This window comes from Pleurodeles waltl, chromosome 3_1 (assembly GCF_031143425.1).
Source record: "Pleurodeles waltl isolate 20211129_DDA chromosome 3_1, aPleWal1.hap1.20221129, whole genome shotgun sequence".
NCBI lineage: Eukaryota > Metazoa > Chordata > Amphibia > Caudata > Salamandridae > Pleurodeles > Pleurodeles waltl.
The window spans coordinates 1,480,358,038-1,480,502,216 of record NC_090440.1 but is presented as its reverse complement, the minus strand read 5'-3'; positions in this window follow the sequence as shown (position 1 = coordinate 1,480,502,216).

Sequence of the window (144,179 nt, the reverse complement as noted above, 5' to 3'; positions counted from 1 at the left end):
TTAGAGGCAATGAGTAAAATATTTGTGCAACACTTCATACAGTAAAACAATAACACCACCACACAAAAAGAGCCCCACACCTAGTTAGAACCATAGGGTGAAATTCAATAATAAAACACAACCAAAACCACAAAAATACAATCAGTACAACCAGAGATGTACAATTGTAAAGTGTTTGGTGAAAATAGCACCAAAAAGCACAAAGCACCAAATGTGGATTTCTGGTCATGCCAGGCTGAAACAAAGTCACAAGTTCAGTCTGACTTCGATGGAGTCCGAGACGGCTATAGGGACCCAGTTAGGCCTGCATGAACAAAGTACCTTAAATCACGGTTTGTCGAGTGTTGAGAGGAACTGTTTTGAAGATGCATGGTACAGTGAAAGTGATGCATCAGTTCTGAGATGCCTTGATGTTGTGATGTGAGGACCTGTGTTGTCCCATTATGAAGTCTGGCATCAAGGAAGCAGTGCACAGCCGGGGTGATGCATCGGTTTCCTAGAACTGTGAGGCTGCAATGTCATATCCGGCATCATCATCGAGGTTGGCGTTGACAACTGATGCGAAAGCCTATGTCAAGGTAGGGGTTCCGAAGAGCTGTGATGCGATGTGGGTCTTTGCAATGGGTCCAATCCACGTAGCTGTGGAGATTTGTTGGTTCTGCTTGGGGTTGTGCTGTGCAGCAACACAACCCCAAGCAGTGTTGCTTGGATCCACTGATGCCAGCAACATACATTACACCCACTTCAAAGGGTCCAGGATTGGGGTGGCACCACTTGGCAGTGTGGACTCACAGATGGCCGAGTCCAGGCGCAGATGCAAGGTTATTGGAAGCCTGTTATGTCCGAGAGTTCAGATCAGGAGGTCAGCCAACTAGCCCTTGGAGTCACTCAGGGTTGTGGGTTCAAGCGATGCAGGTCCAATTCTTCTCACTCAGGCAGGAGGTCAGCACAGCAGGACAGCGGTGCCTTCAGAGCAGCACTCCAGCAGAGTGGCAGTCCTTGTAGTAGCACAGCAGTCCTTCATCCTGGTAGTGTCCAAAGGTCTAGAAGTATACAGATGTGGTGTCTGTGTTCCTGTATTTATACACAGTGGTACCTTTGAAGTGGGGAGAAGCATCTAGAGGCTTGCCTTTGAAGTGCACAGGTGCCCTGCCTTCCTCGATCCAGACTAACTACAGTTGTAGAGATAGGACATAGCCTATTCAAGTGTAAGTGGGGATAGGCACAGCTCCTTCCTCCTATCGTACCAGTGATGACCCATCCAGTCACACCTAAGCTCCCCATTTTGTGTGGCTGTCTAAGAGGAATAACCAATGCCCAACTGTCACTTGCACCCAGTCATATGACCCAGAAACAGGCTGCAGGCATCTAATGGCTAAGGTAAGAAAATGAAAACCTTCTAAAATTGGCATTTTGCAGGATTGGAAATTAAAATCCAACTTCACCATAAGTTAGGATTTTAAATTGTGATTCCAGAGACACTAAACATGAAGGCGTCACCAATTCCCATTTGTAAATTGCACTTATAACATGTAATGAGGTAATTCCAAAGTTATTCTATGGGAGAGGTATGCCTTGGAGTAGTAAAACACTAATTAAAGTGTTTTCACTATCAGGACATTTAAAACCTAAAAGTACATGCCCTATTTTTAAATACATTGCACCCTTCCCTTGGGCCATCCAGGGTCTATCATAGGGGTGACTTACATATAATAAAAAGGAAGGTTTTGACCTAGCAAAGGGTTTACTTCACCAGGTCGAAATGGCAATTTGAGACTGCCCACATATGCTCTGTAATGGCAGGCCTTAGACATGTTTAGAGTGCTACTTAAGTGGGTGCACAATTGGTGCTATAGGCTTGCTAGTAGCATTTAATTTACAGGTCTTGGGCATAGGTAACGCCACTTTACTAGGGACTTACGAGTAAATTAAAGATGCCACTTGGGTGTATGTTACCATGTTTTAGGTAAAGAGCACAAGCACTTTAGCCCTGCCAGGTCCAACAATTATCCTTGTATACAAGTATATCTAGGCAGTATTCACACCTCTGGTGTAAAGGTTGATAAGATACCATAGTGGTAATCATGTATGATTCCCCCATCTCGAATGTACCTCAAACATTGGGAAAATAAAGTGCTAGAGTCTGATTTTCTTACTGCCACATTTGCTACAGATTGAGAAATACCTAAATGCAATACAACTAATTTAACAATGATGTAGTACAAAGATTTACTAGGCACTTTGTGTTTTTGGTGCATGCTTGGTCAGCCATGTTGAAGATAGAACTGAAATAATAATTGGTTAGTTCACACGACTTTACTGCAGATATATCCATAAATACATTTTAGAAAAACTGAAAAGCAGAGAGAAAATTCCGGCTATTTCCATCAAGCATTCCTATTGGATCCATCTGCTCTTGTCAAGGGAATGAGGAGTTCTTGTGCTATTTGCTCCTAATGCCTGACCTTGCCCATTCTTGCATCATTCTTCTTGAAGGCAACCACATCCCTGGGTCTTGCTGAAGGCCTGTGGAGGGCTCTTCCTGCCCCCCCACCCTTTTGCCCTGTTATTAGCCAATATTGCCACGGTCCTTTCTAAGACCTGGGGAGGTTTGCCCTTGTTCTCCATTTCTGTTCATATTTCCATTTCCATGCCTTCTCCAACGGTGAGTTTAGTGTGCGATCCTCTGCAGCACCAATATAGAAACCCACGACAGTCTTACCCAAGAGCTGACTTGCTCCTTTCTGTGCTCAAATTGTCCCTTCTCACTTAGCCTCAATTAAATGCTGCAGCCCCCATCAAATTACTATAGTGCAGAATGGCAAACTAGTAAAAAAAATCTTAAGAGTGAGGGTGGGTAGTAAACTCCACTCTGCCAGTGGAGTTCACAGAGTTTTTGCCACTCCATGCTCTGCTTGAAGTGCAGAATTTGGGAAAAACTCCACCACCCGCCGCGCAGCGAAGTTTACTGCCCACCCAGGTTAACAGACGAGTCCCCTTGTGGAATCCTTCCTATATAAGTCTAATTGCAGGTTGCCATTGGCCGTGCCCACTTTAGCTGCTCTCCTCTCTTTGTAATGAGGTGAGTGCAACGCTCCTTCCTTTGATTTATCTCCACTCTACTAACCCCTTTTCGTCATGCGGTGCTGTTGTAACTTGAACAGTAGGCAGATGAAAACAGAGGAGACAAGGGGCAGAGAGAGACAGACGTCGACAACAACCGTCGACGAGCAGAACGGGAGTCTTGGACCTGGCCTCATACGGAAACACCTGAAGCTCATCCACGGTACGGTAAATCACGGTCTAACTAATCTGCCTTGTAGGCAACTTTAATGATTCGTGTTGTGCCTCAACAGAAGCTTGTGAAAGTTATACTACTGACAGCATTCATTTTCACTCGATGTTGCTCTCTCTGTTTGCCTAATAATCAGGTTACACTAATGACGATGGCAAAAAGAATTGGCTTATGTGTGCTTGATTATTCACATTATTTTTATTGCTGGATACCCTGCCTCTTTGCGTGAGCTGACACACGCACTCAACTCTCCTTGCCTGGTAGGGTGAGAGACCCCAGAGGAGGGAAGGATCACATTACCAGACCACATTTTTTAAGTCCCAGCTTTTCCCCTGGACAAAATGCTAGTGTTTCTCAGCTGGCCTTAGGTCTTCTAGTCACTCTGCAAGCCTTCGAGCAAAAGTGTGAACACTAGCAAACACCTGGATACCATGTATCACTGTGCAGCCGTCTGCTCTGCCCCAGAATGCTGGATTTAAGACCCACAGGCCCATATTTATACTTTTTGACGCAAACCAGCACCCGCGCTGGTTTGCGTCAAAAATTCCAACGCACCAGGCGGGCGCCTTATTTATGGATTGACGGTAGCCGGTGCTGCGGGCTGGTTAGAGTAAAAAAAAAATGACTCTAATCGGGCAGCGCAGGTGTAGGGAAGAATGGGGGTTGTGCTTCAAGTCAGTTTAGAGTAAAAAATCATGGCTCTAACCGTACTTGTGCCATTTTTTCACGCACAGCCCCCATTTAAATGACTCCTGTTTTAGGAAAGATAGGAGTCATGCCCCCCCTGCCCAATGGCCATGCCCAGGGAACTTCTGTCCCCTGGGCATGGTCATTGGGCACAGTGGCATGTAGGGGGCCCAAGTTAGGCCCCCCTATGCCACTTAAAAAATAAAAAAAAATTACTCACCTCAACTTACCTGTACTTACCTGGGATGGGTCCCCCCATCCTTGGGTGTCCTCCAGGGGTGGGAAAGGGTGGCAGGGGGGTGTCCCTGAGGGCCGGGTAGGACACTTGTGGGCTGCTTCCATGGTCAGAGACCATGGAAATGAGCCCACAGGTCCCTTAACGCCTGCCCTCACCCAGGCGTTAAAAAACGGCGCACATCAAGCTGTGCGCCATTTTTTAAGGCCCACCCCCTCCTGTGCGTCAAAATGACACAGGAGTATAAATAAGGCGCACAAGCCCTCAAAGTCATTTTTTAGACGGGAACGCTTACCTTGCATGTCATTCATGCAAGGCAGTTTTCTGCATCCAGAAAATGACGCACACTGCTGAATTTTGACGTTCCCGGGGTTGGGCGTCAAATTATAAATATGGTATTAGGTTTGCGCCAAATTTGCGACAACATTTTTGACGCAAATTCAGCACAGACAGAGTATAAATATGCCCCACAGTGTGATCGTAGAACCTTTCGCATACTATGGCCCACATTTATACTTTTTTAGCACCGCATTTGCGTAATTTTTTTGACTCAAAAGCGGCGCAAACTTGCTAAACACAATTGTATTTTCTAAGTTTGTGCCGTTTTGCGTCAAAGAGCGGCGCAAATGCGGCGCTAAAAAAGTATAAATATGGGCCTATGTATCACATATTTTAAATGTGCTTCTTACAAACATGTAAATGTCTATGCACTGCAACCAGGAACACTTTATAACTCCGTGCAGTATATACTCCATTTTTTTTCCCTCAAGTAATATGAGTTTGAACTGAGCCTGGGACACCCTGGAAATGGATCTTCGAACAATCACGGGGGGATGCTGTAAGTTAGGAACATTGCACCCAAGCTGGCTATGGATTTCACCTTTCCTAGGTCGATGTAAGTAATGTTGACTTAGATAAAAGTGTCTTCTGAAACTCCAGCGCTTGGACAGGACAGCAGACGATTAGGCGCTGTATAAACTTGTTGGTCTGTTACACGTGCACCACCGTAGAACAACAGAACAGCTAATATATGCTTGGTTACCTTTGGGCGCGAGTTCTTTTGAAGGCATTTGATCTTCAGTCTCAACATCCTTTGAAGAAGGTCCCTCCCGTGCTCCACCGCTGCCCAAATTCACTGCTTTTATGGCTGGTCACCAGTGTGAGGTGTCCTTTATGGAAAGTGTGCTGACCTGGTCTCCGGTCACTTTCCCTATTCCCTAACTCACTAGTTTATCCTCTCTGTTGGTGAGGGTTCCATCCCTGCGCGTTTCCAAACAAGTACGTTTAGAAAAAATAAGTATACTCCTGGAAAACCGGTGGGCAACAGCGCGATCCTTAAACTCTCACAGCGTCTTTGCACATCTTACCGGCAGGCAAGGCGAAAGAGTGTTTGCTGTGCCTTTATGGCATATGAACAATGACACTTGCTCGCCCAGACTGTCCACTTGCCAGACGTAGTCCTAGAAGTGTGATTCTTGCGCAGCTGGCTCCTCAAGGCCAGGCTCACTCTCCTGTCACATTCACCCCACACAGTCAAAAAAAGCGATGCTCTGGCAGTACAAGCCTCTCATAAATATACTCCTTTGTCCTTTACATCATGTTTTCTGGAATTAAAGTCAGATTTGGGTATTATTGATGCAAAACATCGAGTATATGGGTGTAACAAATTCACATTGTATAGCTTCTCATTCAATATGTAAATAAATGCATACATTATAGATGTAGTCTTACATCAGTAATTCAATGTAAATCACGTAAATATAAAGCACTGCACATGACAAAACTGATGTGGATTCATGAAATCTTCTGATAAGCTTACACAGTGTGACAAGTGGTATGGCAGGCACACATTAATCATGAGGAATTCTTTTGTGTAATTTCAACATAAATCATAGTAGGTTTGCATCATATAGAAGTAGAACCATGCACAACAAGAGCATGGAGGTAATGTACGTTTTTCTAAAAAATATTCCAATTTCATGTGGTATTACAGTTTTTATCTTTTGAGTCTCTGAAACTTAAATTTTCAAAGTCTTTTAAAAGACTATTGATGCAGACACCCAAACAGTGTCAGTATTCGGAAAAATAAGAACTGATATTGTCCTTAAAATCTTTGTTTGCAAAAAGAATAGTTTACTATTTCGGTGATGCACTATACTACAGCATAATGCAGCAAGCATAATTCATGCATCGAACCTTACAGGAATTTGAATGCTCATTTATTAATTGACTAAAATTTATGACTGGAACAAATTGTGAATGGATTTATAATTCAAGGAATATAGGGCCTGAATTAAAGAATAATGGCGATGCAACCAGTGCCACTTTCCTTCTGCCCCATAGCACCCCTCTAACACCCACCATGTGTGCTCTGTATCTAAGATGCTAGTTTGGAGCTTTGCAGGATTAGCGTTAAAAAATGTTGACGCTAATCCTGCAAAGCCCATTGAGGCCCATTGCAAACAATGGTGTGCTTCCTTTTAACGTCTGAGATATGAGCAGGCGTTAAAAGTGACGAAAAATGACGCAAAACATTTTTTTTAAATTTCTTTTTGCCAATTTTTCAGCCCCCCTAATGGGGGAACGCATATTGTAGCACAAAGTGTTCCAAAGTGGCATAATGCATGCCACAGGGATTTTGGCTTCATTGGGCCAAATTAGCGTAAAAGAAAATGAGGCTAATGTGGCACAAGGAGGCCCTAGGGACCCTTAAATCGGCCCCATAGTTTGACTTTTTAATCACACCAGAAAATAATTTAGGGCCCTATTTTAAATGTTGGTGGTAAGCATACAGGATGGAATGTGCTTACCACCAAAATGCTGGTCCACTTTAAAAGTGGGTGGACCATAGTCTGACCACTACTCTGTCTCTGTAGTGGAGAAATATCTCTGACAACCCAACGTATTAAGTGCAGTAGGACAAATGACTATATGGGTGTCCGCCCAATTAGGATGGGTGGATATATAGCTTTTCTTTACTGCCCGTCACTACCAAGCAAAGCCTGGCATTAAGGGGGGTAAAAAAAATCGTCCCCACTTCCCATGGGAAATGACTCCCTTTGCAAGGGAGGTTTGCTTGTATTATTATAATTATATATATATATTAATAATATATCAATATTATTATAATTATAAGCACAAAATCCCCAAAAAAGTAGGAAACTTTGCAGTAGGGCTCTGTCGTGTTTGAAGGAGCTTTAGGACAAAATAACAATTAATTCACAGGAACTGCCTTGACTCCAATGGACTATTTAAAGTTTGGAATCTCTGCCAGGGCAACTGAGTATTTTACTCTATTGCCCTGTTGGAAACCACCAACAATTAAATTTGGGCCTTAAATTGTAATCGAACAATTCATCTGATGTAGCCAAAAAATAATAATATTTCAGGAGTACCGTACTGATCAGTGGAATAGTGAGAAGTAAGATGATGTTCATCTCTAATACACAGTACTTCCACATTCCTGACATTGCTCAGTAGTTTTGAAAACATTTTAAGACTAATACTAAAAACCTGGAAGTCAGATGACAGTTTGAAGCACCCTCTATAAGTATTCCCTTTGCACCTAAAGGGCAAGTTTTTATAGGAACTACTGTTAATAATGTAAACACACAAATGTCAGGTAACCTCCCTTTTGACAGAATAACATTTAACTGATTAACTTGATCAACTTGATCCACCAATCGTTAAAAAACTAGAATTTGGAAACAATGTGCAATTAGAGTCTACAATGAATCAAAAATATATATCCAAACGGGAGAAAAACAATGGAATACTCTGGGTGTCAACCAGATCTTCATCCCCGCCTACATAATTATTTGCCAGGTCCACCAATACATTATCAGTGTCATCCACAGGGTCCTACTGGAACAAAAAATAAGGCTGAGCACCAAAACAAAAGTGCCCCCTATTAGCAAATCAAGTACCTTAAAAAATGTCCTGCACTTGCAAATTGGCACATTTTTTAATTTAAACCAATTTATAACAATACATCAGATTTTTATATAAATTGTAAAACAAAGATTATCAAAATTGGTTAAGTACTTTTGGAGATATGGATTTTTTATATTTAAAGAAAATAGTCTTTTTGGGCATAATTCTGCACCATAGGAATCAATGGAAAGTCCCTTTAAAAATACATATAAAATCACACAGTTGCTTTACCAAGTTCTTCTTTTGCAGGTTGGTCGAGGTCATCAGTGGGCACACTGTGCCAGCTGGAGAAGTTTGGGTGGCTCCTGGTTCCAGCGGGAGCAGCAGGGAAAAGTCTCTGGAGCTGGAGCAGGGCCACTGCGGGGGATCACTTGGAAAAGGTCTGTGTAGGTAAGTTTAGAGGGGGTTCCTTGGGGTCCCCTTGGAGTTCTAAGGTCACAAGGGGTGAGGTACCCTTAGGGTACAGCAGGTTCTTCGTTGCAAGGCACAGGGTGACTAGGTACAGAGTGAACTGATGAGCCAAGAGCTGTGCACAAAGATGCCCTTGGGATCTGGAGGTAAGTCACTTTAAGGGTCTCTTCCAGGACAACGGGGGGACTTTGACAGGAGGTCTGGGGTGTTTCTCAAGTCACTTGACTGGGGCTTCCTCCTGGTCCTTTTTCATTTCTGGGTGGACTGGTTTGCTTGGTGTCTGATGTCAGCTAACCAGTATCCAGGGTATTGGTATGGTTCGACCACTGGAGGGTGCAATACCACCAAACTTAGCACACTTACAGGGTTTGTCCTTGTGGTTGTTGACTTGCCATCAGGCCTGGCTGCAGATTCTGGTTCAGGAGTTAGAAGCTGGTCAGTGAAGTGACTCTCGCTGGGTTGTTGGTTCCTTCTTGGTTGCAGAGTAGTACCTCCACTCTAGAGGGAGTTATTGGGTGATTGGTGAAGCCTTGAGGTCCTCTGGGTTTCTTGAGGTCAGTCCAGTTGTCCAGCAGCTCCTCAGTGGCGACAGTTTTTTGTCCTGGCTGCAGCAGGCAGGGTTTGGCACCTTTTCTTTGTGCAGCAGGTCCACAGTTCTTGTTACTTGGATTTTCTTTGCGCTGGTCTTCTTTGTGTCCTCTGATTTCTTGGTCTAGGGATACCCACTAAATACTGAATTTAGTGGGTGTTTTGGGGGAAACTGGTAGTGTCCAATGTGACACTTACCTTTGGGTGGCTATACTCACTATGGTGACCACTTCCTGTGGGAAGGGTCACTTCCCTAACCTGGATTGGCTAGTTTCCTTCTATCTAAGATGGAGGAAAATGAAATGGTGTGTCCACCTTGCAGACAACACCTTAGGGGTGGTGCATACCAGGTGAGGCCACTCCTCCTAACATTTGTGTGGTTTTCCTCCTTTGTTCCTGCCAAATGTGGGGGTTTGCAAAGCAGCTGACCATCTGCTGCTAGCAGCAGGCCTGGGGGTTGAGTTTTAAAGCCAGTAAGCCCTTTCAAGCTTACCGCCAGGGCAGTGCACATTCCTGAGGGAGGGGGTGTTAGCTTCTCCACCCAGGAAGGTCATTGTTTTATAAACCAGAGAGACAGGGTTCTTCCCCATGGTTTGTAGATTGGCTGTCTGGAGGTGGTAGGTTGGATAGAACCAGTCAGAGACCACGCCAGGGCAGTTACCTTTTGCAGGGGGTACCTCTAAGGTGACCCCTGGGTACATTTAGGGAGAAATCCAATTCTGGTACCAGTTTGGTTTATCATTCTGAGTTGTTTAATACTAAACAACCCAGGGTTCAGAGTGGCCATCATGTAGCTGGGAAACTTGTGTTGACCAGTGTCCCACAGATGTATTACAATGGCTGCTCTGTTCACTCACTATGTCCCTTATTTGACAAGGACACAGTGGTGGCATATTGCTCATGCTGTTATGCTCTCACATATAATATGGTGCACCCTGCCTTCGGGCTGTACGGCCTGGCAGAGGGATGTTGTACTCATAGTGAATGCAGTATATGGTGGACAGTGCACACACATAGTGTGCCATGTTGAATTTGTGTTTTAGGTTTGCACCAGGACACTCAGCCTGCTATGGCATCGCTGAATGCATCTGGATGCATGGCCTTAGAGGGATGCACAATCAGAGCTGCTTCCCTCAGGGGCCCCATGCCCTGGGTACCTATGTACCCTTTTACTAGGGACCGATATTTGTAGTTAAGGGTGTATCCAATTGTGCCAATGCATCAAAACCGTTTTAGGGAAAGAGCTCTGGCCCAGGGAACATGGTTAGCATGGGTCCTGGGCACTACAATTTCTAGGCTACATCAGACATTAGGCATAAAGTATGGGCTAACCATGTAAAAAAAGAGGCCTTTGCTCACAGTGGGCAATGTTTGTGGTAATATCAGGGGAATCAAGAGTAAAAATTGGCCTACTAGACCATCAAAAGGCCCATACATAGTCACAAACCAGGCTCACACATCTACCTCACCTTTCGGGTACTGCCAGATTTCTCTTTAGGCCAGTAAGACATTGTTTAACAATGCTGCCAATGGACCTGCAGGGTACTGGATAGACAAGACTGTAAATGGGCTGGAAGGCAGATAGATTATTGCTGTTATTTATAATTTGACATTGTCTCTTGTGACACGCAGTTAATGTTCACAGCTCGGATAGGAAGTTGGAAGAGACTAATCTAGATTATGAATGTGACAAGACTTGGCATCTCCGAGCGTTAAGTTCGTGTAGGAGGCTGGCTGGTTTGTAGTGGGTACCAAAGGTACATACACCTTATACCAGGTCCAGTTATCTCTTATTAGTGAAATGTGGTCAGTGACAAGAAGCCAGGCTGCCTAGGGGTAGCTGTAGCTGAGCAGCCAAGGCTTATCTAGGAGACATGCAAAGCTCTTGCAATGCCAATGTAGTTCTGTGGGATCCCTATGGGCTGCAGCATTACTTTTGCCACTCATAGGGCGTCCACGCAAAGGCTTCTACAGGATTGCCATTGCAGCCTGTGTGAAATGGTGCATGCACAATTTCACAGCCATTTACACTGCACCAGGTCACTTATAAGTCACCTATATATCAGGCCTTCCAACCCTGAAGGCTGGGTGCAAAGTACCTGTGTGTGAGGGCCACCCCTGCCCTAGCAGAGGTACCCCCATGTCATCCAGGATCATTTTCCGAGACTTCGTGAGTGGGGGGATGGCATTTTACGTGTGCACTGGACATAGGTCAATACCTATGTCCAGCTTCACAATGATAACTCTGAATATGGCCATGTAAGGTGTCTAACATCTGGGCATTGTACCGCAATACTGATTCTAGTACTCGGTTTACAATTCCATTTACTCTGTGGGCTCCACAGTGGATCTCCAATACTGCCATACCATCCATCTGAGGTTTTCCAGGCAGCCCCAGCTGCTGCCACCTCACAGACAGGTTTCTGCCCTCCTGTTGCTTGAGCAGCTCAAGTGCAGGAAGGCAGAACAAAGCATTTCCTTTGGAAAAGGGGTGTTACACCCTCTTCCTTTGGAAACAGGTATTACAGGCATGGGAGGGGTAGCTTCCCGGAGCCTCTGGAAATGCTTTGAAGGGCACAGATGATGCCCTCCTTACATAATCCAGTCTACACCTGTTCAGGGACCCCCCAGTACCTGCTCTGGTGTGAAACTGGACAAAGGAAAGGGGAGTGACCATCCATGCACTATTTCACAGCCAATTTCACTGCACCAGGTAACTTATAAGTCACCTAATTGTCTAACCTTCAGACCCTGAAGTCTTGGTGCATAGTACCTGTGTGTGAGGGCACCCCTACCCTAGCAGAGGTACCCCTCGTGGTCCAGGCCCATTCTCCCGGACTTCGTGAGTGCCAGGATTCCATTATGAGTGTGCACTACATATAGGTCAATACATATATGTAGCTTCACAATGGTAACTCCAAATATGGCCATGGAAGGTGTCTACAACTGGGAATTATACCCCAATACTGATTCTAGTATTGGTCGCACTATTCCATGCACCCTGGGGGCTCCACCCTGGGCCCCGAGTACTGCCATACCATTCTTCTGAGGTTTTCACTGCAGCCCCAGCTGCTGCCACCTCACAGACAGGCTTCTGCAATAAAGCAGCTCAATCCCAGGAAGGCAGAACAATGCATTTCCTTTAGGAGAGGGGTGTTACATCCTCCCCCTTTGGAAATAGGTTTTACAGGCATGGGAGGGGTATCCTCCCAGAGACTCTGGAAATGCTTTGAAGGGCACAGATTGTGCCTTCCTTGCATAAACCAGTCTACACCGGTTCAGGGACCCCCAGTTCCTGCTCTGGCACGAAACTGGACAAAGGTAAGGGGAGTGACCACTCCCCTGTCCATCACCACCCCAGGGGTGGTGCCCAGAGCTCCTCCAGAGTGTCTCTGGGTTTTGCCATCCTGGATTCCAAGGTGGTGGGGCACTCTGGGAGCATCTGAGTGGCCAGTGCCAGCAGGTGCCGTCAGAGCCCTACCCTGATAGGTGCATACCTGGGTAGGTGACCAATCCCCCCCTGAGGGCTATTTAGGGTCTCTCCTCTGGATGTTTCTTCAGATTCTGATTGCGAGACTCCAGCGGGAATCCTCTGAATCCTTTCCTTCATCTTCTACCAACGGATCACTGACTGCTCCAGGAACTCTACAAAACTGCAACAAAGAAGCAAAGATGACTCCTGCAACATTGTATCTTCAGCTTCTGCCAGCAACTGTTTCCAGGTTGTGTATCCTCCGAGGACTGCGTTTCTTCATCCTGCACCAGAAGAACCGAAGGAATCTCCCGTGGAGTGACGGAGTCACTTCCCTGCTTCAGCAGGCACCTCTCTGCAGTGACAACCGATGGCTTGGCCCTCTCTCCAGATGACAGGCATGGATCCAGCAACACGGGTGGTGGACTAAAGTGACTCTGGCAGTCCCATGGTCCAGCTGTCCAACTTTGGTGGAGGAAAGGGTTTGCCTCCCCACACAAGACAGTACCCCCATGCACCGCATGACTTGCAGTTGCTAAGGCTTGAGTGCGACCTTCCAAGAAGTTCTGTGTGCACAGCACAGCTTAGGCCCTCAGCACTCCATCCTGTGACACACAGCTTCGGGAGTGGTTCTCCGGCGGCATGGGAATCCTTTGTGTCAATCTGTGTGGGCCTACACTTGCACCCTCTTTGTCCCTATGCTGTGGGACTCCTGTGTGCGCTGCCTGGTCATCTGAGAGTTCTCTGAGTTGCTGAGAGCCCCCTCTGTCTCCCCCTCCTGGTTAGAGGCCACCAGGTCCATCCTGGTGCCAGGCAGCGCCATTTTACGCTAACCGCGAGCTTTGCGTGTGCCAAGGCTTGTTGGCGGAATCCAGTGATGCAAACCAGACTGCATTAATCCATCCGGCTTGGGACATCTTCTGCACCAACCAGGAACCCTCATCTGTCTTCTTTGGTGCAATACTGACTTTGTCTTCTCACCGGTGGTTCCACTGTTGCACCTTTATCCAGGTTAGCAGCGGCTCCTGTTCTCCCTGGACTCTTCAGTGTTTTTGGACATGGTCCCCTTCTTCCACAAGTCTTCAGGTCCAGGTATCCATTGTTGTTGCCTTGCAATCTCTTCAGGTTCTTGCATTATCTTCTATCATGACTTCTAGTGTGTTTTAGAAACTTGCTTTGTTTTACTCCTGCTTTCATAGGCTCTGGGGTGGGGTACATTACTTACCATTGGTGTTTTCTTATACTCCCAGCGCTCCTCTACACACTACACTTGCCTAGGTGGGAAACCGACTTTCGCATTCCACTATTTTAGTATATGGTTTGTGTTCCCCCTAGGCCGATTGTAACCTATTGTGATTTTCACTATGTGCACTGTTTTCCTACTGTGTACTTACCTGTTTCTGGTTACTAGTGTATATATTATATTATCTATTTACCTCCTAAGGGAGTATAGCCTTTGGCATTGTGTGACTAAAATATAGTACCTTTATTTTTGTAACACTGAGGATTGTCTTTCTTGTGTGTAAGTACTGTGTGACTACTGTGGTATTGCAAGAGCTTTGCATGTCTCCTAGCTCTGCCTTGGTTGCTCTGTCTACAGCTACCTCTAGACAGCCTGGCTTCTAGACACTGACTACATTTCACTAATAAGGCATAACTGGACCTTTGGTACCCACTACAAACCAGGCCAGCCTCGTACAATACATTCTTAGGCATTTTCTTAGAAGTGTGGTCATTTATAGGGGCAGTAATGGAGTCATAATTCTTAAGAAACCTCCTGTAGTACCCCATGAGACCAAGAAGGACTCTGACCTGAATCTGTGTAGTAGGGGGAGACCAGTCTAAAATAGTCTGGCTCTTCTCCTGTAGTGGTTCAATCTGTTCCCCACCAACTAGGTGTCCCAGATAAACCACCTTCCCCTGCCCTATCTGGTACTTTGAAGCCTTGAGAGTGCGTCTTGCCTTTTGCAGGGCCTCCAAAAGTTTCCATAGGTGGACCAGGTGGTCATCCCAGGTAGAGATGAATACAGCAATATCATCTGGATCTGCTGCACTGAAAGCTTCCAGGCCTTAGAGGACTGCATTCACCAGCCTCTGGAAAGTGGCAGGTGCATTCTTCAAACCAAAGGGAATAACTGTGAATTGATAATGCCCTCCAATGGTAGAGAATGACAATTTTGGTTTTGCATCTTCTGATAGATTGATCTGCCAATACCCTGCAGTCAAGTCAAAAGTGCTTAGATACTTGGCAGATGCCAGTGTATGTATCAGCTCATCTGCCCTGGGTATAGGGTGAGCATCAGTCTTTGTGACTGTATTGAGCCTTCTATAATCTACACAAAACCTCATCTCACTTTTACCATTCTGAGAATGAGGTTTGGGTACTAGCACCACTGGACTGGCCCAGGGAGTATCTGAGTGCTCAACCACTCCTAAGTCCAGCAGTTTCTGAACTTCTGATTTAATACAGTCCCTGACATGGTCAGGCTGTCTATAAATCTTACTTTTGACAGGTAAACTGTTGCCAGTATCTATGGTGTGTTCACATCAAGTGGTCTGACCACGTGCCAGAGAGAACAGCTCAGGAAACTGGCATAGGAGGTTCCTGCAATCCCCCTTTTACTCTTCTGAAAGGTAGTCTGCAAGAACCACTCCTTCCACTGAGCCATCACCTGCAGCATTGGAGAAGAGATCAGGGGGAGGGTCACTCTCTTCTTCGTGTTCCTCATCAGTGGCCATGAGTAGGGTAAAGTCTGCCCTATCAAAGTAGGTATTGGAACTGGCCCTTGTGGCTGGTTCATCCCTTGACTTTTTGCCTCATTCCTCCTATTTTTTCTGACCTGACGCTGTTGGCTCTAGGACTCTGAGCACTTTATCACTGCTGTTCAGTGCTAAAGTGCAGGTGCTCTCCCATCTAAAGTTGGTATGATTGGCTTATACTTAATTGCCATATTTAATTTACCTATAAGTCCCTGGTACAGTGGTATCGCTATACCCAGGGCCTATAAATTGAATGCTACTAGTGGGCCTACAGCGCTGCTTGCGCCACCCTCTGAAGTAGGCTTTCAAACCTGTCTCAGGCCTGCTAGCGCAAGTCCTGTGTGCGCAGTTTTCTGCCACAGGGACCTGGCATCTAAATTCACTTGCCTAGCGGACCTGGCATCTAAATTCACTTGCCTAGCCCCGAACTCCCCTTTTACTACATGTAAGTCACCCCTAAGGTAGGCCCTAACTAGCCCTATGGGCAGGGTGCTATGTATGTAGGAGGCAGGACACATGCCAGGTTGTGTGGCCTATCCTGGTAGTGACAAACAGCCTAAGTTGGTGTCTCACTGCTGTGAGTGCTGACTTCTCATAGGATTGCATTAGAAATGCCCTGCTGTATATGTAGATTTAAGAGAGGTAGCGTAGGCATGATTGGTATGGTTGTAATGATGGTAATAAATGCTGCATACTGGTGTAGGTGTGTTACTATTACAGAAAAGCCACTTCTAGAAAGTGAGCATTTCTCTGTGCTTATGACTCTGGTGTTTTACAGCTTGACTCCAATCCACGTCTGGGCAGAGTGACAGTTGGGCTTTGTGCATACTTTTCAGACATCCTGTACACAGGGACGGTGGAAGTGTCACAGAGGTGCATCTGCATACTGAATAGTCTTCCTGGGCTGAGAGAAGGGAGAGGCGGGGTACACCTACATTTGTAAAGGCTGTGCCCTGGCCTTACACAATAGGGTCGTTTACCCCCAAATGATGTGTGGAGCCTGTGCTGGAGGAGAATGAGGGCACTCCCAGAACCAGTTGGAACTGGTTGAAACTTTTTCTCCCCTCCCTTTGTAACACACTATAAAAACTGAGTATAAGTACAGGGGAGTTTTCCCCACAATTTGGAGACACTTTTGAACTTACCTGGAATTGGACACAGACTGGTGGAAGGACTCCTCAGGAACCGCCATGGACTGCTGCTGCTCTGCCTACCTGTGACCTGCTTGGTCACTGTAAGGAACTGCCAATTGCCTGCATCCACCTTGAGCTGCCCTGCTGCTGGGCCTTCCGCCCTGTGCTCCATGGAACTTTGTCCCCCAGGGGCAGAATGCTGTGGCCCCTGACCCCTGCAACTGCCTAGAGCACGAAGAGTGCTTTGTTGCCTGCCTGGAGCACCTAGAAAAGCGATTCACCCTCATCCTGCAGGGCTGTGACAGCACTGTCGCTGCGTTCTCTCTAATGCCTGGAGAGCACTTTTATTTCAATTCAAAAGCACCTGGAGCACTCTTGTTCATAATTTCCCGATTCACCACCTCAACCAGGGCTACTTCTGCTGAGTGCGGGAGGAGTGCTGGCCCTGGGACCCCTGGGGCACCATTCCTTGACAAAAAGGATTGAGCGTGCTCCTATCGTGCCCCTGGGTGAAGCGCGCTCTGCAGAGCGCCCCTGGGACACAGGCAGGCACCTACTCTGGTGCCTTCCCTCGGTGACGGCCGGCGGGCCGCTGCGTGGAGAAAGCAGCCGGGCAGGGGGGAAGGAAGCCTCATTGGAGGCTTCCCCCATACTGCTGGTCTTCCTTCTTGGCCCCAGTGATCGTGGGCCCCAGGAGAGGCCCGACACAGATATTTTGGCGGGCGGGGTGGAAGCCTCATCGGAGACTCCCGCACTGCCAGGCCGCCTACCGTTGTTTTGGGGGCATTGTTGTTGGCCCCCCCTCGTGAGGGCTGGTTGAGGCCCAGGGGGCCCCTAGAGATTGTGGGCCCCAGGAGGGGCCAATTACAAACCAGAGGGAGTGTGTGACACCCCCCTTCTTCCCTAATTGTATTTCTGGACTTTGGACCCCCCTCATGAGGGTCGGTTGAGGCCAGGGGGGCCCAGAGATTACAGGCCCCGGGAGGGGCCCTTCCTAAAATTCAGTGGGGGTGGGTGCCACCCCCCTCAACCCCAGAACTATTGGAATGCCCTGTTTGGCACAGAGGAGCACCAATTTTCATTCTCATGGCACTGGAAGTGCCCCTCTTCATAAACAGTTAAAGGACAATATATATGTCATAAGTTCTTCATAGCGACATTATCGGTTTATATGTTGCCTACCTGTTTTATGATGCATTACATATATTTATGCAAATGTTCCTTTTATGGGCATGACTTGCCAATATGTTTTCCTGACTTGCCATATGTTTTATAATGTTCCTAATATGGGCATTTATGATATTTCTATGACAAGTGCTTTGGTGTAGTAACGTGTGTCCTGACTACTGCTTAAGTTGCAGAATACTAAGTGACATGTGTGTTATATGTGACTACTGCTAGTTCCGCAGAGTAACTAATGTGTAGCATTCTGACAACTGCTAAGGTAGCAGGATATTACTGATATGTGGTGTTTGGTCTAATAATTGTGTTGTGTACAATACAGTATATTTTCATATAACTTGGCATTGTGTTTCCTTTGTGGTGGGATAGTGCCTCATGTGTGTTGTTTGTTTTGTGCAAATGCTTTATACATTGCCTCAGGGATAGGCCTGACTGCTCGTGCCAAGCTACCAAGGGGGTGAGCAGGGGTTATCTTGGATGTGTAACTCCCTTGCCCTGACAAGAGTGAGTGGGTTCTGCCTGGCTTAGGTGCATACTCTAGCCAACCAGAAACCCTGTTTCTAACATTGGTGGCAGCGGTGGGATAGGACTTCCGCTTGCACAATACGATTTTGACTCATTATTTCACTACAAGGATTGCGTTTAGACGGTCACATGTTTTGCTTCTCTTAACTTTCTCTCTTTGGTTATTTTTCCTGTTTTCATTTCTCATGCTTGGATATTTGGATTGTCACACTTGTGTTTATTGAACCATTTCAAAATGGGGCCAACCTTTAATTTAGAGACCTGCCACTTTACATGCAGGAGGCATTAGAGGGGTTCAGTAGAGAGAGAGGGCTGCCAGTGGAATGGGACCTCAGGAGATCTCTGAATTTCTTTGAAAGGTTTGTGACATGTGCCCAAGGGAAGAGTGTGCTTAGGGGGTACCCAAAGGATCCTGAGTGTAGCGAGGGTTCCCAATGGGAGGTATCCCAGACCTCATCCCTAGAGAGCGGTGGAGAGACTGATTAGGAGGATGAGAATGACCAGGCGGGGACGCCAGTTGACAGGAAAGGCCCGAGTGATAGGGAGTCCCTCGCTGGGTCCAGTGTAAGAAGCAGGGCTACCTCTCATTCCTTGACGTCTGATGAGCTTCGAGATAGCGGGGAGAGAGGGACCTGAAGTTGCAGTTAGCACGCCTAGCTGTGAAGGAGAGAAGGGCTGAGGTGGAGAAGGCCTTAGTACAGGAGAGAAAACTTACTAATGGGGTGAAATGTTAGGGATCACAAGGCGCTCAGGATTCAAATAGGCAAAGGATCTCAACAAAGAAGGGGTGCCTACACGAGGGTAATCACCCAACCCTTCAAATGAACCTCAAAACTAATCACAACAATGTGCGGTACCTCTCAAATAATAATAGAATTCAATATTACCACGTACAACTATACAGGAAAATAAATTTTGGTATAGTCCAAACATTTATTGTAGTTCATTAGTGGTAATATAATTTAAACCAATTTTGGTATAATTTCAATTTGTTACATCCAATTCAAGCATTCATTGTAGCCCGTCCAACACATTATAATTTAAGCTTGTAGCCCGTCCATGATATTACAATTCAAGCCGTCCAACATATTATAATTTAAGCTTGTAGCCCGTCCATGATATTACAATTCAAGCCAACACGTGTTTCGTCAAGGGACATTGTTTTCTCACATCCCAAACGACTTCTTCAGGGCTAGAAATTGTAAACAAATTAAATGTAATTGAAAAAAACAAAATGCTCCAACTTGAAAGTTCAAAAGTTTATAAAAGATCTCAGAAATTGTAATATCATGGATGGGCTACAAGCTTAAATTATAATGTGTTGGACGGGCTACAATGAATGCTTGAATTGGATGTAACAAATTGAAATTATACCAAAATTGGTTTAAATTATATTACCACTAATGAACTACAATAAATGTTTGGACTATACCAAAATTGATTTTCCTGTGTAGTTGTACGTGCTAATATTGAATTCTATTATTATTTGAGAGGTACCGCACATTGTTGGGGTACAGGAGAGAATGGTAGAAGCAGAGAGAGACTCGCTGTTGAGCGCAGTCTGAAAATTCTGGGCTCACCAGCGCTGCAGGTGGAGTCCAGTGGTGGCAGCAACGTAGAGTGCTGTAGCAAAGATGTTCCTCACATACACATAGATCTGGTACCTAGGTTCCAAGAGACGGTTGACATACGTCAGTGGTTAAAGGAATATGAGAGGGCTCTGGTAGAGGGCAGGATCCCTGAGAAGGATTGGGGGACTGGCCTAGGGAGCTATATTCCTGAGGATGGGAGGGATGCCCTACTGACTCTAGAAGAGAGTGACAGGGAGGGGTACTCCACTAAGAAGAACACACTGATTGTGAGGTATGATTGATCCCCTGAGGAATACAGAAAGAGGTTCAGGGGCTGTAAGAAACTGTCCCACCAGTCTTGGGAGGAGTTTGTGGAGGATTGCTGCATTGCACTAGATGGATGGGTGAAGTGTAGCACAGTAAACAATTGTGGGCCACTCCATTTGTCCTGCAGTGCTCTGGGTACCACAGGCTCCAGTACCCACATCTTCTGGCCTGGGCTGCACTCAGTCAGAACATCCTTCTGGTCATGCCATTGTTTTTGCAACTTGTGGTTTGCCTGAAGGTGGTGTCCTTTTTCATGTACTCAGCCATTCTAGATCTTAGGCCTAGTACATAATCCACTATAACCTGTTTGGGGGGCTCCAAGGGTTGCTCCCACACCTCCTTCACAAGTCCTAGTGGACCCCCAACATGGTGACCTAAAAGGAGTTCAAATGGGCTGTACCCCACTTCCTTCTGGGGTACCTCCTTGTAGGCAAAAATAAGGCATGGCAATAGGACATCCCATCTCCTTCTGAGCTTTTCAGATAGTCCCATGATCATACCTCTGAGAGTTTTATTAAAGCTTTCAACCAATCCATTTGTCTGAGGATGGTAAGGTGTGGTGAATTTATGAATTACACCACACTCTTTCCACATTGCTTTCAAGTATGCAGAAATCAAGTTACTACCCCTATCTGATACTACCTCTTTAGGGAAGCCCACCCTGGAAAATATTCCCAGGAGGGCCTTTGCCACTGCTGGAACTGTAATGGTCCTTAGATGAATTGCTTCTGGATATCTAGGGGGCACAGTCCACTACTACCAAGATAAACATATTGCCAGAAGCAGTAGGAGAGTCAAGGGGGCCAACTATGTCAACCCCTACCCTTGCAAAGGGTACCCCAACCACAGGTAGTGGGATCAAGGGGGCCTTTGGGGTACCACCAGTCTTAGCACTGGCTTGGCAAGTGACACAAGAGCGACAAAACTCTTTTGTGTCTTCTGACATATGAGGCCAGTGAAAGTGAGGGACCCAGGCCTTACTTTGCCCCAAATATCCAGAAAGGGGAATGTCATGTGCAAGTGGTAGAAGAAATTCCCTATACTGCAAGGAAATGACCAGTCTCCTGGTAGCACCAGGTTTTGGGTCCCTTGCCTCTGTATAAAGGAGATTATTTTCCCAATACACTTTGTGAGAGTCTCTGACATCCCCTGCTTCTTGTTTGACAGCTTGCTGTCTCAAACACTCTAGTGTGGGACAGGTCTGCTGTGCCACACTCAATTCCTCCCTGGCAGGCCCCCCTGCACCCAAAAGCTCAGCTGTTTCAGCTTGGAGCTCCTCTGGTGTAGGTTCAGCACAGGGAGTAGACTCCTCCTCATCAACATGGAATTCTTTAGTGGAGAGAGGGATAGTGGATAAGGGTTTACCCTTTCTATCCCTAGTGTTTGAGAGCACTTGGTCCATTGTTCCAGGATTCAAGTTTCCCTGTCCTCTTTACTTCTTGGCCTGAGAAATTGTGAGAGAAAAGATGTGCCCAGGAATGCCCATCATTGCTGAATGAGCATCCAAATCCACTTCAGCCCAAGCTGAAGTCCCCAAATCATTGCTCAGTTGACATTCTACAGGTAGGTCAGTGGATACCACAACTTGCTCTGGGCCAGTAACCCCCACCCCCCAGTTGAGATTCACAATGGCCATAGAGTGGCTAACAGTGTTATTATGGGTGTCAGTCACTAGGTACTGATGAACAAGTAGGTGTTGCTCAGGGGCTACCAGTTTTTGTTGTTGTTTGTACTCATCCATATTAAGGGGACATGCAACAAGGGTGGCAAGGTCAATGCCACCATCTAAGACTAAAAGAGCGTCAGTGTTTTCCCAAACTAAACCATCCCCCACTACATTACCCAAAGTGAGCCCTGCTACAGCCTTGGACTGGTTATTTGTTGTGTGTTTCCCACCACCACTGCTATTACTAGAGAGACTAGTGGAAGCAGTGGGGGTTGTGGTGGTGGGACTTTGGTGTTTTTCTTGGGACAAGTGGGGTCAAGTGCCCAATGGCCTTTGTTCTTACACATGTAACACCAAGGCTTTTTCTGTTGGTTGCAAGGGGATTTGTGCCCACCCCCAGAGGATGCTTGTGAGCCTGATGAAGACTCTTTCTGTTTATCTTTAACCCCACCTTTGTCATGTGACTTACCAACCTTATTCTTGTCCTTGTCACCCCCTGTATGAGCTTTTCTGCTCACCCTTGTTCTGACCCATTTGTCTGCCTTCTTTCCCAATTCCTGGGAAGAGGTCAGATCTGAGTTTACCAAGTACTGATGCAACAAGTCAGACACACATTTGTTAAGAATATGCTCTCTCAGAATCAGATTTTAAAGACCCTTATAGTCAGACACTTTGCTGCCATTTGACCAACCTTCCAAAGCCTTCACAGAACAGTCCACAAGGTCTCTCCAATCTTGTGAAGACTATTTTCTGGTTTCCCTGAACTTAATTCTATTCTATTCAGTGGTTAAGCCAAATCCATCCAAGTGTGCTGTCTTCAAAACATTGTAATTATCTGAATCTTCCTCCCTGACAGTGAGAGGTTTATCCCTCCCCTTGCCAGAAAAGGACAACCACAGAATGGCAGCCCACTGCATCTGAGAGACCCTCTGTACTTTACAGGACCTCTCAAATGGAGCAAGCCACTTGTAGATGTCATCCCCCTCCTTATAGGGGGGAACAATTCTGTGCAAGTTCCAGGAATCAAAGGTATTCTCCCTAACACCATAATTCCTAAAAAAGCTGCTGCTGCTGCCACCATGAGGAACTAACCTCAACCCCTGCCTTTCTCTCTCCACAGGTAAGGCCTCTCTATCTAGAGCCAGCTGTTGCAGCCTTAGCTTGCCTCCTCCAACCTCAGCTTTCTGATCTCCCTGTCTATGGAGTCATCACCAGGAATGAAAGTGTGGGACCCCTCAGAAACTGAGGTGACATGAGAATCAGCAGAGGTAGATGTTTCCCTAGCTTTGTTCACTGTAGTGACCTGACCTATAGGTGACAATATGGAAGTCCTCATCTTCGACTCCACTCCTTACGCATGGGATGACTCCTGGTGGCCTGCCACTCTCGGAACCGCTCCGACTCCCACCGACCACGCACGCAACCTCAGATTTATCTTGGACCCCTCACTATCCATGACCCAGCAAGTCAATGCCATCTCCTCCTCCTGCTTCAACACCCTCTGCATGCTCCGAAAGATCTACAAATGGATACCCACAGAAACCAGAAGAACAATCACCCAAGCCCTCGTAAGCAGCAAACTGGACTAGGGCAATTCCCTCTATGCAGAAACCACAGCCAAATTCCAGAAACGGCTGCAACGCATCCAGAACGCCTCTGCACGCCTCATCCTGGGGATCCCCCACCACTGCCACATCACAGACCACCTGAAAAACCTGCACTGGCTCCCAGTCAACAAGAGAATTATCTTCAAACTCCTCACCCACGCTCACAAAGCACTGCACAACACCGGACCAGAATACCTTAACAGAAGACTCTCCTTCTACACCCCGACTCGGCATCTCCGCTCTGCCAACCTCGCCCTCGCAACCGTCCCACTTGTCTGCAGAACTATACCCGGCGGTAGATCATTCTCACACCTTGCTTCGAAAACGTGAACACTTCCCACCCACCTGTGCCAGACCAAAGACCTCCTTACCTTCAGGAAACTTCTCAAGACCTGGCTGATCGAGCAGTATCAGCAGCCCCCCCCCCAACTTCTCCCCCTTCCCTCCTCAGCACCTTGAGACCCTCACGGGTGAATAGTGCGCTTTACAAAACCCCTGATTGATTGATTCAATGAAGGGAGTACTACTTGTGTGTGAACCCCTCTCACTGCCAGCTACACTAGTAGGTCTGCTAGGTGGAAGATCTTTGGAAGAGCCTTCCCCCGAATCTACATGATGACTCCCTAACTCTAATGGGTTAGACTCCCCCTCTCTCTCTTCTTCCTGGTTACCAGACTGCTCCTGGTCATCATAAAGAAGGAGACTCAAAAGGAAATTCTTGTTTGGATTCTTCCCTACCTCTAATCTTGTCTCTGAGCAATGCCCTCTTAGTACTTTGAAAGTCATGTTATCATAGGGAGTTACCACGACTCCAGGGGTGGCCTCAGAGGAAGACATAGGCCCTCATTACGACATTAGCGGTAAATCCCACTTACCGCCTTGGTGACAGCCGCCAACATACCATTGCAGTTGCGAATATCCGTTCCCCATATTATGACATACACACCAATCTGACAGAATACAGCCACACACACAAATCTGCCAGCCCAAAGGTCAGTGCTAAAGTGGTGGAACCAACACACATACCATTATGCCCACCACATTATGACCCACGAATCACCACTGCAGACATTCAATGGGGGTAAACCATTGGTGGTACATACCACTGCGCTCAGAATGGACACCCACATACAAAAGAACACTACATTGGCCAATACTAAAAACACACACCGCACACTCATACACACGCCACACCCACCCACCCACCCACAGCACCATAAAACACCCACCCACATTACCCACAACCCTTTACAACCAACAATTACTGCCAGGAGATTGACATGAACAGCACAGAGACAACTAGACACACACCACATACACCCATACATCCCAAATGCACCCCACATCACACACCCCACCACAGTACTCAACACACTCTCATCAACACACACCACACAACACCCATGTCCCCACAAAGGCACCCCCGCTTCTCTGATGAGGAGTTAAGGGTCATGGTGGAGGAAATTGTCAGGTTAGAGCCACAGCTGTTTGGAGCACAGGTACAGCAAATATCCATTGCCAGGAAGATGGAGCTATGGTGGAGAATCGTGGACAGGGTCAACGCCATGGGACAGCACCCAAGAACAAGGGATGATATCAGGAAGAGGTAGAAAGACCTATGGGGAAAGGTACATTCTGTGGCAGCAAGGTACCAGCTCTCCATACAAAGGACTGGCGGTGGACCCCCACTTCCTCCCCCATAGCTCACAGCATGAGAGGAGCAAGTATTTGCATTACTGCATCCTGAGGGACTCGCTGGAGTAGCTGGAGGACTGGAGAATGGTGAGTCAACATTTACTACTTTTCACCCCCCATACCTGCATGCCATCACACCCCCTCACCCTCACTCCCATCACCCCACTCCATCCCACACACTGCACCTACACATATGACTAACCCCAATGCTTAGCCCTGCATTCTCTACAAATGCATGAACAGCCCTCCCAGCCCTGCATGGACACCAATCACTAAAGCATGCACAGCATAGGGAAACTAACAATCCCACAATACATCACCATACACAAACAAAGGTGGCAGGGCAACAGCAACGATAGAGGGGAAACCAGGGATGTACAATCTGTTACAGCCATGAAGCATAATATATCACTTACATCCCCATAGGTGCCCCAGCCAATCCCAGCGGAGAGGAGATGTCGCGACTACAAAGTCCCCCAACAGAAGATGCCCCCAGTGATGACAGTAACTCTGGACTTCAGGATCTGGACCAACAACCTGGCCCATCAGGGACCACTGGACAGTCGGTCACCCAAGACTACTCACAGTCCAGAGCCTCCCCCATTAGTATCCAACACCACAGCATCCACTGAGCGTACCCACACCTCTGTTCCCAGGACACGTCAATCAGCAGTGTGCCCACCTGTACAGGTACCCCAGGCCATACCTCGCCCCTAAGACAATCAGGGACCTGGGGTCAGTGGCAGTGGGCACACCGTTCGGGGAACAGAGGCACAGGCCAACAGGGACACTGGGAGGACCACTGTGCACCAGGGGGAGGATAGGCCCAGGGAACTGACTCTCCAGGAGGCACGCACCGAGATCCTGGGAGCCTACCAACATTCCCAGAACACAATGGGCCAGATCCTTGACAACGTGAAGGAGAACAGGCGGATGCAGGAGGAACAGTATCAGGGGATCACGGAGGACTTGCAAGCCATCAACACCACCTTGATCTCCATAGCAGAGGTGCTGGCAGACATGGCCAACATCATGAGGAATCAACAGTCACCAGTGGGGCTCTACCACTAGCCAGTCCATTGACCAGCCCTCCACTTCTGCTGCAGCTAGTGGACAGGAGGCCCCTCCACAGGACCCACAGGCTAACAGCACCCCTCCCCCTGCAGAAGGTGAACCACCCCACAAACATTCCCTGTGACCCAGACAGAAGCCAGAGACACTTGCCAAGACCATTGCCAGGAAATGAGACTCACCTGATTGGCCCCCTTGTGTCCCACACTGTCACCCTGTCCACTTTGAACTGCCTTTGTTCCCCTTCCTATGGCCCCTTGCACACTGCACCCGTGCTACAAACAGACTGGAACAATACCCTGGAATTTCCTCCATCATCACCCCATTCCATTGCACTTTTCCCTTAATTTCATAGCACTACAATAAATACCCTTGAACACAACTTGACTTCTAGTATTTTATGTGTTGAAACTGAGCATTTTTGGGAACAGTCACATCTAGTGCAAATGATCTGAACACTGTGAGAGCATAGAAAGAATTACCTGTAGCTGTCTGTAGTCATCACATCAGTACACAGTTGTTATCTCACCAACATCTGTAAAATGACAAGCCATAGGTGACAGTAGATTGCGATGAAATGGATGTTAATGCCATCATGCTACAGCCACACAGAAAACATCAATAGCCAGAGGAATGGTCAGTTGCACTGTCTCACCTGAGTGTCATTGGAAGTATTGGCGTTTAACTGATGTTCGGTTGTCCTCATCCTCATCCTCTGACTCCTCACCCTCACTGTCCTCAGGGCCCGCTACTGCCACAGGGACATCTCCAGTCTCCACCTCCTGCAGAAAAGGTACATGCCGTCTGACGGCCAGGTTGTGCAACATGCAGCATGCCACTACTATCTGGTAGACCTTCTCGGATGAGTAGCACAGGGATCCACCTGTCAGATGGAGGCACCTGAACCTGGCCTTCAGGAGCCCGAAGGTCCTCTTGATGATCCTTCTTGTTCGCCCATGTGCCTCATTGTAATGTTCCGATGCCCCTGTCCTGGTATTCATCACAGGGGTCAGCAGCCACAATAGGGTTCGGTAGCCAGAGTCACCAGCAAGTATTGAGGGACAACATTTAGCCTCACACAATGATTGAGGATGACACCTGAAGGCATACACTAACATGCAGTGAGTGGGGACCATGGCTCACCTATTAGCCACACCCTGTGCCTCTGTTGTTGGGCCATCACATTTGGGATGCTGCTATTCCTCAGAACAAAGGCATCATTGTAGGAAAGTACCATCTTCCTTGGCATATTACCCCCATTTTTACATGTATGTCAGTATGTTTTTGCCTGTCTCACTGGGATCCTGCTGGTCAGGACCCCAGTGTTCATAATTTATGGCCCAATGTGTATGCCTGTGTAGTGCCTAACTGTGTCACTGAGGCTCTGCTAACCAGAACCTCAGTGCTTATGCTCTCTCTGCTTTTAAATTTGTCACTGTAGGCCAGTGACTTCATTTGCCAATTTCAATTGGCATACTGGCCCCCATTATAAGTCCCTAGTATATGGAACCTAGGTACTGAGGGCATTGGGGTTCATATGGGCTGCAGTATTTCCTTTGACACCCATAGGGAGCTCAGACAAACCCTTGAACAGGCCTGACATTGCAGCCTGCGTGATATAACACACACGTTATTTCACAGCCATTTTCACTGCACTTAAGTAACTTATAAGTTACCTATATGTCTAACCTTCACTTGCTGAAGGTTAGGTGCAAAGTTACTAGGTGAGGGCACCCTTGCACTAGCGAAGGTGCCCCCACATAGTTCAGGGCCATTTCCCCTGACTTTTTGAGTGTGGGAACACCATTCCACGCGTGCACTAAATACAGGTCAATACCTATATGTAGCTTCACAATGGTAACTTCGAATATGGCCCTGTAACATGTCTAAGATCATGGAATTGTCCCCCCATTCCAAATCTGGTACTGGGGAGCCAATTCCATGCATTCTGGGGGTTCCACCATGGACCCCCAGTACTGGCAAACCAGCTCTCTGAGGCTTGCACTGCAGCTACAGCTGCTGCCACCTTACAGACAGGGTTCTGCCCTCCTGGGATCTGGGCAGCCTAGTCCCAGAAAGGCAGAACAAAGAATTTCCTCTGAGAGCAGGGTGTTACACCCTCTCCCTTTGGAAATAGGTGTTACAGGGTGGGGATGGGTAGCTTCCCCCAGCCTCTGGAAATGCTTTGAAGGGCACAGATGGTGCCCTCCTTGCATAAACCAGTCCATATCGGTTCGGAGACCCCTTCTCCCCTGCTCTGGCGCTAAAATGGACAAAGAAAAGGGGAGTGACCACTCCCCTGTCCATCACCACCCCAGGGGTGGTGCCCAGAGCTCCTCCAGTGTGTCCTAGACTTTAGCCATCTTGCTTTGCAAGTTGTGGGGGCACTCTGGAGGCCTTTGAGTGGCCAGCACCAGCAGGTGAGGTCAGAGACCCCTCCTGATAGGTCCTTAGCTGATAAGGTAGCCAATCCCCCTCTCAGGGCTATTTAGGGACTCTCCTGTGGGTTCTTTTCAGATTCTGCTTGTAAGTTTCCTTCAGGAATCCTCTGCAACAACTTCAGACTCTTCTGACCTCAGATCAACCGCAGCCTGCTCCAAGAAACGTTGTAACTGCAACAAAGTGTCTACAAAAGACACTTTTCTTCAGCAACCTCAGCTCCAAGGCAGCAACTGCAACAGTTTCCACAGTGTGCACACTCTGGGGACTCCCTGTCTTCATCCTGCACCAGAAGGACTGAAGAAATCTCCTATGGAGTGACGGAGTCACTCCCCTGATCCAAGCAGGCACCTTCCTAGACGACGATCTGTACCCTGGGACTCCTCTCACAGCAACAAGCGTGCTCCTAAGGACACAGATGGTGGACATCATGGACATAGACTGTCCTGAGGTCCTGCTAACGCAATTTGGAGGACGTAAGACCTTGCCTTCCCTAAGAGCGATGGTACCCCTGTGTACTGCGTCTTCTTCACCTCCTGAGGCCTCTGTGCACTCTTTGCAAAATTCATTCAGTCACAGCCTGGCCCAGGTCCCCAGCACACCATCCTGTGACGCTCAACTTGCTGGGTTGTTCTCTGGCAGCGTGGGACCTTCCTTTGTTGTGCTGCATCAACTGTGTTTTGAACCTCCTTTGTCCCCAGATCCTGCGACTCCCAGGGGTGCTGTCTGGCATCCTCAGGGCTTCCTAAAGTGCTGAGAGCTCCCTCTTCCTCCTCACACAGAGTTGAGGCCCCAAGGTCCCTCCTGGTTCCAGCCGGTGCCATTTTGACACAAAACAAACTTTTGTCGTAGCCAAGGCTTGTTGGCGACTTCCAACACGAAATCAATTCCTGCAACAATCTTCATGCCGTAGGACATCTTTTGCATCATGGAGCAATCTGGTGGCATCTTCCTAGGGTGCATTTCTGCAGTCTCGACTAACTGTGGACTCTTCTTTTGCACCCTCTTCTGGGTTGGCATGGGCTCCTGTCCTTCCTGGAACTTCTTCCGACTTCTGGACTTGGGCCCCTTCCTTTACAGGTCTTCAGGTCCAGGAATCCAGCAGTTGTTCTTTGAAGACTTGGTTGGCTGCTGCAAAATCCCAATCACAAGGTGTAGTGTGTCCTAAGGAAACTTGCAGTACTTTACTTTTCAGGGCTCTGGGGTGGTGTAATTTACTTACCTTTACTGTATTCTTACTCTCCCAGCGATTCTGCACACACTACACTTGTCTATGGGTGAATTCGTAATTCGCATTCCACTTTCTTTGTATATGATTTGTGCTGCCCCTAGACCTATTTTCTCCCATTGCAATCTATAGCATTTCCTATTGCTTGCATTGTTCTACGACTATTTACTTGTCTAATTTTGGTGTCTAGTTTATATATTGTGTATAATACTTACCTCCAGAAGGAGTAGTGTCTCTAAGATATTTTTGGTACTATGTCACCCAAATAAATAGCTTTATTTTTGGTAACACTGAGTATTGTCTTTACTTGTGTATAAGCACTGTGTAACTATAAGTGGTATTGCAGTAGCTTTGCATGTCTCCTAGTTCAGCCTAAGCTGCTCTGCTATAGCTACCTCTATCAGCCTAAGCTGCTAGAACACTACTACATTTCACTAATAAGGGATAACTGGACCTGGTGTAAGGTGTAAGTACCCAAGGTACCCACTACAAACCAGCCCAGCCTCCAACACCGCTGCAGATAAATAGGAAAAGGAGACATACCCCCGTGTACAGACCCCTTGTGGACTTGGCTGCACTGGAGGACAGGCACATTATACTCACCTATAGAATGGACAGGGCCAAGGGTTCTTCCCAATCCCTAAAGTTCTTTCAATACAGAGACCCCTCAAACTTTTAAAGTTTAGATTCTCATATGTTGTTTTCACAACTCTAGTGTAGAGTCTACAGAAGACATATTGAAAGAGAAAAGTTTAGGACAGTAAGTAAAAAGTTAGTAGAATAACAGCGCTTCACTTTTTAGAGAAAAGAAGAAAACTTTTCAGAACTTGATAAAAACTTTGCAAAGTTTAAAGAACATTTGACAAAGTTAGAAAATTACTTCTAGGTACATAATATGCATGTTCTGAGTATTGGAGCAAGCTTTTCTTGTGAAAAGCACCAGTAACAAAGTGGTAAAGCAATTGTAAGTACTTATACCACCGCTGCACCACCAATGTAGGAGGCTGGCCTAGTTTGTAGTGGGTACCTTGGGTACTTACACCTTATACCAGGTCCAGTTATCCCTTATTAGTGAAATGTAGAAGTGTTCTAGCAGCTTAGGCTGATAGAGGTAGCAATAACAGAGCAGCTTAGGCTGAACTAGGAGACATGCAAAGCTCATGCAATACCACTTATAATTACACAGTACTTATAAAGTCAATACTCAGTGTTACCAAAAATAAAGGTAGTTTATTTGGGCGACACAATACCAAAAATATCTTAGAGACAATACTCTTTCTGGAGGTAAGTATTATACACAATATATACACAAGACACCAATATTAGACAAGAAAATAGTCATAGAACAATGCAAGCAATAGGAAATGCTATAGATTTGCAATGGGAGGTGCAGAGCACATGGCCTGCTTAAGCTCCTCAAAAACGTTCTGACAGCTAGCTGTCCACAATAGCCTTTTAGGCATTTTCTTACTGATGAGGTCATTAAGAGGGGCAACAATGGAGCCTTTTTCAAACCACAGGGCATCACTGTGAATGATAATGCCCTCCTATGGTAGAAAATGCAGTTTTAGGTTTAGCATCCTCTGACAATTTGATCTGCCAATACCCTGCAGTCAAATCAAAGGTGCTTACATACTTGGCAGATGCCAATGTATCTATTAGCTCATCTGCCCTGGGTATAGGGTTAGCATCTGTTTTGGTTACTGTATTCAGACCCCTATAGTCCACATAAAACCACATTTCTCTTTTTCCATCTTTACTATGCGATATGGGGACAAGCACCACTGGGCTGGCCCAGGGGCTTTCAGAAGCCTCAATAACTCCAAGGTCTAACATTTTCTAAGCTTCGGATTTTTTATGCAATCTCTGACATGGTCAGTTTGCCTGTAAATTTTACTTTTGACAGGTAAACTGTCTCCAGTGTCAATTGTATGTTCACACCAAGTAGTTGTACCAGGTGTGAGTGAGAAGAGTTCAGAAAACTGACCAAGGAGATTTTTACAGTCTTCCTTCTGCTCAGCAGTAAGGCAGTCTGCTAGAACCACTCCTTCCACTAAGCCATCAGCTTCAGTGTTGGAGAAGAGATCAGGGAGAGAGTCACTCTCTTCTTCCTGTCCCTCATTTGGAGCCATGAGCAGGGTTAAGTCAGCCCTGTCATAATAAGGCTTTAGGCGGTTGATATGAAGCACCATAAGGGGGTTTCTGGCAGCACCCAGATCCACCAGCTGGATGACCTCACCTTTATTTTCTACAATTAGATGGGGTCCATTCCATTTGTCCTGGAGTGCTTTTGGGGCCACAGGCTCCAATAACCACACCTTCTATCCTGGGTGGTACTCTGTCAGGACAGCCTTTTGTTCAAACCATTGGTTTTTGAGCTCTTGGGTGGCCTGAAGGTTTTTAGTGGCCTTTTTCATGTACTCAGCCATTCTGAATCTTAGGCCAAGCACATAGTCCACAATGTCTTGCTTTGGATCTTTTAAAGGTTGTTCCCAACCTTCCTTAACAACAGCAAGAGGACCCCTAACAGGGTGACCAAATAGGAGTTCAAGGGGGCTGTAGCCCACTCCTTTTTGGGGTACCCCCCTGTAGGCGAAAAGGAGGCATGGCAAGAGGACATCCCATCTCCTTCGGAGTTTTTCAGAGAGTCCAGTGATCATGCCTTTGAGAGTTTAATTAAACCTCTCAACCAGTCCATTAGTTTGTGGATGATAAGGGGTGGTGAACTTGTAGGTAACACCACACTTTTTCCACGTTGCTCTGAGGTATGCAGACATGAAGTTACTACCTCTGTCTGACACCACATCCTTAGGGAAACCCACCCTGGAAAAGATTCCAAGGAGGGTTTGTGCCACAGCAGGTGCTGTAGTGTCCTTAAGGATATAGCTTCTGGGTGCCTTGTGGCATGATCCACCACCACAAGGATGAATCTATTGCCAGAAGCTGTTGGAGGGTCAAGGGGGGCAGCAATATCAACCCCTACCCTTTCAAAGGGCACCCCAACCACTGGCAGTGGGATTAAGGGGGCCTTTGGGGTGCCACCAGTCTTGACCCTGGCTTGGCAGGTGACATAAGAGCGACAAAACTCCTTTGTATCTTCTGACATATGGGGCCAGTGAAAATGTGAAACAAGTCTGTCACATGTTTTACTCTGGCCTAAATGCCCAGCCAGGGAATGTCATGAGCAAGAGTTCGGAGGAATTCCCTGTACTGAAGGGGGATGACCAGTCTCCTGGTGGCACCAGTTTTAGGGTCCCTTGCTTCAGTATAGAGGAGATTATTCTCTCAGTAAACTCTGTGGCTTTCACTGACATCCCCATTCTTCTGATTGACAGCTTTCTGTCTGAGACCTTCCAATGCAGGACAGGTTTGCTGTGCCACAGTCAGCTCTTCCCTGCCAGGCCCCCCTGCACCCAAAATCTCAGCTGTATCAGAATCCAGCTAGAGAGAATTCCTCTTTCTCAAAAGAGGAATCATATGTGGAGGGAGGGATAATTGTCAAGGGTTTGCCCTTCTTACCCCTAGTTTTTGGAAGCACTTGCTTCATTGTTTCAGGATCCAAGCTTCCCTGTCCTCTTTGCTTCTTGGCCTGAACCCTGGTAAGAGCAAAGATATGCCCTGGAATGCCCAGCATTGCTGCATGGGCCTCAAACTCTACTTCAGCCCAAGCTGAAGTCTCCAAATCACTGCCTAGCAGACATTCTACAGGTAAATCAGTGGCTACCACAACTTTCTTTGGACCAGTAACCCCCCCCCCCCAGTTGAGATTCACAACAGCCAATGGGGTGGCTAGCAGTGTTGCTATGGGCGTCTGTCACTTGGTACTGGTGACCAAGTAGGTGCTGCTCAGGGACAACCAGTTTTTCCATCACCATTGTGACACTGGCACCTGTGTCCCTGTAGGCCTCAACCTGAACACCATTAATCAGGGATAGCTGCTTGTACTTATCCATATTAAGAGGACAAACAACTAAAGTGGCTAGGTCAATGCCACCATCAGGGACTAAAACAGCCTCAGTGATCTCCCTAACTAGACCAACCCCAACTACATTACCAATGGTGAGCGCAGCTGCACCTTTTGATTGGCTATTAGTAGTGCTCTTCCCACCACTGCTATTACTAGGGACACTAGTGGTTGCAGTTGGGGTTGTGGTGGTGGGAGGTTTGATGTTTCTATTTGGACAATGATGATCTGTTGCCCAATGGCCTTTGGCTTTACACAAATAACACCAAGGTTTCTTATCTTTGTGAGAAGAGGATTTGGACCCACCACCCCCAGAGGTTTTTTGTGGGCCTGATGAAGACTCTGATGATTTTTTTTCTTTGTCCCCACTTTTGTCATGTGACTTACCATCCTTCTTCTTGCCATCCTTGTCACCCCCTGTATGAGCTTTTCTGTTCACTCTTGTTCTGACCCATTTGTCTGCCTTCTTTCCCAATTCTTGGGGAGAGGTCAGATCTGAGTCTACAAGATATTGATGAAACAAGTCAAACACACAGTTATTCAAGATATGCTCTCTCAGAATCAAGTTATATAGGCTTTCACAGTCTGTCACCTTACTGCCATTTAACCAACCTTCTAAGGCCTTCACACAACAGTCTACAAAGCCTGTCCAGTCCTGTGATGACTCCTTTCTGGTCTCTCTGAATGCAAGTATGTACTCTTCAGTGGTTATGCCCAGACCATCTAAGAGTGCACCTTTAAGAATTTGCTAATTCTCTGCATCATCCTCTCTGACAATAAGAAGTCTGTCTCTCCCCTTGCCAGAGAAGGATAACCAAAGGATAACAGCCCACTGTACATGAGGGACCCTTTGAACTTTACAGGCCCTCTCAAGTGCAGCAAACCACTTATATATGTCATCACCATCCTTGTAAGGAGGGACAACTTTGTGTAGATTTCTAGAATCAAATGAAGGTTCCCTAACATTTGTATTCCTAAAACTGCTGCTGCCACCATGGGGAACTAACCTGAAACCCTACCTCTCTTTCTCCACAGCAAGGGATTCCCTGTCTAAGGCCAACTGTTGCTCCATTAGCCTCAGTCTGGCCTCCACTAACCTCAGCTTTCTGAGTTCCCTATCTAGGGACTGCTCCTCAGGATTAGAATTATGTGAAGCCTCTGAAACAGAGGTAACATGAGAGTGTGCAGAGGGAGGCATATCTCTAACAGGGGCCACTCTAGTGATCTGGCCTCTAGGGGTGAAGGGAGCCCTACTTGTGCGTGAACCCTTCCCACTACCAGTTATACTAGGGGGCTTGTTGACAGATAGGTCTGTGGAAGGACCCTCCCAGGTTTGTCATCTTGCTCCTCAAAGCATTCCTGGTTGGAGTCATCCTCTACCTCTTCCCCTGTCTGATCTGGACCTGTGCTGAGTCCCTGGTCATCTTGGAGGAGAAGATTTAGGAGGAACTCCTTATTGGGGTTCTTACCAATCCCTAAATGTCTTTCAATGCAGAGACCCCACAAACTGTTAAAGTTTAAATTCTCATAGGTAGTCTTGACAACTCTAGGGGTATCTTCTACAGAAGACATATTGAAAGAACAAAAGTTTAGGAAAGTGAGTAAAGAGTTAGTAGAATAAAAGAGATAACTCTTTAGAGAAAAGAAGAAAACTTTGCAGAACTTTGAAAAAACTTTTGGAAAGCTTAAAGAACTTTTTAGAAAGTTACAAAATGTTTTTTTTAGTATATATTATATATGCTCTAAGTATTGGAGCAAGCTTTTGTTGTGAAAAGCACAGGTAACAAAGTGGTAAAGCAATTGCAAGTACTTATCCCACTACTGCATCACCAATGTAGGAAGCTGGCCTGGTTTGTAGTGGGTACCTGGGGTACTTACACCTTTACCAGGTCCAATTATCCCTTATTACTGAAATGTAGTAGTGTTCTAGCAACTTAGGCTGATAGAGGTAGCTATAGCAGAGCAGCTTAGGCTGAACTAGGAGACATGCAAAGCTCCTGCAATACCACTTATAGTTACACAGTACTTATACACAAGTAAAGACAATACTCAGTGTTACCAAAAATAAAGGTATTTATTTGGGTGACACAGTACCAAAAATATCTTAGAGACAATACTCCTCCTGGAGGTAAGTAGTATCCACAATATATACACTAGACACCAAAATTAGACAAGTAGATAGTCATAGAAAATACAAAAATTAGGAAATCCTATAGAATGCAATGGGAGAAAATAGGCATAGGGGCAACACAAACAATATACAAAGAAAGTAGAATGCGAATCACAAATTCCCCCCTAGACAAGTGTAGTGTGTGTAGAATTGCTGGGAGAGTAAGAATACAATAAAGGTCAGTAAATCATCCCACCCCAGAGCCCAGAAAAGTAGGAGTACAGTACTGCAAGTTTCCTTAGGACACACTGCACTTCGTGATTGAGATTATGCAGTAACCAACCAAGTCTGCAAACAACAACTGCTGGATTTCTGGACCTGAAGACCTGCAAAAGAAGGGGACCAAGTCCAGAAGTCAAAAGAAGTTCCAGGAAGGACAGGAGCCCCTGCCAACTCAGAAGAGAGTGCAAAAGAAGCGTCCACTGTTAGTCAAAGACTGCAGAAATGCATCCTAGGAAGATGCCAGTGGGTTCCTGAATGATGCAAAGGATGTCCAATGACGTGAAGATCGTTGCAGACATGATTTCATATTGGAAGTCGATAAAAAGCCTTGGCTACGATAAAAGTGCATTTTGCGTCAAAATGGCGTTGGATGGACCCAGGAGGGACCTGGGGGCCTCAACTCTGTGTGAGGAGGAAGAGAGGGCACTCAGCACTTTAGAGAGCCCACAGGATGGCAACCAGCACCCCCAGCAGTCCCAGGACACAGAGACAAAGGAGGTGCAAAATATGGTTGATGCAGCACAACAAAGGAAGGTCCCACGTCACCGGAGAACAACTCAGTGAGTTGAGCATTGGAGGATGGAGTGCTGGGGAACTGGGTCAGGCTGTGCATTAAGGAATTTTGCAAATAGTGCACAGAGGCCTCAGGAGGTGAAAAAGACGCAGTACACAGGGTACTGTCGCTCTCTGGGAAGGCAAGGTCTTACCTCCTCCAAATTGCATCAGCAGGACCTCAGGACAGTCTATGTTGATGATGTCCACCCTCTGTGTCCTTAGGAGCACGCTCGTCACTGTGAGAGGACTCCAAGGGTACAGTTCGTCGTCTTGGAAGGTGCCTGCTGGAGCAGGGGAGTGACTCCGTCACCCCACAGGAGATTATTTCGGTCCTTCTTGTGCAGGGTGAAGACAGGGAGTCCTCAGAGTGTGCACACAGTGGAAACTGTTGCAGTTGCTGACTTTGGAGCTGAGGTTACTGAAGAAAAGTATCTCTTGTGGATACTTTGTTGCAGTTACAGTGGTTCTTGGATCAGGCTGTGGTTTGTCCGAGGTCAGAGGATGATGAAGTTGTTGCAAAGGATTCCTGAAGGAAACTTGCATGCAGAATCTGAAGAGAACCCACAGGAGAGACCCTAAATAGCTCTAAGAGGGGGATTGGCTACCTTATCAGGTATGGACCTATCAGGAGGGGTCTCTGATGTCACCTGCTTGCAATGGCCACTCAAATGCCTTCAGAGTGCTCCCACACCTTGCAAAGCAAGATGGCTGAAGTTTGGGACACACTGGAAGAGCTCTGGGCAGCACCCCTAGGGCTGTGATGGATGGGGGACTGATCAGTCCCCTTTCCTTTGTCCAGTTTCGCACCGGAGCAGGGGACAAGGGGTCCCTGAACCGATGTAGACTGGCTTATGCAAGGAGGGCACCATCTGTGCCCTTCAAAGCATTTCCAGAGGCTGGGGGAGGCTAACCTTCACCAGCCTGTAACACCTATTTCCAAGGGGAGAGGGTGTAACACCCTGCTCTTAGAGGAAATGCTTTGTTCTGCCTTCCTGGGACTGGGCTGCCCAGACCACAGGAGGGCAGAACCCTGTCTGTGAGGTGGCAGCAGCTGCAGCTGCAGTGCAAGCATCAGAGAGCTGGTTTGGCAGTATTGGGGGTCCATGGTGGAGCCCTCAGGATGCCTGGAATTGGCTCCCCGATACCAGGGACAATTCCATGAACTTAGACATGTTACATTCCCATATTCGGAGTTACCATTGTGAAGCTACATATAGGTATTGACCTCTATGTAGTGCACATGTGTAATGGCGTCCCCACATTCACTAAGTCCGGGGAAATGTCCCTGGACTATGTGGAGGCACCTTTGCTAGTGCAAGGGTGCCCTCACACTTAGTAACTTTGCACCTAACCTTCAGCAAGTGAAGGTTAGACATGTAGGTGACTTATAAGTTACTTAAGTGTAGTAAAAATGGTTGTGAAATAACGCGTGCGTTATTTCACGAAGGCTGCAATGGCAGGCCTGTGCAAGGCTCCTTATGGATGGCTAAAGAAATGCTGCAGCCCATATGGATCTCCTGGAACCCCAATGCCCTGGATACCTAGATACCATATACTGGGGGCTTGTAAGGGGGGTCCAGTGTACCAATTGAAATTGGTAAATGAAGTCACTAGCCTACAGTGACAAATTTTAAAGCAGAGAGAGCATAAGCAATGAGGTGCTGATTAGCAGAGCTTCAGTGACACAGTTAAGCACTACACAGAAACACACATTAGGACATAAACTATGAGCCCCCGGGTCCTGACCAGCAGGATCCCAGTGAGACAGGCAAAAACATACTGACATACAGGTAAAAATGGGGGTAAACATGGCAAGGAAGATGATACTTTCCTACTCTGTGTGCATGGGATAGGGTGGGATTGAGGGGAATGGGATTGGGAAGAGGAAGTTGGAGGCGGGAGGGTGGAAACAGGGACAATGGCTGCAATCAGAGAGGAGGCCAGAGCCTGGATTGATCTCTGTTTTGCCGCCAAGCCAGTGTGAATGCCCTCCAGGAATGCATTTGTTTGTTGCATTTGGGCTGTCAGCCCCTGGATGGCATTCACAATGGTTGACTGCCCTACAGAGATGGATCTCAAGAGGTCATTAGCCTCCTCACTCAGGGCAGCAGGGCTCACTGGGGCAGGACCTGAGGTGCCTGGGGCGAAGGAGTGCCCACCCTCCTAGGCGAGCGGGCACGGGCAACTCGCTGAGGGGCTGTTGGTAGGGCTGTACCGGTATGGGGGCTGGCGGCTGTAGCTGGGGTGGTGGTACAGGGGGTGGCGGCTGTAGCCGGGGTGGTCACAGAAGTGTCCGCCACCACCAGGGAGTTTTCATCGGAGGAGGTATCTGTGTCCGAATTGTCCCCTCCTGTCTCTGCCATGGTGCTCCCCTCTCTCTCTGTCCTACTGGTGCCCTCAGCGTCAGTGGACTCTGCCTCCTGGGTCCTGTTGGATGCAGCTTCCTCTGTCGCCAGTGCCTCTGCTTCTTTGCCAGATGATGCTAATGCACATATAGACAGGGTGACAAAACAAACAAGCTTTTGCAATGCAATGGGTCTCGCGTTTGCTCGAGTTAGAGGTATTAGCATTGAAAATTCCTAAGTGAACTTTTCTTGGCACTTAAAGTGAAAATGAAAAATAACACAGTTGACATAAGCGAGACGATTCAAAGCCTCATGGGTGACAAAAACAGGAGCACGAAGGAGAGACACAAAAGGAAAGCAAAGTTTGCTCACAGTCAAACATATTGGCAAACATGCAATTATCCATGTAACTGGATAGATGGCCAAGAGGGTAACAAAACCGCCCCAAGAAGGGACAAACATAATAAAGCATTTACTAATGATAACAAATTATTTTTGGAAGGCAAGCCCACATATGAGTGATAGTGATGGGCGTGCAGTGGGGGTGGTTAAAAGTCCACAGATAGATTACAACAGGCCAGAGGGCGTGCGCGCTCGACTTCGAAAAGGCTATCTATCTCAAACAATTTCGCTTTTCTGTATGGAGTCCTAAGCTAATCAGAAACCAGGATGGCTCGAAGCCACACTTCAGGAAGTTGAGGGTGTACCTGCAGAACCTTGAGCAAGCCTGGACAGAATCACAAGACAAGATAGAGGGGCTGGTTAATGGAAGGGTTGCTTGATTCTTGGAACACATCTTACTTCGTTTTGAACATTTTAAGGTTCGGTATTCGTTTATTAGATCATGCTATTGACAAGTATGGTTCCATTAAGAGAATTAAACTGATCCTTGCTTTTAACAGTGGAATTATTGTTTTTACAACAGCCTTAATAAGAAGGGTCTAAAGGCTATAATGGGGGCTAGGGACCCGAAAGATTGGTTGAGAACAATTATGTCATTGGAATAAAAAAGAAAACAGCGACAGATTCTTGTAGTGAAGTTCCTTATGCAAGTATGAGAAAAGCAGGAAAAACTAAACTCTTTCCTAACTAAATGGAACATCAACGGAAACAACTGCTGATAACACCTAGTAGTAGCTGTACACAATGTAAACACTTCAGCTTTATAAACCCACAGACCACATACAGTTACGCACACAAAGACACAAGCATCTCCCTCGCCACTTTCGTCTTTCCTGACACACTTCAGATAGGAAAAGAGCAAGCATCGCTCCTACACCCCCTTGCCCTCCAAATACAGGGCAGCAAACTCATCTGCAACACAAGTTTGCATACACAACCAGCGCAGGAAGGAGTGCGAGCATTCCTCAGCTGTGCAGTACACGCTTAACAATGGACTCAGCAGTGCAGGTTTCACACACACACAGAAAAAATTCAACAGTGGTAGCAGAAACACAAATTTTCACGTACCCCTGTTTCTCTCATTCACTCGTAAAATATACACAATAGAAAGTCCTATTAGCTTTGTAAATTTTTAACCTGACTTTTCTTGCCACACAAGCTGAAAATAAAAAGTAAAATAGCTGACATAAGCAAGCTGATTCAAAGTGCCACAGCTGCCATGTGCGCCAAGGAGACACACAAAAGAAACAAGTTACAGCTATTAGCAGTTGTAGACTCCCAATCAGATTTTTCTTGCCATATTGAATGGAAAAAACAGCACGATTGCCCTGCTACAGTTCACTCGTATGGTCCACCACCACAAGGATGAATCTATTGCCAGAAACTGTTGGAGGGTCAAGGGGGCCAACAATATCAACCCTTACCCTTTCAAAGGGCACCCCAATCACTTGCAGTGGAATTAATGGGGCCTTTGGGGTGCCACCAGTCTTGCCATTGGCTTGGCAAGTGACACAGGAGCGACAAAACTCCTTTGTGTCTTCTGACATATGGGGCCAGTGAAAATGTGGAACATGTCTGTATCTGGTTTACTATGGCCTAAATGCCCAGCCAAGGGAATGTCATGAGCAAGAGTTAGGAGGAATTCCCTGTACTGAAGAGGGATGACCAGTCTCCTGGTGGCACCAGGTTTAGGGTCCCTTGCTTCACTATAGAGGACATTATTCTCCCAGTGAACTCTGTGGCTGTCATTGACATTCTCATTCTGCTGTTTGACAGTTCGCTGTCTGGGAGCCTCAAATGTGTGACAGGTTTACTGTGCCACACTCAGCTCTTCCCTGGCAGGCCCCCCTGCACCCAAAAGCTCAGCTGTATCTGTCACAACCTACTCATTGTCTGTGTCTGTGGTCCACTGGAAATGTAGCAAGGTCTTTGTTCTTATAGGTTCTGCCTTGGCCCAAGTAGGGGCGACCCTTTCTGGTAGCCACGGTGCTGCTGACGGAGGGAACTCCAAAGGCAGTCCGTGCCCTCCAGAAGGAGTCTCCGAGGGAAAAAAAAACAAAAAGGGAAAAAACCTCAATAGGAACTCCTCGAACAAAAACAAAAGGTAAAAAATAAATCTAAAAAAAATGCAAAAATGACAAAGAAAAAAGCTGGAACATGCTCAGAAATCATATATCTGACGCAGAAGAAGAGGAGCGAAGATCTCCACCCAAAGGAAGTGTTTCAGCAGGAATCACACACCTTATATACCCAAGGAACAGGAAGTGGGCGGCAGAAAGTAAAAGACACCATATTGGCTTGGGAACATAACATAGAATTCTATAGTAAAGTCACCATGTTAAGTAAGGTTCCAAAGGCATGCAGGGAGAAGGAAGGCATGCTGGGAAAGAGAAAAGAATCATGAACATAAAAGAAAGGCCTAAAGTCAGGAAGAAACGAGGAAGACAGAAAAGAAGAAAGAAAAAGAAGTAGAATGTAAGTAGGGAAAATGGATAGTGGGGAGAGGCAAGAAACTAACGGGGGCACGTCGCGCCATTACTGTAGCGAGGCCCCATGCCCAATTTGGGGCCTTGATAAAAATAATAAATTGCAGGGGTGTGGCGCGTCCTACCGTCACGTCCGTGTCCCGAGCCAAATGTTCGGCTTGCGCTGTGTGCCGCTGCAGGACAGTATCAGCTTTCAGCTCCTCTGGTGTAGGTTCTGCACAGGGAAAGAATTCCTCTTCCCCAAAAGGGGAATCATTTGTGGAGGGAGGGATGCCAAGGGTTTGCCCTTCTTACCCCTAGTTTTTGGGAACACTTGGTCAATTATTCCACAATCCAAGTTTCCCTGTCCTCTTTGCCGCTTGGCCTTAGCCCTGTTAAGAGCAAAGATATGCCCAGGAATGCTCAGCATTGCTGCATGGGCCTGCAACCCCACTTCAGCCCAAGCTGAAGTCTCCAAATTATTGCCTAGCAGACATTCTACAGGTAAATCAGTGGCTACAACAACTTTTTTTAGACCAGTAGCCCCCACCAGATGAGATTCAGAACAGCCTTGGGGTGGCCCACAGTGTTGCTATAAGCATCTGTCACTTGGTACTGGTGACCAAGTAGGTGGTGCTCAGGAGCAATCAGTTTTTCCATCACCATTGTGACACTGGCACCTGTGTCCCTGTAGGCCTCAACCTGAACACCATTAATCAGGTGCAGCTGATTGTTCTTATCCATATTAAGGGGACAAGCAACTAAAGTGGTTCAATGCCACCATCAGAGACTAAAACAGCCTCAATGATCTCCCTAACTGGACCAACCCCAACTACATTACCAATGGTGAGCCCAGCTACACCCTTTGATTGGCTATTAGTAGTGTTCTTCCCACCACCACTGCTATTACTAGGGGCACTAGTGGTTGCCGTTGGGGTTGTGGTGGTGGGAGGTTTGGTGTTTCTTTTCGGACAAGTAGGGTCACTTGCCCAATGGCCTTTGACTTTACACAAATAACACCAAGGTTTCTTATCTTTGTGAGAAGAGGATTTGGACCCACCAGCCCCATAGAATTTTTGTGGGCCTGATGAAGACTCTGATGATTTTTTATCTTTGTCCCAAACCTTGTCATGTGCCTTACCATCCTTCTTCTTGCTGTTCTTGTCACCCACTGTATGAGCTTTTCTGCTCACCCTTGTTCTGACCCATTTGTCTGCCTTCTTTCCCAATTCTAGGGGAGAGGTCAGATCTGAGTCCACAAGATACTGATGCAACAAGTCAGACACACAGTTATTCAAAATATGCTCTCTCAGAATCAAGTTATATGGGCTTTCATAGTCAGTCACCTTACTGCCACTTAACCAACCTTCTAGGGCCTTCACAGAACAGTCTACAAAGTCTGTCCAGTCCTGTCATGACTCCTTTCTGGTCTCTCTGAACTTTAACCTGTATTACTCAGTGGTTAAGCCCAGACCATCTAAGAGTGCACTTTTAAGAATTTGGTAATTATCTGCATCATCCTCTCTGACAATAAGGAGTCTGTCTCTCCCTTTACCAGAGAAGGATAGCCGTAGGATAGCAGCCCACTGTACAGGAGGGACCCTCTTAATGTTACAGGCCCTCTCAAGTGCAGCAAACCACTTATAGATGTCATCACCATCCTTGTAAGGAGGTATAACTTTGTGCAGATTCCTAGAGTCAAATGAAGGTTCCCTAACATTTGAATTTCTGAAACTGCTGCTACCACCATGGGGAACTAACCCCAAACCCTCCCTTTCCCTTTACACAGCCAGGGAGTTCCTGTCTAAGGCCAACTGTTGCTGCATTACCCTCAGTCTGGCCTCCTCTAACCTCAGCTTTCTAAGTTCCCTATCTAGGGACTTGTCCTCAGGGTTAGATGTGTGGTATGCCTCTGAAACAGAGGTAACATTGGAATGGACAGAGGCAGATCTATCTCTAACAGGGGCCACCCTAGTGACCTGGCCTCTAGGGGTGAAGGGAGCCCTACTAGTGTGTGAACCCTTACCACTCCCAGTTGTACTAAGGTGCTTGTGAACAGATACTGTGGAAGCACCATCCCCAGGACTGTCATTTTGCTCCTATGAGCCGTCCTGGTTGGAATCATCCTCTACTTCTTCCCCTGTCTGATCTGGACCAGTGCTGAGTCCCTGGTCATCTTGGAGGAGAAGATTTAAGAGGAACTCCTTATTGGGGTTCTTCCCAATCCCTAAACTTCTTTCAATACAGAGACCCCTCAAACTTTTAAAGTTTTGATTCCCATGTGTTGTTTTCACAACTCTAGGTGTAGGTTCTACAGAAGACATATTGAAAGAGAAAGGTTTAGGACAGTGAGTAAAAAGTTGGTAGAATAACAGAGCTAACTTTTTAGAGAAAAGAAAAAAAAAATCAGAACTTTATAAAAACGTTTGCAAAGTTTAAAGAACTTTTGAGAAAGTTAGAAAATTACTTCTAGGTATATACTATGTATGCTCTAAGTATTGGAGCAAGCTTTTCTTGTGAAAAGCACCAGTAACAAAGTGGTAAAGCAATTGCAAATACTTATCCCACTGCTGCACCGCCAATGTAGGAGGCGGGCCTAGTTTGTAGTGGGTACCTTGCGTACCTACACCTTATACCAGGTCCAGTTATAAACTTATTAGTGAAATGTAGTAGTGTTCTAGCAGCTTAGGCTGCTAGAGGTAGCTATAGCAGAGCATCTTAGACTGAACTAGGAGACATGCGTAGCTCCTGCAATACCACTTATAGTTACACAGTACTTATACACAAGTGAAGACAATACTCAGTGTTACCAAAAATAAATGTAGTTTATTTGGGTGACACAGTACCAAAAATATCTTAGAGGCAATACTTCTTCTGAAGGTAAGTATTATACACAATATATACACTAGACACCAAAATAAGGTTAGTAATTAGACAAAGGATAGTGCAGACAGTAGGAAATGCTATAGAATGGAACGGGAGAAAATAGGTCTAGGGGCAACACAAACTATATACCAAGGAAGTTGAATGAGAATCACAAATTCCCCCCAGACAAGTGTAGTATGTGCAGTATCGCTGGGAGAGTAAGAATACAGGAAAGGTAAGTAAATTACTCCACCCCAGAGCCTAGAAAAGCAGGAGTAAAGTACTGCAAGTTTCCTCAGGACACACTACACCTCGTGATTGGAATTATTGCAAGGACCATCCAAGTCTGCAAACAACAATCAGTGGATTCCTGGACCTGAAGACCTGCAAAAGAAGGAGACCAAGTCCAGTAGATGAAAGAAGTTCCAGGACGGACAGGAGCCCCTACCAACTCAGAAGAGGGTGCAAAAGAAGAGTCCCTGGTTGGACGAAGACTGCAGAAATGCGCCCTAGGAAGATGTTAGCGGGTTCCTGCATGATGCAGAGGTTGTCCCATGTCGTGAAGATGGATGCAGGTGAGTTTTGATGCTGGATTCCTCTAACAAGCCTTGGTTCCGGCAAAGTCGCGTTTTGCATCAACTAGGCGCTATCTGGACGCAGGAGGGGCCTGGGGGCCTCAACTCTGTGTGAGGAGGAAGAGGGGGCTCTCATCAATTCAGAGAGCCCTCAGAGCACCATCTAGCACCCATGGGTGTCCCAGGACATGGGGACAAAGGAGGTGCAAAATGTGGTTGGTGCAGCACTACAAAAGAAGGTCCCACGCCACCAGAGATCAACTCAGTGGGTTGAGCGTCACAGGATAGAGTGCTGGGGACCTGGGCCAGGCTGTGCACGAAGGAATTTTGCAAATAGTGCACAGAGGCCTCAGGTGGTGAAGAAGACGTGGTGCACAGGGGCACTGTCGTTCTGGGGGAAGGCAATGTTTTACCTCCTCCAAATTGCGACAGCAGGACCTCAGGACAGTCTGTATCCATGGGGTCCACCCTCTGTGTTCCGAGGAGCATGCTCGTCGCTGTGAGAGTAGTCCAAGAGAACCGGTCGTCAACTTAGAAGGTGCCTGCGTGAGCAGGGGAGTGGCTCCATCACCCTACGGGAGATTTCTTCGGTCCTTCTGGTGCAGGGTAAAGGCAGGGAGACCTCAGAGCGTGCACACTGTGGAAACTGGTGCAGTTGCTGGCTGAAGTTGCAGAAGAAAAGTATCCCTTGTGGATACTTTGTTGCTGTTACAGCGGTTCCTGGAGCAGGCTGCGGTTGATCCGAGGTCACAGGATGAAGTAGTAGTTGAAAAGGATTCCTGCTGGTAACTTGCAAGTAGAATCGGACGAGAAGTCACAGAAGAAACCCTAAATAGCCCTGAGAGGGGGATTGGCTATCAGGTAAGGGCCGATCAGGAAGGGTCTCTGACGTCACCTGCTGGCACTGGCCACTCAGAGCCCTCCAGTGTGTCCCCACACCTTGCAAAGAAAGATGGTTGAAGTCTGGGACACACTGGAGGAGCTCTGGGCACCAACCTAGGTTGGTGATGGACAGGGGAGTTGTCACTCCCCTTTCCTTTGTCCAGTTTCACGCCAAAGCAGGGGACAAGGGGTCCCTGAACTGGTGTAGGCTGGCTTATGGAAGGTGGGCACCATCTAGGCCCTTCAAAGCATTTTCAGCATTTTCAGAGACTGGGGAAGGCTATCCCTCCCCAGCCTGTAACACCTATTTCCAAAGGGAGAGAATGTAACAACCTGCTCCCAAAGGAAATGCTTTTTTCTGTCTTCCAGGGACTGAGCTGCTCAGACCCCAGGAGGGCAGAACCCTGTCTGTGAGGTGGCAGCAGCTGTAGCTGCAGTGCAAACCTCAGAGAGCTGGTTTGCCAGTACTGGGGGTCCATGGTGGAGCCCCCAGGATGCATGGAATTGGCTCCACAATACCAGATTTGGAATAGGGGAACAATTCCATTATCTTAGACACCTTACATGGCCATATTCGGAGTTACCATTGTGAAGCTACATATAGGTATTGACCTCTATGTAGTGCACGTGTGTAATGGCGTCCCCACATTCACTAAGTCCGGGGAAATGTCCCTGGACTATGTGGAGGCACCTTTGCTAGTGAAGGTTAGACATATAGGTGACTTTATAAGTTACTTTTTTTTTTTTCCTGTATTCGACAACATACTAAATGGTTCAACAAGAGGTGTAGGGAGGCCAAAAATACTTTGGCCATCGCGCTAAAGACCAAAGACAGATCAGGCATCATCACTGCTAGACGTCGTTATGCTTCCACTTGCAACAAAAGTAAATTCGAGTACGAAGAGGGGCTATGGAGCAATTTACTTGAGGCAGCTACCGTCCATGATTCAAAACGGTTCTGGCTCCTAGTTTCCTGTGGTGATCAGAACCGCGCATCTCACCTGGAGTCTTATATTTCTCCTGACATCTGGCTCTCCTACTTTAAGGAATTGTATGGACCATTGTCGGCAAGTCATATTTCTGACATAATTTCGGAGGAGCCAACAACTTTTGACGAGTCTATGGCTTTCTTGCCCCCTTTTACACTGAACGAAACTGTGTCGGCCATTGCAGCCCAGAAAGCAGCAAAAGCCCCTGGGATGGACGGGATCCCCTCTGATATGTTTAAAGTGGACCAGAACACCTGGGGCCCATATATTAACAGACTTTCTAATGCCATCTTGACTAGCAGAATTTATCCTGACTCATGGAAAGAGGCGATTATAGTGCCCATCCATAAGAAAGGAGAGAGGAACAACCCGGGTAATTATAGACCCATCAGCCTCCTCGACAACCTTCAAAAAATTTTCTGTTATCAGTTGTTGAGCAGGCTGAACAAGTGGCTAGTTGAAAATCAAATCTTAAATCATCTACAAGCGGGCTTCAGAGAAAAAACTAGCACATTAGATCAGATATTTCGTTTTACTTCTATTAAATGGAAAGTTGTCGATGTTGACTTAGGCCACCTATATGTAGCATTTGTAGATCTAAAATCGGCCTTTGATCTAGTACCCCGCCACAAACTGTGGGAAGTTCTGTCTAAAATAGGAGTCCCGTGCTCTATTTTAAATATTATCAGGGATCTTTACACTGGCAACTATGGTAGAATTAGATGGGGCCCACAAGGTGAATTAACAGAAAAATTCCTTACTGCCCGAGGTGTAAGACAAGGTTGTGTTCTTGCCCCTACCTTATTCCTTCTCTTCATAAACGCATGCATCCCTTATCTTATGGAGTGCTCTAACGACTCGCCTAAAATAGGAGGGCAGAAGATCCCCTGCCTTCTTTTTGCCGATGACACCCTGCTGGTTTCTCAAACAGCCACAGGCCTTTCAACCCTGCTTTCAAGATTCATTGACTATTGCAATGATTATGGGCTCGAAATCAACCGATTAAAAACCAAGTGCATGGTGTTTGGCGATAGGAAAGGCAGAATGAGACGACCTATCTATTTAGAGGGTGCCGCGCTGGAAAGAGTCAGCGATTTTGATTATTTAGGCCTGAAACTAGAAGACTCGCACAAGTGGCAGCGCCACATCCAGAAGGCAACTTTACGATTGCAACAGCGAGCGAGTGGCATTGCAAGATTTGCAGTTAGATCTCCTAGCTTTGCCATGACGCCCGCAGTAGAAATTTATAAACTACAAGCAAGAGGGGGAGCAATCTATGGAGCTGAACTGTGGGGCCACTGTTGTCTGGATGATTTGATAAAAGTGGAGAACTCTTTCTTAAGGTCATTGCTAAGAGTTCCTTCCAGTACCCCAATGCTCCCAATACGCATGGACCTAAATCTCCCTTCTATCAGCCAGATCGTTGCACTCAAGCCCCTGTTGTACTGGATTCGCCTATGGTCATCAGATTCTCTTGTCCATTATAGATGTGCGCTAGCTAACTTGATGGCCAACAACACTAGCTCCAAAATCAAGTGGTGTGCCTATGTAGAAAGGACCCTCTCGCTTCTTGGTTTGGGGTCCTATTGGAAGGAACCATTATCTATCCCTAAGAACGCAACCCAGACTCTAAAGGATGCTTTCTGGCTCCACGTTCAACTTTCCCAACTGTCCGCTGTCTCGTCATCATCCATGACGGGAAACTTTTTATATTTTAAATGTCATTATGAATTTGCACAATATATGGATATAGTATCTTCCCCGTTTGCTCGTTCATTATACATTAGATTCAGGGTGGGCTCTCTTCCTTTGCGTTCCCTCACTTATAAATGGTCTAATTTTAGTTGTTCTTCTAAGATGTGTCCGATGGGCTGTGCCAGAGAAGAATCAGTAACTCATATTCTCTTCCAATGCCCCGCATACTCCAAACAAAGAGCCCGTTGGATTATTCCTCTGTGCAGAAGTAAGGGTTTTAAAAACTGCTTGCTAACTTTGAGAATTTTTAAATCTGATTCATCGGTTTTAGTGGTTTGTTGTTTGTCAAAATATTTAGACTCAATCTGGCGTATCAGACTGAACACGCTTAAAAAAGCAGAGGGAAATTTAACAATGAATGTGGTAAACAACAATTGATGGATTTATCATTGCATGCACATATCACTTTTATTGGTTCAGATGCATTCCCTACCTGCTGTTTTTATTTTTCTTAGATATTTTTTAAATTGAAATGTCCTTTTTATCTGATATGGTTTGCCAGGCTTGTATCTTATTCTTTTACCTATAATGCGTTTTTACATAACTATAAGGTGCGATTTTCCATGAGGGAACTGCTTATGTGTAAATATTTCTCTTTTCTTTTTTTTTTCTCCTTTTCAATCTTTTATGACTTAAATTGTTTATTATGTAGCTTGCCGTTCCTTTTTTGTGTGATGCGCTTTTATGGTATTTATATTTACCGAAATAAAGCTAATGAATGAATAAGTTACTTAAGTGCAGTGAAAATGGCTGTGAAATAACATGTGCGTTATTTCACACAGGCTGCAGTGGCAGTCCTGTGAAAGGGTTTGACTGAGCTCCTTATTGGTGGCAAAAGAAATGCTGCAGCCCATAATGATCTCCTGGAACCCCAATGCCCTCGGTACCTAGGTACCATATACTAGGGACTTATAAGGGGGGACCAGCAGGATCCCAGTGAGACAGGCAAAAACTTACTGACATACAGGTAAAAATGGGGGTAACATGCCAAGAAAGATGGTACTTTCCCACAGTAGGTATCTAAAGGACACAAGAGTGAGTAGGCTGTCACAGTTTAAACAATGGAACCGCAACATCAGTGTACCTAGTGCATTTATGTGATGGGACAGTGGGAATGGCGAGGTATGTTCTAATCTAGGCTGTGATGCAGTAAAGGTTGATATGTCCGTTGCCTGCCACCATGAAATGGCGACCGCCTGTCCTGTATGTAGGGAAAGGTGGAAGTGAGGTAACTCCGTACCGCTGCAGACATGACCGCCATTTTCTATCTGATTCCTCATTTGTTTCCTGACCTTCAACAGGAGAACACCTACACTGCATGTAGTGCTGCGACCTGTGTCTGGAACCTGCCATGGCCTGTGTGACTGGGGAAAGGGCTCCTGCCTTCGCTTCAGAGGAGTTGGAGCGTTTGGTGGATGGAGTCCTACCCCAGTACAGACTACTGTATGGGCTTCCAGACCAACAGGTGAGTACACCTTGGACACAATGCATGTGGGAAGGATGCATGCATCGTGTCATCAGGGGGATGTCTTTTGGTGGTCTGAAGCACCCACTGTCGGAAACGGTGGGAGGACCTGAGACGCTGGGCACAGAAGACCACGGAGACCAAGCTGGGGATGGCCTCTAAACAAGGAAGGGGTGCCCGTCGGAACCTGAGCCCCCTGATGGCCCGCATACTGGCTGTGGCCTACCCAGAGCTTGATAGGGGCTTGAGGGCATCACAGCAGCCACAAGAGGGTGAGTACAGTGGGCATTACTACAATAATTGGCAGGTGGCATGGGATCCGGGTGGTGGGTGTGAGTAAGTGGGTGTCCCTAATGCCAGGCCAGACATTGCAGCGTGATCCAGCTCAAGGGTAATGGGTGTATGACAAATGCAGGTAACCTAGCTTGTTAGCATTCCATGTCAGTGAGAGCTTTGTGAGTCCCAGGAGGGGTGCAGTTGGCAGTGAGTGGCCCTCATCTTGCTGTGGAATCTAGCCAAATCACTGGCAGTGCAATGCATAGTGCTCAATCCTGATCCCTGTGTGTGACGGTGCTGTGTATGCCAACTGGGGTGTTGCTGCAGTAATTGACCCAATGTTTTCTTTCTCTCTCTCTCCCCTTTTTTCTTCTGTCATCCTGTCCATGTGCGCATTAGAATCATCTGGTGGAGGAACAGAGGCACCGGCGACAGAGGGAGCTGCATCCCACAGGACCCTGGCGGCAGAGTCCACCGGCGCAGAGGTGACCAGTGGGACAGAGGGAGTACCACGGAGGAGACAGTAGGCGACAACACTGATTCAGATACCTCCTCCGATGGAAGCTCCCTGGTGGTAACAGACGCCTCTGTGACCACCCCAGTTGCAGGTACAGCTCCACCCCCGTACCAGCACTCCCTCCAAGTAGCCCCTTAGCGAGTTTCCCAAACCAGCTCATCCCGGAGGGTGGGCATCTCCTTCGCCCCAGGCACCTCAGGCCCTGCCAGAGTCAGCCCTGCTGCCCTGGTTGAGGAGGCTATTGACCTCCTGAGATCCATCTCTATAGGGCAGTCAACCATTGTGAATGCCATCCAGGGGCGGGCATCCCAGATGCAGCAATGCAATGCATTCCTGGAGGGCATCCATGGTGGACTGGCAACCACACAGAGATCAAGTCAGGCTCTGGCCTCCTCTCTGATGGCAGCCATTATCCCTGTTCCTACTATCCCCCCTCCAACTACCACTTCCAAATCCCAGTCTCCTCAACCCCAACCCATCCCATGCCCACATACGGACGAGCATGCACACAAGACAACACACAAGAGTGGCAAGGTCAAACTCAGGCACCACACTTCATCCGACAAGCACTCACGCAAACACCAGACATTTGCAGACACAAGTACATCCACTGCCTTCACTGTCTCCCCCTCCTCCTCCTCTACCTCCCTCACAGTCACGTCCACACTCACACCTGCATGCACTGCATCCACATCCACCACCAGCATCACCACACCAAGCAGCACACACACCTCACTAGCAGACATCTCCACAACATCCATGCACGTGTCCACTGTGTCCTCTCCCACCCTGTCTGTCCCCCTCCTAAAGGACACAAACGCAAGTACTCACACACTCAACAGCCATTCACCTCACATCAGCACACTGCCCATGAACCTGCACCCAAGTCCAACAGACATACACCTCCAACAACCACTCCCTCAACCTCCACTGCCATCCCTCCTCCCTCATCCCGCCCCACTGCCCCTAAGAAGCTTTTCCTTGCCCAACTTGACCTCGTCCCTCTCCATCCCTTCCCCGTCCTGCACGTAAGAGCAGGGTCCCAATGACCCAGCACCTCAGCCAAACAGTCCACACGGACAGGGGTGACATCACCTAGTTGTGGTGGCAAGTCAATGAAGGATCCCACTCCACCAGCCAGGAAGTTTAAGGATCCCACACCTCCTGCCATAAAGGGGAAAGAGCCCACACCTCCTGCCAGGAAGGCTAAGGAGCCCGCACATCGTGCCATAAAGGGGAATAAGCCCTCAACCCCTGCCAGGAAGGGTAAGGATCCAACGCCTCCTGCCATGAAGGGGAAGAAGCCCTCGACTCCAGCTGAGACTGTCAGGGTGACACCACCACCACTAGTGGCCACGGGGCCCTCACTGCCAGCTGAGGAACTGCAGCCCTCACCTCCAGCAGAGGATTCCCTAGAGGTACCTCCACTTGCCAACACAGTGCAGCACTCACCTCAACAGAGGCTGTCAGGGTTACACCACCATCGCCACCACCAGTGGTCACGGGGCCCTCACCGCCAGCTGAGGGAGTACAGCCCTCACCTCCAGCAGAGGCTGCCCTGGAGGAACCTCCACCTGCCAACACGGTGCAGCCCTCACATTCAGCAGAGGCTACCCAGGAGGCACCTTCACCTGCTGACACTGTGCAGCCCTCACCTCCAGATCACACAGTGCAGCCATCACCACCAGCGGAAGCCATGTAAGCCACCCTCCAGGGACTGCTGTACAAAGGGCTCCCTCCAGAAGCAGTGGGCATGTTCCTCACCTGAGAGACTGCGACCTTGCACTCCCCAGCATGGAGCCCCCTCCAGAACCAGTGGGAAAGTCACCCACTCCAGAGACTGTGGGCCTTGTGCTCCCCAGCACAGAAAATGGGCATTGAGCCCCATCTAGAACCAGTGGGAAAGTCACCCATCTGAGAGACTGTGGCCTTGTGCTCCTCAGCACAGAGAAATGGGCATGGAGCCCCCTCCAGAACCAGTGGGAAAGTCACCCACTCCAGAGACTGTGGTCTTGCACTCCCCAACAAAGGAAATGGGCATGGAGCCCCCTGCAGAACCAGTGGGAAAGTCACCCACTCCAGAGACTGTGGCCTTGCACTCCCCAGCAAAGTGAAATGGGCTTGGAGCCCCCTCCAGAACCATTGGGAAGGTCACCCACAACAGAGACTGTGGCCTTGCACTCCCCAGCAAAGAGAAAGGGGCATGGAGCCCCCTCCAGAACCAGTGGGCTTGTTCCCGAATTTGGCTGAGGTGTGCCCCAGCCCCCTAACCCATGAGGTGCCTGCCCACTTGCAAACTGATGTCCCTGCAGAGTTCTATCCGGGTGAAGTCAGGATTCGAGTTGGGCCTTGGACTGTGCCCTGTGGCCATGTCGGCTCTTAGTACTTTGGACTGGGCATTGGCCCTTTGTGTACATTAGTACATATCTGTTTTTCGTACAATTGGTTCATTTGGTAGCTGTTTATATCAATACAATCTCACTACTGCATTCTTGTTGTCATTGCATTATTGTGCTGTGTATTGTGTGCCATTGTTTTTCATCTGCAGCTGGTAGTGCGTATGGTGTGTGTGTCGGATGTGTGTTGTGCATGTGTGTGTCACTCTCGTGTTCCCCTCTCCCTCCCTTGTGTGCTAGGTGGGTGTACTCACCATTGTTATCTTTGTCGGCGTTGGTGTTTCAGGTGGAGCATGACGTAGATGAGCATCGGGAAGACTTGCAGTTCCGGTTCTATGGAGGCGTTGTTCTTCCCTGTGTCTCCGATGGTGAGTCTTTGCTCTTCTGTGATGTGTTTCTGCCAGGATTTTGATGGCGTTGGTACCGCCCCGGAAATCCCGGCGGATTAAAGGGTCAAAATATGGTGGGCGGTACTTTGTCTTCCGCCTGGCTGTTGTTGGCTACCGCCGTGGTCAGTGGTGTTAACGCCCTAGCAGTTAGTGTGGTACATTGGCTGTCTATGGGAGTTTTCTCCGCCATGATCATAATTTGGCGGTAATTACCATCAGCCTGTTGGTGGTATTACCGTCACTTTATCACTCACCACCAGGGTCATAATGGGGCCATAGTGTAGTGTGTTAGAGTAGAGTGAAAGGAAGGAACAATACCTACTCTACCTAACCCCTAATCTTTTAGAAATAAAGTAAAAGACTAGATTCTGTACTATGTACATATTTGTATAGCTCTAGGTATGGAGTACACTATCCTGTGGAAATCACCGGTGTCAGAGTGATAATGCAATTGCCGGTACTTATCCCACCACTGCACCACCAATGTAGGAGGCTGGCCTGCTTTGTAATGGGTACCAAAGGTACTTACACCTTACACCAGGTCCAGTTATCCCTTATTAGTGAAATGTAGTCAGTGTCTAGAAGCCAGGCTGTCTAGGGGTAGCTGTAGCTGAGCAGCCAAGACTTATCTAGGAGACATGCAAAGCTCTTGCAATACCACTGTTGTCACACAGTACTCACACACATGAAAGAAAATACCCAGTGTTACAAAAATAAAGGGACTTTATTTTTAGTAACACAATGCCAAAAATACCTTAGATGCTCCCTCAGGAGGTAACTAATAAACACAGTAAAGCAACAGGAGGGCAGAAGCCTATCAGTGAGGTGGCAGCAGGTGGGGCTGCCTGTAAAACTTCAGAAGACTGGTATGTCATTATTGGGCGTCCACTGTGAAGCCCCATAGTGCATGGAATTGTAAAACCAATACTAGTATCCACACTGGGGTACAATTCCCAGATGTTAGTCACCTTACATAACCATATTCAGAGTAACCATTGTGAAGATGGACATAGGTATTGACCTATGTCCAGTACACGCTTAAAATGACATCCTGAACTCACGAAGTCAGGGAAAATGGTCCTGGATGATGTGGGGGCACTTCTGCTAGGGCAGGGGTGCCCTCAAACACAGGTGCTTTGCACCCAGCCTTCAGGGTTGGAAGGTGTAGGAAAGTACCATCTTGCCTGGCATGTTACCCCCATATTTCACTGTATATATGTTGTTTTAGTGTATGTGTCACTGGGACCCTGCCAGCCAGGGCCCCAGTGCTCATAAGTGTGCCCTGTATGTGTTCCCTGTGTGATGACTAACTGGTTCACGGAGGCTCTGCTAACCAGAACCTCAGTGGTTATGCTCTCTCTGCTTTCCAAATTGTCACTAACAGGCTAGTGACCAATTTCACCAATTCACATTGGCATACTGGGACACCCTTATAATTCCCTAGTATATGGTACTGAGGTACCCAGGGTATTGGGGTTCCAGGAGATCCCTATGGGCTGCAGCATTTCTTTTGCCACCCATAGGGAGATCTGACTATTCTTACACAGGCCTGCCAGTGCAGCCTGAGTGAAATAACATCCACGTTATTTCACAGCCATTTACCACTGCACTTGAGTAACTTATAAGTCACCTATATGTCTAACCTTCACCTGGTGAAGGTTGGGTGCAAAGTTACTTAGTGTGTGGGCACCCTGGAACTAGCCAAGGTGCCCCCACATTGTTCAGGGCAAATTCCACGGACTTTGTGAGTGCGGGGACACCATTTCACGCGTGCACTATACATAGATCACTACCTATGTATAGCGTCACAATGGTAACTCCGAACATGGCCATGTAACATGTCTAAGATCATGGAATTGCCACCCCAATGCCATTCTGGCATTGGGGAGACAATTCCATGATCCCCCGGGTCTCTAGCACAGAACCTGGGTACTGCCAAACTGCCTTTCCGGGGTCTCCACTGAAGCTGCTGCTGCTGCCAACCCCTCAGACAGGTTTCTGCCCTCCTGGGGTCCAGGCAGCCCTGGTCCAAGAAGGCAGAACAAATGATTTCCTCTGAGAGAGGGTGTGACACCCTCTCCCTTTGGAAATAGATGTGATGGCTGGGAAGGAGTAGCCTCCCCCTGCCTCTGGAAATGCTTTGATGGCCACAGATGCGGCCCATCTCTGCATAAGTCAGTCTACACCGGTTTAGGGATCCCCCGACCCTGCTCTAGCGTGAAACTGGACAAAGGAAAGGGGAGTGACCACTCCCCTGACCTGCACCTCCCAGGGGAGGTGCCCAGAGCTCCTCCAGTGTGCCCCAGACCTCTGCCATCTTGGAAACAGAGGTGTTGCTGGCACACTGGACTGCTCTGAGTGGCCAGTGCCATCAGGTGACGTCAGAGACTCCTTCTGATAGGCTCTTACCTTTCTTACTAGCCTATCCTCCTTCCTAGGTAGCCAAACCTCCTTTTCTGGCTATTTAGGGTCTCTGCTTTGGGGAATTCTTCAGATACCAAATGCAAGAGCTCACCAGAGTTCCTCTGCATCTCCCTCTTCACCTTCTGCCAAAGGATCGACCGCTGACTGCTCAGGACGCCTGTAAAACCGCAACAAAGTAGCAAAGACGACTACTGCAACCTTGTATCGCTTCATCCTGACGGCTTTCTCGCCTGTTTCCTGGTGGTGCATGCTCTGGGGTAGCCTGCCTCCTTCTTGCACCAGGAGCTCTGAAGAAATATCCTGTGGGTCGACGGAATCTTCCCCCTGCAACCGCAGGCAACAAAAGACTGCATCACCGGTCCTCTGGGTCCCCTTTTAGCACGACGAGAGTGGTCCCTGGAACTTAGCAACTCTGTCTAAGTGACTCCCACAGTCCAGTGACTCTTCACTCCAAGTTTGGTGGAGGTAAGTCCTTGCATCCCCACGCTAGACTGCATTGCTGGATATCGCGTGATTTGCAGCTGCTCCGGCTCCTGTGCACTCTTCCAGGATTTCCTTCATGCACAGCCAAGCCTGGGTCCCTGACACTCTAACCTGTAGTGCACAACCTTCTGAGTTGTCATCCGGCGTCGTGGGACTCCTTTTTGTGACTTTGCATGGACTCTGGTTCACTCCTCTTCTAAGTGCCTGTTCCGGTACTTCTGTGGGTGCTGCCTGCTTCTGTGAGGGCTCCCTGACTTGCTGGGCACCCGCTCTGTCTCCTCATCCAAGTGGCAACATCCTGGTCCCTTCTGGGCCACAGTAGCATCCAAAAACCCTAACTGCGACCCTTGCAGCTAGCAAGGCTTATTTGTGGTCTTTCTGCTTGGGAACACCTCTGCAAGCTTCTTCACGACGTGGGACATCCATCCTCCAAAGGGGAAGTTCCTAGTCCTCTTCGTTCTTGCAAAACACCAAGCTTCTTCCATCCGGTGGCAGGTCCTTGCACCCTCAGCTGGCATTTCCTGGGCTCCTGCCCACTCTCTACACTGTTGCGACTCTTGGACTTGGTCCCCTTGTCTTACAGGTACTCAAGTCCCGAAATCCACTGTTGTTGAATTGCTGGTGTTGGTTTTCCTTGCAGAATCCCCCTATCACGACTTCTGTGCTCTCTGGGGGTTGTAGGTGCACTTTACACCTACCTTACAGGGTCTTGGGCTGGGCTATTTTTCTAACCCTCACTATTTTCTTACAGTCCCAATGACCCTCTACAAGCTCACATAGGTTTGGGGTCCATTCGTGGTTCTCATTCCACTTTTGGAGTATATGGTTTGTGTTGCCCCTATACCTATGTGCTCCTATTGCAATCTATTGTAACTTTACACTGCTTGCATTACTTTCTTTTGCTATTACTGCATATTTTTGGTATTGTGTACATATATCTTGTGTATATTTGGCATCCTCATACTGAGGGTGCTCACTGAGATACTTTTGGCATATTGTCATAAAAATAAAGTACCTTTATTTTTAGTATATCTGTGTATTGTGTTTTCTTATGATATTGTGCATATGACACCAGTGGTATAGTAGGAGCTTTGCATGTCTCCTAGTTCAGCCTAAGCTGCTCTGCTATAGCTACCTTCTATCAGCCTAAGCTGCTAGAAACACCTCTTCTACACTAATAAGGGATAACTGGACCTGACACAAGGTGTAAGTACCTCTGGTACCCACTACAAGCCACGCCAACCTCCTACATTGGTTGTGCAGCGGTGGGATAAGTACTTGTAACTACTTACCACTTTGTCATATTGTACTTTTCATAAGAGAAAAATATACAAAACAAGTTCAGTGTATGTACACCTTACCAAAAAGTTTTGCTTTTCTTCTCTTACACTTTCTGCTAAGTGCTGAAAAGTACTCCTAAACTTTCCAAAAAGTTTGAAAAAGGTTTTTTTTTCCTGTTCTTTAAAAAGTCCTGAAACATTTTCGCTCTTCTCACTGTCCCTAAACCTTCTTCTATCATGTCTGATGTATAAACTTCTCTTGAAATGGTCAATACAACATATGGCAATCTTAACTTTAAGAGCTTCAGTAGTCTCTGCATTGATAGAGGTGTAGTGGTAGGAAAGAACCCTTCTAGAGAGTTTCTGATTAACATGCTCATTGAGACTGATAAGTCCCTAGCTGGCACTTCAACTGAGAAGTTAGTAGATAGCTCATACTCTGACTCAGGGGAGCCCCTTGAGGGAGGTGTACAGGGTTCTCTTCCAAATCTGCCCCTTAGCAGATCACGTAGCAATGCTGGTATTAATAGCAGCTCCCATCATGGTAGGGATGTTTTTGTTCCTGAAGGCCAGGTTGTTAGAGTCCAAACTGTTAGGGACAGATCTCCGTCTGTTAATTCCAACATATCCTCAGTGTCCAAGCATTCCCAACCCACCCACCCTGAAGACAACATGTTAGAAAGGGAACTCAAAAAGTTGAGAGTGTAAGAGACCAGACTGAAGCTTAAACAGCAACAGCTGGCTCTAGACAGGGAATCCCTAGACCTGGAGAAGGAGAGACAGAGATTGGGGTTTGGACCCCATGGTGGCAGCAGCAGTATTCCTGATAGCAATCCTGTGAGAGAGCATGATTCCAGGAATCTGCACAAGATAGTTCCCCCTTACAAGGAGGGGGATGACATTAACAAGTGGTTTGCTGCACTTGAGAGGGCATGTATGGTACAGGGGGTCCCTCAAAGGCAGTGTGCTGCTATTCTATGGCTATCTTTCGATGGAAAAGGTAGGGACAGGCTCCTTACTGTTAGAAAAAGTGATGCCAATAATTTTGCAGTTTTGAAGGATGCACTCTTGGATGGATTTGGCTTAACCACTGAACAATACAGGAATAAGTTCAGAGACACCAGAAAAGAGTCCTCACAAGACTGGATAGACTTTGTTGACTGTTTAGGGAAGGCCTTGGAGGGGTGGTTACATGGCAGTAAAGTTTCTGACTATGAAAGCCTGGATAATCTTATTCTGAGAGAGCATATTCTGAATAACTGTGTGTCTCACTTGTTACACCAATATCTAGTGGACTCAGATCTGACCTCTCCCCAAGAATTGGTAAAGAAGGCAGACAAATGGGTCAGAACAAGAGTGAACAGAAAAGTTCATACAGGGGGTGACAAGGATGGCAAGAAGAAGGATGGTAAGTCTTCTGACAAGGGTGGGGACAAATCTAAAAATTAGTCTTCATCAGGCCCACAAAAACACTCTGGTGGGGGGGGGGGGGTGGGTCCAAATCCTCTTCAAATCAAGTAAAAAAGCCTTGGTGTTATTTATGTAAAGTAAAAGGCCATTGGACAACTGATGCCAGTTGTCCAAAGAAAAACACCAAACCTCCCACTACCACAACCCCTACTGCAACCTCTAGTGCCCCTAGTAATAGCAGTGGTGGTGGGAGCAAACCTACTAATAGCCAATCCAAGGAAGTAGCTGGGCTCACTTTTGGTAATTTAGTTGGGGTTGGTCTTGTTAGGGAGACCACAGAGGCTGTGCTAGTTTCTGAAGGTGCCATTGATTTGGCCACCTTGGTTGCTTGTCCCCTTAATATGGATAAGTACAAGCAACTTCCCCTAATCAATGGTGTTGAGGTTCTTGCCTACAGGGACATGGGTGCCAGTGTTACCATGGTGATAGAGAAACTGGTACACCCTGAACAACACCTACGTGGTCACCTGTACCAAGTGACAGACGCTCATAACAACACTCTTAGCCACCCCATGGCTGTTGTGAATCTCAACTGGGGGGGGGGGTTACTGGTCCAAAGAAAGTTGTGGTTGCTTCAGATTTACCTGTAGACTGTCTACTAGGAAATGATTTAGAGACATCGGCTTGGGCAGAAGTGGAGTTGGAGGCTCATGCAGCAATGCTGGGCATTCCTGGGCATAATTGTGCTTTAACCAGGGCTCAGGCCAAAAAGCAAAAAGGACAGGGTGACTTGGATCCTGGAACAATGGACCAAGTGCTCCCTAAAGCTAGGGGTAGCAAGGGTAAATCCCTACCCACTATCCCTCCCTCTACAGATGATTCAACTTCTGAGGAAGAAGAATTTCCTCCCTGTGCAGAACCTTCACCAAAGGAGCTGGCAGCAGACACTGCTGAGCTTTTGGGTGGAGGGGGGCCTGCCAGGGAAGAGCTGAGTGTGGCACAGCAAACCTGTCCCAAATTAGAGGGTCTCAGACAGCAAGCTGTCAAACAGCAAAATAGGGATGTCAGTGACTCACATAGAGTTTACTGGGAGGACAACCTCTTGTACACAGAGGCAAGGGACTCAAAACCTGGAGCAGCCAGGAGATTGGTCATTCCCCTGCAGTACAGAGAGTTCCTCCTAACTCTGGCACATGACATTCCTTTGGCTGGACATTTGGGTCAGATTAAAACATGGGAAAGGCTTGTCCCCCTGTTTCACTGGCCTAGGATGTCAGAGGACACAAAAGATTTTTGTAAGTCTTGCGTGACCTGCCAAGCCAGTGGCAAGACTGGTGGAACTCCAAAGGCTCCCCTTATTCCACTGCCTGTGATTGGGGTTCCCTTTGAAAGGGCAGGGGTTGACATAGTTGGCCCCCTTGACCCTCATACTGCTTCAGGCAATAGGTTTATCTTGGTGGTAGTGGACCATGCCACAAGATAACCTGAAGCTATTCCTCTAAGGACCACTATAGCACCTGCAGTGGCAAAAGCCCTCCTGGAAATCTTTTCCAGGGTGGGTTTCCCAAAAGAGGTTGTATCAGACAGGGGTAGCAACTTTATGTCTGCATACTTGAAGGCTATGTGGAAGGAATGTGGTGTAACATACAAATTCACCACACCTTATCATCCACAAACAAATGGACTGGTAGAGAGGTTTAATAAAACTCTCAAAGGAATGATAATGGGACTCCATGAAAAACTCAGGAGGAGATTGGATGTCCTGTTACCTTGCCTCCTTTTTGCTTACAGAGAGGTACCCCAGAAAGGAGTGGGCTTTAGCCCCTTTGAACTCCTATTTGGGCACCCTGTAAGAGGTCCTCTAACACTTGTGAAGGAGGGTTGGGAACAACCTTTAAAAGCTCCTAAGCAAGATATAGTGGACTATGTACTTGGCCTAAGGTCCAGAATGGCGGAGTACATGAAAAAGGCCAGTAAAAACCTTCAGGCCAGCCAAGAGCTCCAAAAGCAATGGCATGACCAGAAGGCTATTCTGATTCAGTACCAACCAGGACAGAAGGTGTGGGTATTGGAGCCTGTGGCCCCAAGAGCACTCCAAGACAAATGGAGTGGACCCCATCTCATTGTTGAAAAGAAGGGCGAGGTCACCTACTTGGTTGACCTAGGCACTGCCAGGAGTCCCCTTAGGGTGATTCATGTCAACCGCCTAAAACCCTACTATGACAGGGCTGATCTCACCCTGCTCATGGCAACAGATGAGGGACAGGAAGAAGAGAGTGACCCTCTCCCTGATCTCTTCTCTTCCACAGAAGAGGATGCTCTAGTGGAAGGTGTAGTTTTGGCAGACTGTCTTACTGCTGAGCAGAAAGACAACTGCATAAATCTCCTAGGTCAGTTTTCTGAACTCTTTTCAACTGTGCCAGGCACCACATCTTGGTGTGAACACACAATTGATACTGGGGACAGCATGCCTGTCAAGAGTAAAATCTATAGGCAGCCTGACCATGTCAGGGACTGCATAAAGCAAGAAGTTCAGAAAATGCTTGACTTAGGAGTGGTTGAACATTCTGAAAGCCCATGGGCCTCTCCTGTGGTGCTTGTACCAAAGCCTCACTCAAAAGATGGAAAAAGGGAGATGAGGTTTTGTGTAGATTACAGAGGTCTCAACTAGGTAACAAAAACTGATGCTCACCCTATACCCAGGGCAGATGAGCTCATAGATACACTGGCATCTGCCAAGTATCTAAGCACCTTTGATTTGACTGCAGGGTATTGGCAGATCAAGTTATCAGAGGATGTGTGAGAAGGTAGCCTCTTTCTAGCCTTGTTACCCCCACTTTTGGCCTGTTTGTGAGTGTATGTCAGGGTGTTTGTCACTGTTTTCACTGTCTCACTGGGATCCTGATAGCCAGGCCTCAGTGCTCATAGTGAAAACACCATGTTTTCAGTATGGTTGTTATGTGTCACTGGGATCCTGCTGGTCAGGACCCCAGTGCTCATAGGTTTGTGGCCTATATGTATGTGTCACTGGGACCCTGTCACACAGGGCCCCAGTGCTCATAGGTGTGCATGTGTATGTTCCCTGTGTGGTGCCTAACTGTCTCACTGAGGCTCTGCTAACCAGAACCTCAGTGGTTATGCTCTCTCATTACTTTTAAATTGTCACTAACAGGCTAGTGACCAATTTTTACCAATTTACATTGGCTTACTGGAACACCCTTATAATTCCCTAGTATATGGTACTGAGGTACCCAGGGTATTGGGGTTCCAGGAGATCCCTATGGGCTGCAGCATTTCTTTTGCCACCCATAGGGAGCTCTGACAATTCTTACACAGGCCTGCCACTGCAGCCTGAGTGAAATAACGTCCACGTTATTTCACAGCCATTTTACACTGCACTTAAGTAACTTATAAGTCACCTATATGTCTAACCTTTACCTGGTAAAGGTTAGGTGCAAAGTTACTTAGTGTGTGGGCACCCTGGCACTAGCCAAGGTGCCCCCACATTGTTCAGAGCCAATTCACTGAACTTTGTGAGTGCGGGGACACCATTACACGCGTGCACTACATATAGGTCACTACCTATATGTAGCTTCACAATGGTAACTCCGAATATGGCCATGTAACATGTCTATGATCATGGAATTGCCCCCTCTATGCCATCCTGGCATAGTTGGCACAATCCCATGATCCCAGTGGTCTGTAGCACAGACCCTGGTACTGCCAAACTGCCCTTCCTGGGGTTTCACTGCAGCTGCTGCTGCTGCCAACCCCTCAGACAGGCAGCTGCCCTCCTGGGGTCCAGCCAGGCCTGGCCCAGGATGGCAGAACAAAGAACTTCCTCTGAGAGAGGGTGTGACACCCTCTCCCTTTGGAAAATGGTGTGAAGGCAGGGGAGGAGTAGCCTCCCCCAGCCTCTGGAAATGCTTTGTTGGGCACAGAGGTGCCCAATTCTGCATAAGCCAGTCTACACCGGTTCAGGGACCCCTTAGCCCCTGCTCTGGCGCGAAACTGGACAAAGGAAAGGGGAGTGACCACTCCCCTGACCTGCACCTCCCCTGGGAGGTGTCCAGAGCTCCTCCAGTGTGCTCCAGACCTCTGCCATCTTGGAAACAGAGGTGCTGCTGGCACACTGGACTGCTCTGAGTGGCCAGTGCCACCAGGTGACGTCAGAGACTCCTTGTGATAGGCTCCTTCAGGTGTTAGTAGCCTTTCCTCTCTCCTAGGTAGCCAAACCCTCTTTTCCGGCTATTTAGGGTCTCTGTCTCTGGGGAAACTTTAGATAACGAATGCATGAGCTCAGCCGAGTTCCTCTGCATCTCCCTCTTCACCTTCTGATAAGGAATCGACCGCTGACCGCGCTGGAAGCCTGCAAACCTGCAACATAGTAGCAAAGACGACTACTGCAACTCTGTAACGCTGATCCTGCCGCCTTCTCGACTGTTTTCCTGCTTGTGCATGCTGTGGGGGTAGTCTGCCTCCTCTCTGCACCAGAAGCTCCGAAGAAATCTCCCGTGGGTCGACGGAATCTTCCCCCTGCAACCGCAGGCACCAAAAAGCTGCATCTCCGGTCCCTTGGGTCTCCTCTCAGCACGACGAGCGAGGTCCCTCGAATCCAGCGACACCGTCCAAGTGACTCCCACAGTCCAGTGACTCTTCAGCCCGAGTTTGGTGGAGGTAAGTCCTTGCCTCACCTCGCTGGGCTGCATTGCTGGGAACCGCGACTTTGCAAGCTACTCCAGCCCCTGTGCACTTCCGGCGGAAATCCTTCGTGCACAGCCAAGCCTGGGTCCACGGCACTCTAACCTGCATTGCACGACTTTCTAAGTTGGTCTCCGGCGACGTGGGACTCCTTTGTGCAACTTCGGCGAGCACCATTTCACGCATCCTCGTAGTGCCTGTTTCTGGCACTTCTCCGGGTGCTACCTGCTTCAGTGAGGGCTCTTTGTCTTGCTCGACGTCCCCTCTCTCTGCAGGTCCAATTTGCGACCTCCTGGTCCCTCCTGGGCCCCAGCAGCGTCCAAAAACGCCAAACGCACGATTTGCGTGTAGCAAGGCTTGTTGGCGTCCATCCGGCGGGAAAACACTTCTGCACGACTCTCCAAGGCGTGGTGGATCCATCCTCCAAAGGGGAAGTCTCTAGCCCTTGTCGTTCCTGCAGTATTCACAGTTCTTCAGCCTAGTAAGAGCTTCTTTGCACCAACCGCTGGCATTTCTTGGGCATCTGCCCATCTCCGAGCTGCTTGTGACTTTTGGACTTGGTCCCCTTGTTCCACAGGTACCCTCAGTCAGGAATCCATCGTTGTTGCATTGCTGATTTGTGTTTTCCTTGCATTTTCCCTCTAACACGACTATTTTGTCCTTAGGGGAACTTTGGTGCACTTTGCACTCACTTTTCAGGGTCTTGGGGAGGGTTATTTTTCTAACTCTCACTATTTTCTGATAGTCCCAGCGACCCTCTACAAGGTCACATAGGTTTGGGGTCCATTCGTGGTTCACATTCCACTTTTGGAGTATATGGTTTGTGTTGCCCCTATCCCTATGTTTCCCCATTGCATCCTATTGTAACTATACATTGTTTGCACTGTTTTCTAAGACTATACTGCATATTTTTGCTATTGTGTATATATATCTTGTGTATATTTCCTATCCTCTCACTGAGGGTACACTCTAAGATACTTTGGCATATTGTCATAAAAATAAAGTACCTTTATTTTTAGTATAACTGTGTATTGTGTTTTCTTATGATATTGTGCATATGACACTAAGTGGTACTGTAGTAGCTTCACACGTCTCCTAGTTCAGCCTGAGCTGCTTTGCTAAGCTACCATTATCTATCAGCCTAAGCTGCTAGACACCCTATACACTAATAAGGGATAACTGGGCCTGGTGCAAGGTGCAAGTACCCCTTGGTACTCACTACAAGCCAGTCCAGCCTCCTACATTGGTTGTGCAGCGGTGGGATAAGTGCTTTGAGACTACTTACCACTCTTGTCATTGTACTTTTCATAAGAGAAAAATATACAAAACAAGGTCAGTGTATATACACATAGCCAAAAAGTTTTGCATTTCCTCTTTTCACTCTTTTCTAAGTGCTGAAAAGTACTTCTAAACTTTCAAAAAGTTCTTAAAAGTTTAAAAAGTTTTTTCTGTCTTTCCAAAAAGTTCTGAAAACTTTTTTCTCTTTGTCTATCACTTTAACTCTCTCTAAAAAATGTCTGGCACAGGCCAAAAAGTTGAACTGTCCAAACTTGCATATGATCACCTTAGCTGGAAAGGAGCAAGGAGTCTCTGCATAGAGAGAGGTTTGAGTGTAGGGAAGAATCCTTCCTTAGAACTGTTAATTAATATGCTTAGAGTACAGGATAAGGCCATAAGTGCCCAATCTGTAGAAAAAGTAGCTAATGGTTCTCAATCTGATCCAGGGACTCCCCCAGGAAAAGGTTCAGGAAAGAAACTTCTCAGCCTGCCCATTACTAGACAGTCTAGCATAGTTGGTACAGAGGTTGAATCACATCATACTGATGATGTGCTCTCACATTATACTGGTAGCCAAGCTGTTAGGGTGCCCTCTGTAAGGGACAGGTCTCCTTCTGTTCATTCCCATCATACCTCTGTATCTAGAAATGTCCCTCCCACCCACCCTGATGACAGATTGTTAGAAAGGGAGCTCAATAGATTGAGAGTGGAACAAACCAGACTGAAGCTCAAGAAGCAACAGCTGGATTTGGATAGACAGTCTTTAGAAATAGAGAGGGAAAGACAGAAGTTGGGTTTAGAAACCCATGGTGGCAGCAGCAGTATTCCCCATAGTCATCCTGCAAAAGAGCATGATTCCAGGAATCTGCACAAGATAGTTCCCCCTTACAAGGAGGGGGATGACATTAACAAGTGGTTTGCTGCACTTGAGAGGGCCTGTGCTGTACAGGATGTCCCTCAAAAGCAGTGGGCTGCTATCCTATGGCTATCATTTACTGGAAAAGGTAGGGATAGGCTCCTTACTGTAAAAGAAAATGATGCTAACAATTTCCAAGTTCTGAAGAATGCACTCCTGGATGGTTATGGCTTAACCACTGAACAGTACAGGATAAAGTTCAGAGAGACCAAAAAGGAGTCTTCACAAGACTGGGTTGATTTCATTGACCATTCAGTGAAGGCCTTGGAGGGGTGGTTACATGGCAGTAAAGTTACTGATTATGAAAGCCTGTATAACACAATCCTGAGAGAGCATATACTTAATAATTGTGTGTCTGATTTGTTGCACCAGTACCTGGTAGACTCTGATCTGACCTCTCCCCAAGAATTGGGAAAGAAGGCAGACAAATGGGTCAGAACAAGGGTGAACAGAAAAGTTCATACAGGGGGTGACAAAGATGGCAATAAGAAGAAAGATGTTGAAAAATCTCAAGATAAGCATGGGGATAAGGGTAAAACCAAAGATCCCACTTCAAATCTTAAACACTCTTCAGAGGGTGGGGATAAAACAAATTCTTCCTCTTCTTCCCAACCTGCACACATTAAAAAGCCTTGGTGCTTTGTGTGTAAAAACAGAGGCCATAGGCCAGGGGATAAGTCCTGTCCAGGTAAACCCCCTGAGCCTACCACCACTAATACATCAAGCTCTAGTGCCCCTAGCAGTAGTGGTACTAGTGGTGGGACTGCTGGCAACAGTCAAGCAAAGGGTGTAGTTGGGTTCACTTATGGGTCCATAGTGGAAACTGATGTAATCAGTCCCAAGACAGTTTCTGTCACACCTAGTGGCATTGGCCTTGCCACACTGGCTGCTTGTCCCCTTACAATGGATAAGTACAGGCAGACAGTTTCAATAAATGGTGTTGAGGCCTTGGCCTACAGGGACACAGGTGCCAGTTTCACTTTGGTGACTGAAAACCTAGTGCCTCCTGAACAACACATCATTGGACAACAGTATAAAATTATTGATGTCCATAACTCCACTAAGTTTCTTCCCTTAGCTATAATTCAGTTTAGTTGGGGTGGAGTTACTGGCCCTAAGCAGGTGGTGGTATCACCTAGCTTACCTGTAGACTGTCTCTTAGGTAATGACCTAGAGGCCTCAGGTTGGGCTGATGTAGAGTTTTATGCCCATGCAGCCATGCTGGGCATCCCTGAGGAATTGTTCCCTCTCATTTCAAGTGAAATGAAAAAGCAAAGGAGAGAAGGCCTGAAAACTCAGGATCCCTCTCCATCAACAGGTAAAAAGGGTATCACAGTATCCCCTAACCACCCTACCATTCAGGATACTATTCCTGTGGTGGGAGAAACCTCTCCTGGGGTGGCACCTGTTCCAAGGGAATCATCAGCTGGCAAAGCTGGACTCCCTGAGGTGGAAGTACCTCTCTGTGGGATAACTAACATTGGTGAGAAAAACAGCACCATTTTAGTTAACATGGACCATCCCTCCAACCCTCCCAGAGAAACTTTAGTGCAGAAACCCTGCACTACCTCACAACACTTAGGACAGCATCCCTGCCCTAGTGTGGAGCTCATAGGACAGCATCCCTGCCCTGCTCCAACTCAAGAGAAACAGCATCCCTGTTCTCTCTTCCAGCCAGATGGACAAAGTTTTTGCCCAGCTATGGCTTTATTGAGACAGCATCCCTGTCTGGCATTTCCATCACTACAAATAGGTTCAGTGGACAATTCCCACTGCTCTAAACTAAAACTTACTGATAGAAACTCTGAAAATACATCTTCACATTGTTGCTTAGCTAAAAAACTTCAAACAGGGTGGTTTACATCCCCACAGGGAAGTAACCATATAGTGGATGATAAAGGGAGTAACCAGTCTATTGCAGAGCTACTCTCTACTTATCACCACTTAGACAATAAAGTCTCAACTGGCCAAGGTTAGCCTTATTGTCCTTCGTTTGGGGGGGGGGTTGTGTGAGAAGGTAGCCTCTTTCTAGCCTTGTTACCCCCACTTTTGGCCTGTTTGTGAGTGTATGTCAGGGTGTTTGTCACTGTTTTCACTGTCTCACTGGGATCCTGATAGCCAGGCCTCAGTGCTCATAGTGAAAACACCATGTTTTCAGTATGGTTGTTATGTGTCACTGGGATCCTGCTGGTCAGGACACCAGTGCTCATAGGTTTGTGGCCTATATGTATGTGTCACTGGGACCCTGTCACACAGGGCCCCAGTGCTCATAGGTGTGCATGTGTATGTTCCCTGTGTGGTGCCTAACTGTCTCACTGAGGCTCTGCTAACCAGAACCTCAGTGGTTATGCTCTCTCATTACTTTTAAATTGTCACTAACAGGCTAGTGACCAATTTTTACCAATTTACATTGGCTTACTGGAACACCCTTATAATTCCCTAGTATATGGTACTGAGGTACCCAGGGTATTGGGGTTCCAGGAGATCCCTATGGGCTGCAGCATTTCTTTTGCCACCCATAGGGAGCTCTGACAATTCTTACACAGGCCTGCCACTGCAGCCTGAGTGAAATAACGTCCACGTTATTTCACAGCCATTTTACACTGCACTTAAGTAACTTATAAGTCACCTATATGTCTAACCTTTACCTGGTAAAGGTTAGGTGCAAAGTTACTTAGTGTGTGGGCACCCTGGCACTAGCCAAGGTGCCCCCACATTGTTCAGAGCCAATTCACTGAACTTTGTGAGTGCGGGGACACCATTACACGCGTGCACTACATATAGGTCACTACCTATATGTAGCTTCACAATGGTAACTCCGAATATGGCCATGTAACATGTCTATGATCATGGAATTGCCCCCTCTATGCCATCCTGGCATAGTTGGCACAATCCCATGATCCCAGTGGTCTGTAGCACAGACCCTGGTACTGCCAAACTGCCCTTCCTGGGGTTTCACTGCAGCTGCTGCTGCTGCCAACCCCTCAGACAGGCAGCTGCCCTCCTGGGGTCCAGCCAGGCCTGGCCCAGGATGGCAGAACAAAGAACTTCCTCTGAGAGAGGGTGTGACACCCTCTCCCTTTGGAAAATGGTGTGAAGGCAGGGGAGGAGTAGCCTCCCCCAGCCTCTGGAAATGCTTTGTTGGGCACAGAGGTGCCCAATTCTGCATAAGCCAGTCTACACCGGTTCAGGGACCCCTTAGCCCCTGCTCTGGCGCGAAACTGGACAAAGGAAAGGGGAGTGACCACTCCCCTGACCTGCACCTCCCCTGGGAGGTGTCCAGAGCTCCTCCAGTGTGCTCCAGACCTCTGCCATCTTGGAAACAGAGGTGCTGCTGGCACACTGGACTGCTCTGAGTGGCCAGTGCCACCAGGTGACGTCAGAGACTCCTTGTGATAGGCTCCTTCAGGTGTTAGTAGCCTTTCCTCTCTCCTAGGTAGCCAAACCCTCTTTTCCGGCTATTTAGGGTCTCTGTCTCTGGGGAAACTTTAGATAACGAATGCATGAGCTCAGCCGAGTTCCTCTGCATCTCCCTCTTCACCTTCTGATAAGGAATCGACCGCTGACCGCGCTGGAAGCCTGCAAACCTGCAACATAGTAGCAAAGACGACTACTGCAACTCTGTAACGCTGATCCTGCCGCCTTCTCGACTGTTTTCCTGCTTGTGCATGCTGTGGGGGTAGTCTGCCTCCTCTCTGCACCAGAAGCTCCGAAGAAATCTCCCGTGGGTCGACGGAATCTTCCCCCTGCAACCGCAGGCACCAAAAAGCTGCATCTCCGGTCCCTTGGGTCTCCTCTCAGCACGACGAGCGAGGTCCCTCGAATCCAGCGACACCGTCCAAGTGACTCCCACAGTCCAGTGACTCTTCAGCCCGAGTTTGGTGGAGGTAAGTCCTTGCCTCACCTCGCTGGGCTGCATTGCTGGGAACCGCGACTTTGCAAGCTACTCCGGCCCCTGTGCACTTCCGGCGGAAATCCTTCGTGCACAGCCAAGCCTGGGTCCACGGCACTCTAACCTGCATTGCACGACTTTCTAAGTTGGTCTCCGGCGACGTGGGACTCCTTTGTGCAACTTCGGCGAGCACCATTTCACGCATCCTCGTAGTGCCTGTTTCTGGCACTTCTCCGGGTGCTACCTGCTTCAGTGAGGGCTCTTTGTCTTGCTCGACGTCCCCTCTCTCTGCAGGTCCAATTTGCGACCTCCTGGTCCCTCCTGGGCCCCAGCAGCGTCCAAAAACGCCAAACGCACGATTTGCGTGTAGCAAGGCTTGTTGGCGTCCATCCGGCGGGAAAACACTTCTGCACGACTCTCCAAGGCGTGGTGGATCCATCCTCCAAAGGGGAAGTCTCTAGCCCTTGTCGTTCCTGCAGTATTCACAGTTCTTCAGCCTAGTAAGAGCTTCTTTGCACCAACCGCTGGCATTTCTTGGGCATCTGCCCATCTCCGAGCTGCTTGTGACTTTTGGACTTGGTCCCCTTGTTCCACAGGTACCCTCAGTCAGGAATCCATCGTTGTTGCATTGCTGATTTGTGTTTTCCTTGCATTTTCCCTCTAACACGACTATTTTGTCCTTAGGGGAACTTTGGTGCACTTTGCACTCACTTTTCAGGGTCTTGGGGAGGGTTATTTTTCTAACTCTCACTATTTTCTGATAGTCCCAGCGACCCTCTACAAGGTCACATAGGTTTGGGGTCCATTCGTGGTTCACATTCCACTTTTGGAGTATATGGTTTGTGTTGCCCCTATCCCTATGTTTCCCCATTGCATCCTATTGTAACTATACATTGTTTGCACTGTTTTCTAAGACTATACTGCATATTTTTGCTATTGTGTATATATATCTTGTGTATATTTCCTATCCTCTCACTGAGGGTACACTCTAAGATACTTTGGCATATTGTCATAAAAATAAAGTACCTTTATTTTTAGTATAACTGTGTATTGTGTTTTCTTATGATATTGTGCATATGACACTAAGTGGTACTGTAGTAGCTTCACACGTCTCCTAGTTCAGCCTGAGCTGCTTTGCTAAGCTACCATTATCTATCAGCCTAAGCTGCTAGACACCCTATACACTAATAAGGGATAACTGGGCCTGGTGCAAGGTGCAAGTACCCCTTGGTACTCACTACAAGCCAGTCCAGCCTCCTACAGGATGCTAAAGCAAAAACTGCATTTTCGACTATTGGAGGGCACTACCAATTCACAGTAATGCCCTTTGGTTTGAAAAATGCACCTGCCACTTTTCAGAGGTTGGTGAATACAGTCCTGCAAGGGTTGGAGGCTTTTAGTGCAGCCTATCTGGACGATATAGCTGTCTTTAGCTCTACCTGGGATGATCACCTGGTCCACCTGTGGAAAGTTTTGGAGGCCCTGCAAAAGGCAGGCCTCACTATCAAGGCTTCAAAGTGACAGATAAGGCAGGGAAAAGTGGTTTATCTGGGACACCTGGTAGGTGGAGAACAGATTGCACCACTTCAGGGGAAAATCCAGACAATCATGGATTGGGTTCCCCCTACAACTCAGACCCAGGTGAGAGCCTTCCTAGGCCTCACTGGGTGTTACAGGAGATTCATTAAAAACTATGGCTCCATTGCAGCCCCACTTAATGATCTCACTAGCAAGAAGATGCCTAAAAAGGTATTGTGGACAGCTAGCTGTCAGAAAGCTTTTGAGGAGCTCAAACAGGACATGTGCACTGCACCTGTCCTAAAAAGCCCATGTTACTCCAAGAAATTAATTGTTCAAACTGATGCATCTGAATTAGGGGTAGGGGCAGTCTTATCACAACTCAATTCTGAGGGCCAGGATCAACCTGTTGCTTTTATCAGCAGGAGGTTGACCCCTAGAGAAAAGAGTTGGTCTGCCATAGAGAGGGAGGCCTTTGCTGTGGTCTGGGCACTGAAGAAGTTGAGGCCATACCTGTTTGGCACTCACTTCATTGTTCAGACAGACCACAAACCTCTACTTTGGCTAAAACAAATGAAAGGTGAAAACCCTAAATTGTTGAGGTGGTCCATATCTCTACAGGGAATGGACTATACAGTGGAACATAGACCTGTGAGTACCCACTCCAATGCAGATGGACTCTCCAGATATTTCCACTTAGACAATGAAGACTCATCAGGTCAAGGCTAGTCTTTTTGTCCTTCGTTTGGGGGGGGGGGGGGTTGTGTAGGAAAGTACCATCTTGCCTGGCATGTTACCCCCATATTTCACTGTATATATGTTGTTTTAGTGTATGTGTCACTGGGACCCTGCCAGCCAGGGCCCCAGTGCTCATACGTGTGCCCAGTATGTGTTCCCTGTGTGATGACTAACTGTCTCACTGGAGCACTGCTAACCAGAACCTCAGTGGTTATGCTCTTTCTGCTTTCCAAATTGTCACTAACAGGCTAGTGACCAATTTCACCAATTCACATTGGCATACTGGGACACCCTTATAATTCCCTAGTATATGGTACTGAGGTACCCAGGGTATTGGGGTTCCAGGAGATCCCTATGGGCTGCAGCATTTCTTTTGCCACCCATAGGGAGATCTGACTATTCTTACACAGGCCTGCCAGTGAGCCTGAGTGAAATAATGTCACCGTTATTTCACAGCCATTTACCACTGCACTTAAGTAACTTATAAGTCACCTATATGTTTGACCTTCACCTGGTGAAGGTTGGGTGCAAAGTTACTTAGTGTGTGGGCACCCTGGCACTAGCCAAGGTGCCCTCACATTGTTCAGGGCAAATTCCCCAGACTTTGTGAGTGCGGGGACACCATTTCACGCGTGCACTATACATAGGTCACTACCTATGTATAGCGTCACAATGGTAACTCCGAATATGGCCATGTAACATGTCTAAGATCATGGAATTGTCACCCAAATGCCATTCTGGTATTGGGGAGAAAATTCCATGATCCCCGGGTCTCTAGCACAGAACCTGGGTACTGCCAAACTGCCTTTCCGGGGTCTCCACTGCAGCTGCTGCTGCTGCCAACCCCTCAGACATGTTTCTGCCCTCCTGGGGTCCAGGCAGCCCTGGCCCAGGAAGGCAGAACAAAGAATTTCCTCTGAGAGAGGGTGTGACACCCTCTCCCTTTGGAAATAGGTGTGATGGCTGGGGAGGAGTAGCCTCCCCCTGCCTCTGGAAATGCTTTGATGGGCACAGATGCTGCCCATCTCTGCATAAGCCAGTCTACACCGGTTTAGGGATCCCCCAGCCCTGCTCTGGCACGAAACTGGACAAAGGAAAGGGGAGTGACCACTCCCCTGACCTGCACCTCCCAGGGGAGGTGCCCAGAGCTCCTCCAGTGTGCCCCAGACCTCTGCTATCTTGGAAACAGAGGTGTTGCTGGCACACTGGACTGCTCTGAGTGGCCAGTCCCATCAGGTGATGTCAGAGACTCCTTCTGATAGGCTCTTACCTTTCTTACTAGCTTATCCTCCTTCCTAGGTAGCCAAACCTCCTTTTCTGGCTATTTAGTGTCTCTGCCTTGAGGAATTCTTCAGATACCGAATGCAAGAGCTCACCAGAGTTCCTCTGCATCTCCCTCTTCACCTTCTGCCAAAGGATCGACCGCTGACTTCTCAGGACGCCTGCAAAACCGCAACAAAGTAGCAAAGACGACTACTGCAACCTTGTATCACTTCATCCTGCTGGCTTTCTCACCTGTTTCCTGGTGGTGCATGCTCTGGGGGTAGCCTGCCTCCTTCTTGCACCAGGTGCTCTGAAAAAATCTCCCGTGGGTTGACAGAATCTTCCTCCTGCAACCGCAGGCAACAAAAGACTGCATCACTGGTCCTCTGGTTCCCCTCTCAGCACGACGAGCCTGGTCCCTGGAACTCAGCAACTCTGTCCAAGTGACTCCCACAGTCCAGTGACTCTTCAGTCCAAGCTTGGTGGAGGTAAGCCCTTGCCTCCCCGCGCTAGACTGCATTGCTGGGTACTGCGTGATTTGCAGCTGCTCTGGCTCCTGTGCACTCTTCCAGGATTTCCTTCATGCACAGCCAAGCCTGTGTCCCTGACACTCTAACCTGCAGTGCACAACCTTCTGAGTTGTCCTCCGGCATTGTGGGACTCCCTTTTGTGACTTCGCGTGGACTCCGGTTCACTCCTCTTCTAAGTGCCTGTTCCGGTACTTCTGCGGGTGCTGCCTGCTTCTGTGAAGGCTCCCTGACTTGCTGGGTGCCCCCTCTGTCTCCTCATCCAAGTTACGACATCCTGGTCCCTCCTGGGCTACAGCAGCATCTAAAAACCCTAACAGCGACCCTTGCAGCTAGCAAGGCTTGTTTGCGGTCTTTCGGCGTGGGAATACCTCTGCAAGCTTCTTCACGACGTGGGACATCCATCCTCCAAAGGGGAAGTTCCTAGTCCTCTTCGTTCTTGCAAAACACCAAGCTTCTTCCATCCGGTGGCAGATGGCAGCTTCCTTGCACCCTCAGCTGGCATTTCTTGGGCTCCTGCCCACTCTCGACACTTTTGCGACTCTTGGACATGGTCCCCTTGTCTTACAGGTACTCAGGTCCGGAAATCCACTGTTGTTGCATTGCTGGTGTTGGTTTTCCATGCAGAATCCCCTTATCACGACTTCTGTGCTCTCTGGTGGTTGTAGGTGCACTTTACACCTACCTTACAGGGTCTTGGGGTGGGCTATTTTTCTAACTGTTTTCTTACAGTCCCAGCGACCCTCTACAAGCTCACATAGGTTTGGGGTCCATTCGTGGTTCTCATTCCACTTTTGGAGTATATGGTTTGTGTTGCCCCTATACCTATGTGCTCCTATTGCAATCTATTGTAACTTTACACTGCTTGCATTACTTCCTTTTGCTATTACTGCATATTTTTGGTATTGTGTACATATATCTTGTGTATATTTGGCATCCTCATACTGAGGGTATTCACTGAGATACTTTTGGTATATTGTCATAAAAATATAGTACCTTTATTTTTAGTATATCTGTGTATTGTGTTTTCTTATGATATTGTGCATATGACTCCAGTGGTATAGTAGGAGCTTTGCATGCCTCCTAGTTCAGCCTAAGCTGCTCTGCTATAGCTACCTTCTATCAGCCTAAGCTGCTAGAAACACCTCTTCTTCACTAATAAGGGATAACTGGACCTGACACAAGGTGTAAGTACCTCTGGCACCCACTACAAGCCAGGCCAACCTCCTACAGAAGGGCTGACATATAAGTGACTTATAAGTGAACTGGTGCAGTGTAAATGGTTGTGAAATGGTGCTTGCACCATTTCACACAGGCTGCAATGGCAGTCCTGTAGAAGCCTTTGCATGGGCTCCCTATGGGTAGCAATAATAATAATGCAGCCCATATGGCTCCCCTGGAACCTCAATGCCCTGGGTACCTAAGTACCAAATATTAGGAACTTATAAGGGGCACCAGTATGCCAATTTGGGATGAAATACTGGGTAACCAGTATGTAGTGACAGATTTGAGAGGAGAGAGAGCATAAGCACTGGGGTCCTGGTTAGCAGGATCCCAGTGACACAGTCAGACACACTGACATCAGTCAGAAATTGGGGGTAACATGCCAAAAAGAGGGTACTTTCCTACCGGTCGTCCCTCCTGTTTGTTGATCTTTTTTAGGAATTTTATACTCCCAGGCATCTACCCCGCGCTTTGCCTCACTACGTAGCACGCATTGTCCAGTACTAAAAGCTATCCAGTAGTTAGTTACTCAGTAGTCAATCACTTGTTTCATGGTGTCTCGAGGCCTCAGGGAATGAAAGGGCTTCCTTCCTGGACACTTACAAGCATGTAATCCATTCATTCCATCATCCTTTGTAGGTCCTTTCCTAGGCCTTAACCCAATCAAAAGATGCAAGCATTATCCCAGTATCACACACGTGGGCCAAGCAGGTAAACCTCTTGAGGGACACTAAGCATTACTCATATCCGTGCCTGACCACACTCCTTAAGCACGTTGGCCCGGAAGAAGAGGTCCGTGGGTGCCAACTAAGCTTTAGGCAAAGGAGTGTTTAAGTCCCATGACTGTAGGCTTAGTCCCATCTAGACTTTCAAAATCCCAACCTGATACTCCTTTTAACCTTCACAGTAACAGGCTCAGTAACACACCTCAATAGGATTCAGTGCGTATTGGAGAACATGCTAGAGGCTTTATGCTGCAGGATAATCCTAATTCAGTAGTCTCTGTGAGCACAGAATCATTGAATGGCCTGTTTCGTCGTCAGCAGCTGAAAATCCCCTGGACGGCACTCCTGCAGCTTCTTTCAGCCTGCCATTGGGCCCCTGTAACTACTGGTAGTCTCCCGGGTAAAAAGAGAATCTCAGGTGCTCAAGGAGAGAAACTCGCAACAGTGTCACTACTCAGAGCCAATGAGCACTGCCCAGTTTCAAGCACGGCCGGCTCTGGGGCCAATCAGCATGTACCTGTCTGCAAGGGAGGGAGCAGGCCAGAAACTGTGAGTGGCCTTGGACGGAGGAGGCGGAGGTGTAATATGTATACTGCCTTGTTTGACAGATAAGTGTCATTTGAAAGGAAGGGTGGGCTCCGTAGAGCAGGGTTTCAAAATTGCACCTGCAAAATATTCATGACATAAAAACACATCTTAAAAAACAAAAACTTTCAGCGGAACATAAATCACTTCATTCATGGCGTCACATCTGTAATGGAGATACCGCTGTAAATAATTAAGTTGACACTGTAGGTATTCTGTCTTAGCAGAGATACCTCGCCCCTCCATTTTCTCTGCGACAGACAGGAGTCCACAAGTTAAAAATACTGAAAATTACTGAGATGGAGTAAGAGGCCGTGGATGCAAAAAATGACAAGGATGAAAACGCCATGATTTCTGTTGGCGAGCATAAAACGCATTCCTCAAGGGGCGGGTCTGCGAAAGAAATATTGAAAACAACATTATTTCAGACATGGAGGAGGCAAAGCAGCATGGTATATCTTTAGAGAGCAATATTTCACGCAGGAGGCGCAGAATGATATGCCATAGGAGGGCACGGAACAGCTTGGTCTTCACTAATCACCAATGATTTATTATCAGACTCTTTGAAATATCCAGATTTCCTATTTCAGTGGGAACATTCATACTCATCCTTTACGGCCATTCCCCCTGCAAAAGACACCTAGATTGAAGATAAAATAAATGAACATAGAGATATTAGTAAATTATCAGTTCGGAGCTCAACGAGTAAAATGCAACAGCCAGCAAAAGGAGAAAGTCCCGTTTGCCACTATTTCTCACTCACACTGAGTGAAATGGTTCATTGGGGTCTCTTTGACCACAACACTAATACCACAAGGTGGCTCACCCTAAGCTCTTTCGACTGTTCTAGTCCTTAAGCGGTTCATTCTAATGAGGGTAATTAGAGTTCTTATTATAGCAGGGGATTGGCACTTTATTTACTGGTGTCTTCTTTAAGTATGTATATATCAACATGTATATATCAACGTGGCACTTTGCGTATAAAGCCAGGTTGTAATATTCATATATGTTCTTTTAGAGTACACTAATAGAACTATCAAGAGAATCAGAGATTATAATGATCGTGCAAGGAATTGGGTTATTTGTTGACATAGATGTGGGTCCTTAACAAGTGATAAGTCTGAAACTCACTCCTTACTGAGAACCAAGTACCCCATTTTACCACTTGACTCTGTTAGGGTACCGAAGGTAATCAGTTGATGGCCTACTCAGGGGAGGTGGGAATGGTTAGCACCTCAGCTTCCCGGGGAGCAACAAACAACACTTCTTACATCATTATCTGGTCACTGCGTTTTGTTATAAAAAAGAAAATGACTTCATTGCACAGGCACTACTAAATTCTACTCATTATTTATAACTATGCAGGGTCAAACCCAGAGAAAAGTTGGCACCCCAGCAAGCCATAGTCATAACTTGCAGTACTCCCATACAAATGCATAGACATAATATTATAGGGTGTAGTTATAAAAAGTCAAGCCTACTGGCTTTGTCAGGGTGTCATCATATTTGCAAAGATAGAAATATAGCATTTAAACTCATTGCTAACTACATTAATAACATCTTCTTAGGTTACCATTTTTCAATGGCATTCTTTAATGTGTATTATGAGTCACTGTAACCATATCTAATAGAGCATTGCAGACATCAATAATGTTTTCATTTTTATTAGGGGTGTGTTAAGCTTACGTAATTTGGAGTAGCGCAATTATATCAATTTAGCACAAATGTACGTGAAATTACACCTAATTAGGCAAAATGCACCTCTCAGTCAAAAAAACAATTACATGAATGGCACCTTTAGGTAAAAATTTATCTTGAAAATGTAATTTCAAGTCCATTTCCAGTCGCTCGTGTTCAAAACACTACTACTCGCTTTCGGATCTATAGTTTTGCATTAAAAAATTTCACAAACTCTATAGGCCTGGACGGAATTGCAATTAGGCTGGAGTAATCAGAGAAATTACATTGATTCTGTGTTAGTGTTTGACACAGAATTAAAGATAAATATTCTATTACTCCTGCACGTGTAACTTGGGGGAAAACAATCCTGCAGGGAGAGAACATTTGTGTTCTGTCGCATTTAGCACTATTTCGTGGTGCAAAAATGCATCCTTGTGACCTTTTTGTAGGCAAAACTGCAGTTTTCACTATGAAAATAGAAGTCAATGATGGGAGAAAGTTGGAGAAAAATTCTATCCCCAGGGCAAATTCAGTGAGCACTAGCAGCTTCTCACACTCACTATTTGAGTTCTGCTGTATTTGGTGCTATCTTTTGTTGCAAGATGCATCCTTGTGTCCATTTGGACATGAGGCAGTTTTGGGCTCAGAAATAATGGTAAACGCAGAATGAGTCTTCTTCTGTAATTCTGCAACATCTTGTGGAATTCTTAGGTAATTTTTACCCGAAATATTTATTGGCCGACCACAATAAAGGAACTGCAGCTCACGTTCAAAACACTGCAGCTCATGTTCAGATATGTAGTTGTGTAATCAAAGTTTACCCTACCTGTCAGCTCGGGTAAAAAAGATACCTGAAATGCTGCTCAAGTTAAAAAATTAACTGAACTGCACATTTCAGGTTAAACTTTTTCCCTGAAAACACCCAATGTCCCGTTATGGCATAATCTCAATAACTTTGTTAAATAAAATTACCAAAATGACACCATTTATGCCAATGTGATTAACACTTCACCCAGGCCTAATTTTTACACTGCTGCAACCTCAACTTAAAGACCCATCAGGTCCCTTCACTCCAGAGCCTCTATGCTAAGCTTCTGAAACACTTGGCAAGGAAACAAACTTCTCCTGGGGGCACGGATGTAACCCCCTGAGAGACTTAGGTCAACATTAGGGAAAAGTGAGGTGTGGTCTCCTTTGGGAGCTGCTCAACTTCTTGCAGCCCTCAGAGCACTCTGCTATGCATTGATCATGCAGCTATCCTTCGTGGGGCACCACATAAGAGGAGTATGCTAATTCGCAGCTCCTCATGGGGGCTAATGCAATGCTGCTTCACCCTCAGGCCTGAATACTAATTTAGCAGCTCCCCAGAAATTCTGGGTACCCCTGCACCCAGAATGCTGTATTTCGAGGAGTTGTGTAGGGAGCCCACTCCTGAGCTGTCCGGCTAGCTTCCCGCTCAGCTGACAACTTCCTGTGATGGCATGGAAGCCGGCATTATCTTTCCTGCCTTACCGACCAAAAGCAGTTTGCTTCAGGGCTGTGTCTCCTCACTCTCCCCTGACATAAGCACAGGGAGTGGGAGGTGGCAAAGTCAGGTGTTAAGAGCACAGTGATTTCATCTTTGTGTCTCTTGTTCCGGGGAGATGGGGTCCCTGGGACAGCTTTTCTTTTGTCAGGCCCGAGAGAATGGGGTCCCCAAGCCTTATAAGATCTCAGGATAGGGGCCTCATACATACATCCTCCCTATGAAAAATTATTTGAAGAAGGTTGCACCAACCCACAGGGGTTAAGCGCTATGCATTCAGTTACCCACCCAGTCCCATTGCAGGATGAGGCTTCTTAACCCATTTCCAACCTCCACCTAGGGTCAATTGTAATGAGGAAGGTATTGCTTCCATGCTGATGGTGAGCTATAGCCACCAGGAGTAGTTTCTATAAACCTCCTGACCTCTAAACTTCACTCTCCAGTGGAGCTTGAATTTTAGGTCTCCATCTGCTGGTTTCCAGCTACTGAACCTTTACTGTGTCTGAGCACTCAGTGTTTGCCTTTGCCCAAGGGCTACTTCAGACGCCACTCCACAGCACCTATCATGTTGTACTACTCAGATCCCATGTCTTTGGTTGTATTGTAGGGCACCTGTATTTCAGCAGTAGAGTCAGTGACCATGCTCCTGATGGGAGTCAAACAGCTGCAGGACCGGTCCAGGGGGACCTTCGGGGTTTATTTATACAAGTTTATTTCTCCATCATCCCTCAGAAGGTTTAAGGGGCCAGCACCACTGGCCCTGGAGAAACACTCCTAGTCCCTGGGTGTCAATTGGAGTTGATGTCCTTTAGTTCACCCTTCCGGTTGCATCACATGGGTCTTCTTGCTGGGAATTCCTTTGCCACCATTGCTCCGAGGTTCAGTGAGTTCTCAAGAGTCTCTCCCTTGTGCAGTGTTTAGTCAGGGTGGATTGGTCTGTGAATTAGACACTGGTGCAAAAACCCAGAATTCCACATATATCATTTCACAATCTGGCACAGCATTCTGGGACATTTAAAGTCAGTGGATTCAAGTGGTCTATAGAAATACTTTTCCTGAGAGTTTGAGCTCTGTCTCCAACTGACACAGCTGCCTGATACCTTCCCACCAAATCCAGAGGTCTGGCCTCCCTTCATTGCTTCTGTAAGCTTTCCTGAGGTCAGGTGGGGTATGAGGAGTTAATTAGCACATGCAAATTCCCTCCCCACCACTTTCCTTAACCAGAATTGGGGGAGACAACAAACTAGAATGTGTTTTTGAATAAGCTAGAGAAATATGACAACTTTCCAAGTGTTATAAGAAGTACTGTTATCATACGAGTTACTGCGCATCATCACTCTGGGCATACTGTGACCTTCAGATTGAGATCTGACGAGTATCTCTAGGACAAAGCATGGCAAACATGTGTGGTGGTCCTAAAAAACAAGTTATGATGCAGTGAGCACACAGACTTTTCAGTAAAGCACTACAGACATGCACGGTCAATGGCCACTTAGAATATAAGGACTACACCAGGTCAGCACCAAACTCTGAAGGGTCCCTTCTGCAGCAGGCTACCTGCCCTCAGATACCATGCTGAGCTAGACATTAGTCTCTCATACTCAGCCCAGACATGAGTACACTTGTCTGTGCTCACATGTTCACACACAAGTAGCCCAGAGTTTCTAATGCAGCTGCACTCAGTAAGACTCACTCAAAGTAAAAGTCTAATATCAAGTATCAGAAAACAAAACATTAAGGCTTGTTTGTATTGGTGGAATACATTTCATATAATCACATTAGTTGTGCTGCTGAGCACCATAAGTATAAATCAAATGTCCAGCTCCCCTTATCGCCCCCTACTAAAATTTTATTACAAATGATGCAACGTACAACATGTACTGCAGTTAGTTGTCAAATCAAAAAGTTCATCCAAGTCTTCTTAAGGTATAGCAGATATATTTTACTTCTTCATTTAATGCAGTTCAGGATGATGAAAGCAGAAACATTACAGAGATGTTGTCTTTTTAGATGACTTTGACCTGATATGATTCAGAACCAGCAAAAACATGTGTAGACAAGATGATATTTGTGTAGATACTCCCAAACATGTAGAAAAGATGATATTTGTATCGATAATCACAGGCTGACACACATTTCATCCCATTCATTGGACTTTTTTTTAAGGTTGATAAAAAGGTAATTGATAACATGAAAAAGAAAATAAATATTTAATGTCAATGTATAAGAAAAATGAATTCAAGTATCCCCTAAGTGGAATGTACCCACCAAGAGGCGTAAGTTAGTAAAAAAAAAAAAATACATCCCAACCCTGACCACCGGTGAAGTACATCTAAAGTGGATCCAAGTACAAAAACAAGACATTTGAATTATCACCACCAAGTGCAGAGCCCAAAATATACAATAATGATACTGAATATGATTTAAGTGTCAACAAGAGAAAAGTTAGTTAGGAGGCATTTTCATGGAAAGTATAAAAACAAAAAAGCCTAGTAGACCTGCTCTCGTAGAATGCCAAGATCAAACTGAATTCCGGACTAATTTTATTTCAAGTATATTTGAGAAATTCATATTCATAATGGCCCAATAGTCAATCCCTTGATCAAAGAGAAACCAAATTTGCTGCAAAGCAACTTAAATAAATCTATTCACTTTATACATAGCTTCAATAAACAAATAATCTAGCCACATTAATGCAACTAATAGTACAACTATTGAATGCACGAACTTTGTTTAAATGTGTTCTCCGACTGTAAATACCCAGCAATGGTAAAGACACACAGTAAGTCCCAAGTATCGTTAAGGATGATGGACTCTGGTGTGAGTCGTGCTAGTCACCCATCCTAGAACCAACACGAAATATAAAAACAAATAAAATGGAAGATATGATCCCTGAATAAATGTCATTACACAATCATTCTACACAAGGGGTTCATCCATAAATTAAAAATCAAAAATGTTACCCATAATTACTTTGGACCATACTACGTCTGAGGAAAAATCTGTTGGTAAGCATCCAAGAAAATATAATTAGTTAAAATATCCTTTAATATATATTATCACAAAAAGGCTATTAAAAAAGTATGCTGTTCAGAGCCAGGAAAATGATATCAAAGACTTCCTGGGACATTTTGGTGAATAAAAAACATAAATCCACAATTCAAGGGGGGTGCAAATTGATTCTCTTTTGCACACCATATAGTTATGATAGCAGTGCAATTTATAAGATCCTGTCTAAACACTGACATATACTATGGACCCTTTCAAGGATGACATGGATAAAGGTTTTCAGGAGATGTTTTTGAGTAAGGGAAAAATGAGACACGCTTCTGATAAAAAAAATAATAAGTCACTAGAGGGCATGAATCAAAAATATATCAGTTTGGAAAAATTGAGATAACAAGAAATATCCCATTGGTGGGAGGCTACTGTGCTCAGAAAATATATAGCAGATTCAAATGTACAATGGGGAGTTAGGGTCTGATTACAACATTGATGAATGGGATACTCTGTCACAACCATGATGGATATCCCACCTACCATTTTAAAAGTTCCATAGGATATGATGGAACTTGTAATATGGTGGACAGGGTTTCAGTCACATTTGTGACGGAGTATCCCATCCGCCAAGGACATAATCAGGCCCTAAGGCTCATCATCTTTCCTTCTTTTGACAACCTTTCACCTAAACATTTGTCAGATTGGGAACAAATTCTATTTGATGCCTCCAAGGGCATGATGTTGATTTTAATAGACCATGCCGAGGACAAACAGATAATCTTTTTAAAAAAATGAAGGTTTGAGAACATGAAATCAAGAAATAATGGCATTGAACCATCCAGAACGTAAAGAACAAAATGGTACAGTACATAAGGAAGTTCTTGATAAACATCAAGTGTACATCAATAATAAGAAACTAACAAAAATACGTAGGGATGATAATGATTTCCTTAATGGGTGTATCTACACCTTCACTGGAAAATATGATGGCATCTCCATCAAAACTAATAACAAGGGTACTGACCACAAGGCTTTAGGGAGTGAATCTGAATTATCCAATACTTGTGGGGAAACTGGGGGTAATGGTTCAATGAGTCCACAACAAGATGAGTCAAGAGGAGGAATAGAACCAAAAGGCATATCAAACGAGGGCCAGAACCAAACCCAGAACGCCTAAGAAAAGTGACCTTTCAGGAAAGGAGTGCAGCTACAAACACTGATTATGATCAAGCTATAACCATTGTGAATTTGTTGGACCATGTGCTTACACAATATGAAATAAATGTATAGAACTGACCTTTAGGTTTCTGTCCATTAAATCATTGTATATGTCACAGATCCATGTAGATCTGTTAGAAATTCATGTGGCAACTGAAATTCTTTTCAGGACAACAAAACTCACAGTCTATCATTGTGACACAAATACCTGTGAGTGAACATACGATTAAAGACACACACAATATTCAGATCATTTTATCTCTCAGTAGCAAGGAGAGTGATCGCATTAATGACCAACAAGTGTTACATGACTTGAATGTAAGACAAGATGTCACCTTAGAAAGTGAATATAAACCAAGGCCTTCATTTATGCCACTACTGCCGGCGGATAATGTGATTGACACATTTGGCTAACTGGAAATTAAAGACTTCAATGAGCTTGAAAAAAGAGGTCCTAAGCCAAATCCATGTATATATCACAACCCATCAGCTAAGGAAAAAGCTGCATTACATGGCCTGGCCTCTGATAAATCCCTATTATGAAGGAAGCCAACAAGTGAGGTAATAATGTGATCATGAAGGCTATTTTGATGACATTAACAGGCAGTCAGATGATATAGTTGCATATGTTAAACTAAAGGGCAAACCTAAGCAGGAGATCACAACATGTCTGAAGAGCTTACTATACAAATGACAAGAATCATGTTTTCTTACAGAGCTATAATGCAGGTAAATTTTTAATCCAAACCCACCAGCATTGTGCATCTATACGCTACCAAAAACTCATGAAAATAAACTGCCTCAAGCTGGAAGACCTATTATATCAGGCATTCAATCACCAACAGAAAAACTGTCTGAATATATAGATAGGTTTTTACAACCATTTGTAAAAAAATCTTTGATCTTCCATCTTTTTTACAAGATATGAAATATGTAATCTATAATCTGGAGGATCTACAACGGCAAGCTGAAATGACATGGGTGACACTGGACCTAGGGCCAGATGTAGGTAGAAAACATTTTGCGAGGTGCAAATTGCGAGTCCCAGCAACTCGCAATTTGCACCTCGCAAAATGTTATGCAGAAAGGTGTCTCAGACACCTTCTGCGAGTCACTATGGGGTCGCAAAGACCCACCTCATTAATATTAATGAGGTGGGTCGCAATTTGCAACCCCATAGCGATTCAGGGCACTCACGGGGATGGTGGCCTTAAAGGAAAACGAGCTGCACTTTGAAAAAAAAAACGAAACCTTTTGTTTCGGTATTTTTCAGGGCAGGTAGTGGTCCATTGGACCACTGCCTGCTCTGAAAAATTATTGGGGACCCCTTCCCGTTTGCGACTGGGTTACCATCCACTTCAAGTGGATGGTAACTGCGAGTCCATTTGCGACCGCATTCGCGGTCGCAAATAGAATTACATCGCATTGCGAGTCGCAAATGGGAAGGGAACACCCCTTCCTATTTGCGAGTCGCAAAAGCTTTCCTACATCTGGCCCCTAATTCTCTTTATATATGCATACTGGAAAATAGGGAACTGGGGGCGATATAGCACTTCCTCTCATGTAGATCAGTGTCTTATACATAACACACTGACATACTAATAGGTATGAAAGAGTTTGTTTCGGACAAAAATGTGTTCATACATGAAGGGCAACGGTTTCGATAGGGTCAGGGTGTAACCATGGGCTCACGCTTTTCTCTCTCGTATATAAATCTCTACATAGATCTGTTCAAACTTAAACACATATGGCAGGATGCTTCCTAACATCTGACAATACATATTTTCTTTTGGGGATGATATATTGAAGACATATTCCTTATCTGGACAGGGTCAGAACCCCCGCTTTTGAAGTTTTGTACATATCTCAAGAACAATTACAATATTCAGATGACATTTGAATTTGACAAACAATCTATTTGTTTCATGGATATCCAAATATACACAAAGTAAGGTAAAAGTCCATACAGAAACTCATTGGAAACCAACATCATGCAATGGGTTGTTACACAGCTCCAGTGCCCATCCTCAGTTGACAGCCTTTGGGGAACTGTCAAGGATTAAAAGAAATTGCACTAAACCTGATTTGTGTGATAAGGAACTGGATAATTTAATGAGTAGGTTCCTACAAAAAAAACAATTCAAAAACTGTCCTGTCAAGAGCCAGAAAAAAGATATCAAATATTAACCAGGACTTTTACTGAAAATTCAACATAAATCCTCAACTCAAAGCAGGTGCACAGTGATTCCGTTTTGCAGACAATCAAGTTGTGACAGCAGTGCAATTTTTAAGATTCCACCTAAACAAATTCAAGATGGAGGATTTCTAAAGGCAGGGGTCACCTCAGCTCAGGACATCTTAGGGGCTGTCCTGACCGATGGGTGACTCCTCCTTGTTTTTCTCATTATCCTCTCCTGCCTTGCTGCCAAAAGTGGGGGGAGTGGCCGGAGGGGCGGGCATCTCCACTAGCTGGGATGACCTGCGGTGCTGTAACAAAAGGCATGAGCCTTTGAAACTCGCTGCCCGGTGTTACAGTTCCTGCAGAGGGAGGTGAGAAGCACCTCAACCCAGTACAGGCTTTGTTACTGGCCACAGAGTGACAAAGGCAATCACCCCATGTGGCCAGAAACTCGTCTGGTTGTGGCAGGCTGGCAGAAACTGGTCAGCCTAGCACTAGGAGTCAGACTGGTATTCAGGGGGCATCTCTAAGATGCCCTCTGGGTGTATTTTACAATAAATTCCACACTGGCATCAGTGTGCATTTATTGTGCTGAGAGGTTTGATACCAAACTTCCCAGATTTCAGTGTAACCATTATGGAACTGTGAAATTCGTGTTTGACAAACTCCCAGACCATATACTCTTTATGGCTACCCTGCACTTACAATGTCTAAGGTTTTGCTTAGACACTGTAGGGGCATTGTGCTCATCACATATGCCCTTACCTGTAGTATAGTGCACCCTGCCTTAGGGCTGTAAGGCCTGCTGGAGGGGTGACTTACCTATGCCACAGGCAGTGTGAGGTGGGCATGGCACTCTGAGGTGTGCCATGTCGACTTAGTCATTTTATCCCCACCAGCACACACAAGCTGTGATACAGTGTGCATGTGCTGAGTGAGGGGTCCCCAGGGTGGCATAAGACATGCTGCAACCCTTAGAGACCTTCCCTGGCAACAGGACCCTTGGTACAAGGGGCACCATTTACAAGGGACTTATCTGTGTGCCTGGGCTGTGCCAATTGTGGGAACAAAGGTACAGTTTAGGGAAAGAACACTGGTGCTGGGGCCTGGTTAGCAGGGTCTCAGCACACTTCCAATCATAACTAGCATCAATAAAAGGCAAAACGTCAGGGGCTAACCATGCCAAGGAAGGCATTTCCTTACAATAGTTTCATAATTCTTTTCTCCACGCATATTGGATTTGATGGTACCAACACATTAGGGGCCTCATTACGAGCCTGGCGGTCACTACACAGCCAGAATTGCAGATGGCGGTTGGGCCTCTGCCAGTGCGGTGGTCCGACCGCCACATTACAACCCTGGAGGACAGGCTACCAAGGAACCACCAGCTCCCCCAGGATCGGAGATTTTAGTAGTCCGGGGTGTCGGCGGTCCTAATCCACCAGGGCAGCGCTGCTTTGTAGACAGTAACATTGAGAGGGTGCTTGTGCAACCTGAGCTCTACAGCATTGCTGCTGGCTCAATTAAGAGCCGGAGACAAAGCTGTAGGGTGTTTCCTGCTAGGCCAGTGGGCGGAAACTCAGGTTTCCTCCCGCTGACCTAGCGGGAAACTCTTAATTGGGCTGGTGGGGAGGTAGCCACTATGCCGGCAACCTCCCAGTTGGAAGTTCGGCGAATGGTGTAAACCGTCCACCGAACTCATAATCAGCCCCTAGGTCTCTATTACATATAGGAGAATTCTGTTCTGGTTGCACACTTTCAAATACTAATATATGTGGGTATAAACTTTAATTGCACTTTATTCCTCTTACATCATTCTAAAACTCCCCTACATTACCTATACTATTTTCAGCAGTAGGACTAGCCCAGTTGTTCATGAAATAAATGGTCTTTTCTTTATTTTTTTTGAACATCATGGATCTTGATTATTTTAAGTGACGTAATGACAGCAGCCTAGTCACGGCTATTATTTTGTAAATTATTAGTATCCTTCTTTGATATTGTTAACCCATGGCTAGCATAGTTTGTGTAAGTAGATTGCTGCAGCCCACATATAGTAAGTAGTACTGTATGGATTGGCGTTTACTTTAACATTACTTGTGCGTGTCTCTGACACTTAAAGTTACATTTAGTATGATCATTTACAGTTTCTGAGCAATGGTTTCCTGAATCTCAGTTGTTTGGAGCCATTAGGATCAAGTGATTCCAGAAGGATATAAAATGTTTGGTCTTGACGCATGTCGTTAGAGATGAAGATTTGTTTTGGACTGCATCCTACCTACCACATTTGTATATTGCCCATTCCTGCTGGGGCTGATATGTTCTGTATCTGACCACTTTATACTTTTTCTAAGACCTTACTACAAGCATTTTTTCAGATTACCATGGCACTTGTTAGATGATGCTATTATAGACATACTTAACTAAAGGATATTTTATATGATTACATTTTTTGGTATATTTTTACCAACAGATTTTTCCTTGGATGTATCATGGTCCAAGGTAATCATGGGTAACATTTTGTTTTGTTTTTTGGGATAAACTCCTTGTGTAGACTGATTGTATATTGACATTCAATTGGGGATAATATCTTCCATTTTATTATATTTTATTTTGCATGTTGGTTCTAGGGCAGGTGACTGGCTCTACTCATGCCATCGTCCGTCATACTTACAGATTCTTGGACTTATCATGTGTCTCTACTATCGCTGCTCATATATGTTCTGGGAACACATTTTAACAAGGTTTGTGCATTCATTTGTTGTACTATTAGGTTGCATTCATGTGGTCAGATTATTTGCTTATAAAGACTATGTATACAATGTTTATATTTATTTAAATTGCTTCGCATTGTATTTGGTTTCTCCTTGGTCTTGGGACTGACTATTGGACCATAATGAACATGAATATCTCCAATACACTTGAAATACAATTAATCTGGAATTCTGTTTGAATTACACAGATCATCTATACAGATCTTGGCATTCTGGGAAAGCATGTCTACGGGGCTTGTTTGGTTTTATATTTTGCACAAAAGATGCCTCCTAACTAATGTTTCACTCATTCCTTTATTACAAATAAATCTTGTTTAGTATCATTATGGTATGTCTTGGACTTTGCACTGGGTGGTGATAATTCAAATGTCTTGTTCTCTTACTTGGATCCCCTTCGGCTGTACTTCACAGGTGGTCAGGGTTAGGATGTATATTTCTTTTTTCCCCTAACTCAGGCCTCTTGGTTGATACTTTCCACCTGGGGGATACTTGAATTGAGTTTTCTTATACATTGGCCTTTAAAATTTATAATCCCTTCTTTTTTTCTTTTTTCATTTTATCATTGACCTTTTAATCAGCCTTGAGAAAGTCCCATGAACTGGGCAACATGTGTCGGCTAAAAGTATCAATACAAATAACATATTTCTACATGGTTGAGAGTATTGATACAACTATCATGTTTCCTACATGTCTTTTTGCTGGTTCTGAATCCTATCAGGTTAAAGACATCTAAAAAGACCACATCTCTGTAAATTTCAACTTTCATTGACCTAATCTGTATTCAATGAAGAAGTAAAATATAACTGATATTTCTTAAGAAGACTTGGATGAACTTTTTTATTTGTCAACCAACTGCAGTAAATGTTGTATGTTGCATTTGTAATACATTTTGAGCAGGAGGTGATTAGTTTAATTAATCGATACTTATGGTGCTCCTCTACACAACTAACTTGACTGACTGATTCTGGGTCGGGTATCTGGCTTACACATACCATGGGAACTGATGTGGTAGTAGCGTTTGAGCACAACTATTCACTGGCACTACTATTACTCTAAAATATGGGGATATGCAACATATATAACCATTGTTGCCTTGCTTTTGAGTTCACATTTTAAATAGGTAGACCTGGGGCCTGAATTAGATCTCAGCAGACGGGTTATGCCATCACAACAGTGAGGGATATCCTATCTGCCAAATCTAAATACCATAGAAAACAATGGCATTTAGATTTCGGCGGATGTGATATCTGTCACTGTTGCAATGGAGTAACCCCTCCACCAAGATCTAAATCAGGCCCTATGACTTTTCCCAGGTAGTGGACTCAGTTAAATGTTTAGTTTTTTGTCCTAAATTGGCAATGTCCCTCAATTGGAGATAGACAGCTTTTGGCTAATCAGGATCACACTAGTCCTGAAGAAGGCATCCCAAATGAAGGCATCCCAAAATTGTTATACTCCAACAATCGAGGTTGAAATGCATTGACATAGACCTGGAGAATACATAAATCAGGACTGAATTGGCTCAGGAGACCTGCAAGGCACTATATTGGACAATTGAGACACATTTAAAAGATCTCCCATTCACTTGCAGAAGGAGTGACATATTATAAGCATGTGGACCCTACGAAAGATGCATCTTTTGGTCCTCTGATAGATTAAAAATCCTACCATAAATATTGAACTTTTAAGGCCAGTACAGAAACAAATGTTTTACTCTAGTACATACATTTATTTTATTTTCCTTTAGCAAAGCATGGTGATGTTGTGTTTTGCTTGTGCATATCTTGTTCACATTTGTTATATTAAATTAGTTATAAAATATAAAAATGTATTTATACTGTTGATACATTTGTTGGCATTGTGGCTTTTTAAATTTTTATACAGAAAAATAGTTAAGAAATTGGTTATTAAATACTGATTAACAGGAGAAAAATGCTTAAATGTAAGCATTTCACATTATGGTGTAATTTATGGCTGATTGTGGCACCCCCTTCTTGTGTTTATTTTCAGCAGGCTACATCAAAGAGGGGGTGTCACTATATATAAATTGGCACATTCATGTTTGCAAGTCTATTGACTTTTCCTAATTTTCCATGTCCTAAATACATATTTTGATGCTATGTTGTGATTACCATAGTCAGTATTGAGGCTCTAAAGACATACCTGCATGTTCTGGAGGAAAACACACACTGTTACATGCTCAGTTAATACTGGGCACTTGCACATAGATGCAAACGACCTTCTCTAACTAAAGCTGCACTGTTTTATTTCAGATGGTGTTTTGAGTCAAAAATTGTCTGTTACTCAAAAAGGAGTTATGGAATAACAATGGGCAAGCAACAGCCAATTGTCCAGGCCCAGCAAGTAGTTTTATAATGCAGTGGAAGGACATATCTCATACAATTAAAAAAACTTGGAAAATAATATCCTACTAAACACAGTAAGCACAAAATTAGGGAGGAATGCTATCAAGTCAACAGCAGGGACCTAAGATAGTTATCGCAGTCCTCCATTCATGAGCAAGATCTGACCCAAGGCTCACTGCAAGTACAGCTTAAACAGATGGAACCTGTACATCTGCAACAGTATCCTAAAGCTGCCTTTAGAAAACCCTAAAAAGAGACAGCAGTCATACACTTTGTTGTGTCATTTCATTTCACATACTTAAATATATATTAGGTGGCGGGGTCTGTTTCAAACACTCAAGCATCCTTGAAACACTCAATTCGCTCTTACAGAGAAAGAAAATATAACTTTAAAACTACAGATTTGGTCAAATTTAGTAAATTAAGTAATAGAACTAGCCAACTATATTTTGGCTTATGATTATGAACATCGTTAGTTATTATTTTTGGTAGATAACCAGATTTTCTTGTGGCTACAAGTTGTATGGATTTTCTCTTTTAGTATGACAATTGTTCTTACTGTACCTTCCCTTTTTTATATTATATTATATTTTCAGTTGTATAGTACATAATCATCCTATGATGATGCTGGAGTGCATGATTTTAAAGGTGCTGTATTGCAGCGTGGTCTGTGTAAGAAGTTTTTTTTGTTTTGTGGTGTTTCTGAGTAAGGAGTATAGTGCTTTTATCTTGTTTTGGGTTTCAGCAAGTAACAATGTGGTGGTGGGAGGGTGAATATGAGATAGAGTGCAATCTTTTCACATTAATTGGCTGGTGAGAATTATTCTGCTATTCTTAGACGACACTGTGACTAGCAACCCATGTTCTGTGCTATATTCAGCAGACAAGAGAAATGGTCTCTGTATCCTCCAGGAGACACAGTGGGACATGTCCAAGGCATTCACAAGTATGGGGTAAAACAATTGATATAAGCTGTTCTGGTAAGGAGACAGTTTACAGTGCTTTAAACTATTAATTTGGGGTGACAAATGGCAGGTGCTTTTCTGCACTGGATGCATGTCCTATCACAGTATCAAAGAAAGTAATTAAGTAATACAAAGTTATTCAGCATTCTGATGAATATCTATAAAACCTAAGCAGCCAATGGCTGTATCACTTTTACAACAAAAACTATCATGCCTAGAGGGGTTGTTTAGCTATACATCACTTGGTAACTACACAATCACATCTAAAACTGTGTGCCAATGGCTGGGTGGAATAGGCAAATTAATAAAAATAAACACTCATTCCTGAATGTTCAACTTTATATCATGTGCAAAACTTGTGTGAACATAATTTATTACTTCTTGTGACTTGCAACGCCACCACTGTCTGTGATTCAGCATAGGTACCCCACTTTGAAAATATCCTCCCTATACCCATTGGTCCTTAGGGCCAGATGTAGCAAACTTTTGCGAGTCGCAAATGGCCCGAATCACTATTTGCGACTCCGCAAAATCAGAAATGGGATGTAAAAATCCCATTTCCGACTCGCAAAAAGCGATGCGAGCCGTTACCGACTCGCAAAATTTGTGACCCCATTTTGCGACCCGCAAATAGGAAGTCGCAATTTGCGAGTCGCAAACCATATGCAATAGCAACTCGCAAATTGCGACTAGTCGCAAAAAGCCCAGTTTGCATGTCCAATTTCCCACTAACTCAGAGCAGGTGGTAACCATTACCAAAGTATAAAAGGAGACCCAGAAGGCATCTGGGTTACTCAAGATGGCGGAGATATACCTGATAGGAGTGAGGAGGAGAGCCCACGCAGCCCAGCAGAGGAGGAGCCACAGACAGGAGAAGATTTACAGAACAAGGCAGACACTCTTCCAGCAAACTGAGGAGGAAATCTATGATAAATACAGACTTAGCAGCGCAGCCATACTAGATTTAATAGATTTACTCAAACCACAGCTAGAACGTCAGACTCTGCGCGGCTGCGCCATCCCTACGCATGTGCAAGTGCTATGCTCACTGCACCTCTTGGCCTCGGGGAGCTATCAGGGGGTCATTGCTGTGGCAGGTGGGGTATCCCAAAGTGCACTATCAAGGTTCCTCATGGCATTCCTAGATGCCTTACTCACACACATGTCCTGATACATATACCTACCCAGGAATGAGGCAGAAATCAACAGCACAAAGTTGGACTTTTACCGGATTGCCAACTTTCCCCATGTCATAGGGTGTGTAGATGGGACACATATATTCAAATATGCCCCCCTGCAAACCTGGAATATCTGTTCCGCAATAGAAAGTGTACCCACTCACCCAATATTCAGGTTGTTTGTGACGCCCATTATGTCATCACTGACATTGTAGCTAAATTTCCAGGCAGTACTCGTGACTCCTACATTTTTAGGCACAGTGGGATACACCAACGCCTGGAACGTGGGGAGTTTGGAGACGGATACCTTCTAGGTAGAGCTGCATACACCTTGTAGACATGCACACAGATCAATGTGCACACCAACCAGGACTTTCTAACAGTGTACTTTTTGTGCCCAACAGGTGACAGTGCATATGCACTACGGCCATGGATACTGACTCCGTACTTAACACCCAGCAATGAATGTGAGAGGCGATACAACAGTGCACATAAGAGGACCAGGAACCTGATTGAAAGAACCTTTGGATTGCTGAAAGCACGGTTCAGATGCCTTCACCGAAGTGGAGGTGCCCTCCAGTATAGCCCCATAACGGCATTCAAAATAGTTGTCGCATGAGCTATCCTGCACAACATTGCCACCCGACGTGGGCTACCTCTCACCCCTGAAGACCCAGATTCTGAGGATGAAGAGCAAGAGCAACCACATCACCATCATGGGGATAGGAGCATCGCAAATCAAGGCAGACTGAGACGGGAACACATTGCAACCCAATACTTTGGAAGGTACGTGCCAACTTCTACCATACTCACCAATTGAACAAACACTCCATTTGTTAAGTGGAACAAAAAAATTATTTAATATGTGCAAAAACCAAACTATATACAATGAAAAACTGTTCAGGGACTTCAAAAAGTCCATCTGGCATGGGACACATTGCCATCATGTGCCCCAACATCAGGGACAGTGGTTAGTTCACAGCCTACGGCGGCCTCTGCCAGCCTGGCTGGTACCAGGCTGCTCAGCAGTGCTCTGCCTCGTACTCCCACTCCGTAGCACCCTGGTGTCACCAGCAGAGACACTGCTGACAGTGGAGCCCTCCTCACTGTCTTGTGGGGTGTCCCCTGTACCCCTGGACACCTGCCGTGCCTCCATGAGGTCTATCGCATGGGTGATCCGGCCCAGGCCCCTTGCCACATCACCCGCAAAGTGGTCCATTTCAACCTGGAGGCCGACTGTTCTCCTTGACAGCCCAGTTGTGTTCACTGCCAGTCTGCAAATAGAGGAGGCCATCCTGTCCAGCCTTTGGAGCAGCTGGCGGTCCCTGCGCCGTGCACCCTCACTCTGCGTAAGCAGTCCAGCCACCAGTTCACGCATTGACAGGGCTAGGTCACCAGTGTTGTTGCCAATTACCTCCAGTTGTGCATGAACCTGCTGCATGCTGTTTGCATGGTTCCTTTCGAAGCACTGCAGAACCCCACTAATCCACCCTAACTGTTGATTCTGCAGGCGCTGACCCCGTAGCAGTTGTGCCTCCGTCGGTGTGGTGGATGGAAGCCCTGACTCTGCCTGCAGCCCTGCTCTCCTCATCCTGCGTCGCCTGCGCAGCGGTGGAGGCCCTGTGATGTGTGATGTGGCACTCCTGGTTGTTGCTGGTGCAGGCTCCGAGACCACTGTTGCAGCGGGTGTCGCCATAGAGGGGATGGTGTTGGTGGTGCAGGTGGGAGTGGTGGCTGCTCCTGTTGTCTCCTCATGGGGCTGGCTGACCATTGGCACCTGGCTGCTGTGGCTGGTGGTGGTGTCTTGTGGGAGACCTGTGGGACATGGGGAAAACACTGTCAGTGTCTACTATCTGTTGCACACTTCCTATTAAACATTTGCCTATTAACTGCCTACTTGACTACATTGCTCATAATGCATCATGCTGGTATATGCTACTCTGAAATGGAGCTATCTTGGTTGTGCATGCCCCTGTGTACATGGTGGGTGGGGGTATGGCATTGATGGGGGTACAGGCATATCACATGGTACTCACCGGTTGATGTTCTGGGCTCAGAGGTGTCCAGTTCTCCAAATCCAGTTACTGACTCCGGCTCCAGGGTCTCCTCCACCCTTTCCTCCAGGGGTGTGGGTGGTTGTATGGAAGATGGTCCCCCTCCTGTGCCTCTCATCTCCCGGAGCCTTTCTGCCACGCTCTCCTTGGTCCGGGAGCGGAGGTCGTACCACCTCTTCTTTAGTTCATCCACACTCCTGTGGCTGACCCCCAGGGAGTTTACCTTCTCCTGAATTTCCTGCCACATTTGTTTTTTGGCAGAGTCTGGCACATTGAGGGCTTCCTTCCCAAAAAGCTCATCATGGTGCTGACAGCACTCCTCTGTGAGCACCTCCAGCTCCTTCTCTGCAAACTTCAGCTTTCTCTTCCTGGGAGTGTCAGCCATGGTTGCTGTTGCTCTGTTAGCTGTGCTGCAGTTAAAAAGGGTGTGGTCCTCCCTCCTCCCAGGTGTATTTGTACACTTCCTGGCTGTGATGTCATCATCATGTGCCAGGAAGTGTTTTCCTGAGTGTTCTGGAGTGGTTTCTGGAGTGTTCTGCAGCACCTGCATTCAATTTTCAGCACAGTCGCAATTTGTGACACCCACTCGCAAATTGCGAGTCCGTTTTTTGCGCGGTCGGAAAAAGCGACCTCGCAAACAGCAGACTCGCTATCTGCGGCGCGACTCCGGGTGCGAGTCGCAATTTGTCCCCGCAAATTATACCTGCATTCCAGTTAGCGATAAGCAAATTGCGAGTCGCACATGCTCGCAAATTGCGAGTCGCTAATTTATTTGTACCTACATCTGGCCCTAAGTAACTATATGCCAATTTCTCTCCTGTCCTACCCAGTTAAAATATTGGAATGTTTTGTCAGCAAAAAACTGTCTCATTAGGTTGAAGACCACATCCTCTTAGCGGAGGAACAGTTTTGTTTTAAATTGAGAAACAGGACTGAATCTGCTTGCTCCTGGTCATGGATGAATTTAGGACATTGGTTGAAATAGGCTAGTCAGGTGTCTTTATGTCATTAGATCTTTCAGCCGCATTTGATATGGTTAACCTCAATACGCTCCTGGGTTAGCTTGCTTTAATTGAGGTATCATATTTAGCTGGATGCGCTCCTATTTGTCGGAATAGGGGCAAGCGGTTGCTCTTCCACCTTACCGCTCTGACATCAAGATTATGAGGCATGGAGTTCCACAAGGATAGGCACTTACCCTGTCTCTTATCAACATATATAGAGGCTGTTAGTTACTTTCATCAAATACGTCCTGTTATTCGACAGTAATCAGCAGACTCCTGTCAATGCTTTTCATATTTGCATGAAGTACATCATCAGCTGGCTAGATATTAACTACCTCAAGTTCAATTGGAACACAACTGAGCTTCTGCACTGCTCAGCCAATAAATTTCCTGTCAAACTTCCGTTGAATATCTGGCCAGGACCAACTGATGAAGAGCTGACACAAACCGATTTGTCCATAACTTGGGGGTAACTTTTGACAACAAGCTGTCCATGGAATGCCATGTGAATAAAGTTGCTGGCACTTGTTTCTCATTACTCCATCGCCGTCGGAAGATCTTTCAGCTACTTCCTTCTACTGCCAACACTTTAATTGTACGCAGTGTTGTGTTATCGTCAGCAGGTTAGATTATTTTAATGTCCTCCTGTTAGGAGAGCCAGAATTCTTACTAAATAGACAACATGGGGCCTGATTCACAAAGGTAAACCTAGACATTTGGTCTAAACTTAGACTAAACGTCTAAGTTTACAACTTTGGGAATTTACTAAAGGCATTTACAAGCAGTATCTTTACATCCACACTCAGGTCGCAATGCACAACAACCAATTTTGTCTGTATTTCTAAATTTTGAAAGACAAGGAAAGGTTGGTGATTTTTGCGTCAGAGTAGCTCAGCTCTGGAATCAGCTACCTGCCTTCCTTAGATCCCTGCCTGATCTTTTGCAATTCGAAAAAGCCTTGAAAACCTGGATCTTACCTAGGTAACCCCTACCTCTGACTTTTTAGCACTTTTTAGCTACAGCGACTTTTCCCTTTTTAGTCCCAGTAGAGGCTCCAGCGCCAGGATACCAGTATGGTGACAGTGCGCTCTATACATACTTCAAATAAACAAATAAATACGTGGCTTTCATAGCACTAATCCAAAGATTGTTTTTGCATGGGTAAATGCATAACTGCAGCATGATATGGAAGACTTTTTAATGATTTGACAGCTGGGAAAAGGTAGTGGGACACAGAGGCTAACTAAGTCAGTCAAGTCAACCTTAGCCTCAATCAAACAGGCTGCAAGAAACAAGTACTCTCTTTTTATCCTTCTTCTACTTTTTGGATTGAATGGCTTGAATAACAGTAATTGGGGGATATCATCACAGCTTAGCTTTTTCTTTGTTTAAAATAATGAAGGACTCACATGTGCTAATCTAGCTTCCCACCACGATCCACAGGTAGCACTTTCATGAGCAGCATTAGAGCAACAGGTCGACTGGCAGGCAGCTGGCACGTGTTTACCTCATGTTTACCTCTTGAGGAATACAGGCAGAGTCAGCACAGTCACACTGTGTGCACTGGCACTCCCCATTATCCAGATGCTAGCAGAGCAACAAAGAGAAGGCAGGCAGAGGTGAATGTCACAAAGAGCACACAGAGATTTAAGTCAAGGGAAGGACTGCCTAAATCCACCACACAGAGCCAAGGATGTATCAAGAGGGCAGCCAATAAATAGGTGTGTGTAGGGGGTAGTAAGCAATGAAAAGAGCTAGGCTGAAGTTTTGTCAGCTGGGGAAAAATATATCTGAAACAGAGGGTGAGGAGAGGTATGATTTGAGGCCTACCAGAGGTGGCAGGAAATTAACAGAAACTAGTAGCCCTGACTATTCAAGAAAAAGAGGAGCAATTAAAGAAACCAAGAGAAGAGATAAATCTTTAAAAGACACATAAGCCCCTGAAAATTCCACTTAACTCCCCTAATGAAGGTGAGTTACAAAGAGAGGCTGGAGAAGTCAGGAAACTAAGTACAAAGGTTATGTTTATGCTCTTATTGACAGCTTTTTTTAAAAATATAGCCACACTTGCGAAACTGGGGACCTGAAACAGATGAACCTAATATGCTAGGGGTAAGAAAGAGTAAGAAAAGCAGTTATGTTTCCCAAGACTAGCCAATAACATAAATGGTCCAGCATGGGGAGATGAAGCACAGAAAATAACTTTATCTGACATATGTATAGGATATAGATTCAAAGTGCTTATAAAGGAGGATCTAGAGATTTGCATCAACAAGTCATCAGATCGAGAAGTTGATAATGAAAAGGAAGATACTGATGAAGAGATGAAATGGAACGATATGAGACCTCTGAAGATGGTATTCAGAAGCTGTTGGTAGATCTGACACCAAGGTTAAGTACAGGTTTACTATATTTGAAACAAATCAGAAGGAAATACATGATCTAACACAATCTAGAAAAAGAAGATAGATAAATTAGCACAACATACACAGGCTTTGGAGACGGGCATACAGGAACTTAACAGCTATTTAGACATTAACAAAGAAGCAATACACAAGCTGAAACACAGAAATAAAAAATTGCAAGGTCATATATGACTACTAAAACATAACATAAGTTGAAACAACATAAAAATGCTGAATATTGGGGAAGGAGCTGAAAGTGGAGATCTAAAACGTTTTGTGGTGGACTTGCCAAAGAAAGCAAAATCTCTGCCTGACACCTCAATTGAACTTATGAAGGAGATTCCAAAAGTAGATGTAGGCCCTTTTGAGACAAATCTTAATTGAAAAAACACAGATGTTACTAGTAATATTTTATCATATGAGGTGAAAGAGCAAATATTAACCACAGCTTCAAAAGCAAAAAAAATACAAGTACAAGAGCACTCTTTTAATATCAAGTCAGAATTGTTGCTCTCTGTGCAAGATGGATGGTGGAAACTAGGGAAATGCATGGAGGAGCTCAAAAAGTGCAGGGTGTAGGTTCAGCTAAACTTTCCTGCAATCCTCAGAGTGATATGAAGCAATACAATGGTTAATTTGAGCAGATCAAGCAGATAAATTCACATGCTTATTAAATGATAAACAGAATGAGATGTAATTGTGGAGTTGAGGTTGAGGAATTAAATAGGCAGCAAGATTATTCCTCATAGAAAACAGGGGAGGCCTTCCTATAGAAGTGAAAATTGGTTGATGTCACTGGGTGAGGAGCACAAGAGCAAAAATTGCAAAAAGGGAGAATGTCTTCATATCACAGGGCACATTACATATATTACGGTGGAAAATAAGGTGAGGCTTGGAGTAACTATAACTGTTAGAAATTAAGGCCTAAATCTATACTCTGTTTGCGCCGGATTTGCGTCATTTATTTTGGCGCAAATTCAGGGCAAACTTAACTCCATATTTATACTTTGGTGCTAGACCCATCTAGCGCCAAAGTTATGGAGTGCGTGCCATTTTTTGTACGTGAAAACCTACCTTGCGCTAATGACATGCAAGGTAGGCATTCCCGTGCAAAAATGACTCTAAGGCATGTGCGCCTTATTTATCCTCTGGCGTCAAAATTACGCACAGGAGGAGTCGGGCCTTAAAACATGGCGCCCAGCCGGATTTGCGCTGTTTTTTAAACGCCTGGGTCAGGGCAGGCGTTAAGGGATCTGTGGGCTCATTTCCATGGTGGGAGACCACGGAATCAGTCCACAGGTGCCCTTCCCTTCACCAAGGGACACCCCCTGCCACCCTCACCCACACCTGGTGGGCACCCATGGATGGGAGGACCCATCCATGGTGAGTGCAGGTAAGTATAAATTTTTTTTTAAGTGGCATACGGGGGCCTAACGTGGGTGCCCCTACATGCCACCGTGCCCAATGGCCATGCCCAGGGGACAGATGTCCCCTGGGCATGGCCATTGGGCAGGAGGGCATGACTCCTGTCTTTGCTAAGACAGGAGTCATTTCCATGGGGGTTGTGCGTCAAAAAATGGCGCTAGTCAGGTTAGAGCCAATATTTTTGACTCTAACCTGACTTGCACCTTTCTTTGGCGCACAACCCCCAGTCTTCCCTTCGCCTCCACTGCCCGGTTACCGTAATTTATTTTGACGCTAACCAGGCCGCAGCGCCGACTAACGTCATTCCATAAATAAGGTGCCCGGCTGGCACGTTGGAATGGCGTTATCCGGCGGTAAACTTTTTGACACAAATCTGCGCTAGCGCTGATTTGAATATAAAATTATAAATATGGACCTAAGTTTCCAGTTGGCATAGGTCGGCACCCTGTCAATAGCTGGAAGCACAATCCTAGTCAGGGTAAGTCATAAACTCATCATACATTAACCTGTGCCCATCCCCTGGTAACTTGACACAAAGTGATCAGGCTTAACTGAAGAGGCAAAGTGTTAAGTATTTGTATAACACTTCAAACAGTAAAAAAGTGAAAACACCACACAAAAAATACCACACCTGGTTAAAAAATAGAACCTAATTTAATGAACAAAACAAGAACAAGTAAAAAAATCGAATAAGTAGAGTAGAGATATGAATGTTTTAAGAGTAAACTTAGTTGTAAGTGCCCAGAAGCATAAAGCACCAACTGGGTCAAATTTGTTGTGCTACACTGGGTCATATCTTGAAAGTTAGGCTGACCCTGATGGATTGTGGGTCAGATACAGGGATTAGCCTCGGCTCAATGATTCAGCACCTTGGTGCGCAGTTGCGTTGAAGTTGAGAGCAAGATGCAAGGAGCAAAGGAGGCGACACACTGACATTGATCCAGCAGATGCAGGTCATGCATCAGCTCCAACTGTGCAAAGTTGGGGATGTTTTGGGAAAGGACATGATGCACTGCACAATCAGCAATGTAGTGTTCCTGATTCTCACAGAAGTTGTGATGTACCAGCATCCACGGAAATGCAGCACCCTTGATTCTCGCAGCTGCAGCGATGCATAAGCGTCGATGGAGAAATGCCAGTTCCGAGCGGCACAAAAACATTGATTCATGGATTTTGGATTGGAGCAGCACTTTCTATGCATTTCCAAGGGCCCAGGACTGAATTGGAACCACTTGGTAGGGCAAGACTCACAGATGGCAAAGTCTAGGTGCAAAAGGTGATGAGTTGGAAGTCTTTTGTGTCTCTGAGGCTTCCGAAGAACAGGAGGCAAGCCAGCAAGCCCTTTGAGTCACAAATTGAGGGTCCAGTCCTTCTCACCCAGGCAAGGAGGGTAGGAGACAGTGGGTCAGCACAGCCAGAAAGCAGTTCTCCCAGAGCAGCAGCCCAGCAGAGTAGCAGGCCTTTTAACAGCACAGCAGTCTTTCTTCCTGGTAGAGTGTACACAGGTCCAGCAGTGTACTGAGTTGGTAGGGTCAGATATCCTGTTATTTTACCCAGTGGAGCCTTTGAAGTGTGGGAGACTTCAAAGAAAGGCTTTGAATTGTGCAAAAGTCTTCCCTTCCTGCCCTGGCTTCTGACTCACTACAGAGGGTTAAGCAGTCCTTTGTGTGGGGTCAGGGCGCACAGCCTATTCAGATGTAAGTGTGAGGCTGTGGCAATTCCTCCCTCCCATCCTGCCCAAGATGGCCCATATGGAAGTTCATGGCCTACCAGTCACACCCAAACTCCCTTTGTGTGTGGCTTTCTAGAGGGAAGGCACAAGTCCAGCTGCCACCCCACTCCAAACCAGATGTGTACAGGGAGTGCAGAATTATTAGGCAAGTTGTATTTTTGAGGATTAATTCTATTATTGAACAACAACCATGTTCTCAATGAACCCAAAAAACTCATTAATATCAAAGCTGAATATTTTTGGAAGTAGTTTTTAGTTTGTTTTTAGTTTTAGCTATGTTAGGGGGATATCTGTGTGTGCAGGTGACTATTACTGTGCATAATTATTAGGCAACTTAACAAAAAACAAATATATACCCATTTCAATTATTTATTATTACCAGTGAAACCAATATAACATCTCAACATTCACAAATATACATTTCTGACATTCAAAAACAAAACAAAAACAAATCAGTGACCAATATAGCCACCTTTCTTTGCAAGGACACTCAAAAGCCTGCCATCCATGGATTCTGTCAGTGTTTTGATCTGTTCACCATCAACATTGCGTGCAGCAGCAACCACAGCCTCCCAGACACTGTTCAGAGAGGTGTACTGTTTTCCCTCCTTGTAAATCTCACATTTGATGATGGACCACAGGTTCTCAATGGGGTTCAGATCAGGTGAACAAGGAGGCCATGTCATTAGATTTCCTTCTTTTATACCCTTTCTTGCCAGCCACGCTGTGGAGTACTTGGACGCGTGTGATGGAGCATTGTCCTGCATGAAAATCATGTTTTTCTTGAAGGATGCAGACTTCTTCCTGTACCACTGCTTGAAGAAGGTGTCTTCCAGGAACTGGCAGTAGGACTGGGAGTTGAGCTTGACTCCATCCTCAACCCGAAAAGGCCCCACAAGCTCATCTTTGATGATACCAGCCCAAACCAGTACTCCACCTCCACCTTGCTGGCGTCTGAGTCGGACTGGAGCTCTCTGCCCTTTACCAATCCAGCCACGGGCCCATCCATCTGGCCCATCAAGACTCACTCTCATTTCATCAGTCCATAAAACCTTAGAAAAATCAGTCTTGAGATATTTCTTGGCCCAGTCTTGACGTTTCAGCTTGTGTGTCTTGTTCAGTGGTGGTCGTCTTTCAGCCTTTCTTACCTTGGCCATGTCTCTGAGTATTGCACACCTTGTGCTTTTGGGCACTCCAGTGATGTTGCAGCTCTGAAATATGGCCAAACTGGTGGCAAGTGGCATCGTGGCAGCTGCACGCTTGACTTTTCTCAGTTCATGGGCAGTTATTTTGCGCCTTGGTTTTTCCACACGCTTCTTGCGACCCTGTTGACTATTTTGAATGAAACGCTTGATTGTTCGATGATCACGCTTCAGAAGCTTTGCAATTTTAAGAGTGCTGCATCCCTCTGCAAGATATCTCACTATTTTTGACTTTTCTGAGCCTGTCAAGTCCTTCTTTTGACCCATTTTGCCAAAGGAAAGGAAGTTGCCTAATAATTATGCACACCTGATATAGGGTGTTGATGTCATTAGACCACACCCCTTCTCATTACAGAGATGCACATCACCTAATATGCTTAATTGGTAGTAGGCTTTCGAGCCTATACAGCTTGGAGTAAGACAACATGCATAAAGAGGATGATGTGGTCAAAATACTCATTTGCCTAATAATTCTGCACTCCCTGTATTAGAGGAAGGCTGCAGACCCACAACTGAAGTGGCATTTTCTAAATTGTAACAATAAATTCTACTTTACCATTGAAGAGGATTTGTCCCTACAATTCCATAGGTACTAAACATGAGAGGTTTACCCCTTCTGTTGGAGGCTGGTTATTAGTAGTGGTAAGTATGCCCCTACCACTAGCAACAATGTCTCAAGACAGTGTTAGTTCCAGTCAAGGTCTCAAAGCCTTAGCCCATGGCTCAACCCCTGGTAGCTGGGCAACGAGCAGGCAGGCTTATCTTAGGAGACAGGTGTGTAAAGAATTTAAATACACCAATACAGTAAATAAGTAAGACACAACACACAATACAAATCCCACACCAATTTATAAAAATAATAAATATTTGTATCTTTAAAATGACACCAAAATGATACAAATCCAATATAGGGAATCATAGTAATGATTTTTTAAGGTTTAAAAAAAAATGTGCTCTCTAATGCTCAGAAATCAATAGCACCAGTCGGGGACATCTGTTCGCGATTGACTGGGACAAAGTCAAAGTTTGAGGCAAACTGTGATGGAGCCCTGCTCGGATATACGAAGCGGGAGGCAATGGTCAAAATTTTACCTTCACACTTAGAAACTTTCCTGGAGCTTTTCTCTCTCAACGTTATGCGGTCCTCCTCAGCAAGCCAATTTCGATGCAACATTGTCGCACTGCTTTTCCGTGAGACCCCGGTTGAATTCTGGAAGTCTGGAGCTCCGGAGCTTTCACCGGAATTAAACTGAAATCCTGGCTGGGTCACGGTTGAAGGTAGTCAGCTTGACTCACAATGGCGAGTCGGTCCACTTATGCAGCTTTTTCCAAAAGTTGTTCCAAACGTCTCCAAACTGCTAGAACTTCTTCATGAAGTTCCTCCTGAGGTTTCAAAGTATCCAAAACACGCATCCAAAGGTTTGAAGCTCCTGGATGGTCCTTGAAAGTTTAGGATAACAATGGACCTGGACAAATCCTTAAAAGTCCACTGGACGCACTCGAGGCTGGGGACTTTTGTGAAAGTTGGTGCAGGCTAGCTCTGTTATCCTGTTGCTTTCAGGGAGTGCACTCCTGAGTCCTTTTTTAAACAAGGCTAAGTCCTGGGCTGTTGTTCCAGTGTGCAACAGGAGCAGAACCGTGTGTAGTCCTCTGTGTTGCAGACCAGGGTTCCAGCAAGGCAGTCCTTCTTCTTGTGATTTCAGGCAGCAGATATGAGTTCCAATGCAGATCAGTCACTTTTATTCGATCATCTTGGGTTACAGTCAGTGAGCTTCCTTATCCAATGAGCTGCTTGGTGCCACCACAAAGCATGACAAGTTCCTTTAAAGTGTGGCATCTCCTTGTCCCATAAAGCACTGCACTTTAACATTCCAAGATGGATGATTTTCCTCCAGAGGAGCAAGACCTAGCTAAACCAACCCACTGGTGTAGCTCATTTCCATTAACTACCCCTCTGGACATCTACAAATTCCTTTCCTAAGTCCAGTGTCTATCTGTGGGGTACGGGATGATGATAGAACAGGCCTGGCTGCATTCCTTCCTTTTGAAGCCTCAGCTTCATTTACCCAGCCGCCCACCCCCGTCCTGGCTTTAGCATCTGTCAACCTCCCCCATCAGATAACCTCTGCTCAGTGAAGGCCACTTATCACCTCTTCAAAGCAGCCTGGCTAATCCACTAAGGAGCCTTGCTAATCACCAATTAGGAGAGACCACTGGCAGGCTGGAATTTGACTTACATAATAGAAAGTCGTATAACGTATTTTCTGTGTTGGTTATGATACATTCAACAATGGCAAATTGCTGGATTTATCATCAACATCCATTTGAGTCCTTTCATGCCATATTTAGCTCCTTCCTAGTACAACTTATGCTTATGAAAAATGCTTCCATTTTAGCCTATTGAGCTAACTTTCTATAATGGGGGAAAATGAAGGGTGCAGTTTTTCCCCTCACCAAGGCATATAAAACATATTTTATAATGTCCCTGCTTATAATTACATGGCACCCCACCCCTGGGGCATCTAGGGGAGACCTTCGGGTGACATATATAAAAATAAGGTTGATTATCACTTTGGAAGTATCTTTAATTCCAAAGTCAAATTTACATACATTTTACTTTTTGAAGTCAGTCTACAAGGTAGGGCTGCCTGTGAAAATAACAGCAGGCATGCAGCAGTGCACACTCCAGTGCAGAAAATCTACTGAGACTCTAAACTTCCTTGCCCTGTTATATACTAGGGAATTATAGGTAGTTTGAATTCCCCTTGACCCATTATCTACTAAGGACCTACATGAGCCTGTCATGCCAATTGTAATTATAACATTTTTATTTTCAGAGCACTGGCCCTGGGCCTGTTTACCAGACCCAAGGGCACAGTCAGAGTCAGTTACCACCAGTATCGGTCAGATCAATGGGGTGAACATGCTAAAGCGTGCCTTTCTCACACTTTCTAATCAGGAATTTGAGCCTATTAAATGTAATAAGGAATCCCTAATGTTATCCTATGTGAGGGGTAGACCTCACAGCAGTGAACAATACATTTGAGAGCTTTTTACTACCAGGGCATGAAAACCTTAAAAGTATTTACCATGCCTTTAAATTTCACAGCACCCTGCCCTTTGGGCTACATAGTGCCTACCTTAGGGGTGACATATATGTAATAAAAATAGAGTTTAATGCTTGGCAAGGGGTTTTAAATGTCAAGTCAACATTGCAGTTTAACACTACTTTCTGGATGCAAAGGTAAGCCTGGGGCAAGTGCTACTTAAGTGGGTGGAGCAAGCAGTGCTGCAGGCCCACTAGTAGCATTTAATGTATAGGCCCTGGGCACATGTAGTGCACTTTACTAGAGGCTTATAACTACATTTAATATACCAATTAAGTGTATGCCAATCCAACAATGTTTTCATTTTTGGGAAAGAGCACATGCATAGTACTGGTTAGCAGTGGTAAAGTGCCTAGAGTTCCAAGGCCAACTAAAAGTAATCAGCAAAAAATGTGAGGCAAGCAGGTAAAAAGCTTGCAGGAAAACCACCCTAAAGCTGTCAGGTCTAACAGTATTCATATTCAAGAATGAGCAGGAAAAATACTTTTACATATTGAAGCCCTTCAGTTCTCACTTGGAAGGTAAACAGCTTAACAGTAAACAAGAAACAGTGAATAATAATATTAGTTAATATTTGATACTACTACTACTACTACTAAGAATAATAATAATAATAAGAAGAAGAATACACATAATTATTTTTGTTAAAACCTGCAGAATAAAGCAGATGATGGATTAAGGAGCAAAAGTGGCTAAGATATAATTATGCAAAAATTGCTGTGGCCGCACAGTCACATAATTCAAATGGCCTTTTCTATGATAAAAGACACAGGTCGGGCAAATGAGATGAGGAGTGTAAATGCCTTCTGTGCGAGGGACCTAATGGTTACGTCCACCGGCACAATGCTCCTGTGCAGAGGACGTAACTATTACGTCCTCGGACATGAGCTCTCGGTAGGCTTCCCTCCCACCCCCGCAAGGCAGGGATGGAAGGGGAAGCCCTTCCCCTTCCATCCCCGACCCTCCCTACCCCCTGTGACGTCTGTTGACGTCAGCGTGCGATTGTGCACTGACCTCATCAGAGGCCACCTCCCCTTCCAGCGCGATTGGAAGAGAAATGCAAAGCATTTCTCTTCCGCTCGTGTGATGGGAGCCTGAGAGGCTTCAAAGGGAAGGAAAGGAATTTCCTTCCCTTTGAAGTCTATTCAGGATCCGGCTTCTGAAATGCCCACTAAAATACCCACTAGACACCAGGGACTTTTTTGTAACTTGGCATAAGGGGAGCGACCCCTTGGGCAAGGGTCGCTCCCCAGGGGGGCCATTTGTTTCAAACCCTTAGGCCTATTGTTATTAGGGTGATCTGCCCCCGGGGAGGCAGAAACCCCTAGACACCAGGGATATATTTTTGTTTATGTTTACTTTTGTTTTTTTATGTATGGGGAGCGACCCCTTAGGCAAGGGTCGCTCCCCTGGGGGGGGCAAATTTGTTTTAGGCCATTTCTGCTTCCCTTGGGGGCAGATCGGCCTATTTATATTAGGCCAATCTGCCCCTGGGGGGCAGAAACCACTTGGGCACCAATGATTGGTGTGTGTGTATGTGTTTGTTTTGTTTGGGGGGGCAGCCCCTTGGATAAAGGCCGCTCCCCATGGGAGCACATTACTGTTGGCCATATCTGCCCCCCATGGGGGCAGATTGGCCTATTTTTGGAAGGCCCATCGGCCCCAATGGGGGGCAGAAAGCCCACCAGAGACCAAGGAAGATTTTTTTTTTCAAAATAAGAGGGTGGGGGTATGCCCACACCCTCACCCCGAATAAATGGGGCCAAAGTTGTTCTGCCACCAGTGAGCGGATGGGGCAATTACCCCTGAGCCACACCCGGGAGGGGGGCAGAAAGTCTACCAGATGCCAGGGAGTTTAAAAAAAAATTGTGGGGTGGTGGCTACCAACCAGTATGGGCCTAGTAATGCCCCCACCCCAACTAAAGGGGGTAACTGTCTTTCAGCTCTCTCCCGCACACTAAAACATCTTATCCCATGGCAAGCAAGAGGAGATTTGATTATTTTTGGTTATGGTTTTACATTTGGGCCATGAGAGCTTGGCTAACTCTCAAAATTATCCCACTTGGAATGGTGAGGGCTGCACTTTTTGGACTTTGGGATGCTGCCATGTAGAAAAAAATACAAGATCGCTGCACATCTGAAAACTAAACATCTGGGTGATTCCAGGGTGGTGTGCTTCACATGCACTCATACAGTTTTCTTACCCACAATGCCCTGCAAACCTCCAACTTTGCTGAAAATCACACACTCTTCCCACATTTGTGTGATGGAACCTTCCGGAATCTGCAGGAATCCACAAGATTCCTGCCACCCAGCATTGTCTCATCTATACCGATAAAACTTCTGCTGCACTTGTCAGCCTAAAAATGTTTTTTTTCAAACTGCCCTTTTGCACCCGCTTTGGTTCCCCCTCAATTTCAACATGTTTTTGGCTCTACCCTGTCACAAGCACATGGCCCACCTGTACAAGTGAGGTATCATTTTTACCAGGAGACTGAGGGGAACGTTGGGTGGTTGGAAATTTGTCCCGGTGCAGTGATCCCACACAGAAATGTGGGAAAAATGTGATTTTTTAGCCAAATTTGAGGTATGCTGTTGATTCTGAAAACATTGGGCGATCCATGCAAGTCACAACTCCCTGGACTCCCTCAGGTGTCTAGTTTTCAGAAATGTCTGGGTATGGTAGGTTTCCCGATATGGCTGCTGAGCCCAGGACCAAAAAGCAGGTGCCCCCCGCAAAAACAGGTAGTTTTTTATTTGATAATTTTGATGTGTCAAGATAGTTTTTTGGGGCATTTCCTTTCGCGGGCAGTAGGCCTATTCACAAACTTAAGGTACCATTTTTATTGGGAGACATGGGGGAACGCTGGGTCGAAGGAAAGTTGTGGCTCCTCTCAGATTCCAGAATTTCTGTCACAGAAATGTGAGGAAAAAGTGTTTTTTTAGCCAAATTTTGAAGTTTGCAAAGGATTCTGGGTAACAGAACCTGGTCAGATCACCACAAGTCACCCCATCTTGTATTCCGCTTGGTGTCTAGTTTTTAAAAATGCACAGGTTTGCTATGTTTCCCTAGGTGCTGAGCGAGCTAGAAACCAAAATCCACAGCTAGACACTTTGCAAAAAACAGCTCTGTTTTCTTTGGGAAAATTTGATGTGTCCTTGTTGTGTTTTGGGGCATTTCCTGTCACGGGCGCTAGGCCTACCCACACAAGTGAGGTACCATTTTTATCGGGAGACTTGGGGGATACGCTGGGTGGAAGGAAATTTGTGGCTCCTCTCAGATTCTGGAACTTTCTGTCACCGAAATTTGAGGAAAAAGGTTTTTTTTTTGCCAAATTGTGAGTTTTGCAAAGGATTCTGGGAACAGAAGCTGGTCATAGCCCACAAGTCACCCTATCTTGGATTCCCCTACGTTTCTAGTTTTAAAAAATGTGCAGGTTTGCTAGGTTTCCCTAGGTGCCGGCTGAGCTAGAGTCCAAAGTTCACAGCTAGGCACGTTGCCAAAAACAGGTCTGTTTTCTTTGGGAAAATGTGATGTGTCCATGTTGTGTTTTGGGACATTTCCTGTCACGGGCGCTAGGCCTACCCACACAAGTGAGGTACCATTTTTATTGGGAGACATGGGGGAACGCTGGGTGGAAAGAAATTTGTGGCTCCTCTCAGATTCCAGAACTTTCTGTCACCGAAATGAGAGGAAAAAGTGTTTTTTTGGGCCAAATTTTGAGGTTTGCCACGGATTCTAGGAAACAGAACCTGGTCAGAGCCCCACAAGTCACCCCATCCTGGATTTCCCTAGGTGCTTTGTTTTAAAAAATGCACAGGTTTGGTAGGTTTCCATCAGTGCTGGCTGAGCTAGAGGCCAAAATCTACAGCTAGGCACTTTACAAAAAACATGCTAGATTTCAATGTAAAAATGTGATGTGTCCATGTTGTGACTCCTGTCGCGAGCATTAGGCCTACCCAAGCAAGTGAGGTACCATTTTTATCGGGAGACTTGGGAAAACACAGAATAGCAAAACAAGGGGCATATTTATACTCCGTTTGCGCCGGAATTGCGTCGTTTTTTTTTACGCAATTCCAACGCAAAACTAACTCCATATTTATACTTTGGCGTTAGACGCGTCTAGCGTCAAAGTCCATGGAGTTTGTGTCATTTTTTAGCGTGGACACCTACTTTGCGTTAATGATATGCAAGGTAGGCGTTCACGTCTAAAAAATTGACTCCGAGGCATGTGCACCGTATTTACACTCCCGGGCAAAATTCACGCCCGGGAGTGGGCGGTCAAAAAAAATGACGTACGGCCGCTTTTGCGCCGTTTTTTAGCACCTGGAAAAGGCAGGCGTTAAGGGACCTGTGGGCTCTGAAGGAGCCCAGAGGTGCCCTCCCATGCCCCCAGGGACACCCCCTGTCACCCTTGCCCACCCCAGGAGGACACCCAAGGCTGGAGGGACCCATCCCAGGGACATTAAGGTAAGTTCAGGTAAGTCATTTTTTTTTTTTTTTTTTTGGCATAGGGGGGCCTGATTTGTGCCCCCCTACATGCCACTATGCCCAATGACCATGCCCAGGGGACAGAAGTCCCCTGGGCATGGCCATTGGGCAAGGGGGCATGACTCCTGTCTTTGCTAAGACAGGAGTCATTTCTATGGGGGTTGGAAGTCGAAAAAAATGGCGCAAATCGGGTTGAGGCGAAAAATTTGCCTCAACCTGACTTGCCCCATTTTTTGACGCCCAAGCCCCATATCCCCCTACGCAGGCGCTGCCTGGTGTACGTCGTTTTTTTTCACGCACACCAGGCTGCGCCGGCGGCTAACATCATTGATTAAATACGGCGCCCGCATGGTGCTTCAGAATGGCGTTAGCCGGCGCTAATTTTTTTGACGCAAAACTGCGTTAGCGCAGTTTTGCGTCAAAAAGTATAAATATGGCCCCAAGTGTTATTGCCCCTTGTCTTTCTCTACATTTGTTCCTTCCAAATGTAAGACAGTGTGTAAAAAAGATGCCTATTTGAGAAATGCCCTGGAATTCACATGCTAGTATGGGCACCCTGGAATTCAAAGATGTGCAAATAACCACTGCTTCTCAACACCTTATCTTGTGCCCATTTTGGAAATACAAAGGTTTTCTTGATACCTATATCTCACTTTTTATATTTCACCAAATTAATTGCGGTATGCCCTGTATACAAAGAAAACCCATTGCAAGGTGCATCTCCTTTATTGGCTCTGGGTACCAAGAGTTCTTGATGAATCTACAAGCCCTATATATCCCTGCAACCACAAGAGTCCAGCAGACGTAAAGGTATATTGCTTTCAAAAATCTGACATCGCAGGAAGAATTTACAGAATAAAATGGGGAGAAAATTGGGCTGTCTTTTACCTCAATTTCAAAATTATTTTATTTCAGCTATTATTTTCTGTAGGAAACACTTGTAGGATCTACACCAATTACCCCATGCTGAATTCAGAATTATGTCTACTTTTCAGAAATGTTTAGCTTTCTGGGATCCAACATTGGTTTCACACCCATTTCTGTCACTAACTGAAAGGAGGCTGAAAGCTCAAAAAATAATAAAAATGGGGTACGTCCCAGTAAAATGCCAAAATTGTGTTGAAAAATTGGGTTTTCTAATTCAAGTCTGCCAGTTCCTGGAAGCTGGGACGATGGTGATTTTAGCACCGCAAACCCTTTGTTGATGCCATTTTCAGGGACAAAGCCACAAGCCTTCTTCTGCAGCCCTTTTTCCCATTTTATTTAAAAAACGAAAATCTTCCTGTATTTTGGCTAATTTCTTGATCTCCTTCGGTGAAACTCACAAAGTCTGAGTACTCCTAGAATCCCTAGGATGTTGGAAAAAAAGGACGCAAATTTGGCATGGGTAGCTTATGTGGAGAAAAAGTTATGAGGGCTTAAGCGCAAACTGCCCCAAATAGCCAAAAAAAGGCTCAGCACAGGAGGGCAAAAGGCCTGGCAGCGAAGGGGTTAAGAAACTTTACATTCTACATCAAAAAGTAGGAGCACTACACCAGGATGGACAAGTTTTGAAGACATCGGAGGAAGGTAAATCAGGCTAACTTACTGAATCACTTTTCTGCACACTTGTTAAATCATTACACTGCCTTGCTAGAATGTACTGTTCCTGAGGAGATAGGTAATCAGAGATGGGGAGCGGTTGGAAAAGTCCTACTTGAGCAGGAAGTAGTATTAGAATTGCAATAACAAACAGATTTCTTCATGAGGAATACAGTATGAGTCTCATACAAGGCATGCCTGAGGAGAAAGATAAGCAGCATCTTATGGTATAGAAACAGTAACGAGAGAAGGGAATTTCTCCATATAGAAAAAAGATGGTGGATACTTACAGAATATTAAAAAGCCAGGGATTGGAAGTAGCAGAGAAGTACACCTTTACAAAAATGCTGCAGGGTCTTCAGAAGAACCCTAAAGTTAACCTGGAAGAAAAAATATATAAGAAGTAAAAGTGCAGTAGAATAGATCCTTTTGAGTATGGTGAGAAGTGTGGGAGGTTTTTTGACTGGAAAATCAAGGCAGACCGAAAAAGGATTATTTAAAAAGAGGTGTGCAACTAAGAATCAGGCCTAGTGTATAACCGAAATATAATAAATAAGATATTTTCCTAAGTTCTATCGAAAACTGTACTCCGAAGATAACAGTCTTGAAGAGTGAGGCTGATTTAAATAAGAAGTTGAAAAAAATGCTTTCTGAAGTTGAAATGGGGCCAAACGTCAATGCCTAACAAAGAGATACAAGACGAGGAAAAAGGGAAAGCAAGTAGGAATTTTAGGAATGATGGAATACTGCGTGACATTTAGACTAATTAGGAAAATCTGCCAGTTTGAACCGGTGGAACTTCAAAAGACAGTATGGCCGTAGTACTAGCTAAATTGGACTATGGCAATGCCTTATATTGAAGCATAAGGAAAAAACTACTCTCAAAGCTAAAAACTACTACAGAATGCAGCTTCCCGGCTACTGAAAAAGATCCCTAAATATCAATCGGTGTAACCGTCTTTTAAAGATTCACACTGGTCACCTGTGGAGAAAATAACTGAATTGAAAGCTCTCTGCATCACTTTGAAAGCCCTACACAGTACAGCTCCCAAATACATCCAGGATAATCTCACCTGGTATGTACCAACTCACAATTAGAGATCTGCAACCTCTAAATGCCTATTGGTTCCAAGTTACAAACAAGCGGCTTGGGGAGGCAGAGGTTTATTTTAAAGACCCTTCTCCCCCTTTGCTGTTGAAAAGTTGTTCCAATATTGTAATATTTAGGAAGTTGTTACAACCTGGGTTTTTAATCAATAACTATATTCTAGACTTTCGGACAGTACCTAAACTCATTTCCTCTTCCTTTGTCCTCTTCCTTTGTCAAAGCGTGTGCCAAGACACCCGTGGGCATTTGTTGCGCTTTATAAATACATGAAATATGAAATATATGAAATATAGGTATACTTAAAACTATTTTCTTTGTTTGTTTATTGGTTTCAGCTACAAGCCATACAATGAATATTAAAAAAGAAGTGTACCTAAAAACGTGGAATAAAATAACAATTACCAGATCTAAAAGGAGGTGAACAATCATAAGAATAAAAATGAGCAACAAGCAGCAGTGCAACTCCGCACAGCTCCCAAAATAATTAACTAATTTGTAGAGGCACACCTCAAAAATACATATAGAGATACAGTACCATCATCTTAGCACTACAGCAGTACATAGAATGCAACTACTGGTGCCGACCACCATTGTGCAAAGAGTGCTTTGGGAAAGGGATACAGGGGGAAAGTGCTTATATACATAACAGCTCTGGCATCTAGTATCCTAATACTGCAGGGCCTCCAAAAACCACTCATAAAAAGGCAATGGTAAGAACTAATTCCAGATTGCACAGACAAAAGATAAGAACTTGTAAAGTTCTAATAATTCAGTCAACACCAGCTTAACTGGTAGTTCTCTCAGTCAAAGCTATCCTGCCCATATATAAGATGCTGCAGAATTATGTGCACAAAGTGTCAGTGCAGCCTCTGCCCAGTTTACCCCACTAGACTTAGAAAAGAGACTGGAGCCACTGTCACTGAAGTGAATCAATTTTCTTTTTCAGATCAGGGTGAAGTGAGCTAAATTATCTATCTCTCTAAGGCTACAGTCACAGTTCTCTCACCCAGCCACTAGCCTATTGTACAGGCTAAGTAGTCAGTTAATGTCAGTGTACCTAGCCTATATTTTGTTTACAAAGAACACTTCAATTCAGGGTATAGCAGGTCCAGGTAATCAAAATTAGGCAATAAGATGCTCCCAATTTGGGTAAAGCTACTCAAATCTAAATTTATGGGAAGAACTACAATGGAGTGAAGCTATTATCCTTGTCACCCTAAATCCAAATCACACACCAATTTTTTGCACCTCATACAGACTCATCTTCTTGCTTAGTTGTGACTACAAAGTTTTTACTAGTATCTTAACATGAAGATTAAGCAAGGTTGCAGATGGTCTGATACACGAGAATTAAAGGGGATTTATACTGAGATTATGGGGGTCATTACAACATTGGAGGGCCTAACCACCGTGCGGCTGCCAATTCGGCCGCACTCCCGCAGTGCCCACTATGACATCCCCGCTGGGCCAGCGGGCGGAAACAGAGTTTTCACCCGCCGGCCCAGCGGGGATGTGGGCCGCAACATGGGAGCCGGCTCCAAATGGAGCCGGCGGTGTTGTGGCCGTGCGACGGGTGCAGTTGCACCCGTTGCGCTTTTCACCGTCTGCAGAGCAGACAGAGAAAAGCCGCATGGGGCCCCCCAGGACCCTGCGACTCCCCGTACCGCCAGGAAAAGGCTGGCGGTAGGGGGACTCGTAATCCCCTGGGCAGCGCTGCTAGCAGCGCTTCCCTGGTGGATTACTACCGCCGGGGCCATTATGGCAGGAAACCGGTGCGATCGTAATGACCAAGGGGGCACTGCCAGCCTGTTGGCGGTGCTTCCGACATTTCAGCCCTGTCGGTCCTGTACCGCCAGGGTTGTAATGACCCCCAAAATCTATGCAAGGTATCACACAGTCTCATAGGAGCTATAGTTCTGGTGGGAGCGCATTAAGAACCATTAGTAATTTCAATACTTCATGCAGCAAGACCATATAGTAGAGTAAAACTGGAACTATTTAATGGTGGTGCTGACTCACTACTGTAAAGGGGAGCAGTTCGTAAAGAGGTGTAGTTAGTATACTGCTCAGCTAGAGCAAGGGTCTTATTTATTGGAAATTTTGCAATGCAAATCCATATAATGATAGGCACTAAATGAGGAAGTCCCCTGTCTCCTCTAATGTTTAACTTGTATATTGAACCACTGGCTGAACAACTCATACAAGAGAATAACACCATACCTTTCACTTGTAATGATATTAAAAAAAGATTGCTTTATGTGGAGATTACCTGAAAAGCCTTCACGATGTATAGAGCAAGGAATGTATGTCGGAACAATGCATGCTGGAACAACGCATGCCTGAACAACGAGGTCGGAACAACAACTGCGTTGTTACCACTAATGCCTTTACCGCAAATGCCTTAACAACGATTTTTCGTTGTAAAGGCACTCCTGGTAAAGGCATTAGTGATAGGCATGCATGGTTCCAGCATGCGTCCCCCCCTGCCCCCCCACCCCACCCCTAAAAATTACCACGACCACCTCCCCTAAAACCACGCCAACCCCCACCCTTGCCGCTAAAACTACCCCAACCCCTACCTCGTCCCTAAAATTACTGCAACCCCCACCCTGCCCCTAAAACCTAAAACCACCTCAACCCCCGCCTCTAAAACAACCCCAACCCCCACCCCATCCCTAAAACCTAAACTACCCCAACCTCCACCCCTAAAACCTAAAGCCACCCCACCCTTAAAACTACCCCGTGCCCCCCACCCCACCACGCCCCTAAAACCTAAACCCGCCCACCCCCCAGCCCTGCCCCTAAAATTACCCGACCCTGAACCCATCCCTAGAACCTAAAACCACCCCAACCCCCACCCCTAAAAACAACCCAATTCCCACCCCATCCCTAAAACTTAAACTACCCCAATCCCCAGCCCTAAAACCTAAAACCACCCCAACACCCTGCCCCTAAAACTTCCCGAGCCCCTCACCCCGCCCCCGCCCCTAAATCTTAAAACCCCCAACCCCCACCCCGCCCATAAAATTACCTGACCCCCCAACCCACCCCTAAAACCTAAAACCACCCCAACCCCCACCCCCAAAATTACGGCAACCCCTCACCCTGCCCCTAAAACCACCCAACCCACACCCCTAAAACCCAAACCACCCCAATCTGCTACCCCACCCCTAAAAACCTAAACCACCCCGACTCCCCACCCCCAAATACTAAAAATACCCAACCCCCTCCCCGCCCCTAAACCTAAACCACCCCGACCCCCACCCCTAAAACTAAAAATACCCCAACCCCCACCCTCGCCCCTAAAACTAAAAATACCCCTCCCCCAAACCTAAACCAACCGACCCCCACCCCTAAAACTAAAAATACCTCGACTGCCCACCCCACCCCTAAAACTAAAAATACCCCTTTCCACCCTCCCCCGCCCCTAATCCTAAACCGCCCTGACGTCCCCTCCCCTAAAACTAAAAATACCTCGACCCCCCCACCCCTGCCCCTAAAACTAAAAATACCCGACCCCCCTTCCCACGCCCCTAACCCGACCCCACTCCCCTAAACCACCCTGACCCCAAAACAAAAAATACTCCAACCCCTCACCCCTGCACCTAAAGCTAAAAATACCCCGACCACCCAGCCCCTAAAACATCCCCACTTACCTGACTGATCGCATCGTCCTCCTCAGCCGACTCCCTTCTTCTGTGCCTTAACCATGCATGTGCGTGGTTCAGCACATGCGTGGTTAAGGCACCAAACAACGAAGTCGTGGTTAACGAAAACGTTGTTCTGCTTTCGCTGTCCACAACTTCGTTGTTACAGAGTCGTGGTTAAAGCCTTTTCCCTAGATCAAGTAATACACGCGTTTGGGCAGTTTGTCAATTATCTGGTGAATAACTATGAGGAGGAAAGAATCAACTGGAATTCCACTTTGAATGGAAAAACACATAGGGTGAATTGAGATATGTGAAACAGGTGATGAATAATATGAGTAAAACACTAACATAAATGTCAATAAAGTCCTGTTGGAATCAGACAAGTTGTTGAAGTGTCAGAATCTCCAGCTAACAGTACTGTATATGGAAAGGGAAATCAGGTTAAAAGATCATTCTTCCCAGGTTTACTTGTTCATTCAATATGATAGCTTTGTGTTTCAATAAGAAATGAACAGCAAAATTAAAAAACATAGGCCCTCTTTATGACTTTAGCGGTCTTTCCTTAAGACTGCGGAAGCTACAGGCGTCAGGAGACTGCCAGTGCTGGCGGTCTTCCGCCTGCCATAATATGGGTATTGCCGGGTTTCCACCACACTGTCAAAGAATTCCCTGTCACTGGCAGCCCTACCGCCATGGTTTTCATGGCAGTGCTACCGCTGCAATAACCATGGCGGTAGGCTGGCTCATTATGCCACCGGTGGTCTTCTGTGGACCGCCGGGTTGGAGATGAACATCTCCGGCCCAGCAGTTCATACCGACATGGCGGTTTGAGTGGAGATGTGGCGGGTTGGCAGTGGCCAACCTGCCACACTTATAATGTGTTGGAATACACCGCCAGCCTGTTGGTGGTGATACCGCCACATTAACCCTGGCGGTCATAATGTGGGCCATAATCAAACTTAAAATGGGCATCGGGGAAGAATTTCTTGGAGGAATTTACTTCGGAGATTGGAAGAAGGTGGTTTAGCAATACCATATTTCCAATGATATTGCTGGATATTTTAACTAAGAAATTGCACCTTTTAAGAGAAATAGGAATCTGCAAATGGGGACCATTGGTAGAAGAAGATGAACTGCGCCCTTAGAACCGTTTGAAGTTTAAAACAAGGTACACTCTATTAATATATAAATATCGTATTTGACCAGGTAGGTTTAATCAAAAGATTGGTGTGAAAAGGGGACAAATCAAACTGGACCTGCAAAGCACAAAACCAAGGAAAAGGGGAGTTTCTTTGTGGCAGTGGAAGCTATTCGGAGGAAGTCTTGCCTATGAGGAATCTAGAAAACATATGGCAAGTGGCTTTAAATACTTTACACTACACTTCAGCATGCTGAGCTCAGGAAGAACCATTTGTTCACTTTCCACTGTGCATACCAGACACATTCGAAGCTTGTGAAAATTATGAAATAGAAGACAGGTGTCATAAATGTGGGAATGACGGAGCAGACTCTCTCTACACATATTTGTAAATTGTTTCAAAATACAATTATTCTGGCGAAGTGTAGGTACGATAATAACAGTAATATCTTTGGGAGGTTAAAAAAGAAGATCGCAGAAAGCAGTTACCACTAAATCAAAGTAAACTTTTTTTATTTGATTGTGTTGACAAGCACAGAAATATGTACATGTAAAATGGTTAGACGTTGTAAAATGTATTCATGCTCTAGATGTGTAAGGTTTACATATAAAAAACACGGAAATTGAATCCTTTTTGCATCTGGCTGACTAGTGAAACAATTCCATTGTTTGATGTACAATTATTACAACCTATTGAATTACAGGTTAATCAGGGTCGCATGGTCGATGCAACGTTCTAGTATAATTAAGGCAGAGGAGTGGCTGGTGGAGAAGAAAATACATCTGTGGAGGTGTCAAGAGAAAGGTCTACCAAACACTGAACTGTTATGGCTGCTGTTTCTAGCTTTAGTTCCTTTAGATACTAAGGTGACATGAGGACAAAAAAACAGTAGTGGCAAATATTTTAGAAATTTATTCCTCAGATCGTACCTGTAAGTTTTTATCCTTTTAAAAAGTGGTCAATATTACTGTCTGCGCAAAACCTGAAATTGTCTCGCATAAACTATCTTGACAAAATCTAAGAGTTATGACCTATATTTATCAAGGTTTTGCATGGCCTCTGAACCATGTAAGGGGTGCAAGAGTGATGCAATACCTACGCGAGCCATGCAAGGCTGCCTTGCGTGGCCCTGTGGATCAAAAAAATATGATTAGTTGAGCAATGCAAATTGCTGCCTTGCGTTACTCTGCTGTTGGGAAGCATTCCATGGGTAGAGCTTGGGTGTTCCCTTGCACCCACCCATGGATTTTGGCCACATTCCCAGATTTACCATTAGGGGAAGACCTGAAATGTATCAAAATACTATGCCTCCACAGGTGATGCATAACAATGAAAAATATCTTTTCCTCCTCATGTTTTCCTCTTTTTACGTGTGCCTACAATTCAGATAACCTTTTAACATGACACAAGGGTACCTGCATTTGCGCTAGGCAGGCAAAAGTGTGCCATTGCCAGGAAAGGACAGGAATGTGCCGTAAAATGGTAAATGAAAAGAACTTTATATCTGCCACCATATAGCAGTATGATCATTGTATACTGTCTTAGTATTTCTGGCTCAAAGTAAATAATGTTGGCATTTCAAAAATATTACTTCCCAGTTGCTTTTCTTTTTCAGTCATAGTTTGGTTCTTGTTTTATTAATGTTCAGTGTTAAAAAATGAAGGCCACATAAGGTATTTAACCAGTTTCCTCATCAGTCCATTAAAGGACGGCACCTAAAAATGCTTTAGGAATTGTTTAACATTAATATGAGCTAAAACTGAGATGCATATTTATGCCTGGGGTTGCGTCACTCTTGCACCAAGCAATGTGGTACATGAGCGACGCATGCCCAAAATGCGATTTATCAAGCCATGCAATGCCACATTTCATGACCCTGTGTGACTTGATAAATGTGGAGTAAAGCAACGTAGTGAAAATCACGGCATTGCATTACTCTGCCCAGGGAGGTGTTGCATGGGTGTTCCCACATAAAATCCATGAGTTTTGATGCATTCCCAGATTTACCAAAAGTGGAAGACCTGGGAATGCAAAAAAATGCTATGCCTTTCAAGGTGAGGCGTAACAAGGGGTAATATCTTTATTTCTCCTTGTGTCTTCCTCTTTCGGTATGTGTTGCACACATGGTCTTCTGGTCCTGTAGGCCTCTATTTAGACTTCCATCACATCTGCAGCATTTGAAACAAGGCACCCAGTTAGAAGACAGGGCCTCCTTTCAGGAAGGTATCAATTGGACAATTGTCTCCTAGTCTTCTCCCCTGGATACAGATGCCCAAACTCTTACCATGTCAGAATGAAAAGATAGGACTAACTTCCTGGACGGGTAGTGAGGATGGTGGTTGGTTATAATGCGATGGAGTCTGACAACTTGGCTGACAGCAGTCAGCCGTGTTGCACTTCACAGGCTTGTGGAATTGTTCTGGGTTATGCCAAGGCTTGCTAAATATGCTTAAACCTTGTAGATCCATGTAAATCAGTGGCCTCCTTGAGCTTCAGGGGTAAGAGACATTTTACGTCACCCCGAGTGTCTGGGACTCACAAGTCGTCCTAAGAACGACCTTCCATAGGTGCTCAAACACCCATGGAAAAATTAGAATCCAAGATTCTCTTGGTGGTACGTTACATGTGTGTTGTAATAGTAAATGTGATTATCAGAATAATACTCTTTAACGGTCTTCAGTGAAAGTAATCTTAAGTATTCCTAGGGTCCCCCCACCGAAGGAAATCCCAGGAATACCCCAAGTTTTAGGCATGCAGACAGTCCGTTGGTATCTGATATTTACAGTTTCCCTCAACCTACCATATAGCACAGAATTATTCACATGGTAGGCATGACATTGCCAGTGTGGTATCTGCCACCACCCTGCCTTTCTCTTGTCACAGCTGGTCTTGTAATTACGATTAATACTGTCAGGGGCAATGTTGGGGGACAAGAATCATGGTGGCAGTGTTTATTCCTGTATGGAGGTAGGATTGAATTTCTGTAGTATAGTTTTTGTCTCTAAAACGTGTTCATTCTCTCTGTCAGAGGAACACGTCTTGCATGTACAATACCAAATCAGCATAACTATTCTCTCAGTAAATTGTTCAGAGAGTATTGACTTGTTTTGAGAACCTGTATTATTAATTAGGGTAGAGAAATGTATGTTGTCCCTTAAAGTACCTTTCTATATAAATAGTTTCATTACAAAAACCGGGACATGCTTTTGAAACTATGAAACTTTTGAAACTATGCCATAAGAGCAACAAGATTTCCTCCAGAGAAAGGCCAAGAATGTTGTAAGTTCAAACCCAGACAACCCCACTCTGGGAGACTTCCGCGATTGCAGAATGTGGATGTTACTCCGTCCTTCTCGCTTAGCCCTCCCATAGACAGACCTAATTACATAAGGTTCTCCTTTTCACCTTATAGCAAGATGTCTTATCAAGCCGATTCTTAGTCTGCAGTGGCTGAAGCACATTATCTATGGGAAATACCATATTTAAAGCTCACACCTAGGCCCCATTTGTATTAAAAACTGTAAATGTCAGGGTCCCTACCCGGTCCTTGGAAGTCATCTGTGGTTTCCCTGTGACGTATGGTGGATCTCCTTGTAATTTGCTTGTTGTTTGCCTTTCTGCCAGATCTCTGCTAGCAGGCCATCTGCTCTAAAATGAGGAAACAAGCTCTTTCCAAGAAGCCACTTCCATCTCTAAGCAGAGTTCAAGAATGTAATTAATGTCACTGAAAAGGAGGGAGACTTCTAGAAAACAATTTCAGGACTGAACATACTTGGACCCCCACCTCCTCCTCCACAACTAACAACATGGGAGGAGCAAGTCTTGACCATCATGCATCCTGAGGGCCTCGCATGAGTCGGTGGAGGATGGGACACTGGTAAGTCAAATCTTAACTATCATATCCCCCACCCTACCTGCATGCTAACACACACCCCCACCCTCACACCCTCCCCTATCAATCCAACTCCTCACTAATGTACTAATAACACAAACCACACATCCCAACACCAAGCCCTGCATGACAGAACTAAGCATGGACACCCAGCACTAAAGCATGCCCACTGCACACACCTATACAACCCCCTAAACCACCATCACACAAGCTCCCACACAGGAATGCTTGCACTGGGGTACACGCTCACCCACCCATTGCACACCATTACACACACACATGCAATAATCATGCTCTTATGCCCCTGCAGGAACCCGAAGGACCGTCACTACACCAGAGGGTCCAGACAACACCACTCCACCCCCAGAAGAGGCCCACAGTGACGATAGCAGCTCTGCCCTACTGGATCCTGATGACCAGCCCGGACCATCGTGAGCCTCGGGACAGTCGGTTCCTCTTGCACAGGCACAGCCCAACACCGACCTTCCACCCTCTGGTAACACCAGCACAGCACCCACCCAGCGGGCCCAAACCTCCCTACCCAGGACAGGTCAATCAGCGGTGTGTCCACCACTACAGGGAACCCAGGATAACCCACCACCCCAACAACAACAGGGACCTGGGGGTAGTGGTAGTGGGCACACGGTCCAGGGGACGGAGGCACAGGAACACAGGGGAACTGGGAGGGCTGCTGTGCGACAGGGGGCGGACAGGCCAAGGGAACCCACTCTCCACGAGGCCCTATCCTCCATCATGGGAGCATACCACCACTCCCAGGAGACGATGGCGACGGTCCTGGACAAGTTGCAGGAGACCCTGCGCCTGCAGGAGGAACAGTATTTGGGGTTCAGGGAGGAGCTCAGGACCATCAGCTCCGCCCTGGGCACCATCGTAAGGGTGCTGAAGGACATACAGCAGACCTTGAGGGACACCGTGGAACTCCAAGGGGCCCCTGACACTAGCCAGGATGATGAACTGCCCACCACCTCTGCCGGCACTAGTGGACAGGACGCCCCGCCACAGGACCACCACACCAGCACCCCACCCCCTGCAGACGGACAACCACCACGCAAGTGGTCCCTGAGATCCAGGAACAGGACAGAGCAAGATGGCAAGACCCCCGCCAGGAAATGAGACCACCCTGATTGTCATCCCACTGTCCCACCTTGTTACCCTGTCCATACTTAAACAGCCCCAGCTCCACTTCCTATGCCCAGATGGGCAGTGCACCTGTGAGACTAATAGACTGGACTCTGCCATGGACATTCCTCCACCATCACCCATTACCATTTTACCACCCCCACCAATAATTAGCACTTCAATAAACACCCTTGAAACACAAAACAATCTGGAGTCAGTCTGTGATTTAGAAAATGTGTATTATCAATGACGGTGTTATAATGCATTTCCCATTGTAAAGCTAACATACCTATGTCACACATCACAAGTACTTGAAGGATGCAAGCAGATGACACGTTGGTAACCACACCTGTGAAACAGTAATCGAAAGGTACAACTCAGTTACCAAATAGTGGTTGAAACCGACAGACAGGATAGAGGTAGACCTGTGAAAGTTAATGTAATGTCAAACATGAAAATGTTCTCACCTGAGTGTCACTGGAAATATTGCTGTATGACTGACTCCCTGTTGTAGTTGTCTTCTTCCTCAGCTTCCTCCTCATCACTGTCCACAGGCTCCACAGGCTCCACAGCTGCTACTACACCGTCATCTGGATCATCCTCCTGCAGAAAAGGCACCTGGCGTCGGAATGCAAGATTATGAAGCATGGAGCAGGCTATGATGATGTCTCACACCTTCTTCGGTGAGTAGAATAGGGATCCATCTGTCTTAAGGAGGCACCTGAACCTGGCCTTCAGGAGGCCGAAGGTGCGTTCCATCACCCTCCTAGTCCGCCCATGGGCCTCATTGTAGCGTTCCTCTGCCCTGGTCCTGGGATTCCTCACTGGGGTCAATAGCCAGGACAGGTTGGGGTAACCAGAGTCTCCTAATAGCCATACACGGTGCCTCTGGAGTTGACCCATCATATCAGGGATGCTGCTATTCCGCAGGATGTAGGCGTCATGCACTGAGCCAGGGAACATAGCATTTACCTGGGAGATGTACTGGTCTGCCAAACAGACCATCTGGACATTCATTGAATGATAACTCTTCCTGTTCCTGTACACCTGTTCACTCCTGTGGGGGGGGACCAGAGCTACATGGGTCCCATCAATGGCACCTATGACGTTGGGGATATGTCCAAGGGCATAGAAGTCACCTTTCACTGTAGGCAAATCTGCCACCTCAGGAAAAATGATGTATCTCCTTACGTGTTTCAGCAGGGCAGACAGCACTCTGGACAACACGTTGGAAAACATAGGCTGGGACATCCCTGATGCCATGGCCACTGTTGTCTGAAAAGACCCACTAGCAAGGAAATGGAGCACTGACAGCACCTGCACGTCAGGGGGGATTCCAGTCGGATGGTGGATTGGTGACATCAGGTCTGGCTCCAACTGGGTACATAGTTCCTGGATTCTGGAACGGTCAAACCGGTAGGTGACGATGACATGTCGCTCTTCCATTGTCAGCAGGTCCACCAGCGGTCGGTACACCGGAGGATTCCGCCATCTTCTCAACTGTCCCAGCTGACGGTGCCTACGAAGGACAACAGCGACGAATCAGTCATAATTCCTCCAGGTATGTACCCACAGTTACACACAAGACTACACCACTCACGAAACCCTTCCTGTATGTGTGTTGAGTGTAGGCCTAGCTATGTGTGATGCAGAGGTAAATTAAGCCATGTGGGCCCCTGAAATGGCGGCTGCCTGACCTCTAAACTGGGACAATGGGATTGTGGGGTAACTGCGCTGGCGTTGCACACCGTCGCGGTAGGCGGTTGTAGACCGCGGCGCAATGCTGCATTGGTTAACATTGGACCCTATGGGTCCCAGGAGCCAATGAACAGGTGCGCCGGCGGTGATGATGCGCACCGCCGCGGACGTCACCGCCGCGGACGTCACCGCCATTTTCTATCTGTTCAATCACTAGATACCTGACCTTCGACAGGAGAGGACCTACACTGCAAGTGCTGCTGTGACCTCGGTCTGGAAGCGACGATGGCTGCTGCGTCTGGGGAAAGGGCCCCTGCCTTCACTGCACAGGAGTTGGCGAAACTGGTAGACGGGGTCCTCCCCCAGTACACGCTACTCTACGGTCCTCCAGACCAACAGGTTAGTACACAGGGAGCACGTTGTATGGGCTAGGCCTGGGTGGAGAGGGCTGGTTGGAAGAGGGAAGGGGGCAGATTTCATAGAACATTAATGCATGGGAATGAAGGGGCCACATGGCCAGAGTAGGGAGGGGGCCACTCACAACGACGGTGCAGTTGGTAATGACTGTTCCTCTTTCCTTGTGCATGTCATGTAGGTCAGCGCCCACCAGAAGAGGGACATTTGGCGTGCCATCGCCAAGGAGGTCCGGACCATGGGGGCCCACGAGAGACATGGCACCCACTGCCGAAAGAGATGGGAGGACATTCGCCACTGCAGCAAGAAGACGGCGGAGGTTCAGCTGGGGATGGCCTCCCAACATGGGAGGGGTGCCCGTCGCACCATGACCCCCCTGATGTTCCAGATCCTGGCGGTGGCGTACCTGGAGTTGGATGGGCGCTTGAGGGCATCAGAGCAGACACAAGGAGGTGAGTACAACCTCATTCTGCGGACTTTGTGCGCAGTAGAGGGGTCTGGGTGGGGGAGGTAGGCTGTGGGTGTCCCTAGGCCAGGGCGAGTTCGGTAGGCAAGGCCCCTCCGTAATGTAGCCCATGTGGCACTCTTCCCCACCTCAGCAGAGTGCCAAGTCGAGGTATAGTTGCCCCTGTGGCATCCATGTGCACAGATGTCCACCATTGCCATGTAGGCCATATCCCAGAAATTGCATGTGCAGAGGGCAGGAGCACGGCATAATTCAGGGGGCTGCTGTGTCTGTCTTGTCCGCCAACGGTAGCGGTATGCCATGCACTAAAACTCTCTTTCTACTGTCTCCCCCCCCTTTTTCTGCTCTCCCTGTCCTTTTGTACATCAGCATCATCAGGCGGAGGTACAGTGGCACCGGAGCACGAGGGAGCTGCATCCCACATGGCCATGGAGGGCCACACCACGGACTCAGAATGCACCAGTGGGACGGAGGGCGAGGGGATCTTCACGTCGGCCACCGGATCACCAAGCAGCGACACAGACTCATCCGCCGATGGGGGCTCCCTTGTGGTGGCGGCACCATCTGTGCGCCCCACTTCTACAGGTACAGCCGCCACCTCCCCTACCAGCACCGCCCTCCCAGCAGCCCCTCAGCGTTCGCCCCGTGCCCGCTCACCCAGGAAGGTGGGCATCACCTTCTCCCCAGGCACCTCAGGCCCTGCCCCAGTCACCCCTGCTGCCCTCAGTGAGGAGGCCATTGACCTCCTCAGGTCACTCACTGTTGGGCAGTCTACCATTGTGAATGCCATCCAGGGTGTAGAACGAGAGTTGCAACACAGTAATGCATTCCTGGAGGGGATTCATTCTGGTCAGGCTGTCCTTCAGCGAACCCTGCAATCTCTAGCCTCAGCACTGATGCCAGCCATTGTCCCTGTGTCTAGCCTCCCCCCTCCAACCTCCTCCACCCAGACCCAATTTCCTGTACCCCAGCCCATCCCAAGCACACCTACAGACCAGCATGCACACAAGTCAGCACACACAGGTAGCTCAAGCAAACATAGGCACCACACAACCCACAGGCACTCACGCAAGCCTCACCCACGTACAGACACAGCAACATCCACTGCCTCCACTGTGTCCCCCTCCTCCTCTTCTCCCTCCTCCCTCCCAGTCTCGTCTACACACACACCTGCATGCACCACATCAACAGGCACCATGAATCGCACAAGGACACCCAGCACCACAAGCCGCTCACCTGCACTCACCACCTCCACTGCCATTTACACGTCCCCTGTGTCCTATCCCAGTGTGTCTGTGACGCCCCCTCCCAAAGTACACAAACGCCGGCAATCACTCACTCAACATCCATCCACCTCATGACAGCCTCCAGTACCTACACCTGCACCCAAAACACCTAAAGTGACACCTCTGACAACCATCTCCTCTTCCTCCACTCCCAGGCCCCCTCCAACTACCCATCTCAGTGTTCGTCAGAAACTGTCCCTCTGTAAAGTTGACCTTTTTGCCCCCACCTCCCCCTCCAATTCATCAGTCTCGTCGTAGCGCCTCTGCCAATAAGCCTCCAATACCAGTGGTGCCTGTTCAAGGTTTGTGGAGTGCACCGGCCACCAGGGCAGGCAGTATGACCCGGAGCCAAGGCACTGGCAGCCCACCCCCTGTAAAGGCTCTAAAACTGGAGAGTGGACGACGGGACCGTGTGAAGACTCTTGGTGGGAAAACAACTGACATGGGTTCCAAGGGGATTGGAGAGTCAGCTGTGACTCCCCCAAAGGTGGTGATGGGCCAGAGGAAGTCTGCCCAGCCTGTTGTGAGTGTCACGGCGGGGAAGTGCGCCATCATTTCCGGCGGTCGAGACACAACCGCCAGCACCGTCGTCACTGGTCCAGAGACCACCGCCAGAGTCACAGCCCAGGAGGGCCCAAGTATCGTCACTGGTCCAGAGACCACCGCCGGAGTCATTGCCCAGGAGGGCACACGTATCGTCACTGGTCAGGAGACCACCGCCGGAGTCACCGCCCAGGAGGGCCCAAGTATCGTCACTGGTCAGGAGACCACCGCCGGAGTCACAGCCCAGGAGGGCCCAAGTATCGTCACTGGTCAGGAGACCACCACCGGAGTCATTGCCCAGGAGGGCACAAGTATCATCACTGGTCAGGAGACTACCGCCGGAGTCACAGCCCAGGAGGGCCCAAGTATCGTCACTGGTCAGGAGACCACCGCCGGAGTCACAGCCCAGGAGGGCACAAGTATCGTCACTGGTCAGGAGACCACCGTCGGAGTCATTGCCCAGGAGGGCACAAGTATCGTCACTGGTCAGGAGACCACCGCCGGAGTCACAGCCCAGGAGGGCCCAAGTATCGTCACTGGTCAGGAGACCACCGCTGGAGTCACAGCCCAGGAGGGCACAAGTATCGTCACTGGTCAGGAGACCACCGCCAGAGTCATTGCCCAGGAGGGCCCAAGTATCGTCACTGGTCCAGAGACCACCGCCGGAGTCATTGCCCAGGAGGACCCCGGCTGCCACAGCCCAGGTGGGCTATGATGGAACGTCATGCCACACACCAATGCCCAGTGTAGAGAACGTCATGCCACACACCAATGCCCAGTCTAGGGAACGTCATGCCACACACCAATGTCCGTACCAGAACCGCCATGTCAAAGCACTGCTGAACAGTCCAGAACCGCCATGGCAAAGCAACGCTGAACAGTCCAGAATCACCATGGCAAAGCACCGCTGAACAGTCCAGAACCGCCATGGCAAAGCACCGCTGAACAGTCCAGAACCGCCATGTCAAAGCACCGCTGAACAGTCCAGAACCGCCATGGCAAAGCACCGCTGAACAGGGCAACGACCGCCATGGCAAAGCACCGCTGAACAGGGCAAAGACCGCCATGGCAAAGCACCGCTGAACAGGGCAAAGACCGCCATGGCAAAGCACCGCTGAACAGGGCAAAGACCGCCATGGCAAAGCACAGCTGAACAGGGCAAAGACCGCCATGGCAAAGCACCGCTGAACAGGGCAACGACCGCCATGGCAAAGCACCACTGAACAGGGCAAAGACCGCCATGGCAAAGCACCGCTGAACAGGGCAAAGACCGCCATGGTGAAGACCGTTGAACAGGGCAAGCACCGTAGAGACTTGAGAGACTGTGGCTTTGCACTCCCCAGGATGGCACAGTGGGCAAGCCACCCCCTGTAGAGACTTGAGAGACTGTGGCTTTGCACTCCCCAGGATGGCACGGTGGGCACCCCACCCACTGTATAGACTTGAGAGACTGTGGCTTTGCACTCCCCAGGATACATCAATGGGCATGGAGCCCCATTGTGGATCTGGCTTTGCAGTCATCCGGCTGAGGTGCCCCCCCTTCCCTTCCCCCTGAGGTGCCTGTAGTATTTCTATCTGATGCCCCGGCAGTGTTCTCTCCGATTGTGGTCAGGTATCCTTTGTGGGCCTCGCCCATGCATTTTTGGACTGTTGGTGCACTGACATTGTTATGTACATATCTGCACTACTTCTCGTAATGTATATATTTATGAATGATTTTCATATATATCTCTGTATATTTTTGTATGACATGTATTATGCCACATTACAATGTTTGCCCGAATTTCGCTTTGTCTTTTCATTCTTCCGGGGGGGCTGTGGGTTGTTACTGTGATTTTTGTGAATGCATTGGTGTGTATGTTGTATTATGCGAGGTTGGGGGTGGGGGTGGGGGTGTTTGGTGGGTGTCCCCCTAACTTTTGCCTCACCCCTCCCCCATGTCATAGGTGCAGTACTCACCGTTGTCTTCGGCGCCTACGTAGATGTTGGTCATAGAGGAGCAGAAACACAAGGGCAGGGAGTATTTGGAGTTCCGGGTCCATGGAGTCCTCGTTCCTCGTGGGATGTGTTCAGGTGAGCGGTTTCCCATTGCAAAAGCTGTTTCCGCCGTGTTTTTATCCACGGTGAATCCGCCCCGGAAAAGGTGGCGGATTGGCGGGTTGTAATACTATGGGCGGTACATTGGGTTCCGCCTGTCTGTTGGCGGTGACCTCCGCGCTGCTTGCCTTGGCGGGCGGTGTGTTAAAGTGGCTGTCTTTTTTGGCGGTTTCCGCCAGGGTCATAATTCAATTTTTTTATCCGCCGCACTGTTTGCGGTATTACCGCAGCTTTAACACCGTCCACCAGGGTTTTAATGACCCCCTCAGTCTTTAGAGGCTCCAATCAACTGTTATTGGTGAGTTATCTAATGTAAAATGTCAGCATTTCTACATTTCGAAAATGAGTTCCTTTGATGTGCACAAGCTATGGTAGTCCAGGCTGCAAAGCAGCCTCAAACTATGCGTTTTAAGTCACAGGCCTGCAGAGCAGTCCTCAAACTGAGCGTTTAAAGTCACGCATGTGGGTGATTTAGGCCACACTGCAGCTCACATGTGACAAGTGAACTTTATGTTCCTGTTGCCTTTTCTCCGCCACATACTATGGCCTTACTAAACAGTCGGATGCGCAAATGTAAATTAACTTTTTCCCATGTTTAGAGGTTAACCAGTATCATCACCTTTACAGGAGACCCTTAAGTTAATGTACACTCTTAGTGAAAGAATCACTCCCTTCTTAATGATGAGCACTTCCATTCAATTATTTTATTTTTAGATTCTTAAAACAAGTGTTGTACCATGTGTACATCTATGTTTCTTGATAATGTAGCCAGCCCGTGAAATTTGTTAGAAGTTGATTATAGAATGATGCCTTGGGGGCAACAGAAAAGATTGAGGCTGGTGTAATAAGGTTGGAGAAGGACTTAACCACAGTTGAACCAAGCACGTATTTACAAGGAAGGAGAAGGCAGGAACAAAATATGGAGAAAGGACAGGAAAAGGAACAGAGAAGTTATTAACAGAATGTGAAAGCGCATTAAGGACTCTAGGAATTCAACTGAGAAGCACATGAATTGACAATCCTTTATACTGATGACCCACAATTCACCGTGTTGGTAGTGTTTCATTGTGGTGGACATGTGCTAATCATTTGGAGGAAGACACAATTATTTTCTGAATAAGCTTAGGCCATTTGAACAAAGTTACAGTGTGAAGAAAGTTATCTCTCCGCTCCGACCACACGTACGCAGGCCACCAGTGCCATGTGGGTTACTATATCAGCTGCAGCCATGAGGAAAGAATTCGAATGCCCCATGTGGATAGCTCGCCTCTGAAAATTTAGCACCATGGACCGATGAGCCGGAGAGAGCCAGCCAAAGGTTCAATACAACTGGTTGGAGGACTCCCAAATACATTGTGGGTTGCACAGTGAAAGCAACTGGAGACCACTGGCTCGTTGCATCTGCCACATGGGCCACTGTTGATACATTTAGAACTCCGTGGGTTGAACATCCCAAAGGAGTTTCCCATAGTTCACATAACTACTGTCATTTGCCAAATCTATGCAGTCTTAGCAAGGGGAGGGTCATTTGGAACAGTGCTAGATGAGTGTGAATACTGTATATGATTATCTGGTGCTTTAATCATGACTCAACTTTTAAATTGGGCCATTTCCTTTATGATCTCTGTAATCCCATGGTGTATTCAAGTGAAACAAGTTGGGGAGAGTGGGAGGCGGGATTCTTACTGTTTTTATATATGCAAAGGATGATTTGATATGATAAACTTGTAATTTAAATGCCAATGAAAATGTATATAACGAAAGAAAGCTATGTAATTTAAGCAACTATGCCATTTTGATGTACCGCAGTGGTCTGACTGATCGGTCCTAATACATTTTTTGTCTGAAAGCAGTAGTGTAACACCCGTATTGCACTGGCATTATTTTCCGCGGTAACTTTGGTATTTAAAAGATTATTTCCTTTTGTTTCACTTGCGAAAAGCAACATTTTTACGTGACCATATCTATCAAGTAACTTTTATCTTCTCAATCTTGAGTACTCAAGAAGATGTCTAAAGCACATACCTCGCATACATTTTCCATGCAACAGACAGGGCAGCGCAGAAAAGGTACGCAATGTATCATTTACATTGTTAATAATGCTGAAAGTTACACTCTTGATTTTCAGACAACATTCGTAGTTCGCACATGGATTATGGGTATTCTTCGTAGGGGTAACTATGTGGCTGCACATAGATCTAATTGCAAAGTATTTCCTGTATGTTGTGAATCTGAAGGTTCCTTCAGAAGGACAGTTCAGTACTCAAGCAAAACCCAATCTGAGAGCGAGCATGTCGTTATCAAAAAAGTTAACTATGTTCCTGAAGAAATAAAGGGTTTACCCAGAGGTAAGTGCAAATGTTAAAAATTAAACTTTAACGTTCTTTTTAGAGGCATTCAAAGGAAATTGATTGTTTTTTGAGAAACTGTAGCTGGCACTCGCCCAAAAGAGAAACTGCTGAGATCTACAAGAGCCTTACCAGATGGCATAAATATGTAAAAAAATGCTTGGATAGGGATATCTATTATCGTAGGGGTCAATCTGTCAGATGTCAATATGGAACTGTAGGACACACAACACAGAAATGTTCACTGCCTTGGCTAGAGTCGTATTTCGTTGCACTCTTTTCAGTCTGTCTAACGGAACAACTTTCACAGCCATGGTCAATCTTTAGTTCATATTATATCTCAGTTATGCCCTGTGCAACTATGAGCATTGGATCGGAGATGGCTTCCTCACCCAGATTAGAGTGCAAGACCGTGAAATGGAAATCTCTGAGGATCTAAAGGATTCATTGAACTGGACCTTAGCTGATCTCAATTTCTCCCCCTGATCTTGTGAATCTAAGAGTATAAAAAAGAAGGAAATATGAGATTTTAGTAGAGACACTTCAGCACAGGCTTCCACGCTGGAAATTACTTATCATACAATTGACAGACACAGTTTCAGGACAATATGTTACGGACTGCAAGGCACATTTAAAGTTGCCTGAAAGCACCACTCCTTGTAGGGATGTTTAGTAGACACCAGGTGATAACAGACAAGCAGCTGGGGCATAGTGTTTTTTTTTTTTAAATAACTGCATCTCATTAGTATGAACTTCAGAAAAAATGTACGATTCACATAGCAGTAATGATGAACCCAGAAGAGGACCATTAATAAACAATAAACAGAGCCACTTCTTTTATACTGGCTCAGTCTGAGATGTCCTTGAAATGAATGCTGGTCCAGGGAAGCAGTGGCGGCTGACAACTCTGAGAGAGGCAGGGTGGGCAAATGGGTGGAAATAAAATAAAGTAATAACTTACCTCCCTTGCTGCAGCCTGCACAATGACGCGTCCTCCTGCTACGCTCCTCCTCTGCTCTCCTCGAGGCTCCAGCCAACTCCTTTAATCAATCCTGGTGCTGCTCTCATGCTGTTAACCAGCATGAGAGCAGGTCCTGGATTGGATAGAGCTGTCATTCTCAGCACTCCTAAGAGCACTGGTGGCCTGTTCTTTCTCTAACCCCGCTGTCTTGTTAGAGAGGCTTTCAAATGCGCATGTCTGCCTGGTCGTCGCAAGATGGACGGGCTAAGAGACATACACACTTAAGTGCCCTGCCCACCACTGCTCTCTGCTGCTTTCAGTCAGCAGCGGCCTTCCTCTTCCCTGACGCTCAGCTCAGGATGGATTACTGAAAAATATTTTATTTTTCATATCTGGGGGAAATTTAGTTAGTGTGGCAACGCTCCTTCTCCATAACGGAGGAGCCGCCCCTGCAGGGAAGTATACATTATAATTCCTATAAAGTCCTCAATGGTACCTTTTTGGATTGGGTGTTGGATATTCACTTGTTAAAGTACTATGGTTGAATGCTCTAAACCCACATTTTTCTGTGTGCCAAACCAGTGGAAGTCACTGAGAGAAAAGCAAAATAATAAACCTGTGTAAGTGAATACCACAAAACCTAATTCAGCGAAGCTGGAGCCAATGACCCCCCACCACCCAAATTGCATGTACAACGACCAGCAATGCGTGAATACATGATGTAAAAGATACCCAAATGAGAGCTATCTATCTTATCACATCCACTGTGAGAAAGTTTGGTCCCCCTCTGTACCAAACCTGCCCACGAATACATGGAGCAGCCAGCCTTGTGGGAAAACAATGATGAATATCTCCCAACTTAACAAGGGATATGAATAAATGAGGACAGCTCTTTCGAAAAGTGATCAGTTGAGAAATATTCCTTGAACATCTGAAATTGCAGTGCATGCCTTTAAATGCTCGACTAAAACATGGTGTTAAAAGGAATATCACCTACCACCACTGGAATGGAAGAGAGTGAAGCAGGAAACTACATGAACGAAGGAATCGATTTCAGAAGAAAGACATGAAAGTGAAGATACACAACATTGAGTAGAAGGAGATTTTCTTTTGCCAGTAGAATAATTACCTACACGAGCAAAAAAGAACTTAACATTTGTATATTTGGCATTAACGTTTATAATCTTCTACACCAAGTTGAGAGTGTGGTAGATTTCTCACAATGATAAGCAGAAAAAGGACAGCTTTTGACTTTGTCAAAACATCTATAATCAGACTATATTTCGTTCAAAACACAAACGTCTAACCAATATAAGGCACTCAAATGCTGAACGCGCACTGTAAGTTCATTGCAACTAAGCATAGGTCTGTCATTGTTTACTGAGCAACATCATTCTTGCTTACTGTATTTTTTCCATGTTTGTTCCAGTGCCAGTTTTATTGCACTTCAAATAGTTAATAAAATTACTCGCTTTGTATATTTACATCACCAAGGATAGCTAGGTTTACGGTCTATGGTTAGTCCATCATGAGCTATTTTGTTCAGAATTCCCATACAGAGTGATTTCCTTTTCTATAAATCCAGTGACAAGTGAGAGATAAAATGGGACTTAATTAACTAACAAGTTATTTCCACAGTTGATTAATAAATAAACCAGAAGATTGTAGAACTTGACTGAGATATAACCCAACATGGAGCAGCTCGTGGTGCTTTATAGCGGCAGAGAGGGGTAAAAAATTACACTTACCTGGATTCTCGCTGCTGCCATCACCGCGCCGCTCCTCTGGCACCTCTGCTGCAGACACAGGCTCCCAGACTGCCCTGGGGCAATCTAGACGCTGCTTAGAGCGCTGGGAGACTGTGCATTCTCTCTCCAGCCCGGCAACACAGTGCCCTGTGCACATTTGTGTTTGGCCGGCCTGAGACGGCCGGCCAAACATACATGCACATTGAGGGGAGTGCACAGTGGACTCTCCTCAGTGCTTGTCAAGCCTGTGGCCCGCCCCTTTTACTATAAGACGATAATAAACACTATTTATCATCATTTTGTAGTAAAAGGTTTGCAGCTGCTGTTGCTGGTGGGGGTGGGGGGTATGCTCCTCCACCCTAGCAGAAAAGCCGCACCTGGACCCAACACACTTTTATAGAGCTTATGCAATAAGACAATAGAACAGTAATAGTGCTGAAAGCCATGGGCAGCCCGAGAGGGTTTCCCTGGCTTTAAATGGCTGATAAGCTTTATAAAGCCAGAAAAATCCCCCGATTGTCCTCTCTACTGTAAATAAATCAGTTTGCTAAACAGCAAGTATATTATTTTGGTAAAGGTGGCCAGTTATTTAGTCCACTTAATAAAAATACTGATTCATCCAGACCAGAACGGGTTGACTCAAAAGGAATATATCAGCTAAAACATTCTATTCATTTTAGAAACCACAGTTTTGCATAAAGTACAATAAATACCTGCTGCCCATTATAAAAGCATTTGCCCTTCTGCACTGGTTGTGTGTTTTTGATATGCTTAAGCAGTTAGGAATTTCCAGCCGATTCACGAGGTTTGATTCAGTTGCAATGCATTCAGCGCTAGCAAACTATTTATATAATGTATGGTACCCAACAATGGAACCCTTTCTCATCTATACTATTGACCTTTCCATAGAGTCTTTAGCATACACTTTAGGAAGGGCCCAAATGTTGCAATTCCAATCCCTGGAGGAGCAAAACTGAATTTGTATGGAGGCAATGTGGACTTTATTTAAAAGCGACAGAAGAAATATAGGGGCATATTTACAAGGAACTGGCACATCAGCTCTGATGTGGCAGTTTCCTTGCATCACTCTGCACCCCCTAATAACACCATGGTAGCTCTGTGTTTACAATACAGCGCACCATGGCGCACGTTAGCACAATAGCGTCAACATTTTTTATGCTATTGTGGTGCTTTGCTGGACAGGGAAACAAATGTTGACAATAGTCCAGAAAAGCTTGGGGAGGCCCACAGGAAATAGCCTAGTGTCACTTTAACATCTGCCCTGGGCAAGCGTTAAAAAATTACGCTATAATGGAGGAGTGAAATCTTGTGAATTTCATTGCAACATTTTATGGGCCTCCCTGTGGGGGAATGCCCCCCTTGCCTAAATGACATCTGGCACAGGTATAATGTGGTGCAAGGGTTTACAAAGTAGTGCAATGCGAGCATTGCGCCACTTTGTAAATATGGCTGCTGATGAGGGCCTGTTTAGTGCCAATGTAGATTAAAACAAAATGACGCTACAGTGGTATTAAGGGCACAAGGAGATTGTAAATATGCCCCATTGACCGCTTCTTTGACGTACTTCAAATAGTTACCAATTTGGCAGGATACAAAATGAATCCTAATAAAACAGAAACACTGTATTCAGCTCTTCCCAAGAAGTACGTCCCCTACCACTGCAGCTGGGATACTGCCAACTGCAAAATAGACTCTAGTATTCGAGCCACTGAACACTCTGAAGAGCTTTGTAAACATGATAATTCCCATTGCCTAAGAAACTGAAATAATGAAGCCTTTCAGGACCAGAATTACAAAATATTGACAACTAAGGTTGCTGTGCTGCTTTGCATGAAAGGGAGAGAGCAGAACAGCACCATATCTAAAAAGATACGGCACTGTTTTCCTCTCTCCCTGCATCTGTACACTTTAGGCTACAAAGAGTATATACACCATTGTGCAAGGTTGTGTGCATTCTGTAAAGAGTAGTTTGTGTACTAGAAAGGGATCAATGCATGCAAAAACTATTCTTTAACATGTTTACTCCTTTGTCAGTGTGCTGTACAATGCATCACACGTGCAAAGTAGGAAAACGAACAAAAAAATGAAACATCTCTACTCATTACGTCTGCCTTGAGGAGGCAAAAGATTTTAGTGAAAACCCTGTCTATGAATGTTTGTATTCCGGGTTTTGCGCCAAACGCCATAGGTAGTTCCATGCGAACACTCATGTACCACCCATGGAATGCCCCTTTTGCACAAAGTAAACCAAAGAAGCTCATGTGTCATTTTGCAAAACATTTAATTGTAAAATAAATAGATTGGTTGATTAGTCATCTGAATCTACATTCAAAGTATTTTATCAAAAAACGATTGTGAACAGTGCTCCTGTTGTTGTGAAAGTTTTAAACTAGCATAATAGGAGCCTCTAGTCCTGACAGTAAAAAATCAATTCTAGCTATTGTGTCAAAATTCTTTAGTTCCGTAATGTACATGGAGGAGAGGATTATTCCATCCTTGATTGTATTTTAGTTTGCTAGATGTAATTTTTTTAATGTTGTTATATTTTAAATCAGTTGTTGCATTTTAAGTAATTGATGTGCTGTATTTTGCCATGACCCTCCATGATGATATTACTAAATGGTCCCAATAACATAGGATTGAGGTCTGGCAAACATATGTCCACAGACTGACAAGATTATTTGTCTATACTTTGATGAACATGGAAATACTATGAGAGAAATATGTTTCCAGCGTTTAATATGGACTGGCAAACATGATTATATGTGTCTGAATCTGGAATATCAAATCTACGTCAATAAGCTGAGAGGAATATTTAGGAAAATAAATACTAAATATAGGTTAAGAACTGTAAATCTATTCTTCTTTTACATGGACTCACCTTTCAATGTTTTGGTCCTCAATAATGTGTCCATGATATTTTGTGTAGTGATATTCCTTTTCTTTGTATTTGGTAGTACAATCTGTTGTAATACATGCTAAACAAAAATTTGCTTCTGAAGAATATGCCACACATTAAAGGACTGAGCCTAAGAAACATTTGAATCTTTCTAGTGAAATTTGTGAAATTATTGAATTTTAAGTTACATGCAATTCACATTAATTCTAATTCCGAAGCATTTCAGCCTATGTAACAAAACAAGTATTTTGTGGTACAATCAGGACACTGGTTCGCCGAGAGAAATCGAATAAGGATCCTACCAGTATATCACAGGCTTTTTTACATGAGGTGCGCATTGGCATGAAAAACAGTCACATGTCTTGCCAGTGTACCAATTTTCAATCTGGATGAATAATTTTGTGAAAAATTCCTGGAATTTTGAAAACATCATTGCAATGATGGATTTTGCATACCTGCATTCAAGACTCATTCACATTGATCCAGTTGTTTAAAATGGTAGCTTTAAAAGGAGACAACAGTCCACCCATATTCAATGAATATTTTTGAATGATATAACATGTTAAACACAAGACACTGAGGCCCTCGTTACGTTGGCAGTCTTTCAGCAAAACCACTGCAGTTGCAGGTGCCAAAAGACCACCAGTGTTGGCCGTATCCCGCCCACCATATTAAGAGTCCACAAAGTATTCCACCCAATATGGACTGGCGAACATTACTGATTATATGTGTCTGAATCTGGAATATCAAATCTAGGTCAATAAGCTGAGAGGAATATTTAGGAAAATAAGTACTAAATATAGGTTAAGAACTGTAAATCTATTCTTCTTTTACATGGACTCACCTTTCAATGTTTTGGTCCTCAATAATGTGTCCATGATATTTTGTGTAGTGATATTCCTTTTCTTTGTATTTGGTAGTACAATCTGTTGTAATAAATGCTAAACAAAAATTTGCTTCTGAAGAATATGCCACACATTAAAGGACTGAGCCCAAGAAAAATTTGAATCTTTCTAGTGAAATTTGTGAAATTATAGAATTTTAAGTTACATGCAATTCACGTTAATTCTAATTCCGAAGCATTTCAGCCTATGTAACAAAAGAAGTATTTTGTGGTACCATCAGGACACTGGTTCGCCGAGAGAAATCGAATAAGGATCCTACCAGTATATCACAGGAGTTTTTACATGAGGTGTGCATTGGCATGAAAAACAGTCACATGTCTTGCCAGTGTACCAATTTTCAATCTGGATGAATAATTTTGTGAAAATTTCCTGGAATTTTGAAAACATCATTACAATGATGGATTTTGCATACCTGCATCCAAGACTCATTCACATTGATCCAGTTGTTTAAAATAAAATGGCAGCTTTAAAAGGAGACAACAGTCCACTCATGTTCAATGAATATTTTTGAATGATATAAAATGTTAAACACAAGACACTGAGGCCCTCGTTACGTTGGCAGTCTTTCAGCAAAACCACTGCAGTTGCAGGTGCCAAAAGACCACCAGTGTTGGCCGTATCCCGCCCACCATATTAAGAGTCCACAAAGTATTCCACCCAAAAACAGCCACAAATCCGACACTGCCAGGATGACAAACGGCAGGATAGAGGCGGTCCCACCACCAGCGCTGCCATGGCGAACAATATGCCCTCCATATTACAACTCACAAATCAGCACAGCACAGCGTTCATTGCACAGCGGACAACCATTGGTGGTGTGAACCGCCGTGGTCAAAAACCCACCTCCACCATAACACAGCACCATATTGAACACATTTAATACCCCATACCTGACACATATGCACACATTATGCATACCAACGCACACCACTATAAAACACATCCCCCCACACACCCCACAACCCTTTGCAACCAAAACGAAATACACGACAGCGATGACCACATAAACCAAAGATAAGGCACACGTACACCATATGCACTATCACACACAACACTCAGTACACACCACACAACTGCACCATTGACACTATACACACATCGTCGCAGCACACAAACACAACAAACCAGCACACACAATCAAGCACCCCCCACCTCACCAAACACCCTTGCACACTACACACCCCTCACTCACAGCACAACCACCATATCCCATCAAAAACACCCACACTTCACAGATGATGAGATGAGGGTCATGGTAGATGAAATCATCAGGATAGAACCAAAACTGCTTGGAGCACAGGTCGAGCAAATATCCATAGCCAAGAAAATTGAGTTCTGGCAGAGAATCATTGACAAGGTCATTGCAGTGGGCAACCATCCACGCACAAGGGAGGACATCCAGAAGAGGTGGAATGACCTATGGGGGAAGGTGCTTTCCATGGCATCCAGACACTAAGTTGCCATGATGAAAACTGACGGTGGGCCCTCACCTCCTCCCCCAGAGTTCACATCATTTTAGGAGAAGGTCTTGGACATCCTGCATCCTGAGGGCCTGACTAGAATACCTGGAGGACTGGACACTGGTAATGAACCCACAAGCCCCTGCCATTAATTCGGCCTTCCAGCATGCTACCCCACCACCCAATCACACCCCAAGTAACCCTATATACCACTACACATCCCACACCATCACCTAAAGCCCCTCCCCTACATGCCACATCACCACCCTGCCACAATTGCCAGACAGTCCCAGGCTATTGAACGGATAGCGCTTCCAACCACTATCACAACAACTCCCACAATGCACCAGCGCATCCACATGAACAGCTGATCTATCCTCATCACAGTGCAACACCTGCATGTACAACTACCACACATTCAACACCAACAGGATGTTATGACTGAGGACCTGTACATGACAATGACAGAAATGCAATTTTCATACAGCAACCCTCAATGGAACATGCTACCCATTTCACAATACATTACCCACAAACAATGTCTGTAGTGCTGCATCTGCCATTGTCATAGCTGGAAATCAAATTAAGTCAATGTATGCATCAGACACAGAGGCCGACATTCACGTATCCACCATGTGATACTCTCCCACTTAATTCACAAGTACCCCTGCCACTGCTACCATGGAGAGGATGCCAGAGATGAATGCCCCAGTGAGGACAACGCCACAGGATGTCGGGACATAGACGATTTACATGGCCCATCTGGGACACCAGGTCAGTCCACCACTCCCAGCCTCACCCTGCCCACATCCAACCCCCACAAACTCTGGGATCTACATCTCAGCCAAATCTTGCTCCCTAAACCTGTGTCCCAAGGACTGGTTAATCAGCAGTGTGCTACACAGTACAGGGACCTGAGTCAACCCCTCACACCCAAGACAATTATGATCCTGGGGTAACTGGGAGTGGGCCCACGGTACCAGGGACACAGGCACAGGGGTTCAGGTGCTGATGGGAGGGCACCTGTGGACCAGGAGATGGGGCCCCCAAGGAACTCAACTGGCTAAGAAACTATCCCCCAAGTCCTGGGAGCATACCAGCAACCCCAGGGCAAGATGGGCCAAATACCCACAATTCTGGAGGAAAACCAAAGGCTGCAGTGGAAAATACCACTAGGAGGCCATGCAGCAGTGGCAGGCCCACAATGCCACCATGGCCTCCATTGCAGTTGCATCAGCAAGCTCACAACCATTCTGCTTGCTACCTCCATCCACCAGCAGGTCCCTTCCACTAGCCAGGTACCAACTGACCCATCAACATCAGCCTCAGATAGTGGAATGGATGCCCTGCCAGAGGAACTGCAGGCTACTGGCACCCCTCCTCTGCAGCTGAGGAACAACCCCGAAACATGGTCGTCCATCCATACATTCTGCAGGAGCAGATTCCAATACCACACTCACTGCTAGGAAGTGACCCCCTTCTGAAAATTCTCCCTTGTGTGTCACTGATACACCCTGTTGGCTTTCAATGTCATTACTCCATTTTCACATGGCCCATGGACACTGGACCTATACTCGCAACAGCTAGGCCACCTACTCTGATGATTACTCCAACCTTGACCCCACTAATCAACTCTTCCACACTTTGTGCACAATAAACACCATAGAACACAGGAACTGTCTTTATGTCTTTAATGTCACATGTACAAATGTCAATCCTACTGAAATGTAATGTGTGGTAATTCCACTTCACCAAAAAAATGTAACATGGACAGCAGAGCGGGCCATTCCCTGCAGGTGACACCTTACCCAGACAGGGTCCAAATTCCAGTTGCAAGGGAGTCACTAGCCCAGCCACACACAGGAGTAGATCAACAAATTCAACCTGAAAATAGACCAAGCCAGGGACTCACATTAGGATAGTAGGCATGGTGGGAGCCGCAGCACATATGAAGTGCATTGTTGTTGTGCACAGTGTGGATTTGCAACAACACATGTGACAAAAGAAGACAATGTCACACCCACAAGATCAGGAATCAATTGACTATTAAGCTGTAGATCACAGCCAACAGTTTTGATAGGGAGTGAGACACACTACACAATCTTTAGTTGGGAAAACATCTGCACAGGAGCATGCAGGACACATGGCACACCACATGCCTATACATAGTATAGGAGGCTGGCCTGGTTTGTAGTGGGTGCCTATGGTACTTACACCTTATACCAGGTCCAGTTATCCTTATTAATGAAATGTAGGCCGTGTCTAGAAGCCAGGCTCTCTAGTGGGAGCTGTAGCTGAGCAGCCAAGGCTTATCTAAGAGACATGCAAAGCTCATGCAATACCACTGTAGTCACACAGTACTCACACACATGAAAGAAAATGCTCAGTGTTACAAAAATAAAGGTACTTTATTTTAGTGACACAAATGCCAAATACAGCTATACTCCCTTAGGAGGTAAGTAATAAACACCTGATATACACTAGTATGCAGCAATAGCTGTAAACACAGTGAGAAAACAGTGCAAATAGTAAAAATCACAATAGTTAGAAATGGGCCTGGGGGAGCACAAACCATATACTAACAAAGTGGAATGCGAATGTCGGTTTCCCACCTAGGCAATTGTAGTGTGTAGAGGGCTGCTGGGAGTATTAGAAAAACACCAAAGGTAAGTAGTACAATCCACCCCAGATCCCAGGAAAGCAGGAGAAAATCACAGTAACTTTCATAGAACACACAAGAACACGAGAAAGAAGATATTGCAAGAACCAGAAGAGATTGCAAGACACTAACAGTGGACCCCTGGACCTGGAGACCTGTGGAAGAAGGGGACCAAGCCCAAGGAGCACAGAAGGGCCCAGGGAGAACAGGATCCCCAGCTAACCCAGATGAAGATGCAAAAGAAGAACCACTAGTAAAGAACAACAGTTAGTATTGCACCAAGAAGTCGGATGCGGGTTCCTGGTTGGTGCCGATGATATCCCATGGCAGATGGATGATTGCAGTCTGGTTTGTCCTGGTGGATTCCTCCAACAAGCCTAGGCACATGCAAAGCTCACTCTTAGCGGAAAATGATGCTGCCTGGGACCAGGAGGGACCTGGTGGACTCTACCCAGGAGAGGAAGTCAGAGGGGGCTCTCAGCAACTCTGAGAGCCCACAGAAGACCCAGCAGCACACACAGGAGTCCCACAGCATGGGGACAAATAAGGTGCAAAAGGAGGCCCATCCAGCACTACAACAAAGGATCCCACACCGCCAGAGAACCACTCAGGAAGCTGTGCATAGCAGGATAGAGTGCTGGGGGCTGGAGCTGCACGGTGCAAAAAAACTTCATAAAAGAATGCCAACAAGCCTTGGCAACTTCAAAACACATGGTTCACGGGGGTACTGTCTTGAGTGGGGAGGCAAGCTCTTACCCCCACTGAGGTTGGACAGTAGGACATCAGGACCATCAGAGCAACTTCAGCTGACCACCGGTGATGCAGAATCCACGCAAC